Here is a 144,179-nt window from a genome sequence, read left to right on the forward strand (position 1 = left end):
TTTGCTAAGAACTTCAGTCTTTCCAATTATTTCAAGAGTGTTAACCATTACCGCATTTGCTATGGTTATAATAGCTGCTTTAAAGTCTTACGTGATAATTCCAACATTAGGCATCTCAAAATAGGCATCTGTCCTTTCTTTCCCTTGAGAATTTGCCACATTCTCCAGTGGTGTGTGTGTGTGTTGTTTGTTTTAGCATGTGCAGTAAATTTTGGATTTTATTCTGGTCATTTTGAATATGATATTGTCATTTCTGAGTCATGTTTGCATCTTCTGGAGAAGGTTGATTTGTTTGTTTTAGCAGACACCAACCAGTGTAGATGACACGTTCTGTCTCACCTTCTGTGGGTGGTGGTTCTAATACCAGTTCTACTTTCAAAACTTTCCCTGTGCTCTTTGCATTTGCCCTGTGCTTTGTCTCTCAGTGATAGTCTAGGACTTAGGCAGTAGTATATATCATACATTATTAGTTCTCTTTCTCATAACCTTTCCTATACTTTCTGAGTCTATTTTAAACAAACACAAGTTGTTATTTGTATTACTTTATGCCCAGAATAGGGATGTCTTTTCCAGTTTTTTCTTCTCCATGATTTCCCCCATTCTCTTCAGTTTCCAGTGGCCTTTCCCAGTTACTTTGATCAGAAAGACACAGATGCCTTTGGACTTCTGCATTGTACAGTTCCCCGTAACTGGGGCTGTCCTTGCATAAAGTGCAGAAAGAGGAGGGAAAAGGAAATAAAACATAATGGCAATTCCCCTCATACTGTTTGGACGACAGAGGCCCTGTTTCTAGCTTTTCTGGCCTGAGAGAAAGGTTTTTCTCACAGGGTTTTTCTGTTCCTCTGGCACTGCAAGTCTAGTGCTAAGAGGAAAAAGAGTAGGAAAAAAACCCCAGCATATTTCCTCACCATCTCCAGATCACAGGGTTTTCTTGTCATCAGCACTATCAAAATAGTCACTCAGGCAACTCTTAGGCCAAAGCCAGGAGATAGAGGAAAACAGAATCAGAAAACTCATGACTACACCCATTATGCTTCAGGTTTTGACTTCTCCTCCCAATTATTTATATTACCTGTTTATGGAATGTTGATATCCTTTGACCATTTATATATTGGTGGATTAGGTACTTTCTGAGTGATTTAAATATGTATATATTTAAGGAATATTAACCCTTAATTAACCCTTAATCTGGATGTTTCCATTCTTGTGTTTGATTCAAATTTTTTGACATAGAAATTTTTAAAAATGCATTAGTCTTTTGTGGATTAAAAAAAAATTCCTAATAGACATTTGGGTAGTCTCCCTAATTAGACTATGTGTTGTGGTTTTTAAAATATTATTTTATTTTTCTCAAATTTAGAACAAAATTTCTTAAATTTATGAGTGACTGATACAAAAATTTAGGTAATACAGATGTCTAGGCTAACAGGTAATGCTCTTCACAGCCCTACTTACTTTAAGAGAGAAATATTAGCATTTCATACAGATCCTTCCATACTTTGTTCATAAGTTTGCACAATATATATATGATTTAGGTATGACTTACATGCAGTAAATGCATCCACAAGTGTACAGTTGGAGTTTTGAACAGTGTACACTTGTATAATTCACTATCCCAATAATATGTAGAACATTCTATCATCCTGTGAAGTTCCTGTGGCTCCTTTTGTATTCACGTCCCCTTTTTTGCCCCCTACTAGCCCCAGACAACCATAGATCTATCACTTTAGACAAATTCTGCCTGTTAGAGAATTTAGGGAAATTGTATAGTATGTACTATTTTGTTTCTGGATTTGGCTGAACATAATGCTCTCCATAGTCACCTGTGTTGCAGCCATGTATCAGTACTCTACACCTTTTTATTACGATGAATAGTATTTCATTGTGTGAATATACCATAATTCTATAACACATTAATTTATTGATAGATATTTGTATTATTTACAGTTTTGGGCCATTATGCATAAAGCTGCTGTGTACTAGTTCCTGAGTGCCAGTGTTATAATTTCTTTTGAGTAAATGGTAACTAGGGAAGGACTTACTCTATCATAGTACATGTTTATTTAACTTGATAAGCATCTGTTAAAGAGTTTTCCAAAATAGTTGTACCGTTTTACACTCCCGTCAGCAATGTAATGAGTTTCAGTTCCCCACCTGGCACATTTATCATTTCTTTTTTTTTTCTATTTTATTTTTATTATTTTTGGTATCATTAATATACACTTACATGAACAACATTGTGGTTGCTATACTGCTTTTCCCGTGCCCCCCCCACATTATGTGTGGTAATCATAACGCCCCTTTTCCCCCTTATCCCTCCTTTCCCACCCATCCTCCCCAGTCCCTTTCCCTTTGGTAACTGTTAGTCCTTTCTTGGTAACTTGTGATCTGAAGACTATCATTAGGCCAAATGGTTTCTCTTCCCTTGTATGGGTGAGATTTTGTAAATCTGAATATAAATGAGGGAAAAATTAGTCAATGTGACTATAAAGAGGGCTACCAGAATTCAGTAGAAATTATAAATGCACAATAAAGAAAGAGTTCTCAGCTTCAATTTCTCTTTCTAGACAGTGTTCAATAAAATTAGTTTCTCACAAAGAATCATTTCCAATGCAGACCTATTGTAGTGATTTCGTAAAAGTTCAGACAACAAAACCAGACACACAGCAAAATAGACTTCAATCAGTAATCCCTGTGCACTAGAGGCAAGTCTGCTAAATGTACAGCACACTCTTCATCATTTTAAGGAATCTGAGCCTGAGAAACTTCCAGTTCTTCCCAACTCAGAGGGCCTTTTCAAAGGCAATGCTACAAACTGGTGGGAGCCCTATCACATTAGATGAGGAAAAACAGAATAGCGAATTTGTATTTCTTTAATAATGATCTGTATTTTGGTAAGCAGCTCAAATATGGCAACTCAAGATGTGACTTTTCCCCTTAGAGGAAGAAGTTTATCTAAAGAACAGAAACCTCCTTACATCACTAGTAGAGATTCATATATACTTATATACTTAAACATATGATTTCCTGAATTGAATACACACTAGACACTTTACATTGGGAGAATGGGACAAAAATATGCAGGACCATGTAAAATTCCTAGGAAAGGGCTGCTGTGTTGGGCCACATCTGTGCTTATACGGTAGCGGCTCAGAAGGGGCAGAGGGTGCATGAAGAACTATTAGCAAGCAGGAAGAGGCAGCTGGAGAGAGAAAACCCCCTGCCAACACCACATCCCTCTCCCAGTGGCCACTGCCTGTTGATTTTAGTTTAGGGGACCCTTAGATGCCTGAGCAGTAATTCCTTTCTTGCCTGTTTTGGTCCTCAGCAAAATTAATAGTTATTAGTATTAATGGAGTACAGGAAGTACAAGGATCAATGGCATCACTAAGAAAAATGTAGAGATAGCGCACATGAAGATTATGTGATTGGTTATCATCTTTACAGAGGAATCGCCAGCAGTGTTTTTCAATTTCCATGGTTCATTTCTCTCTGCATCACTTATTTTTTACTGTATCATGATACGGACCCATGGAAACACTAACTGGCTCCTTCCCCAGTACTATTTTACTGCATTGCAACTTATGGATCCACATTTTACCCAACTTTCTTTCCACCCACACAAGTGCTAAGAGGGTATTAAAAAAGAAAAGATAGCATCTAATGACCATCTTTTCATAAATATCAACCCAGAGTACTCACTCTTAAGAAACACATGCATTCTTGCCTTAACTGAGGACAGAAATAACCAAGTAACAGAACCTTAAGTGCCCTGATGTTAATGTACAGTATGAGATACATCCACCTATCTATACACACATATAGGCACTCATGTGTATATATAATATATACATACAAATGATAATAGCTCTACCAAAAATGTGCATACTTAACAGCTTTTTAAAAAGCCAGTAGATCATGGTATAATACAATTTATTTCCACTAGTGAATGGCACAAATGGAGAAATTCAAAAGAGATGTTTCAAGTACAATAAAGTCATTTTTCACAGATGAAAATGAAAATAAAGAGTATTATTCCAGTGTCCAACACAATGTACTCTATGAAAGTTTAAATTGCCAGACATTTCGTACTTCAAGCAGAAAGTTGCTAAAGTCTTTTTCAGACACACTCATAACAGAGTTTTTGGTTTTTGAAAAGGGGGTGAGGAAACAGGCGGGAGTGGGAAAGAGTGTCAAGGACAGTTCCTTAGTGTGCTGAGTGGTGTTTACCTGATGTCTAGGCAGCTGAACATCATGAGGATTATGCTAAACAGTTCAATTTACTGGTAAATCCTTGGCTTAGAGTACTAAGCATATTATACCTGTGGGTGTGGCTTTAAATGCAGGGCTATTCATCTCCAGGTGTAGAAATTACTAAAAGTGAATGGCAGCTCTGAATAAAAATAATATAAATACATTTTCCAGCTAACCTTATGTACCAATGAAAATACCTGTAGATACTGTAATTTGGGGATAAAGCTGATTTTAATAAAGGGAGAAAAATATGTATGAATGGAAGGGAACCCAATTAAGGAATATCTCAAGGTATGAGGTTTTACATTTTCAAAATGTTAACTTAAAAAAAGGGAGAGATAGTGAACACAGGAAACTTTTTACTGCCAAGTTCTGGATACCAGATATAGCATTTACAAATTTCTGATATGCTGGACAAATTTCCCATATTTTTTATTTTCTTAAACACACATATATTAAGTGAACACCAACACCAGGGAGGAGGTAGTATTAGTTTAAACAAAGGTTGACATTTGTACACTGATTGAGAAAGTGCCTGCTTCTTTCTTCAGGATCTTTCAAAATCTTTCAAATTTTCCTGCTTTTACTCTTTCATGATTCCTACCATGATTGAGATTCCTCAGAAGTTAATCTTACAAACACACACAAACCAATCTGAATGATTAAACTGAACTGATTTGAATCTTTTTGCAAACTATATATATTTAATTCAAATTAAGTTAATGGAATAATCCAGGTATAGTGATGTAAAACTGGTTGCCACACAATTCGATCAGATTTGTGTGGCAAAAACAAAGCCCTACTGGACAGACATTTGGACTCAGGATTCAATCACGATGTTACAGGTACATATATATAGTCTGCATGAACTCAGTAATTCAGTTTGACTAATTTAAGTCCATTTCGATTTTAGAGTTTTCTATGCAAAACTGGTCTGCTTCAGTAGTGTAAAGGAGCCAGATCTAGTAAGAATTTTTTAAAAGGTATCAAATTCCATTATATTTTTGGACATTTTATGAATTCTAAAGCTTGGTCCTATCATTTTCCTCTAAACATGTAGATATCTCAATTTGTCGGAGATACTGTACAATATTTGAATGCAGAAGAGACATTGAAATAATTAAAAGTCCCTTTCAGTAGAATCAAGTACATGTTATGTCGACCTAAAAACTGGTCATCTGAACCGTGGCCAAGAGGACGACGGACCAGAGCGCTACATGGAACACTGCCTATGACTGTGTGTGAATTCTACTGTGACTTGGTTTTAAAAATATTTACACTAAAATATTAATTTTTCTCCCAGTTCTCTTTAAAGGAATGCTAGAAACTCCTAAAGGGGTGGATTCAGGCAGAATGGACTGACGTGCCTGGAGAAGACTTACATTGGTTGAGAAAACCAAGATTTCAATGGTGATTAGTCTGGTCTAGGCAGAGAGCATCACTGAGAGGGCCTTGGAGAATTCGACCTGGGAGCCCTCTGTGAAAAGCAGGAATCTGTCAGCAGCAGGGCTCCTGGTTCTTCAAGACAACTGGGGAGAGGGCAGGACAGTGACCTAAAGGAACTTTGAGTGCTTTCCGGGAAGGACATTTTTTCCCTTCAAGTCATATTCATGGCTCCCCACCCGCCTGCAGCTCAGTCTCCACACTAGCGGTGGGACCCCAAGTCACATCTGACTGTCAGCATCGGGTGCATCCTTCATTGCAAAACAAAACAAAATAAAACAAAACATACCCCTCTCTGGAAAAGAAAAGTTAGCTTTCATCAAGAGATTTCCTGACCACCATAACTCACTATAGTTTTTGCTTTTTCCTTTAATTTGCCAAACTTGCTGGTTCCTTTTCAATAGTACTTAAGCACCGAGGCTTTAGACTTCTTGAAGTGGTGTTTTCTGCCATGTGATGTTCACATGATGCCAAACAATCACTAAGTCTCAAGGAACTGGAAGTTTGTAAAGTATTGCAGCAACAAAAAAAGCAATTAAAAAAAAGAAGAGGACCTGCACATGCAGCAAAACCTACAGTGGTGCTGAGGGTTAGTCAGCAGCTGGTATAGTCACAGGATCAGTGACTCCTGGCTCACTATAGCAACTAAGCACTTAAATAACGGGCTATTCTACTTGTAAACAGGAAACCCCATAAACCAAAAGGGGGTAATCGAATTATGTCTAAGTAGTGTGATGAGAATTCCAGGAGATGGCGGTCTGTAAATACGGCATCATTCAAATACTTCCAGCATTTCATTTGTATTGGCTATATGTCTTTGTTTTTGTATAAACAAAGTAAAAGTACTGTTTGGGGTCTTGGAAGTTAACAGAGCTTAGCTCAGCTACGATGACATATCGCAGCATTAGCAACAAAACGTCAGGATATATATAGGCTTCATCTCCACACTCTGCTACTGAACAAACCCATCATATGAGCTTTCAGGGGCCCCTCTCACCCTTTTTGTCTTCCCCTTTGGAGGCTCACAGGTTTGATGATGCAATTTCCACAAAACCTGTGGTCTCCTGAAGCACCTCCATCTCACCATGCCACAAAGAAGGCACACTTGAATGGACCAAAAAAAAAAAAAAAATCACTGACAAGCTTGCAGCATTCAGAAAAAGAATTAGGTTGTCTTCTACTCTCTGAAAGAGTCAGTGCAACCCTTTAGTGTTCATGGATTTCCACTTTTTTCCTACTCCAAATGAGGCCAATTTAATCAACAAAAGTCAGACAAAATACATTTATTTAATAAACAAAATACATTGGTGAGGGTATACAGGTGTGTTTCCATAATAACTTGTTTTAGCAAATGCTGCCTGCTGTGAGCGGCTCATAAGAACCTGGGGTATACAGAGAAAGGCTTTAGATCTTTTACAAATTTCTTAGGATAGAGTTGTCCAAAAGTGATGACTCAAGCCACGTTGCTGGATTGTTTTTGCAGTTTTCAGAAAATACCCCCATCTAACCAGTTTCTTTTTACCATGTGCACTGTATGTGTGCATGTGTGTGCATATTTGATAAATACACATACACACCAATTCCCCTTTACATAAAATTTCCCCAAAAGTTAAAACCAAAACAAAACACAAAACCTGGCAGCTAAATACTATGACATCCCTATTAGTAAACACAAAACAGAACGCTTTACAAAAATGAATAAAATATGCCATATGTACTCAGCTTCCACATGGTAGTACCCAAGTGAGGAGGCTGCTTGTGATGATGTCTATAGGGAGTTTCTTTTGGTGGACTGTTCAGTGGAAAGACCATTCTCAATTCTTTTGATTTGGTTGTTGATCCATTGATTATTTAGGAGCATGTTGTTAAGCCTCCATGTGTTTGTGAGCCTTTTTGCTTCCTTTGTGCAATTTATTTCTAGTTTTATGCCTTTGTGGTCTGAGAAGTTGGTTGGTAGAATTTCAATCTTTTTGAATTTACTGAGGCTCTTTTTGTGGCCTAGTATGTGGTCTATTTTGGAGAATGTTCCATGTGCACTTGAGAAGAATGTGTATCCTGTTGCTTTTGGGTGTAGAGTTCTATAGATGTCTATTAGGTCCATCCATTCTAGTGTGTTGTTCAGTGCCTCTGTGTCCTTACTTGTTTTCTGTCTGGTGGATCTGTCCTTTGGAGTGAGTGGTGTGTTAAGTCTCCTAAAATGAATGCATTGCATTCTATTTCCTCCTTTAATTCTGTTAGTATTTGTTTCACATATGTTGGTGCTCCTGTACTGGGTGCATATCTGTTTATAATGGTTATATCCTCTTGTTGGATTGACCCCTTTATCATTATATAATGTCCTTCTTTTTCTCTTGTGACTTTCTTTGTTTTGAAGTCTATTTTGTCTGATACTAGTACTGCAACACCTGCTTTTTTCTCCTTGTTTTTTGCATGAAATATCTTTCTCCATCCCTTGACTTTTAGTCTGTGCATGTCTTTGGGTTTGAGGTGAGTCTCTTGGAAGCAGCATATAGATGGGTCTTGCCTTTTTATCCATTCTATTACTCTGTGTCTTTTTATTGGTGCATTCAGTCCATTTACATTTAGGGTGATTATTGAAAGATATGAACTTATTGCCATTGTAGGCTTTAGGTTTTGTTTACCAAAGGTTCACGGTTAGCTTCTTTACTACCTTACTGTCTAACATCACTCACTTCTTAAGCTATTATAAACACAGTCTGATGATTCTTTATTTCTCTCCCTTCTTATTCCTCCTCCTCCATTCTTTGTATGTTAGATTTTTGTGTGTGTGTGTGTGTGCTCTTTTGTGTTTCTTTGACTGATTTTGAGGGTAGTTGATTTTAATTTTTGCCTTTAGTTAATATTTGATTTTCCACTTTCTTTGCTGTGATTTTATTTTCTCTGGTAACATCTGTTTAGCCTTAGGAGTGCTTCCATCTAGAGCAGTCCCTCTAAAATACCCTGTAGAGGTGGTTTGTGGGAGGCAAATTCCCTCAACTTTTGCTTATCTGGGAATTGTTTAATCCCTCCTTCATATTTAAATGATAATCATGCTGGATACAGTATCCTTCATTCAAGGCTCTTCTGTTTCATTGCATTAAATATATCATGCCATTCTCTTCTGGCCTTTAAGGTTTCTGTTGAGAAGTCTGATGATAGCCTGATGGATTTTCCTTTGTAGGTGACCTTTTTTCTCTCTCTGGCTGCCTTTAATACTCGGTCCTTGTCTTTGGTCTTTGCCATTTTAATTATTATGTGTCTTGGTGTTGTCCTCCTTGGGTCCCTTGTGTTGGGAGTTCTGTGTGCTTCCATGGTCTGGGAGGCTATTTCCTCCCCCAGTTTGGGGAAGTTTTCAGTAATTATTTCCTCAAAGATACTTTCTATCCCTTCTCTCTCTTCTTCTTCTTCTGCTACCCCTATAATGTGGATATTGTTCTGTTTCAATTGGTCACACTGTTCTCTTAATATTGTTTCATTCCTGGAGATCCTTTTGTCTCTCTCTGCATTAGCTTCTCAGTGTTCCTGTTCACTGATTTCTATTCCATTGATGGCCTCTTGCATCTCATCCATTCTGCTTTTAAGACCTTCCAGAGATTGTTTTATTTCTGTATTCTCCCTCCTTAGCTCTTGCATATTTCTCTGCAAGTCCAGCAGCATAGTTATGACCTTTACTTTGAATTCTTTTTCAGGAAGATTGGTTAAATTTGTCTCCTCAGATTCCCTCTCAGGGGAGGATGTCTGGGTTAGTCTGATCTGTATCAAATTCTTCCACCTTTTCATGGTGATAGAGGTAGTTGTAGGCAGTTGGGACATGTGTCAGCTGGGAAATCAAAGTCCCTTTCCACTTGCTCCTGGCCTTCCTTTACTGGGAGAATGGTGACCCCTAGCAGCTTTTACTGGGCCGCTGCGTGCAAACGGGGTCTTTGATTCTTGCCCTGCCACTGTGGAGTAAGCTCCACGTGGTTGCTGTTGGCGTGGCCACTTTTAGGCTGCTGCTCTGCTGTGGGGGAGCCACGCCAGAGGGGGAATGGGCGGGAGGCTGTTTATCACTGTGAGGGACCTCCGAGCTGTGTTGTCAACCCCCTGGGCCACTGGAATTCCCCGGGATTCCCAGCTGCTAGGCTGAGTGTGATGGAATGCCTCCGTCCAGCTGTGAGGCCCCTGTCCCTTCAAGACCTTCAAAAAGCACTCACTTTTCTTTTGTCCCAGGTGCGCTGGCTGCAGGAACCTACTTGCAGGTTTTACTGTTCAGTTTCCCTAGTATCCAGCACACCATGCACTGTGTGTCTGTGCTCTGGTGCAGATGGCTAGGGCTGGGTATTTAGCAGTCCTGGGCTCCCTCTCCCTCCCTGCTCTGACTCCTCTCCTCCTGCCAGGAGCTGGGGTGGGGGTGGCCCGGGTCCTTCCTGGCCACAGCTTGTATCTTACCCCCTTTGCGAGGCACTGGGTTCTCACAGATGTAGATGTAGCCTGGCTGTTGTACTGTATCTTCTGGTCTCTGTTTTAGGAATGGTTGTATTTGTTGTATTTTTAAAAATATATATGTTTTTGGGAGGAGATTTCTGCTGTCCTACTCACACCGCTCTCTTGGCTCCTCCTTGCCAATCTCAATTATTAAGTTACGTGTAAGACATGTGTGACCCATTGGATATTTGTCAAGTGACACTGGTGCTTCTGTTCATGCCCTGTTCTGTCCATCCCTTGGTAGCTGTCGCCTCAGAATCCGAAGGCTATTGCGAACTCCCATACTGCTACCTCGGGGTACCCCATGCATTGGCTGAGAAGGGTGACCTGCATGGCTGGGGACTCACCTTGCACTGGATGTCCCCAGGCTTGTGATAGGCCACCTATGGGATGCCCTCTGTGAGGATCTCCAGGGGAGCTGTGGCTGAATGCCTCAGGGGCAAGGTTAGAAAGGACGTTTCTAAAACCTAGTCCTTCGCTTTCAGAGTTGAAAGCTTTCATCTCTTTTGCTCGACACTCCAGCAGGCTTCGTATCCTTTCAGTGCACTCATTCTGAAATGTCAATATCTCTTCGTCCATCTATTGTGGGTTGGTGGGGGGAAGCAAAAAGAAAGCTCATTTATTTTAAAAAATCTATCAACTAAAGAAACAATAATTATTATGGTTTAAAGTGAATCATAAAAATGTCCACACTGGCTATTTTAAAGGATGTACATTTAAAAATCAAAGAGATCAACTATAGAAATCATATATAACTTATATTGCTAAAATGTGTAAAATCAAGTTCTTAAAAGCAAAGGTAATAATGTATTGAAATAATAAATCAAGGCACACACACACACACACACACACACACACACACACACACACACACACACATACAGCCTCAGTACCTTAAAGGACACAAGTGAATTTAGGGATTCATGTTCTAATATATATGACAAAGAATAAGTAAAATAAATAAAGCTACATCTAGAAATAATATTTTCAGCCTGACTCTTCATCTGTGTAAAACTGGTTTTACCTTCTCTTTTCTAGTAATGCATCAATCTGTAGAGTTTGAGACCAGGGATGAATGAATAAAGTATATTCCTGATCCCTTTTCCTTGTCTCTCTCAAGCAACTACTAAAGTTTTTTCCTTCACTATCCAAGTTTCTCTCCAATTTCTTTAGGTACAACTAGGTACACAAAGAAGTGAGGAAGCCGGAGCCAGAGCTATCCTTTTACAATTCAACTGTCTTCGCATAACTCCACATCATTCCTCTAGCAATTACTACTTAAGTATATTCCTTTAATATATCACACTCATTAATTTTAAGGTTCATTACTGAATCAGTAATTTTAAAGAAAAAGAAAACACTACCAAAACTTGAATTAAGGAAATATGGTATTGTCAAGACAATCTAATGCCACCTCTGTCATCATGAAAATATATTTATGAAATGATTTTGATGAAAGCAAATACTGGCACAATTACTTTTTTCTATTATGTATACCTGTTGTTTTAAGAGTGCCTTGCGAAGGGAGACCCTCTCTTCAAGCTCCCGAAGCTCTTGAGCGTGTTGTGCCTCAACCTGCATTTTGATCTTGCTCTGAAGTTCAGTCAACAGCTCCAGTTCCTGCTGCAGCTGCGTTTTCAAAGCCTGGCACTCTGCCTCCTGTGCTTCATCCAAATGCCGCTGAAAGAGAGAAAGAAAACATATACCCTCCTGTGAGCTGCCTTCTCATGACCTATGGAAAGGAGGAGGTGTAAGTGAAGACAGACTACTCTTCCATAGGGCACAACTGTTCTCTTTTACATCTTGGGGTAAACCTCTCTGGAAAAGGAAAACACAGCAACCAATGACGGCGTTATAAGGATAAAGCTATCATAAGCTATTTGGATGATGCCTAAATAATCATTATTTTTTAAAGAAAAATATAGAATCTGATTGATATAAGACCGTGAATCTCTTCTCTCCAATGGAAATAAGTATAGAACAGGTTATTTATTTAATGCTACAGCTTATGGGCCAAATCTGAACAGCTACCTGATTTTTTGTTTTTGTTTTTCAATAGTCCACTAATTAGGAATGGTTTTTTACATTCTGAAATGGTCACATTTTAAATGGCTATGTAAATACCCACATAACAACCTCAATTTTTCCTCCTAAAATATTTACTATCTGGCCCATTAAGAAAAAGTCTGTAAACTTACATAGCAACTATTTTGTAGCTGCACTCAAATGTGACCATCTGGATTCCCGATAAAGTACTACTCTTTGAACACTGCTTAACAAAGTTGCTTCTCCAATCTTGATGCGCTGTTGGTATATGTACTGAACGTCTGCAAGGCACCAGCAGAGAGCCTATGTGGAGCCTCATGTCCAAATGTATCAAAGAGAATTACATATGCATCATGCATATTTCCAAGCAATGCTGAGAACAAGAAGAATATGGGCCACCATGACTATTTCCCAAGGTGCAGCAGAGTTTTCATTTCTGACTTAATATTTCAATTGTTGGGATTTTATTCAGGTGGTGGAAGGAAAGGGGCACTAAATTTGTTTTGCCTAAGTAAAGTAAACTTACAGCTCAAGTGGAGAGCATTTCATTAATGTTGCGGTCATACTGCTCAGTTAAGATGGCTAAGTTTTGGGCCTGCTTCTCCTTAGGGTTTACTCTTTAGCACCACAAGCAAAAACCTGAAAGTCAGCTAACTAATTTTTCAAAGGTCAAAGAAAAGTTATGAGGCAAGGGAAGGGACAACCCTTCTTGTGGTAATGATAACAGACATGAACTACATAAACATTTTTGAGATAAAATAATTTGAGTTCAGAGACAGAATAACTCTGGCTTTAAATCACAGGTTAATTATTCTATGAACTCAAGGTTCAACAAAACTTAGCAAGATGAGATCTATTTCATAAGGTGTACCCATCAGGCCTACAAGTAACAACACTCATTTGCTACACAAAGGCAGAACCTATAGTTGAAATTATTTACCTCAATATATATACTGCCAGATATTGAATGGTTGACTAAGTGTGCAAATGTGTGTATGACCAAACACTCTTGTCAGGGAACTAGTTCACACTCTTTGCTCCAATACTACAAAATCAAATATATATCCTTTTCTGCATTTTACACCAATTGAGGTACTAAGTCATAGTCATGTACCTTTATTCAGTGAAGGGTCAAGAAATGTCTAGCTAGAAAGACAAACTCTTGGTTTAGTTACTCTTAGCACTGCTCTTAAATACTGCCCTTGGTTAATAAAATTCCTCCAAGTTAGCCAGAAATGGAACAATGAAATTTAGAATTCTCTTCTGACTTTGTGTAACAGCCTCCATTCTTTAAAAAACTTTCAAATATTCAAATATATCGCCAAGAAAACTATAGTCACTCCATATCACTAGCTAATGACAAAAAGGAATGCCCTGGAAAATTTTTTCGACAAGATTAATACTTATACCAAGAACAAACTATATTCCTCAATGTTTCACTCAAGTGAAAGCAGGATAAACATGTTCCAGTTGTTTCTTAATCACTTAATACTGACAAAACATCACCTGATGGCAGATGAAGAAACGGCAGATAAACAATAGGTGTTTACCCAAGTTATTCCTCAGAAATGGTGCCCCAATGTCTACAAATACTGTCAGCTTACCTAAGTGTGCAAACTGAAGTCCTCCTATCCCCCTTAAAGTCTTGGAGAAAGTTGGAATAGTTGCAACTATTGAAGTTGAACTACTACTTAGTAAGTACAAATTTACCTAAAAAAGTTGCAACTATTACTTATGTAAATGAAATGACATGATGTTAAAATAGAGTCTGTTTTCTCCAAGAAGGGACTAGGGTTACCAAAGGGAAGGGGTTGGGGAGCGTGGGTGGGGAGGGAGGGAGAAGGGGATTAAGGGCACTATCATTAGCACTCACAATATAGTGGGGTCACGGGGAACGCAGCACAGCACGGAGAAGACAGCAATGACTCTATAGTGTCTTACTACGCTGATGGACAGTGACTGCAGTGGAACATGGTGACTTTCTTTCCCACTAAAGTAACAGAACAATTTCTTTTATGGAAAATCTTGAGCTTATGTATCATGAGAAGGACGCTTTCTATCTGAAGTCTGACTGTGACTGTGAGACATTATCTTTCCCCTTGATTTTTTAACAGTATCTGTGAAAATCAGACTAGTGTCTACAAGCATTCAAACTGAGAAGGCTGCCACAGCAGGGAACCAAAAGGAAGGGCTAAACCGCAAACAACTAACCTCTCCCAAGCCCCAGAGAAATGAAGTCATATCAGATTTATGGTCGGACCAAAGACACTAAAGAAGCTTTCAGTTTGGTTTACTTCTGGGCGCTGCTCACTTTAAAACTGTAATTTATTTTATAGACATGCTTTAAATATCTTTTGGTGGGAAACCCTACTATGTACCCACTACAAAGACAAAGTAAATCTGGAAAATCATTATGAATTCTGATTGTGATAAGCATTAACTAATGATGGTTATGTGGATAGTCAACGTACGAGCCATTCTGTAAACGATGTTCATTAGTTGTTTTGAAGATACAGCAAAGTATAAAATTTGACTTAGATTCACAAGGAGAGGGTGAATCTTAGCTTTGCTTCTGTGTTTTGTTCAGGACAACTTGTATGAATGGAGTTGAATAGGAATCAGAGACACCACTAGGTGTGGTTTAGCTTCTGGTTTGGACACAGATTACTTCTGTGAGTGAATTTCACTTCACTTTAAGAGAGTTATTCAGGTAAGTGTTGTTACCTGATAGTTTTATAGTTAAATGGTCAAAGAGTTTGAAAAGAGGGTAAAGAAGATACTGTGGAACGGGGCTTTATTGGATGTAAATACAAGTTTACAATGGGCAGACATATACAGATTAACTGAGGTACTACTGTGGGTGACAACATATATAGTGGGTCATTTTGGTTTTTTGTTTATTAAGATTCATGTGATTATACTTCACATATTCATTACAAGTTATAAAATTTGAAAATTCCTTGGAATTGTTAACTCTGGTTGATGTTGGTAGAGGGGGCTGGACCAGGTGGCCTAAAGAACAAGGAGAGGGAAACCTTTAACTTTATAATAAATACACTTTGGCATCTTTTGAATTTTGTATCATATAAATACATTTATCAAAGCAAATACAAAATTTAAAGTCCTTTGATATTATATATCACCAACACTTGTCTTTCCTTATTTGTCTACAAGAGAGCATATAATACCTTGCTTCACTCTGATGTACTAATTAAAAATACACTCCAACTACACATGCCCTGGTCTTACCTATGTTACCAAACACAGAAAGAATGGGAGTAACAGTGTGATAATTCCACTATTCCTCTAAAGATGAGTATTGACAATGAAGGGAGAGGGGGTAAAAAGGCATTTTTCATTCACTGGTTTCTGTACTAATTAAGAACTTACTGACTCTTTTGGATACAAATCACATTCACAGGAAATAAGACTCCAAAACTATAAAACTTGGAACAACAGAGAGAAGCCAGCAGGTTAGTATGTTGATATGTAGATTGTAGTATCAACACTGGACATTTGGGTACACTTAAAATGAGAATTTTGAATCTTATTTATGATATTTTCCACAGTTAAAAAGTTCTGGCCATTTTTTGGTACTCTGCTGAGAAATACACAAGCAGAAGTCTGTAGCCATAGACCCTCTACACCAACACTAATCAAACATGCTGAAAATGAAAAGAAAAAAAGCTTATTCAATTTCTTGATGACAGACATCTGGCTTAGACTTTTACTGGTTACATGATGCCTTTTATCTGTTCTCCTTTGCCAAGAAGCTTAGGCTAAAGGTACCTTCAGACTCTGAGGCTGCTGTTGAACCTGCATGACATGCTTCCACCTTAGTTCTAGCTCTCTCCATTTATTATCCTCCAGCTGGTCAGTGAGCTCGGTTTGATGCTGCAGACTCATCAACTCACAGCGCATCTTCTGCACTGTGTTGAGGTGGCGGAACTCCAGTTCTTGTGTGGATTCATGCTGTCGCAGTAGCATTGCATGCTCTAAGTCCTTTTGAGCCTGCCTTTTATTTAATTCCTAATCCATAAAAAAAGACAAAGGCGTAATTTGCTTATGTACAATGCCAGGAGAAAAAAAATCCTAAGAAACAGAGTAACCAGGATATAGATGTAATCCTCTCATTTAATAATGGCTGCACAGTGAATATTAGAGTTTTATTACTGGAACTGTAGAAAATGGGCAATTAGTCATACATTTGCCTTATCTGTTCATTTACTATTTCTACTACTTAGCAATAAGCTTAACACATATCAAATCTGTCCCAAGAGACTTAATGTCCTTTCTACTCTCTTTCCATCATTTATGTTTCCTAATTTTGTATTTGAACAGGATTTCTAAGTCATCCTTTGAATTTCTTCAGAGTATATATTCAATTCTATTACATGCAGTATACCCAGTATAGTGCAGTGGTTAAGAACACAAGACTCTAGGCCTAGGCTGCCTGCTTTCTGAATCCTGGCTCTGTTACTGACAAGCAGTGAGTCCTTGGGTTAATTACTTAAATTCTCTGTGCTTCCATTTCATTACTTCTCAAATGGAGACCATAACATAGCTGTGAAATGAGTTCATAAGAGGAAAGCTGTCAGAATACCTACCTCATGATCAATAAATGTTACTACAATTTTTTTCAGTTTAAAAGATCAAACGTACAACACACACACACACACACACACACACACACACATACTCTGTCTCTTTTTCTATGTAGAAGGAAGTCAGACGTGCCCCCTCTGCCTCTGCTGCCCCTTCTCCAGGGGCCAACATTTGGTGCATGTTTCCCAACCTTCCCCACGCTTATCGTGACACAACTATTACACAAAAATACAGTTTTAAAATTGAATAACAATATATATTATAGGCATATAATATGCTTTCTTTACCTAAAAGTATAATGGACAAATACAGATTTTTAAAAAAATTTTTATAGGAAGCTTCTGCTTTCTGATGCCATAGTTTTTCTATTTTCTGCTTTATGACAAATTTTCAATAAACATCTACACATGATACACCATATAATTATGTTACTATTTCTTTAGGATAGAATTCTAGAAGCGGATTCGATGGGTTGAAGATACATGCAAATTAAATGGTTAAAGCTGCTGAATTATGCTCCAAAATGGCAGTGTCATTTTATATTCTCACCAACATTGACCACTTTCCCTGCCACTACTAGGACTTACCAATTTTTTAGACGGATCTTATCTAATTGATGCAATTGTTTTAATTTGAATTTCCTTAATTATTAATGAATTTGAATGATTATGTTATACTTGAAGTTTATTTTAAGCCACTCTTGGAAATAAATTGATCTATGCTCATAGGTACACCTGATAATGAGAACTGTTGTTTTCATTGGCATAAGTTTCTACATATTCCCAATGAATAATTTCATGATTATAAAATTATGTTAAATGGTAGTATATACCTTCATGGCACCCATTTCAGATGAAAAGGCATAAGTTATCCAATTAATTTTCTCATATTTAAAAATTAACAGTTCTTTCATTCATGGATTTAATATTTATTAAATATTTACTTAATACATATTTATTGAATACCTATTATGAGCCAGCCACTAGCTACAAGGCCTGGCGATATCTAGCCACCCGATATAAAAGCCCTGAACAGAACCTGGGACTTCATCTAATTTCCATTCTACTTGGGGAGAAAGAGATCCCCATAAAAAGTGTGTGCACATACGTGTGTGTGTGTGTGGAGTGTGAGAGAGAGAGAGAGAGAGAGAGAGGAGTGCAAGAATATTCAAAGAAGGGAGGAGGATTTGCAGATCAGAATTGAGGAGATATAAAGTGAGGTAAGGTGAACTCTGTGAGTTGGGTTTCCAGGGAAGAAGGACTTAGGCAAAGGCAAGCAGAGATGCTCTAAGGCCCTAAGGGTGGGATGTGACTGACATATTTTCAGGAAGATTCTGATTTCACACCATTTAAACATACCTCCCTGACAAGGTCCTGCTCCAAGTTATGGCACCCGAGTAACAGCTTTCTTTCGAAGCGACGGCATTGCAGCTCTAGGTACCGTCTCTGACGCTGAAGAAGATTGGTCTTTTCCTCTTCTTGGAAATGCTGTATGTTCTCTTTCTGCTTTGAAAGCCATTCCTGTTTTTCTTTTCTTGGGGTGCTCTTGTTTTCATTCAGCTCCTGGCAAGATAAAAAACAACTGAGATCAAAATACATAAAAATTAACTACATGAATATACTATTTGGTGGCTGGTAATCTTCAGTTAAACTACTTAATTTGTGCCCTCTCTCATGGGCAGGCAGGGCAATGACCTTAAAGGAGGTAGGTAGTATTTTTCTGTTTCTGGAGTTATCCATGAAGTAGGACAAGAAAAGAGAAAACATACACTAGAAAACATGCATACTTTTTAGCTTTGCATAGCTATATTTAGGATGGCTCGTAGCTTTGAAAGCACGCAATGATTGGTGAATGAAGTAAAACATCTTTCTTTAAAGTCCTCCAAAAAAGGGAATAAGACAGTGCTTTCAAGTTAAAATCACACATGAATTAAAATTAAGGTTAAAATATAGTTATGGCTCACTTCTTGGTTTTCAACAATAGAAATACTAAGTTTTTGGCAAAGTTAAGGATGGGTTCAGTATAAAAGACCAGAAATTAAATGGAAAATCAACAAAACCACAGGAAAATAGAGACCTTTTAGAATAGATTTAATATTCAGCACTATAACCACTGAACAAGGCAAGACCAATGTTTTCTACAGCATTTTAAATATCATCTCACAAACTACCTAAAAAAAATTTATTTATACTGGACAAGATAAGAATATTGACAATACATTCAATGATGCAAACCCGAGGATGCTGACAATACATTCAATGATTCAAACCCAATGATGCTAATTAATACTAGTATATTTCAACCTAAAATGCATCAACCTTGCAGAGAATATAAATCAGCCATCTTTCCCAGGTCTAAGATGATTTTTTAGAGACTGTTAACCTATGGTTCTTCATCTGTTGTTCAAGAAAGAAACCAATTATTCATTACTTTCATTTATAAGATATTCAAACACATAAAAATAAAAAGCACATAAGCTTGTAGTTCTCAACTTAAGGATGTCAATGAGAAGACAGGGATAATACAGGCATATACAGAAAGAATCACTTGGCTATGTTTTTCAAAATCTTTTGCCAAGGAAATTTCCCACCCACTAAGACTATAGTATGTCCCTTCCTCTACACTGATAATAATCATTCTAAATGAACACACACACACACACAGACCTACGCAGACACAAAACTACCTTCTAAAAGAAAACGGACCTATTAGTCAGACTATGAATTATATGCTTAAAGGATTATCTAAAACAACATATTCATTTATAAAACTAAAACCTGATTTCACTAGGAAACAACTATAGAACTGCATTTTGTTGGATATTTATTTACAGTTGGGAATCCTATTTACCATCTTTTCAAATCCCATGTTCTAGTATTGAGTTTAGCTTTTAGATTACAGTAATGGGAATACATAGCAGGTTATATTCTTTAAAGTTGGAAAAATCTTATCAATGAACCTCACTCGGCAGGGTATATATAACAAGGCTTTGTGCCACCAATGTTCTTAATAAGACTTATATGTCTAATTATAGGTCACGTCCCTACACACATAAAAGCACTATACCAAAGAGATTATGGTTATTTTATCAATATTGATTTATCTGTGTGCTAATAATTAATTACATGGACTAAAAATTTCAGTCCATCAGTCTGTAAAAGAGGGTGTAAACTGGGGAAGTCTTGGTGGGTGGGGAATTTCCTTGGCAAAAGATTTTGAAAAACATAGTCAAATGATTCTTTGTGTATATGCCTGTATTTTCTCTGTCTTCTCATTGACATCCTTCAGTTGAGAACTACAAGTTCATGTGCTTTTTATATTTATGTGTTTGAGTATCTTATCCACAAAAGTAATAAAGAATTGGTTTCTTTCTTGAATAACAAGTGAAGAACCATCAGGTCAATAGTCTCTGAAAAATCATCTTACACCTACAAAAGATGGCTGATTTATATTCTCTGCAATATAATAAATATGCTATAGTTGACACATATCATTTTCCTGTCCTGACCACTATCCTGAATAATAATCCCCTTTCAGAAATTGCCTTAGGACAACATGGCTTTCCTCACAGTTAGACTAGATCTGCGATAAAAATAAGTTCAAGAAGGCAGCACATAAAGGGCAAACACACATGAAATCCTGCAGCCATAATGACATAATTAGCATGCTTTCCTATTAAAGAAAATAGGATGAGAAGAAATGCCTCTTATCCTTCTTCTGTGTTAAAATCAGAATAAGAACAAATTACTGTAATTTGAGCCCAAAGTAAGAAGGTATGATTTACTTTTAAAGGAAGAGATGTATGGCTCTTTTTCACAGCTAAAATATTTTTATTTCTAGTGACTCAATTACTTAAGAAGTGCTTAGGAAAGCTACTAAATAATAGCTTTATAAAACAATTCACATTTTCAAGAGATCAGTCTTTTTAGATCCCACTCAACTGAGGATCTCAGCCATTGAAAAGTAATAGGTTATAATCTATGTCCTCACTTAAACTGATATATTGTTAGTGGCCACAAAAAAAAGAAAAATTTATCTTAATGGTTCTATGAGCAGATCAATATTGGATATAACCAGTAAGCAGGTAAGTGGCTTGAAAATTTTTATAAAGTAAATACCTCCTTAAGCTGTTCCTTTCGAAGTTTGTATTCTCTCTTCTGGGTCTTCAAAAGGCTATTCAGTTCTTTCTTCTGCTCAGCCTGAATACGTTGCTGAAATTTTTTCGCCTCGTTGGACATCACTTTAGCCTATAGGAAAATTTTTAAATGGATCAAATTAGCTAAGCAGATAAGCTTCAAAGCAGCAGTTTATTACATTAGCAAGGATATTTCCTCCCACCTAAGAATATAAAATCAGTATAATCATTACCAAAACAAGAATATCCAATAAATTATTAACAAGTGTTACTCAGCATCCTTACGATTTGAATTTCAGACAACCACTAAAATGGAACTCATCTTTAAAATGCTGATCTTTTACAGGGTCAGTGTTTTCACCTTTTTTCCCCCCATTTAAGTGGAGTATGCTGCCCGACCCACCCCACTAATAAAACAAAACAAATGTAATTAAGTTATGACCTTTTATCTAGCTTGACTTGTGTATTAAACAATGTAATACATTCATATTCAAATTAAACCCTGACTTTTAATTTGTATTTTAAATAATATGAAAATGTTAAATATTAAATACCTGTACATGATTATTTTATTTCTGATGATACATGCAATAGTTGACCCTTAAACAACGTGGGGATTAGGGGTGCTGACTCCCAACAGAGTAAAAAATTCCTCCTATAACTTTTCATTCCCCAAAAACTTAACTACTAAAAGCATACTGCTGAATGGCAGCCTTACTAACAACATGAACAGATATTCACACAGATTCTGTATGTTGTATGAATTCTATACTGTATTCTTACAATAAAGCTAGAAAAAAGAAAATGATCTTTTAAACTGTCTCCCAAAACATTTTCCAAGACCTTTATCGAAAAAAAAATGTGTATAAATGGGCCTGTGCAGTTCAAACCTATGTTATTCAAGGGTGGACTATACATATCCATTGTAGAACATTTAGGAAATACAGAAAAACACAAAGAAGAAAAATCTTGCATGATTTTACCACCCAGAGATAACCAATATAAACATTTTGGTGCATACCCTTCCTAATTTTTTCTAGGCAGGTATAGATATTGATATAAATATATAAAACAAATCTAAAATCATATTGTACATCCTGTTTCATGAATTCCTTTCCTAAAAATGTTAGTATCTACCTCTTTACAAAGTATTCAAGAAAGTACAACACCAAACAGAATTCTACATATTTCTACATTCTTTCACCAAATTATTTCAAAATCAAATATTCATTTACACCAGAAATTATTTTGCTAAATTCTCTGTTCCTGTGAGAGGTGATTCTTCTTTTTTTTGCAGGGAAGGGTGAACAGGGTGGCTATAAATGCCCCAGGGCAGACTAGCCAGACATATTTGAAGATATGGTCTAAATTTATTGAGAAGTTTACATTTTACTTGACAACTGTGATTATCAAAATAAATTGAAACTAATGGGACACCTAGGAAATTAGAAACCAGTTTTCACAAAAGACTCCTAAAAAATGCACCTTTATCATACAGTAGAATGATACTTACTTGTAGTAAACAAATGGGTTAAATCTGAATCTGAAACCCTCTTAATTCCTCTTAATTTAACATTCACTGCATATTATAGTACTCTTCAATTCTTCTGATATAAAAATGCTACTATAAATTTAAGGTTTCCAAAAAGTACATAGAGAATGATGAATGTCTTTTTGACACCTAAATCACCTACTAACTGATTTATCAGACTTCTCAGATAACCAAAGTACCCAAGGCCTAGAAGAGAAATCTTAATGACTTTTTTTTCATTAGGGTATCATTGATATACACTGTTATGACGGTTTCACATGAAAAGTAATGTGGTTACTACATTCACCCACATATATCATCGAGTTCCCCCCAAACCACATTGCAGTCACTGCCCATCGGTGTTGTAAGAAGCCACATCACTACATGTCTTTTCTGTGCTACACTGTCTTCCCCATGATCACCCCCACACCGTGTGTACTGATCGTAATAGCCCTCAATGCCCTTCTCCCTCCCTCCCCAACCACCCTCCTGCACCCCTCCCCTTTGGTAACCGCTAGTTCCTTCTTGGAGTTTGTGAGTCTCCTGCTTTGTTCCTTCAGTTTTGCTTCATTGTTATACTACACAAATAAGGGAAATCATTTAGTACTTGTCTTTCTCTCCCTAACTTATTTCACTGAGCATAATACGATCTAGCTACATCCATGTTGCTGCAAATGGTAGGATTTGTTTCTTTCTTATGGCTGAATAGTATTCCATTGTGCACATGTACAACTTCTTCTTTATCCATCCATCTTACTGATGGACACTTAGGTTGCTTCCATATCTTAGCTACTGTAAATAGTGCTGTGATAAACATAGGGGTGCATATGTCTTCTTGAATCTGACAACTTTTTTCTCTGGGTAAATTCCTAGGAGTGGAATTCGCGGGTCAAATGGAATTTCTATTTTTAGTTTTTTGAGGAACCTCCATATTGCTATCCACAATGGTTGAACTAGTTTACATTCCCACTGGCAGTATAGGAGGGATCCCCTTCCTCTGCATTCTAGCCACCATTTGTTGTTCCTAGTCTTTTCGATGTTGGCCATGCTAAATGGTATGAGGTGATATCTCATTGTGCTTTTAATTTGCATTTCCCTGATAATTAGTGATATGGAACATCTTTTCAAGTGCCTCTTGGCCATCTGAATTTCTTCTTTGGAGAAGCATCTGTTCATATCCTGAGACCATTTTTTAATTGAGTTATTTGCTTTTTGGGTGTTGAGGCATGTGAACTCTTTACATATTTTGGGTGTTAATCACTTGTCGGATATGTTGTTTACAAATATAGTCTCCCATACTGTAGGATGCCTTTTTGTTCTGCTGATGGTGTCTTTGCTGTACAGAAGCTTGATGTAGTCCCATTTGTTCATTTTTGCTTTTGTTTCCCTTGCCCAAGGAGATGCGTCCAGGAAAAAGTTGCTCATGTTTATATTCAAGAGATTTTGCATATGTTGTCTTCTAAGACTTTTATGGTTTCATGACTTACATTCAGGTCTTTGAACCATTTTGAATTTACTTTTGTGTATGGGGTTAGATAATAATCCAGTTTCATTCTCTTGCATGTAGCGGTCCAGTTTTGCCAACATCAGTTGTTGAAGACACTGTCATTTCCCCATTGTATGTCCATGGCTCCATTATGGTATATTAATTAACCACATTTGCTTGTGTATATATGTGGGATCCCTAGCCTGTTCCATTGGTCTTTGGGTCTTTTCTTGTGCCAGTACCAAATTGCCTTTGCAGTAGAGGTTGAAGTTGGGGAACATAATCCACCCCCTGCTTTATTCTTCCTTCTCATGATTGCTTTGGCTATTTGGGGTCTTCCGTGGTTCCACGTGAATTTTAGAACTATTTGATCTAGTTCACTGAAAAATGCTGTTGGCATTTTGATAGGGATTGCTCTGAATTGGTAGATTGCTTCAGGCAGGATGGCCATTTTGACAATATTAATTCTTCCTATCCATGAGCAAAGGATGTTATTTCCATTTATTGGTATCTTCTTTTCTTGAATGTCTTCTAGTTTTCAGTGTATAGGTCTTTCACTTCCTTCGTTAGGTTTACCCCTAGGTATTTTATTCTTTTTTGATGCAATTGTGAATGGAATTGTTTTCCTGATTTCTCTTTCTGCTAGTTCATCATTAGTGTATAGGAATGCAAGAGATTTCTGTGTATTAATTTTGGATCCTGCCACTTTGCTGAATTCAGTTCTTAGTACTAGTAGTTTAGGGGTGGATTCTTTAAGATTTTTTATGTATAATATGTCATCTGCAAACAGTGACAGTTTAACTTCTTCTATACCAATCTGGATGCCTTTTATTTCTTTGTGTTGTGTGATTTCTGTGGCTAGGACCACCAGTACTATGTTGAATAAAAGTGGAAAGAGTGGGCATCCTTCTCCTATTCCCAACTTAGAGGAAAAGCTTTCAGCTTCTCACTGTTAAGTATGATGTTGGCTTTGAGTTTGTCATATATGGCCTTTACTATATTGAGGTACTTGCCCTCTATACACATTTTGTTGAGATTTTTTACCATGAATGGATGTTGAATTTTGTCGAGTGCTTTTTCAGCTTCTATGGAGATGATCATGAGCTTTTTGTCCTTATTTTAGTTAATGTGGTGGATGATGCTGATGGATTTTCAAATGTTGTACCATCCTTTCATCCCTGGAATAAATCGTACTTGATCATGATAGACGATCTTTTTGATATATTTTCTAGTATGATTTTGTTGAGTGTTTTTGTGACTATTTTCACCAGAGATATTGGTCTATAATTTCCTTTTTTTGTGGTATATTTGCCCAATTTTGGAATTAGAGTGATGCTGGCCTCATAGAATGAGGGTGGAAGTATTCCCTCCTTGTCTACTTTTTGGAAAGCTTTAAGGAGGGTAGTTATTAGGTCTTCACTAAATGTCTGATAAAATTCAGCAGTGAAGCCATCTGGTCCAAGAGTTTTATTTTTAGGTAGATTTTTATTACCAGTTCAGTTTTTTTGCAGGTAATTGATCTGTTCAGATTTTCTGTTCCTTTCTGGGTATGCCAAGGAAGGTTTTACTTTTCTTGAAAATTGTTCATTCCTTCTGGGTTATCAACTTTCTTAGCATACAATTTTTCACCTATTCTCTAATAATTCTTTGTATTTCCATAGTGCCCATAGTGATTTTTCCTTTCTCATTTCTAGACACTCTTTTTTTCTTGATAAGTCTGGCTAGGGGTTTTCTATTTTGCTTATTTTCTCAAAAAACCAGCTCCTGCTCTCATTGATTCTATTGTTTTATTCTTCTCGATTTTATTTAAGCCTGCTCTAATCTTTATTATGTCCGTCTCCTACTGACTTTGGGCCTCATTTGTTCTGCTTTTTCTAGTTTTGTTAATTGTGAGTTTAGACAGTTCATATCGGATTTTTCTTCTTTCCTGAGGCAGGCCTGTATTGCAATATACTTCCCTCTTAGCAGAGCCCTAGCTGCATCCCACAGATTTTGCATTGCTTGATCTGTTTTTATTTGGTCATTGATCCATTGATTATTTAGGAGCATGTTGTTAAGCCTCCATGGGTTTGTGGGTCTTTTCATTTTCTTTAAGTAATTTATTTCTAGTTTCATACCTTTGTGGTCTGGGAAGCTGGTTGGTTCAATTTCAATATTTTTGTATTTACTGATGTTCTTTTTTGTAGTCTAGTATATAATCTCTTCTTGAAAACGCTCCATGTGCACCTGAGAAAAATGTGTACCCTGCAGCTTTTGGGTGGATCATTCTGTAGATATCATTAGGTCCATCTGTTCTAATGTGTTGTTCAGTGTCTCTGTTCCCTTACTTATTTTCTGTCTGGTTGATCTGTACTTTGGAGTGAGTGGTGTGTTGAAGTCCCCTAAAATGAATGCATTCTGTTAGTATTTGTTTCACATATGTAGATCCTCCTGTGTTGGGTGCATAGATATTTATAATGGTTATATTCTGTGTTGGACTGACCCCTTTACCATTATGTAATGTCCTCCTTTGCTCTTGTGGCTTTCTTTGTTTTGAAGTCTACTTTGTCTGATACAAGTACTGTAACTCCTGCTTTTTTCTCCCTATTGTTTTCATGAAATATCTTTCTCCATCCCTTCACTTTTAGTCTGTGTATGTCTTTGGGTTTGAGGTGAGTCTCTTTTAAGTGGCATATAGATGGGTCTTGCTTTTTTATCCATTCTATTGCCCTGTGTCTTTTGATTGGTGCATTCAGTCCATTTACATTTAGGGTGATTATCAATAGGTATGTACTTATTGCCATTGCAGGCTTTAGATTCATGGTTACCAAAGGTTCAAGGGAACCTTCCTTACTATCTAAGAGTCTAAGCTCACTTATTGTGCTATTGCAAACACAACCTAAAGATTCTTTTTTTTCTCCACCTTTTTCTTCCTCCTCCATTGTTTATATATTAAGTGTCATATTCTGTACTCTTTGTCTATCCCTTAACCTACTATGGGATAGTTGATTTAATTTTGCATTTGCTTAGTAATTAATTGTTCTGCTTTCTTTCATGTGGTTTTATTACCTCTGGTGACAGCTATTTAGCCTTAGGAACTCTTCCATCCATAGCAGTCTATCCAAGATGCACTGCAGAAACAGTTTGTGGGAGGTAAATACTCTCAGCTTTTGCTTACCTGGAAATTGTTTGATCCCTCCATCAATGTTAAATGATAACCTTGCCAGGTAGTGTATTCTTGCTTCTGCTTCATTGCATTAAATATATCCTGCCACTCCTTTCTGGCCTGTAAGTTTTCTGCTGAGAAGTCTGATGAGAGCCTGATGGGTTTTCCTCTGTATGTGATCTTTTCTTTCTCTCTGGCTTCTTTTAATATTTTGTCTTTATCCTTGATCTTTGCCATTTTAATTATTATATATTTTGGTGTTGTCTTCCTTGGGTCCCTTGTGTTGGGAGATCTGCGCACCTCAATGACCTGAGAGACTATCTCCTTCCCAAGATTGGGGAAGTTTTCAGCAATTACCTCCTCAAAGACACTTTCCCTTTTCCTCTCTCTTCTTCTTCTGATACCCCTGTAATACGAATATTGCTCCAGTTGGAATGGTCACACAGTTCTCTCAATATTAGTTCATTCCTAGAGATCTTTTTTCTGTGCCTCAGCTTCTTTGCATTCCCCTTCTTCAAATTTTTTTCATTTATCATCTCCTCCACCATATTTAATCTGCTTTTAAATCCCCACATTGTATTCCGTAATGAATGGATCTCTTTTCTGGATTCGTTCTTGCATTCTTGAGTATTTTTCTGTACCTACATGGATGTGTTTATGATTTTTTAAAAATCTCTTTTAGAAAGACTGATGAGTTCATTTTCACTTGACCTCTTTTCTGGTGTTTTGGGGATTTCGGTTTGAACCAGGTTCCTTTGGCATTTCATATTTGTATGTAGCACCCTCTAGGACCCTGAAGGCGTACTCCCTGGAGTTACTTAGCCCATGGAGCAATGTCAGGTTCTCAGCAGAGCGGCACTGGTGACTGGGGGTTGGGAAAAGCTGTTTCCTGCTTCCTGGCTACTGTGCATCTGTCCACAGCCAGACTAGTCAGCAGAACATACAGGTGTAACCGTCTATGCCTTGCATTTGTAGCTGCTGTAGGCAGGACCTCCCTCTGGATGGACTGATGCCAGGGCAGGGGCAGCTGGTTTGTGAGCCAGTGCCAGCCTGCCAGAAGGTGCAGCAGGCTGCATATCATGGTGGAAGGCTTCAGAGCTGTGTAGCCAGCCAGGGGGATGGAGGGCCTGAAGTTCCTGAAAAGTTCCCAACCTGCTGGGCAGAGTGCACCTGGACAATTTTGTTTACCTGTCCTTTTTCCTGAGCAGCAAGCCCTCTGCAATCCTTCCCATTTAGTAGCCCTCTCACTGTTAGGAAGTCTCTCATACTGCCTGCCTTTCTTTTGTCCCAGAGCAGCCAGATGTGAATCCCTGTTTTCCACAACAGCTGGAATCTCAGTCTGTGCAAGTATTCCTCCTGTCTTAGCTTTCCAACCCCATTAATCTTGAGCACCATGCAATACAGGTTCTTGCTCCCACAGCAGATCTCCAGGGCTGGGTGTTCAGCAGTCCTAGGCCTCCACCCCATCTACACTCCATTTCTCTTCCTTCTTCCAGTGAGCTGGAGTGGGAGAAGAGCGTGGGTACCTCCAGATCATGGCTTTGGTATGTTACATTTTTTGAGGTCTGTTCTTTTCTCCAGGTGTAAGCAGTCTGGTGCTGCCTTCTTTCCTGTTGATCTTTTAGGGTTAGTTGTATTAACAATATTTTCATATTATATGTGGCTTTGGGAGGAGGCCTCTGTCTCACCTCTCAGATCGTCATCTTCAATCTGATCTACCTGACTTTAACCACTGTTACATGATAAAACTGTCAAGTTATCAGGACATAATTCCATATTGACTCAGCACTTGATATTTTACCTATTATATAAATATTGCTCCCTTTCCCCAGTTGACTTGCTAATTGTGGGGAACAGATACCCTAACATCAAAATGCCATCTTGGTTAATTTTGAAATAGTCACAACTGAGAATAAATACATTAGTGATACTGGTCAGCTACCTGTTTTTCCACTGCAGCCTCATGTTTCTTGATAAGTTTCTTCATTTTTGCTGCAAAGGTGTTACGCTGAGTTTCAAGGTCTTTCTCTAATCTGAGGCGATGCTCATCCATCTTAGCCTTTAACTTCTTTTCCAGATTCATGAGCTGTTTCTGATGTTGCTGTGTCATTCTCTTACAGCCAGACATTTGTTCTCTGAGCTGACTTTCCTGCTCACGTTCTGGCATTTCCCTTGTAACCTACAACAATGGAGAGGAAAGAATGAAGTAAAACCAAACCTTTTTATTTCAAAACCATCTTGGACCAGTCTACTATCAACTAAGTAGGTAACTCATGTAGGAGATCCCACTCAACAGCTTCTAATAAAATTTCATCTGAAAAAGCAGACAAGCTAGCTGGTTCTAAAATTTAAGTGGGAATGGAAAGGACCTAGAATAGCCAAAGTTTTGAGGGGGTATGAAAAGTTGGTAGATGTAAACTTCAGTAATCAAAACAGTGTGGTATTGGTATAAGGACAGGCTGAATAGAGCAAAGGAACACAGTAAAATCTGGAAACAGACCCACATATATTCAGTCAATTGATTTGCTACCAAAAAATCAAGTTAATTCAAAGAGGAAAGGAAAGTGTTTTTAACAAATCCTGGTCTAACAACTAGTTCTCTGTATTCAAAATAAATAAATGCTTAATCATGCTATATACAGAAATTAATCTGAAAAGAGTCACTTGACCTAAACCTAAAATTCAGAATCACAGAGCAGAGAAAACACAGAATATTGTCATGTCCTTGGGATCAGCAAATATTTCTTGGGTATGACACAAAGAACACTGATTATAATAAAAAAAATGTACAAATTGGATTCACAATAAGGGGCAAAATTCAGATAATGTAAGATTAATCATTTAAAGTGAACAATTCAGTAGCATTTAGTATATTCATGATATTCTGCAACCACTGCTCCATTGTAAAGAAAAAAAAGTACAAACTGGATTCTTAGAGACAAAATTCACATAATGTGTGATTAATCATTTAAAGTAAACAATTCAGTAATATTTAGTATATTCATGATGTTCTGCAAGACTGCCTGTATCTGGTTACAAACCATATATAATACTTCAGAAGAAAACCCTGTATGTTTTAAGCAGTTGCTCCCTAATCTCCCCTTCTGGTAACCACCAATCTATTTTCTGTCTATGGATTTACCTATTTTGGATGTTTCATATAACATGTGACCTGTTGTGTCTGGCTTCTTTCACCTAGCATGTTTCCAAGGTTCATCCATATTGTATAGGATGTAACAGTACTTCGTTTCTTTTTATAGCTGAATAATATTCCACTGTATGCACATACCCTCATTTGTTTATCTATTTATTTGTCACTGGACCTCTGTGTTGTTTCCACCTTTTGGCTATTGTGAATACTGCGTTTATGAACATTTGTGTATATGCATTTGTTTAAGTACCTGCTTTCGATTGTTTTGGATATATATCTAGGAGTAGAATTGCTGAGTCATGGGGAAACGCTGTTTAACTTTTTGAGAAACCATCAACTGTTTACCACAGCAGCTGACATTTTACATTCTTACCAGCAATATACAGCAGGAGTTCCAATTTCTCCACGTGCTCCCTAGTTTTTATTTTCCATCTTTGTTTTTGTTTTTCTCTTTTAATAGCTAGCCATCTAAGAAACAGCAGCAGACTCACAGAGTCCAAGAAGGGACTAGCAGTTACCAAAGGGAAAGGGGTGGGAAGGGTGGGTGGGAAGGGAGGGAGAAGAGGACTAAGGGGCATTATGATTAGTACACATAGTGTAGAGGGGGGAGACGGGGAAGGCAGTAATAGCACAGAGAAGACAAGCAGTGATTCTATAGCATCTTACTATGCTGATGGACAGTGACTTCAATGGGGTGTTAGGTGGGAACTCAATAGTATGGGTGAATGTAGTAACCAGTGTTGCTCATGTGAAACCTTCATAAGATTGTATATCAATGATACCTTAACAACAACAACAAAATAACCGGCCATCCTAGTGGCTGTAAGGTGGTACTCATTGTAGTTTTGATTTGCGTTTCCCTAATGACTAATTATATTGAGTATTGTTTCATGTGCTGTTGGCCATTTGTATATAGTCTTTGGATAAATGTCTGTTCAAGTTTTTAACACATTTTTTAAAATTGAGGTATAGTTTATATATTAATTTGAATAGGTTTTTGGTGGAGTCTTTAGGGCTTTTTTTATGTAGTATCAGGTCATCTCCAAACAATGACAATTTCACTTCTTCCTTACTAGTGTGGGTGCCTTTTATTTCTTTTTCTTGCCTGATAATGTAGCTAGGACTTCCAATACTCTGTTGAATAAAAGTGTTGTGAGTAGGCATCCCTGTCTTATTCCTGATTTTAGAGGAAAAGTTTTTAGCTTTTTCATGGCCTTTACTCATTTTTAGTGGGTTGTTTGAATTGGATTTTAAAACTAAAAATTTTAATTTATCACAGACGGAGAAAAAATATTTACAGGACATATCTGAGATAAAATACCTGTATGTTTCTTATGAAAGTCAAACATACATATGCCCTATGACTCAGCCATTTTATCCTATGTATTTGTCACAGAAATTAAAACATCATGTTCAGAGACATGTACATGTTTGTAGCATCTTAGTATGCTGATGGACAGTGACTGTACTGGGGTATGTGGTGGGGACTTGGTAATAGGGGGAGTCTGGTAACCACAGTGTTGCTCATGTAACTGTACATTAATGACACCAAAATAATAAAACAAATAAATAAATAAATGAAAGTATTTATTTCATCTTCCACTTGCCCCTTAGCAACCGCTAATCTACTTTCTATTTTAGATATTTCATATAAGTGGAATTCTAATAATATTTGTCCTTTTGTGTCTGGCTTATATCACTTAGCATTTTTCAAGGTTCACTCATATTGTAGCATATATTAGAATGCCGTTCCTTTTCACAGCTGAATATATTCCATTGTGTGTATATATATGTGTATATATATATATATTGTGCCTAGTAACTTCTGATAATACTGAAAGCAGTGAAGTTAAAAAGGAAGCATTCCTATCAATTGTGAAAAGGAGTTACCTGAGCTTCCAATGTTTTCAAGAAAATTTAAAATCTTACACGTGAAAGTGTAGCAAACATCCACATTTCCTAAACTGAGAAGTTGTAATTTTCCACAATTACACCCAGTTTTATTTTTAAAATGTAAACATTATGGAAAACGCAAAAATCACTTTTCATTATCACCCACCTTAAACCTTTCTCCACGTCCCAAAGGCAACCACTATCATTAATATCATGTATACTTACTATTTTTAAATACCTTCGTTTTCATCTAACTTCAAATAATACATTATATGGTATTTATTTATTCTAAGATTTAAAAATATTCTTTTTGCATTCTCAAAACATGTTTCCTAAATGCAAGCATTAAACTGAGAATTAAAAAGCCTTTTGCCATTTTAAAATAAGCTGCCTAAAATTATGTTCCAAACTTCTGATACATCAAAGAAAAAAACCCCCAAACTCTTAAACTAACCAGACTAGGAAAATTAGTTACCAAAGTTGAAATTTTTTTCACTAAAATCCAAATACTCACAGGTTTTGAATGGATGGCAGTATTATTAGACACGATTGTGTGGATTCCCTCCATCACGTCTAGCTCATTCTTGTTATCCGAGGCATCTGGAAGAATATTAACCCTACTGCTTTGACTCCTGGTCCTGCTGGACACACGGGGAATAGACTGATGACTTCCAATATTGTGCACTGCTCCTGTCTGTCCAACACCGTTATCTTGGTCCTGAGGGAAAAGAGTATTAGATTCAAATATCTTTATCTCCTGAATTCTTGATTATTAGCACCTATCACACTGCTTGGCACACACAGTCTTCAGAATGTTAGCGGTCTATTTTGAGAAATTCCTTGTATTTGCCAAGACCAGAAAGTTTATCAGTTGTTAGCTGACAGATTTAAAAAATGACCAACAAGTAAATAACCAAAAAGCCCAACGAACTATGTGAAAAAGTTAATCAATTCAGAGTTATTTCCAAAGTGTTGTCTTTTCTCTAAAATTTTTGACATTACTTTGAAATCCATTTCTACTATACATCTCATGGGGTATACACAGAGATGCTGCTCATTTCTCAATGATTCCAATGGTGAAAACAAACCCCAACCTTTTTTTAAAATTCTATAAACATTCCTTTTAGTTATTTCTTTTCTTCTCAGAATATAGTCTTTAGCCTAAACTTCTTCACTAATTTAATATTAATTCCTATCTATTTTTATGTAAAATTAAAAATTGTATATATATTTAATCATAATTAGAAGACTGTTCTTCCCAAGAAACCCGGCAAGCTTTGGTATCTGGGCACCAATATTATAGTCTTACCATACCAAACCTCTTTAAGATATGCAGAATAATAAATACAGACCCATGGTATATGGAGGATCTTTTCTTACATCCACAGCCTTAAAAAGCTGCTGTTATTCTAATGTTTAATGACATTAGAATTTTATTTCACTTTACTAAAGCATTTCATATACCTAAAATAGCCCAAATTTTCTAGTGACTACTGTTAGAACTAAAAAAACAATATCAAAAATACCAAAACTGTATGTAAGAAAGTCTTCTATTTAATAGTTCATTAATTATGTAGTGTCATTAAAAAGAAAAGTAACTACTACTCCTGTTTTCAGAATGCAGGGATCTTTCTCAATAGAAAGCAATAAAAAAGAATCAAAGCTTTGGCATTGGGACATGAGCAAAGAAGAAAACAGAAAATACTTAGACTAAAAAAGATAGCTCCACAAATCATAAGCTTTATATTTTCCTTTGAGGAAGTTCTTTAACATTTCTACTGCAAATTTGGAAACATGGCAACTTGGAAACAACTTGGTCTCAAGAGTAATATATGAATCTGAACCCATATGCTTCTACACTAAGTTAGTTAACCACTCTGAGCATTACTTTCCTCACCTATAAAATGAGTATTTTAGAACCAGGTAGAGGAATGAATCCCTATACACAACTGAAAAGAATGAAGTGTTCTTAGTAACAGAATAAGAATGCTTGTAATTTTTTTCCCCCAGAATAAATTTAGCTAAGTCACATGTTTTATTTATTTATTTATTTATTTATTTATTTATTTATTTATAAAAAAGCAAGAGATTTCCAATTTAATAAACATTTATCAAACATTACACAAAAGGCACTGGGGGAAAGGTTTATACAATAAACAAGATAAGGGGAGAATGGTTGGTAATTCTAATGGCTTCTCTGTGAGCACCGTCAATTTCCAAAGCCTGTAATTTCAAATACTTCCAAAAGCGTGTCCCATGCCATCAGACAATCAGGCAAAAAAGTGTTCAGTAGACCAGAATTTTGGGAGGGACTAGATTAAATAAAAGTTGAACAGGTTTCTCTAATAAAAGACTTCACAGAGCTTTACTATGCTAATGTACACTACCAAGAGGTTGGTTTAAAGAATGCAAAACCTTTTTCTCCACCTGGGACCTCAAAGAATCACTGTGAAGACACAATCTGGAAACCACTGATAGAAAAGATTCCTGGCAAGAAAAGTTCCATAAGGAAAGAAGCCAATAAGGAGACCCCAATACTTGAGCCTTTTCTAAGTTATTACCTTTTCTTCCTGTGTTTCTGCTGCTGGCCCTTGATGTGCCTCCTGGGAAAGGACCTTCTTCATCTTTTTATTGTGCAGATTGTCCAGCACTCTTTTTTTCTCTTCCTTTGCCCTTTGAAGGAGATCTCTTACCACTGCTGTAGGGCGCTCCCGAAGAAGAAACGGGTGCTGGTTAAGAGTAGAAGGCAAAAGTCAGGTTGAGACCTATATATTTTTTCATTCAGAACAAATGAATCCCTTCTTGGACCCTAGAGTTACTATCCTAAATAATTATAGATAATGCATGCAATCTATAGTTATCTAATTCTGCTATGCTTTTTACTTCTTATATTTATAAAATTTAATTTACATGTATACACTCTGTGCCTACATAACTTCCCCTGTAGTTTTATGAAAACTTTGAACATGACACCTTTGTTGGCCAAATGAAAGGGCAGAGTTGAAATAATCAGAGTCTAAGTAAACATTAAGAATTAAGTCCAAATAGAGCCCTAAGTAAATGCTTACAAATTCTTAGAACTGGTCTCATAGAGGAGACACTATCAGTTCTGAATTACATTAGATTTCAACAGGAATGTATTTACTGACGGTGAATCACATAACATACTACTTGGGTATAATGGGTTCTTTATGTTGCTTAAATTAAACTTCATAAAACTCTAGCAGTTGATTAAAAGATGTTATGTATTAGTGATTTTTACCATTAATATTTCATAAAGCTTAACATTATCCAATGCAGAAAAGTAGAAAGAACAATTCTGTAAGATTATCATTGTTACATTTGGTACTTTTGGATATTTATTTCTTCTCAGAAATTTTCCGTGTATAGATTTTGTTTTGTAGTTAGCACACAGATTGCAGAACGATGACTTGTGCACTGGAGTTCATGAGATGATCTTGAATTCTTTTAAGACTTTTACCTCCTTTATTAGCTCAAATTTATTTCTTCCCTGAAGAGTTGTAACTATATATTATTTGCTTTTTATTGCTGTATTATGTTATTTCAACTCATAATGCCTACAGACTATTTCATCAAATGTTCATGCCAAAATTACATAACCATTATTCTAATTCTGGATAATTATTTTCAATTTTTCATTCTGAGATAAATAGCCCCATACAGTAAGTCACTTTTTTCCATTTTATTTTTTTCCTTATGTCAGACTGGGCCACTTCCCATAATGTCAATATACAAAATGGACCAGGTACATGAATACATATGCAGGTTTGGGATCACCCAAGGTCAAGTATCCACTCCTGGTGGGTTGGGTTATTACCAAAAGAGCTTCTTTTGCCTTCATTAGGCAAATGTAAGAAGCCAGTCACATTCTTCCTTTTCCTGAACCGTAGCTTGGTATGTACCACTATTTATAATATTCGGTCTTTTTTATCTGAAAATAATATATCTTGTAATTCTAAGTTATTTAAAAGTTCTCTACAAATGGATCCTGCTTATTTTTCACTTACATAATTCATAGCTACACTAAACCTTTTGTTGCTATTGTGAATACATAGTTTTTGGGCTTTTATTTGAGACTGTAAGTGTGCTTAGGGCCTAGAATTCCCTAAGTGTTACTGAAACTTTACACTGCTCTTCTACATACTGTAGTTGCAAATAACCCTACTGCATATGTACATGGTCCTTTCAATATCCTTGCATATTGAACTGCGTGTAGGTGAAAATAAACTGAACTTCTTTGAAATTCTAAAACATTCATGCTGAAAGTCTAATTTTCTAGTCAAAAATCCACAAAATTCCTTAGGGTCACAACTGCTACTCACTAATGCTTTATCTAGATCTTTAAAGAACTTCATTAAATTGAACAATACTATTATTGCTATTAATAAGATGTCAACCTCTAAATGAAAACATTTTTGAGAACAGAAAGCATATACTAATAATTTATATAAATTAGATAGTCAAACCTATTGAAAAATGAATAGAATTCACATTACTTTTAAAATATTTTCATTGCTAAGTTAGAAAAACATATTTCTCAAAAGGAGACAAAAATGTTCTTTTGAAATCTCTTTTCTCCCACAGTATTTATGTAAATGTATTACACATCATTTCTCTTCCTTTCATATTACTTTATATAGGACAGATCGATATATAAAGTATGGTAGATACAAAAATGAAATCCAAAGTTAAACTATGCATTGCCACCTCTGAAATGAAACTGTTCCACATGAGTTAAAATTTGTAGTTGTAACTCATGAATATATTCTTGCACATATAAAAATTAAGTCATTTAGTACTACCATATTGAATATTTAACTATATATTCTATTCAGACATGGTAAAAGCAGTTAATTTTGAAAACAAATGAAAAAACTTAGCAACTAAGGAAATTTCCAAGAAAGAATGGTATTACAAAATTAGTATTTTAGCAAAACCCAGTACAGTGTACTTAATACTGATTCAGAATCAAAGAAGAATAAAACGCATTCTTTAAAATAATTTCCTAGGTATACAAAACAGAGTATAACTGACCTTTAAAAGTTCTTTAGATGTAGGGCGATCTTTAGGGTTTTTCTGGAGGCAAGACTCTACAAAGTTGCGAAAAGAACTGGACCTATTGTAAAGGAAAGTATTAAGTGAACATATTGCTATTTCCTTTAAAAACACATCCACAAATCAAGGCATGTCCCTATGGGTGGGAGGGAGAATAGAAATCATAAAAAAAAAAGCAGACACAATACACTATATATTTCATCATGTAAGTCTATGAAAAGCTATGCAAACCAACTAATGAATCTTTACCATTTTCCAAAGATAGATTTGCTCACATTATTTTAAAATCCTGCTCTCATATACTTAAGTATCACAACTCATTCTACATTGAGGTAAATTAGGGAAGTCAATCATTTTCCTTTTTGCATTCAAATCTAAGATAAATTCTTCTTAATATTTTTTTTCTTTTCCCTAGCCACGTCTATTTCTTGCTTGACCCTTGAATCATCTTCCATATAGCAGGTTTCAGAACATCACGCTATTTGTTTTGAAAAGAACATTTTTTATACCTAAGTATTTAGTGTCCTTGAGCAAATGGACAAAAGTTCCAGAAAACAGTAAAAAATTTTTTAAAGATTAGAATTCTGTAACATACTATTATATAGTGTTACTGATGAGAGTTCAGTAAGGCAGTAAGTAAAAAATATTCCATCAATGTTTGTCATCAATATTCAAATAAGATTTAATTCTTTTATACAAGAATTCTGTTTTGAATCCCCAAAGTATCAACCAGTGTAAAGACAGCCTGTGTTTCGTGTATTTATTATTCAGATGTACCATAATAAACTCTGAGCCAAGATTTCTTTAAAACATCTCTACAGAAGCAGCAAAGACCTGTGAACTTGTCTTAATAATGTAATGATAAAAAATAAATTATTGCTAATTTATGCATATTACTTGTGAATTTTAAAGTATCTGTTAAGTATTTGTTAAGTACAGTAGGTAGTCCCCTAGAATGTTTCAAATGCTAGATACACCTGAAGACTTTCCCATTTAAATTTTCTATCACTGATAAAAATCCTTCTTTCCTAAAATTGTCCATGTGTTCTCAACAAACTTCTTTACATGAATAACAGTATTATCAAAGAAGCACTAGGAGATGCAACATCAAAGCACATTTGGAATAATAAATCATAACAATTAGAATCATCCAAAAATTATGAATTATCTGGTAATTCTGATAAATTATCAAATCATTTTTACCTAAGTTTTATACCATATCAATCATAAACCCTTCCCCAATCAAATATCTGTACAGGTTGTGGCAATCTATATATTGCAGTTTTAAAATATGAATGTTTAAATCATGCTATTTATTATAAAATCAGGGTTGTATGTGTCACTAAGGTATAAAAAATATATTACTTTTTATACTAAAGCCATACTTTTTGCTCCCATGTAGCATCATCTATCTTTTATTTCTGAACTGAGTCACATATATGCTATGAAGAGATAATAAAGGATAAACATAATGTAAGGAAAAAATTAAGCTATTTTAATATTTCTTCAGGTTGTATACGCTTCACCTCATTGACATGAAATCATTTTGATAACATTATGAAAAAGTATTTAAATTTTACCATGTTGAACAATATATCTCTCAGCCATACTCACCATTCATTAGACTGTAGTGTAGGAGGCTTATTTCTGGTTATGAGATATAAGGCACGCCTTACATTCATATCAAATAAAGGAGGCTTCCTTTCCGCTATAAAAGAAATAAAACTTCCTGTTAAATATGTGCCTGTTATATAGGAGCATGGAAGCACTGTTAGTTTTTTTTTTAAATAAACCCCAACTTAGGAAAAAAGTTGCAAGTAGCGTTCAGAGAACTTAGTTAAGTGAGTCAATAGAGAGGAAATTGCAGCCCTGATGCACATCTCTAAATAGTGTAATTTTCCAATAAACAAGAACATTCTAAGAGAACCTAATAGTCATTAAATCAGACCATTAATATGAATACATGACTATTATCTAATCTCAAGCTCCATTGTAGTTCCAATCAAATGTCCCAGTAATGTCCTTTGTAGCAAAAATGACCTTTGATCATCTGCATCCTTAAAGGAAATTCTACATTTTTTCTAAGTTTTAAACTTACATAGAATTGTTCATAAAATATCCCTATAGTCCTTTCAATATGTGTAAAATCTGGAGTCATGTCCCCTGTCATTTCTGATATTGGTTGTTTGTGTCTTCTTTCTGTTCAGTCTAGCTAGAGGTTTATTAATTTCATCAATTTTCCCAAAGAACTAATTCGTGATCTCATTGATTTTCTCTATTGTTTTCACTTTCTATTTAATTGATTTCTGTTTTGATCTTTTTGGGTCTCTAATTGTGTTTACTGTGGATTGAATTTGCCCTTCATTTTCTAGTGTTAAGGTGACAGTTGAAGTCATGACCTTGACAATTCACAAGTACACAATTTTGACTCTCGAATATCCCTCAGTTTGGCTTTGTGCTGTCATTAAATTTAGTTTCCACATCTCTGGCAGGAATATCACAGAAGCAAGTGTCACGCTTTTCTCAGTGTATTCTATGATGATCCTATGGAACAGGTCTATAGTTTCAGATTGTCTTGTCATTGATGGTGTTCACTTTGATCACTTACGGCCATTCCACAAGGTTTCATGGTGAAGTTTCACTTTTTTCCTTTGTAATTATCAAGTATTTGTGAAAAGGTACTTGAGTCTATATAAATATTCTGTTTTGCATAAAGATCATTTTATTCTCTTATTGTATAGATTTAGATTCTTCATTTAATAATTTATAACCTGCTACTATCATTTATTTTGATGTTGAAATTGTTTCATTTTTGAGCAGTTGAGAATCTTTTTAGCCGACTTCTGCCTTTCCGGCATGGCTCCATCATTCCCTGCTCAGCTGCTTGCTCTCTGGCCCACTAAGATGTTCCAGGATCATCTTATGCTTTCCCAACTGTAGACACGGCTCCAAGGAGCTGTGGCAGGCAGTGTGCTCACTGCTACTGCCCGTGTCACTTCTCTTAGATCCTGTCAGTGGATAAAGGAAGGGAACACACGCGTCCCTCATCTATTTGTATTCATACTTGCACATTAAATATCTTTAGTTGTTTATTGAAAACAACTGAGTTCACTACAATATCTCAAATCCAATGCTATAGTACTATTTATTCGAGCCTTCTCTTTCCATTATTTGTAGCACCCTTCTCGGACAGTAAGAAACCTCACTCTCATTATCCTTAATATATTTGATGACTCACCCCTGTACATAGCCAGTCTCCCCATCTTGGCCACCACCCTTTCCCTTTTTCCCCTTCAAGTTTTCAAACCCCATTCCAAGCCTGTCTACAGTGTGAATGTCCACTTCATCCCCTCAGTTTCTGACACCCCATATAAACTGGATCACTTTCTGCAGTGAGGCCCTCCTCATCGGCCCTCAGGAGGGAAGCCCCCTTCCTTTCAATCAGGCACTGCCACTGTGTCACGTGACCCAACCCCAAATGTGGACGTGCTCCTTGGCCTCTGACACCCCATGCTGGGCTACTTCCAGGTCTGAATGCTTTGGTTACCCCACCAGGACTCTGAATCTCCAAACTTGACTGCCACTCTCCCTGCACAGGTTCTGCTTCCACATACAAGGCATTCTGTCTGTGGGAACTCCCTCCTCTCCTCACAGGACTCTGACACGCCACGCCGGGCTACCATGGCTCAGCAGGTGACATGGACACCTACTTTATACTGTCCTCCCAACAGCTTTAAGAATGAGTAGTTTGATCCAGGAAAGGGAAGGGATTACTGAAGAAATTCTTAATGAATAAAATAACTTGTATTTCTACTGTGATTTATAAAAGTATTCAAAAATTCTAAGTGGTGTACCATCAATATATCAAACCAGAGTGTGATTTTTGATCTGTCATTTACTATAAAGCTGAACATCTGTATTTACTCAAAGAACACTGAACTTAGCTAAAAACGATGGAGATTTACTAAATCTAGACTGCGGTAGCCTTCAGTGGATTCAAAGGATATTTTCCATTTCAAATATTTTTTTAATTGAGGTATCATTGATATTCAATCTTATATTAGTTTCAAGTATACAACACAGTGGTTCAACAGTCACCCATATTAAATCCTCACCCCCAGTACAGCAGTTACTGTCAACATAGGAAAATGTTACAGAAGCAGTGCTTATATTTTCCATGCGATACTACTATCCCGGTGACCAACTTATGACTGAAAATTTTTGTGCCCTTTTATTGCCCTCACCCTCAACTACTCACCCCAATCCCTCCCCCACAGTAACCACCAGTCACAACTCAGTGTCTATAAGTCTACTGCTACTGTGTTCCTTTTGTTTTGTGTTTAGATCCCACAAATAAGTGAAATCATATGGTATTTTGTCTCTGCCTGGCTTATTTCACTTAGCATAATACCCTTTAGGTTGATCCATGTTGCAAATGGAAGGATTTCTTTTCTTCTTATGGCTGAATAATATTCCATTGTGTATATGTACTGTATCCAGCACAATTATCATTTAAATATGCAGGAGGGATTAAACAATTCCCAGACAAGCAAAAGTTGAGGTAATTTGCCTCCCACAAACCACCTCTACAGAGTATCTTAGAGGGACTGCTCTAGATAGGAACACTCCTAAAAAGAGCACAGAAGAAAACACCCAACATATGAAGAATGGAGGAGGAATAAGAAGGGAGAGAAATAATCATCAGACTGTGTTTATAATAGCTTAATAAGCGAGTTGAGTTAGAAAGTAAGGTAGCAAAGAAGTTAACCTTGAACCTTTGGTCACCACAAATCTAAAGCCTGAAATGGCAATAAGTACATATCTTTCAATAATCACCCTAAATGTAAATGAACTGAATGCACCAATCAAAAGACACAGATTAACAGAATGGATAAAAAAGCAAGACCCATCTATATGCTGCTTACAACAGACTCACCTCAAACCCAAAGACATGCACAGAATAAAAGTCAAGCGGTGGAAAAAAATATTTGATACAAACAAACAGGGAGAGAAAAGGAGGTGTTGCAATACTAGTATCAGACAAAATAGACTTCAAAACAAAGAAAGGAAACAAGAGGTAAAGAAGGACACTACATAATGATAAAGGACTCAGTCCAACAAGAGGATATAACCATTATAAACATATATGCACCCAATATAGGAGCACAAATATATGTGAAACAAATACTAACAGAATTAAGTGAGGAAATAGAATGCAATGTATTCACACCACTCACTCCAAAGGACAGATCCACCAAGACAGAAAATAAGTAAGGACACAGAGGCACTGAACAACACACTAGAACAGGTGGACCTAATAGACATCTATAGAAATCTACATCCAAAAGCAACAGGATACACATTCTGCTCAAGTGCACATGGAATATTCTCCAGAATAGACCACATACTAGACCACAAAACGAACCTCAGTAAATTCAAAAGATAGAAATCCTACCAACCAACTTTTCAGACCACAAAGGTATAAACTAGAAATAAATTGTACAAAGAAAGCAAAAAGGCTCACAAACACATGGAGGCTTAACAACATGTCCTAAATAATCAATGGATCAACAACCAAATCAAAATGGAGATCCAGCAATATATGGAAACAAATGACAACAACAACACAAAGCCTCAACTTCTGTGGGACGCATCAAAAGTAGTCTTAAGAGGCAAGTATATAGCAATCCAGGCCTATTTAATGAAGGAAGAACAATCCCAAATGAATAGTCTAATGTCACAATTATCGAAACTGGAAAAAAGAAGAACAAATGAGACCTAAGGTCAGCAGACAGAGGGACATAATAAAGATCAGAGAAGGAATAAATAAAATTGAGAAGAATAAAACAATAGAAAAAAAATCAATGAAACCAAGAGCTGGTTCTTCAAGAAAATAAACAAAACAGGTAAGCCTCTAGTCAGACTTATTAAGAGAGAAAGAGAGTTAACACACATCAACAGAATCAGAAACAAGAAAGGAAAAATCACAATGGACCCCACAGAAATACGAATAATTGGAGAATACTATGGAAACATATATGCTAACAAGCTGGGAAACCTAGGAGAAATGGACTTCCTAGAAAAATACAGCCTTCCAAGACTGACCCAGAAAGAAACAGACCAATTAACAGCAACGAAATTGAAGTGCTAATCAAAAAACTACCCAAGAACAAAACCCCTGGGCCAGATGGATTTACCTCAGAATTTTATCAGACATACAGAGAAGACATAATACCCATTTTCCTTAAAGTTTTCCAAAATTAGAAGAGGAGGGAATACTCCCAAACACATTTTATGAAACCAAAATCACCCTAATACCAAAACCAGGCAAAGACCCCAGCAAAAAAGAAAACTACAGACCAATATCCCTGATGAATATAGATGCAAAAATACTCAACAAAATACGATCATACACCATGACCAAGTGGAATTCATCCCAGGGATGCAAGGATGGTACAACAGTCGAAAATCCATCAACATCATCCACCACATCAACAAAAAGAAGGAAAAAACCCATGATCATCTCCATAAATGCTGAAAAAGCATTCGACAAAATTCAATATCCATTCATGATAAAAACTCTGAACAAAATGGGCATAGAGGGCAAGTACCTCAACATAATAAAGGCCATATATGATAAACCCACAGTTAACATCATACCAAATAGCGAGAGGCTGAAAGCTTTTCCTATGAGATCGGGAACAAGACAGGGATGTCCACTCTCCCCACTGTTATTCAACATAGTACTGGAGGTCCTAGCCACGGCAATTAGACAAAACAAAGAAATATGAGAAATCCAGATTAGTAAAGAAGTTAAACTGTCATTATTTGCAGATGACATGATATTGTACATAAAAAACCCTACTAAAGACTCCACTCCAAAACTACTAGAACTAATATCGGAATTGAGCCAATTTGCAGGATACAAAATTAACACACAGAAATCTGTAGCTTTCCTATACACTAACAATGAACTAATAGAAAGAGAAATCAGGAAAACAATTCCATTCACAATAGCATCAAAAAGAATGAAATACCTAGGAATAAACCTAACCAAGGAAGTGAAAGACCTAAACCCTGAAAACTACAAGACACTCTTAAGAGAAATTAAAGAGGACACTAACAAATGGAAACTCATCTCATGCTCCTGGCTAGGAAGAATTAATATCATCAAAATGGCCATCCTGCCCAAAGCAATATACAGATTCAATGCAATCCCTATCAAATTACCAACAGCATTCTTCAATGAACTGGAACAAATAGTTCAAAAATTCATATGGAACCACAAAAGACCCCAAATAGCCAAAGCAATCCTGAGAAGGAAGAATAAAGTGGGGGGGATCTCGCTCCCCAACTTCAAGCCCTACTACAAAGCCACAGTAATCAAGACAATTTGGTACTGGTTCAAGAACAGAGCCACAGACCAGTGGAACAGAATAGAGACTCCAAACATTAACCCAAACATATATGGCCAATGAACATACAACGAAGGAGCCATGGACATACAACAGGGAAATGACACTCTCTTCAACAGATGGTGCTGACAAAAACTGGACAGCTACATGTAAGAGAATGAAACTGGATCACTGTCTATCCCCATACAAAAAAGTAAATTCGAAATGGATCAAAGACCTGAATTAAGTCATGAAACCATAAAACTCCAAGATAAAAACATAGGCAAAAATCTCGTGGACATAAACACGAGTGACTTCTTCATGAATATATCTCCCTGAGCAAGGGAAACAAAAGCAAAAATGAACAAGCGGGACTATATCAAGCTAAAAAGCTTCTGTACAGCAAAGGACACCATCAATAGAACAAAAAGGTATCCTACAGTATGGGAGAATATATTCATAAGTGACATATCCAATAAAGGGTTGACATCCAAAATATGTAAAGAGCTCACACACACCTCAACAAACAAAAAGCAAATAATCCAATTAAAAAATGGACAGAAGAGCTGAATAGACAGTTCCCCAAAGAAGAAATTCAGATGGCCAACAGACACATGAAAAGATGCTCCACATCGCTTGTCATCAGAGAAATGCAAATTAAAACCACAATGCGATATCACCTCACACCAGTAAGGATCACCATCATCAAAAAGATAAACAACAACAAATGTTGGTGAGGTTGTGGAGAAAGGGGAACCCTCCTACACTGCTGGTGGGAATGTAAATTATTTCACCATTGTGGAAAGCAATATGTAGGTTCCTCAAAATACTCAAAATAGAAATATCATTTGACCCAGGAATTCTCCTTCTAGGAATTTACCCTAAAAATGCAGCACTCCAGTTTGAAAAAGACAGATGCACCCCTATGTTTATCACTGCACTATTTACAATAGCCAAGATATGGAAGCAATCTAAATGTCCATCAGTAGATGAATGGATAAAGAAGATGTGGTACATATACACAATGGAATATTACTCAGCCATAAGGTAAAAACATATCCTACCATTTGCAACAACATGGATGGAGCTAGAGGGTATTATGCTCAGTGAAATAAGCCAGGCAGAGAAAGACAAGTACCAAATGATTTCACTCATCTGTGGAGTATAAGAACAAAGGAAAACTGAAGGAGCAAAACAGCAGCAGAATCACAGAACCCAAGAATGGACTAATAGTTACCAAAGGGAAAGTGAGTGGGGAAGATGGGTGAGAAGGGAGAGATAAGGGTGGGGTAAAAGAAAGGAGGCATTACGATTAGCATGTAGAGTGTGGGGTGGGCACGGGGAGGGCTGTGCAACACAGAGCAGACAAGTAGTGATTTTACAGCATCTTACTATGGTGATGGACAGTGACTGTGAAGGGGTATGAGGTGGGGGACATGGTGAAGGGGGGAGCCTAGCAAACATAATGTTCTTCATGTAATTGTAGATTAATGATACCAAAAAAAAAATCAAACTGTACAATAAGGTATGCAGCCTGATAATCTAATCCTCATACCTAACACAAAGTATTAAGTAGTAGCGGTAAGTAATTCATGAATGCTTTAGAGACCCTTCATAGATGGTAAATCTATAGCCATAGACATATTCTAGGTGTTTAACAAAATACTCATTAAATATTAGACACAGATACCTCAAAATTACTACCACAGTAGAAACTATTTTGGACCTAATTTAATAAGCAAATATAGTATACCTAAACTAACACACACACACACCACACACATATATATATATATACACACACACACAAATAGCCAAATAACCAAAGGGACAACCTTCATAGATTTCTATTGCTCCCCTTAAACACTGACATAAAAATAAAAATCTGTTATTTGGTACAGAAATTGAGGTAAAACATTCATCAAACTTACTACACAGTAATAAAGAGCAATGCTTACCTATTTGAATACATGTTATTCCCAGAGACCATACATCTACTTTGCTATCATACTGTTCTTCATTCTTGCTTAAAATTATTTCTCTGGGCCATCCTAAAACATAAAATGTTACTTAAAGTTAAAAAAGAAAAGTATACCATTCTTTAAAAACGTAATGACCGTCCACATGGAGAATACCTGTGTGAATTCCAGATGATATACCTGGACATAAGAATTCTTATAATGGGAAATAAATGCATTACAGGTCGTGAGGTAAATATTTACCATTACATATACAGTGTTAGACTTATTCTCACCATTTTCATGATCATGTACCAGCATCCTGGAGGAAAGACTCCCCAGAGCAGGGTTGCATTCTGCATCAATTCAAGTTTGCAGATTGTAATATTGTATATCCTTTATGCCAGCAGTTCTCAAACATTTTGGTTTCAGCATCTTATTACAAAAGTCTAAATTTTGCTCAAAAGAGGGCATTTTGTCACTGGCACTTGTTTTCTTGAAGTAAACAATCTCACTAGATTAAGCTGAGAACATATCTGCCCACAATAGGCAACAATGAATAAGCAGTTTGTCAGTGTTTTTTTGCAAATAGGAGTAGTGTTCTGTGATAAAAGTGGCTAGGACCACCACCCATAACTAAATAAATCATACAATTATTAACTCTGGAGGCGTCTTGGTTATAAAATGAAATGCTACTTCGCATCTTTAGCTAGACTCTAATGTTCTCTACTGGTGCTTCACCTTATACTTCCGTTGTACTTGTTAAGCACAGACAAAGATTTAGAACAGTTTCTGCTCAATAAGATTCTCACCAGGCATATGTGTGTTCCTGTGTGTAAAAATATGTAAATATGTACATAGTGCTGTGTTCCTAATATACCATATACAAATTAGTACATATGTAAGTTTCAATTGCCAATAATAGAGGGCTTGTAATGTGTTAAGATGTTGAAGTAAGCTTGGGGAGCCACTAAGTTCAACAAAGTTAAAAAAGTAGTTTTGTTTTTAATGCACAACTTTCTAGCTCCTTTCTAGTATCTAATATTGATCACTGATTTATAAAGAGGGGGACCATTAAGAAGCATTATTTGCCCAAAGAACCCTTTTTCTATACAGGGAAGAGGATTCTATCTAAATTAGGGTTCTACATAAGAAATTTTTGGTCATACAGAACAGTAGTCTTCAAAGTTTTTATTTTCTTACTTCCAATGAATTTATTAAAAGAATGTATCCACTTGTACATTTTCAAGTTGGTATCTAAATTTTATAAACTTAATAATTGCAAAGGATACAATGCACACATATGTATATACATTATTTTGTATATGTGCTTTACAGATATTTACAACTTGGAGCTGAGGACCTCACTCATTCATTAAAAAAACTGCTGTATAATATCCTAATTAGCAATCCCAGTCTGCACGGTCATATCAACCATTCAAATTAGAATTATTTTCTGTCAGGAAATGCCAAACTTCATTTTTTCATTGTAAATAACATGTTAATGTGTCCTCACAACAAATGTCCCAGTTGTAAATGAGATAATTTGTGATTCACTAGAAAAGAAGATGGGTGGAAACATAATTGGGGAAAAGAAAAAGTAAGGAGTAAAAGGAACTGAAGAGAGATGACTGTGAAGGCAGAAGCCCTTTGCCAAAACTTGGTGTCCTAACTCTTCAATATTTCTGATGCTATATATTCTAGATGTTACGTGTTCTCAGATTGTCCCTCTGGTGATGGTTTGAGGCTTTTAATTCTCAGAACAATGCATCACTCTGCTCATCAGGATGGGTGAGAAGCCTTTCTTTAACAAACTGGGAGTTGAGAGATTTGAAAGGTAGGTGGAAAAGAAGATGCTGTAGACCGAAGACACTTCTCAACATATACGGAGAGAGGACATCTATGGAAGTTGAAGATGTGGAAAATTATTCCCTTCAGACTTGCTGACATAAATATGGAATTATTTATGGATAAAATTAGATGATGTCTAGAAGTAGCTTCAGTTAACTGGAGGTGGGAGGGAGGGAGGGCAAGAAGGTCAAGTACACAGGGCAGCCAGGCCCTGGGGTGGTGCTGTTAGGCTGAGCTGATCGCTGTGTGAGCCTTTGTTATATTTTTGTCTATTTCCCTGTATACTTGAAATTCTCCACAATAAAAAATGAAAACAAAAGTTGCTAATCAGCTACCAGTCTTCAGGTACTCTTATTCAGAAGATCCTGACACACAGTAAGTATAAATCTAAAGAAAATTTCCACTTAGCATTTCTATCTTCTCCCTTCTTAAAAATTTAAATTTTTTCACTCCTACCCCCAATACATGATGTGGATGATAACAGGAAAGAAATGTAGGGGGGACAAATGATACAATAGGAGATCCAAGGGCAGCACTCCAAATCTGTATCTGAAACTACAGTGCTTAGAGTAATATCTAAAGCAGCACTGTATTTCCAGGAGAAACGTAAAGCACCTGATAAAAGTACAACCACACACTGCCTATTTCAATTATGAGGATCAATACCAGATAGGACTACGCTTACCAATATGGCTCCCCCACAAAAGACTTGGCAGAAGAGGCCATGGAAGCAAATCCAAAGTCAGCAAGTTTCACCTGGCCTTCTGGTGTCAGAAGGATATTTCCTGCTTTGATGTCTCTGGGTTTAAGGAACACAGAAAATTATTTGTCTTTCCTTTGTAAGATTATACTGAAAATGATAAAAATCATATAAAAATTTATAAAATAGGGAAGGAGAAATCAGAATAATTAAGGCCTTGGATAATCTCTCAGTTGGGATAATGAGAATTAAGATCCAAACTAAGAAATGAGATACACAGAATTCCTATAAGTATATAGTAACAATTTTCTAAAAGAGAAGATAAAATAGCAGCAGAAACAGAAGAAAAAAATAGGTAATTAATAGCACATACTCGATATTTGAGTGCCTGTTTATTGGTACAAATATTGGTTTTAAAAATTTAGCTGAACATTCTTATATGACTGTAAGATTTCTGAGTATAGCCTTAACAATAAAATGGGGAAAAAAAGAACCTGATGCCCCAAATTTTTTTAAATTACTCATATCATTCCAAATTTTAGCATAGTTCTCCTACCTAAATATGAAATGAAAACTGAAACACATGGGTAACATAATATCAATGATCCCAAATTTACTTTTAAGCTCTTTTCTAAATCAGCAATGTACATGTGAACTAAGAAAATTATAATGGTATTGTATGCACAATGGGCACCATAACATTCAAAAAGAAAAAAATTTCTAAGCACTTGTCAATTCATACTATATAGTATTATAATGAATGTAATAGTAAGTCAATCTATTTTCTTCCATTTGTTTTTTTAAAAAATGAAAGGTTCTTTGAAGTTGAGAAGACCTTAGGTTCTGCTTCCAACTCTTTCATTCTCTTATTTATTATGCATGTGGATTTCTCTTGGACCTTACTACCCTCATCTAAAAAACTGATAACCCATTAATTTGCAGTGACTCTACTATATAAATTTACTATATATTGTCTGGTTCACATAGATAATTTTTAAAATGCTACCTTCCTTCTAAAAACAGGCAAAACCAGTACCAATGCTAAAAATGTAGTTTATGATGGTTTAATCTTTAAATTATTATCCATTACCAAGGATTATCAAGGCTTATCTCAAAAGCATAGAGTGTTAAGTAGCTTTTACTTGTCTCTGTCATGGAATCAATGGAACAAATCCGGCATTATGAGTCACCAGGAGGACAAAAGGTCTAGGTTAGCTCTAGTTTAATCTATCTTGCTTTATCAGCTTTGAGAAGTGAGTCACAAATTGGGGCATCAGTTTCTTCATCTGTAAAATGAACAAGTGAGAATACATAATCCCTATCGACTTTTCCACTTCACAAATTAAACTTTTCTATAATTAAATTTCTATCACAAATCTATAAAGTGCACATACTTTGGAAAGCCCAGCAACATGTGTAGAAAAAGATAAATTATTCTCAACAAAGAGATCAAATAAATTAGTATATTCATTTTAAGACATGGATAACCTAAAAAAATATGAGTTTATAAAACTCCAGAATACTTTTATGTAGCAAAAACCAACAAAGCTTTCAGGATTAATAAATTCTAGGTCTGAGAAATTTGCATATTAATATATGGTAATTTTTAAAGTACTTACCTATGGATCATGGCACGAGAATGTAAGTAGGCTAATCCACGAAGAGCACCATGTATAATTGCTGCTATTTCCATTTCTTGTAATGGCTTTTTGTGAACTTAAAATAAGATTTTATTTGTAAATAATTATTCTATAGAACACTTCTATTTTAAAATATATATACACATATCTAATACATGGGCAAATTTTTAAAAACTAACATTTAGCAAGAAGGAATTTTTTGCTTTCCAAGATAATAAAACAAAGCAATTGAACTTAATAAGTGCACAGTTGTGCCTAGTTATTATAGTTCACAGCTAATTTTCCTCTAAGTTAACATTTAACAATTATTTCATGATTATAAAACAATGAAAGAGGAGCTTTCCCTTTTTATATTCCTACATATCTTCATTCTGAACAGAAGGAACAAGTCAAGTTTAATGATAAAGAATGCAGAAAAATGCCTGTTAAATCATAATGAAAGAAAACTCATCTGTTATGCTAAAACATAGTATTTAATGAGGACAGTGCATACCACGCTGAGACTCTAGAATTTAGTACAATAAAATGAGAGTTCATTCACTAAGAGATTTTTTAAATAATGTTAAAGCTTTCCAGGAAGAGCAAAAACTATTGTCTCTTCCTGGAAAGTTGTGCCATTATTAAAAAAATCTCTTACTGAATGAATTCTCATTTTATTATACTAATACTTTTCTTTCCTTAATAAATAAAGGAAACTTACCTTTCAGCAAATCTACAACAGATCCTGAACAATATTCCATTACAAGCTACAGGGGAAAAAATGATAAAAACATTAAAATACACTATTAAAATAAAAAGATTCTATTTATGAGATAAAATAAATTCACCAAGGAAATCAAGAAGAAAGTTTGAAGTGAAACAAACTCTAGTTATCAATTACCTTTAAATTTAAGTATACATTTTGGAACTTGTTAAATGCATATATGAGGTTAAGCCAATGCTACATTATCTTTTATAATGCCGACATATAACTGCTTGTAGAAGATGTGTGTTTCATATAATTACTAACTAAAGCTACAGGGGAATACACATATTCCATTAATATTAACCTATAGTAGCAATACCGGTATTGTTAGGAAGCAGAAAATCGTCCTCTGGTACTATATATACAAAGTTTAGGTTACAGTTTAAATCTTTCCTATAAAGCAAACACAGAGCACCTCTTACGTGCCAGGTATTTTATATATATTAACTAATTTAATCCTCATAACCACCTCTGGAAGGAGACCCTATTATCATCCTTGTTTTACAGATGGAGAAACCTGGAAGACAGAGAGGCAGCCTACCCTCTCTGCCACTGTTTTTTCTTTTACCACAGACTCAAATTAGGAGTACCATCACCATCAAATTAAACCAAACATTACAAGTCTAAATAAATCTAAGTTCTGTATACTAAAATGATAATCAGCTGTAGCTTATTAAAAATAAAAGGTCATTCCTGTTTAAAGAAAATTTAGCCTTTCTCTGAAAAGACATAATTACTATGCCTATACCATTGTAAGATTACTACCTTATCTTAGTTTCAACAACGGGGCAAAATTAATCTCCATTTTCTGCAATAAAATGTCCCAATTTTCTACCTTCAGTATTATTCAGCCAAAGAATCACAATCAGTTCAGATTTCACCAGGATTCACCACCAATATTCCAACCAAGATCCTTGTGGTTAAATAGCTTACAATGCATTTATGTCAAAAATAAATGCTGATTTTCATCCTTTGATAGGATTGTTCTCAACAAATGTTTGATAAAGCATTTGAAGAATGACACCGCTAACATACATCAGAACATTTTCCCGTGCACGTAACGGTTAGCTGAATCTCTGCAGTCAACTGGCAAAAGTTCTCTTATCTCTTACTGCCTAAGAGTTTCAGGAAAAGCTGCTCTCTTTTCTCAGTATGAACTAACATTTCAAGGTGTTTGTGCGTGGCTTTACACAACTATTTTGAGACATTTTTGAATTAATTATAAACTAAACCTACTAAAATTACAGCAAGGGGAGAGCAGATACCTACCCATGCTCTGTGCTCACGTAAATAGCAGCCTTTGTATTCTACAATGTTGGGATGTTTTAATGTTCGTAGGCACCTGACTTCCTTAATAATACCCTGCCATCTCTGTGGGGAGAAAAAAAAGAATAAAGGAAAGAATTAGGAACAGTTGCCTTTCCTTAGAAAGCTATCTAAGTACAAAAGTAATTATCAGATTAAAAAGTTAACAAGAACATACAACTTTGCTTTATTTGTAACATTTAAATGTCAAACTAATATGTTTTAAAGAAATTACATTCATATAGTTTACAACTCAATAACATAAAATTCATTCCAGGTAGGACACATTTTTATTTTCATAAAATTTATTATCAATGAGTCTTATAAAAATTTTACAACCACACACCAAGCTGTTGAAAACTATATACAGTATTGAGTGGTTTTTCTTCAAAAGTTCGACCTCCCCCTTCTTTTTTTGCAGCTTTATTGTTGTGTAATTTACATACCTTAAAGTTCAGCTGTTGTGTTTTTGGCTTATATTGTCTACCAAATGTGATGCTTTTTCTGCTGTTTAAACTCAAGTCAAGTAAGTACCTAAATTCCTAAATGCACATATTCTAAAATGCTAGTGAACACTTAGGTTATAACAGAGGGAAGTTCACAGAAAAACCAAACAACATGGAAACATTTTCCTACAGGATTTCCCGAAGAGCCTTCCCATTGACGCCTACTAGTAAGTAACAGATAAACCTTCAGCAATAAAAGCTACTCTATGACAACTGCAGAAACTTAGGCCATATCCTAAGTAGGGTGACTTGTCAGAAGCAATCAGGGAACTGAAAATACAGGTACTTGGGTCCATACCCAGAGACTCTAGAGGCTTAGTAGATGTGGGATGGGAACTTGGAATCTGTTTTTTGTTCTTGTTTCCGTTTTTCCAAGCTTTACCGCTGGCTTGTATCATATTTCTAAAGGTAGGGGAACTAGAATACAGAACTTTAAAAAATGTTTTGCACTGGATTTTAAGATCCTATATCTTCTATGTTATTTCATAAGCCCTCAAGAAAATAGAGCAAGATATTCACAGTGTAAAATGTGTAAGCTGTAAGATGCTAACTTCAGAAAGTGTTTTATGGGCTTTTCATTTCAAATTTGAGTGCTCTGGGAGGCAAACTCTCAAAAGAAAACCAAGCTAAAACCTGTATTCTTCAAAGTAAAAAAAACTTCCAGGAAGGACACAATATTACATGAGAGAAGATGATGCACTAGGTGAAACTTTTTGTTCTAGGCATGACTAATTAAACAGACTCCAACACAAGTCTGCTATGAAAGCTGGTTTTAATGTTATACTGTAGAATGGCAGATAAAATTCAACTTGTAAAAAATGGAGGTTTTTTAGGGGTTTTAGAAACTATTAAGAGATTTTTAGGTATCGACATAATGGAACAGTGATCAATCACAACAGTGTTATCATACCCATAAGTATGATTATCACAAAAAACAGTATTTACCACAAAACAGAGATTACAGAAATGTAGAAAGCCAAAACCTTTAAAAATTAAAGACTGATCTAGCAATTCTACCTTTGGGCATATACCCTAAAGTTTAAAAGCCGGGACTCAAAGAAATACTTGTATACCTATGTGCATAGCAGCATTATTCACAATAACCAAGGGGTAGAATCAACTAAGTGTCCATTTACAAATGGTAGATGGACAAAATGTGGTGCTTTTACACACACACACAGGAATATTATTCAGCTTTAAAAAGAAAGGTAATTCTGACACACTGCAACATAGATGAACTTTGAGGACACTATATTAAGTGAAACAAGCCAGTCTTCACAAAAGGACAAATAGTGCATAATTTCAATTACATGAGATACCTAAAGTAGTCAAATTGATAGAGACAGAAATTGGAGAGGTGATTTCCAAGGGCTGCGGGGAGGCGGGAATGAGGTGTTATTGTTTGATGGGTGCAGAATATCACTTTTGCAAAATGAAAGAATTCTGGAGATGAATGGTGGTGATGGTTGCACAGCAATGTGAATATCCTTAACACCACTGAACTTACACTTAAAGTGGTTAAGATGGTAAATTTGTTTTGTGTACTTTACCACAATTAAAAGTAAATCAATTTTTTAAAGAATTAAAGTCAAAGAGAACAGACTTAGAAAGTAATTTTATAAACTCACACAATTAAGGAAGAACTAATCAGAATACTGATGAACTAAAGTACATGCAATACAGTATCAGTAATTTTATTTTTCAGATTATTATCCACTGCCTTATTTTTCAGACTTGATATATAGCTGCCAATGATTATTTGAAACAGCCGTTAAATAATTTCTCAACCATTAAAAATTTATATCCAGTATACTTACAGTCAAGTGTACCTTATTCTAGTTTACTTTCTCAGACATGATAATCCCTCTATTATAGAATAAACTGCTAAACAACAATTTAAAACATTAAACTCGTGTCAGCAGCACATATCTAAAAAAGTTAAAAGTAAGGGACACAGTTGGGAGGTTTCTGGGATGTCAGGAATGTTGTTTATGGCTCTCGGTACAGGTTAAATGGGCACATTTAGTCTGTGGAAGAAAATTCACTGAGATAAACCTTAGTATTTGTATATTTTTCAATATTTTTTGAAAAAATTCCCACCTATCCCCAATTAAAAACGGTATGGCTTTCTTTAACATGCCAATACAAACATACATATTTCACCTACCTCCACAGCCTTCCTTCCACTATAAGGTATTCTCTTGATAGCCACCACATCATTGGTGTGCACATCTCGTGCCTAAAAAAGACAGAAGACCACTGTAATAACTAACATTTATAAACTACCATGTCCAAAAAGATACCAAAACTGCTTTTAAAGAACATTAAAAACATAAGTAAATAGATAACAAAAAGCATATCAAATTATCAAGGAGCTGGTACTTTAGAAATAAAAATAATGCATGTTTATCTTTGAATGAGCTAGTTGAGAGGAAAAATATAGAAATTTGAATAGAACTATAAACAAACAAAATGACTAGTACAATCTATGGTAGGCCTGTAAATGTCAAAATTTCAATGAAATGGACAATTCTCTAGGAAAGATCTACTAAAATTGATCTAGAGAAGAAATTTGAGTACAACAGTGGTGGAAGATTGAAAAGAATACTAATTGTCTTTAAAATTGTTGTGAGTGGAGCAGTTTCACTAGGGGAACTTCCCAGGATAAAAGGGGAGAAAAAGGAAAGCTACCCCATTAATTGTAAGGAGGCAGTCTAACCCAACAACTAAACCCTCACAAGCAGCGCAAGATAGAAAGTTAGGTACCAATCTGACTTATAAATGTAGACAAGGGAACTCTAAATAAAATTTTAAAACCAATTATTACTGAGCATTAAAAGAATATTTCATTTGGATAAAATATATTACCACAGAAATGCAAAATTTTGATACAGGAAAACATTTCATAATTTGCCATATTTTTTTACAAATCAAAGGGGAAAAATATATACTTATACATATAAATGCTTAATAAATGCTGAAAATGCAGAAAGAGTCCAACTCTAAATGTATTTAATGCAGGGAAGACCGAACTCTTAGAAAACCCACACAGGAAAGGTAATTCCTCAACATGATAAATCATGTCTATTGTAAACAGCTATTAACTAGAATTAAGACAAGACAGCTAAAATGGTATCACCATTACTATTTACCACTGCTGTGGAATTTTGATTAAAAAATAAAAGCAAAAGCAGAAACATGAAAGTTAACCCTTTAGAAAGTAAGAGCCAAATTCTCATTATGAGTTTAAAAAAAAAAAGATGATATATAAAGAAGGCACAAGAGGATAGCTGCAAAACATTTCATATGAGTTCAGTAAGAAGGGTTAATCATCTCTAGTCATCTGTGGAAGAATTCATCTTCAATTCAGTCTTTAATGAATTCCCAAAGATAAAATGCTTTAAAATTAGATTATGGTGATGGCTACAAAAATCTAACTTACTAAAAATCTATGAAATGCACACTTAAAATTGGTGAACTGAGAGTATGTAACTTAAATCTAAAAAAAGCTGTTAAAAATTAGACAAGCAGGTATGTAAATTATACCTAGAGTTCCTTAAAATATATATATATATTCTTTTAAGTGGGTCCTTGAAACAACTAATGACCTTCCAATTTCAATTACTAGCAGACTGGTTAAGGAAAACATGCACCATCTAACATAACGGGTGAAGTGGATCTATATGCATAAGATCTTGAATATAAGTTTATTTTTCCAGAATGTTCTGTACTCATCAATTTGTGAGCTCCTTGATTTTAGTCAATAGATCTAAGCAGCTATATTCTTTTCTAACAGTTTTAATGAGATATAATTTACATAGCACACATTTCACCCATTTGAATGTGTGTAATTCTATAGCTTTTAGTACACTGACAGATGCATGGCAATACTGATCAATATGACAGATATATGCAATTTACCGATAACTACATTTTTAGAGCTTTCATCACCTTAAAGAGAAACTCCAAATTGTTTCATTTAAAAATGGTTAAAATGGTAAATTTTATATTATGTGTACCTTACCTCAAATTTTTTCCCCATTAAAAAAAAGAAACAGGAAACCCCACACCCTTTAGCTATCCCTCTCCTATCCCTATTCCTCACCCCTTCAGCCCTAAAGAACAACTAATCCACTTTCTGTGTCTCTGGAGATGTGCCCATTCTGTACACTTTGGAACCATATAATATATCATCTTTTGTGACTGGTTTCTTTCACTTAGTATAATGTTTTCAAGATTTGAGACCAGTGGATGTTGAGCATCTTTTTATGTGCTTTCTGGCCATTTGTACATATTTGGAGAAATGTCAGTTCAGATCCTTTGCCCGTTTAAAAATTGGGTTGCCTTTTTTTTTATTGAATTGTAAGAGTTATTTATATATTCTAGACACAAGTCCCTTAGCAGACATATGATTTACAAACAATTTCTCCTATTCTATTGTTGTCTTTACAGTTTTGAAGCATACAACTTTTACATTTTGATCAAATCCAATATCTATGTTTTTCTTTTTTTCATGCTTTTGTTGTCATTTCTAAGAATCCTTTGACAAAACCAAGGTCATGCAGTTTTACCCTAAGAGTTTTATAATTTTAATGTTCACATATGGAATGAGGTAAGGGTTCAATTTCATTGCTCTGCTAAAGAGCTGCATTTCTAATAAGCACAAGATAAAGTTCAAAAGTGGGTATACTAAATGCAGTGCGGTCACCTGGAGTAGATTCCGGAACAGAAAAGAGCACAAAGACTGGGAAAATATGAATAAAGTGTGTTGTTTAGTTCATAGTATCAGTGTATCAATGTTGAATTCTTAGTTTTGATAAAGGTTCTGTGGTTATGAAACTTGTAAACTTTAAAGGATCTGGGTGAAGATTATAGGGTAAACTCTATTATTATTGCAAAATCTGCAGCTCTAGCATTACTTTAAAAAAGTAAGTTAAAGTGACTGTAATTTATTAAAATCCAAATTCATTAGTAATGATGATTACATTAAAATTAAATCAGATTAAGATGAGATTACTTTTGCCTATCACACACATACACAAAAACCAACAGAAAAATATTTAATGTCCACAGTCATGTTTCTCTGTCCCTTCAGGATTATGAGTTGTGCTTACTTATCATGTTTTATTCATCTCCTCTAATCTGGAACAATTTCCTCAACTCTTCCTTGTCCTTTATGACACTGGCATTTTTTGAGACTACACAGCAGTACTTACCTTACTAAATTTGTGTTTGTCTGAAGTTTCTTCAAGATTAGATTCTGGTTACATATCTCTGGCTGAAATACTACATGAGTAATATTGTGTCCTTTTCAGGGTATCATATCTGGATGCATACAATGTCTGTTCATCACTGGTTACAAATTTTCATCACCCAGTCAAGGTGTTTGACTGCTTCTTTCCAATGTATATAGTTATGACCACTATTTCCTATTTTGTATCTAACAAGCAGTCTGTGGAGAGATACTTTTAAACTATATAAATACTCTGCTCATCAAACTTTCCCCCTAGGTTTAGCAACCACTGAAGATTCTAGCCCCAAACAGTCTTTGCAATGATGATTTCAAAATGCTGGTTTTTCCCAACTCTACCATTCCCTTCACATTTACCAGTCAGCATTCTATTATAAAGAAAAGCCCTCCCTTTCTAACTATCTATCCATCCTATATCTGTCATGGAAATTAGGAATTCCTATTATATGCAATGGGTTATAATCAATAGATGTCTATATTGATGCTCAAATTGTTCCAGATGTGGCCAGTGGGAGCATCTTCAAGCTGGTTCTAGCATCCTCTTGAAAGGTCCTATTTTTCATTTTAAAAGCATTTTTTAAATTTCTGGTTCAAGTTATTCTAAAGCTTATCTTTTATGATCCTTGTCCCCACAGTAGAATGAACCATTACTGCAAGAGCTCTTGATCCATGTAGTGAGGAATCCAAGATCTGAGTGCTAAGTGTGCTGCTTGCTACTAAGATATCAACGCAACTAGAATCTTACAGAAGAGAGAGCTAGGAAATATATATGTCATGTAATTAGTTCATATTAATGCCACAAATTCCTATCCAATACCTATCTAGTCCCACGTGGTTCTTCATTACATTTGCCAATTTCCTATTTCTATCATTCTTTTCAGTTAGGATCTGAGTCCAAAATGACATCAAAATTACTCACTGCTCAATCTTTTAACACACAGTTTCAGAACTGTCACACCCATATCAATATGAAACAAGTTTATGGAGAAGAGTTCAAGATTTGTTTGCAGTTTCCTCTTCCCAATCAGACAGAGGGTATACACTTAAAATACTGTGTATGAAAGTTACTTGTATTAGTTTTGGTTTTTACTCCAATGTGGTTATAGCCCAAATACAGTTGGATTCATTGTTCCCACTTGCCTATTAGTGACTCTCCCCATACATAATGACTTAATTTTAACTTTTAAATATACTAAATATTTATTATCAAAAGAGGTAAAACAAGTTACCATTGTATCCTCTTTCTACCTCTTTCTATTCCCCACAACTGTCACCATTCTGTATCTTGAATTGTTGGTCGTATGGCATATAACTTGTCTAATTTCATCAAACTGTACATTTAACATATCTGCATTTACTGTATATGTTATACTTAATAAAATAAGTCAACTAAAAATACTACTGACACACATTGAATGGCTACATGACAGGGATTTTTTCAACAGGGTTCTCTTATTGGGCCCATTTCTAAGAGTCTGTATATTTTTTTTCCTTTTTTATTCTATATTTCTCCACAGTAGTATTAAGGAGAACAATGGGAGAAGCTTACATTCAGACAAAACTGTAACACAGAAAAAAGGTTGTTTATGAAATACCTGCTTTCTGAGTGCCTCTTCCCTTATTCTGTGTCCAATCCAGAAATCAAACAAACATAACCTACATCACACACACACATAAAACATGTGCACACAAAAAGATTCTGCAAGGATGTTTATCTACATGTTAACAGCAGCCGTCTTTGGGTCAGAAAATTCCAGAGGGAGTTTCTACTACCTTATTTTTACCTCTAATTTACAAATGGGAAATAAGCGAAAACTTCAAATTGTTAAGAATTTGGAACACATTTTCTCCTTTATTCTTAAGGCACCCATTAAAATGAAAAAAACTGAATCTATATTACTATCAAAATATTAAACATCTATACAAAACTTGTTGCTGAGAAAAAAAAAGCAATCTTAATAGGAAGAAATAATGAATGAATAATAATGAAATGTGTGTATGGGACTTTACGTAAGTCAGTGTTTTTTGCAATATTTGATTCAATAACAGTGTAAGTCATAAAACTGCTAAAGTAGTGTAAACAACATGGAAATTAAAGCCAAATATCTTTCCCTTTTTTTCAATAATCTAAGAAGCTCAATAAATAAAATTATCTCTTTTTACATACACCTAATGCAAGTGACTGTAAAACAGACTACTGCCTATGTCTTTTTGTATTACTGGTTTTTACTCTGCCAGACTGGATATTAAATAAATGCTGGTCACTGACATTAAGCCCTTAACACTTACAAAGAACACTGCTCCAAAGCCTCCCCGGCCAACTTTTCTGAGATCTGTGAAGCGCTTCTCTGGATCTTCTTTGGAGAAGAGCTCTGCAATCTCAGGGTCCTTCAGGCTCTGTGCTTGGATAGTTGACGACATCCTGCTGGGCAATCAGCTGTCTGACTCTAATTTTATGCTGCTCTCCCAACCCTTGGGAAATCGGTATGAATGAAGCCACGTTGGCATAAACAATTGGAGAGAAATAAGAAAAGAAAAAAGGAAAAGCAAAAGTTGCTAAGAATAATTAGTACATCATTTTCTGACTACATATATAAAATTATCTTAGATGTGGAATTTCACTGAAAAAGTGTTGCCTACCAGTGCAGGACTCTTAAACCCAGCTCATCAACACAATCACCTGAGCTGCTTTAAAAAAAAAAAAGATTCCCACTATACATAGTATGTAAGTACATACTATACATACACTTCTAAAAATTAGATAAATCTGTATGTACTGGAAGGCTTTCTGTATCAGTACTTAAAGATTTATCTAACTCTGATGCAATAAGTTCATCATCAAAAGAGATAATACAGTAGGAAGACCATTAAAAACATGCCCAACAACTCAAAATGTACCCATAATATGTTTCTAACAACAGGAAGATTCCCATCTATTAATGACCTTCACATGCAAGAAAATAGATAATAGATTTAATTCAGTAAGACTTCTTTTCCTTTCAGATACCACATGGCAGTGTTTAATCAACTCTAACACAGACATTCCTAAGAAAAATGCAATGGGAGAAAATAATGAATTTAACATAGATAGATAACTGTTTCCTCCATAACCTGATTCATATTAAAATATGGCCTAATCAAATCTGCTTCATTATGTAAGTAGATACACTACAGAATTCCCTGGTGGTTCTGGTATCAGTTCCTTTGTATCAGATTACCAAACTTCAAAAATGGCTGCTATAAATGAGAGGCTTCAGAACCAGGTTCTAGAATGACACTGCCTAGATAGGAATCCTGCCAACAATTACTTACCAACTATGAACCTGGGTAGCCTCATTTTCCAAGTCTATAAAATGAAAGAAATAACCTACCTCCTAGAGTGGCTGTGAGGGTTAAACGAGTTAATAAATGTTAAGTGTAGACTAGTACTCAGGAGCAGTAAGCAGTACATTAAATGTTAGTTAACATGTCCTCCTTAAATTTACCAATTAAAATTAAAATCTCCAAAAATTGATTTCATTAAACTCTAAGGGAAAATAAAGCTCTAGCCAATTTTTTCCATGCCCAAATCATATTTTAAAAATTTTTGAATGTTTCTAATTTTACTAATTTCAAAATTTTTTAAACGACAGAGAATTTTTTAAGCTTGTCTCATTTTTAGTGAAGTCAACTGAAGAAATTATAATGCTTGTTATTAAACTACATAAAACACATTTCCATATCTTTTGCACTTTCCTAAATTAATACTACATTGCACTAAAAATTCAAATTACTAGTTTGTATTCCTTTTCTAACATTTTCAAGGCTGCACCATATTCTTCACTTTGACCAATCACTGCTCTGGAAGTTAGTTCCCTGGAACAATGCTTCAATTATAATTCTTCCAAGAATACGTGACCACAGGAAAGTCATTTAACTTATCACTCCTAAAATGAGGAGATTGAACTAAATTCTATATTAAGTGTTCCTATTCAACTTACACACCTGCAAAAACAAAAAGCCTTCTATGTACTTAAGACCTTATTTAAGAACTTTGAATTATCGGATTATAGTACCTTTATTACAAGCATGGATTTACATAAAATTTTGTAAAAATTTTGAAAAGAGAGAAAAAACACTGCAAAAAATGAATACACCCTTAGAAACTTGTGGAACAGTATCAAATTGTCTAAATTTCACATTAAGGTGTTATATAAAGGGAAAAAAAATTTAATTTTTTTAGAAAAAGAATTCTTACTAAAAGCAGAAAAGATCCCAGATTTGAAAAAACATAAATTTAGAGATTGAAGATGTTCAGCAAGCCCCAAACAGAGCAAATTCAAAGAGTTTCGGCCCAATAAGGCCAAAACTTCAAAACAATAACAAACACTTAGGTCTATTAAGGCCTAAACATGTCATAATGCTAAAAAGCAAAGATAAGTGAAAATTTGAATGATCAAAGAATTCTCATAAAATAAAATGGAAGACACAGAATGTTCAGTAATATCTTTAAAGTGAGGAAAGTAAAGAAGTGCCAACCCAGAAGAGAATCCTTTATCGAAGCAAAAGTTTTGTGGAATGAATGCAAAAATAATAGAGAGAGAGAAAGAGAGAGAGAGAGAGAGAGAGAGAGAGAGAGAGAGAGAGAGACTTAGATGATGGAAAGCTAAGAGAATCTGACCTCCATTAAGGGAAATGTAAAATGTAAACAAAAGAAAGCTAAAGGCTATATTAATACCAGACAAAATATTCAGAGCTTCGGAGTTAGGAAAATTACAAGGAGTAAAGAGGGACATTACATAATGTTATGATTTCATTCATCAAATTCTGAATGTATACTCACCTGACAAAAGAGCTTCAAATTACACGAAGGAAAAATGGATACAACTGAGAAGGGAAAAGCTGTAACTAGAACACCACCACCACAGACCAACACTACCAACCAACAGGTCCTAGTGACATTCCAGTATGCAGCCTGGCCACAGAATGAACATTCTTCCCAAGTGTGCATTATGACATACACTGTGACATCATATGCTGGGTCATAAAACTAATCTTTACAAGTAAAAAAATTTTAATTCATACAAAATGTTTTCTGATAAGAGGGTAATAAACTTAATATCAGTAACAAAACAGTTTAAAAAAAAACAGGGCCTCAAGCCTGGAAATTAAATATACCTCGAGGTAACCCATGGGTCAATAAAGGCATTTCAAGGGCAAAGAGAAAATAATATGAATTGTGTGGAAATAGAAATATAACATGAAATTTATAGGATTCTTACACAGAAATTAAGGCACTTGATCATAGTAGAAAGAAAACTCCAATGAATAATCTAAGCTCCCATCTTAAAAATCTAGAAAGAGAAAAGCAAATAAAACCAAAGCTAAATATAGAAGGAAATACTAAAGAACAGAATGGAAATCAATGAAACTAGACAACAATATCAGTAAAATCAAAAGCTAGTTCTTTGCAGGGAAAAAAAAGTCAATAAAACTGAAAGAACTCTGCCAAGTTACCAAAGAAAACAAGAACAAATTACCCAAAAGAGGGCATATCACTATATTCCTAAAGGCTTAAAAGGATAAGGAAATACAATAAACAGCTCTAAACTCATAAATTTGACAAAATAGCTGAAATAGGCAAATTACTTGGTAGTGATACTTATAAAATACCAAAACTCACTCAAGAATAGAGAGCTGCCTCTTCCAACCAGATGACAAACTGTAGAGGCTCAAGCTCAGACCTCAAGGAGGCACCGGCCTCCACTGCCTCAGCCCCTGCAGCATGGCCCTCAGCGCACTGCTGACAAAAAGAACAAGGCACAGTGACAATACAGGTGTCTGGGGCTGGAGGCCCAGCAGAGGGCCTGGAACCAAGAATACTCTACCTGTCAAGGTTATCATTTAAATTTGAAGGAGGGATTAAACAATTTCCAGATAAGCAAAAGCTGAGAGAATTAACATCCCACAAACTGTCTCTACAGTGTATTCTGGAGGGGCTCCTATAGATGGAAGTGTTCCTAAGGCTAAATAACTGTCACCAGAGATAATAAAAATGTATAGACAAAAAGTACAGAATATGATACCCAATATATAAAGAATGGAGGAGGAAGAAAATGAGAGAGAGAAAAAAGAATGTTTAGCTTGTGTTTGTAATAGCGTACTGAGTTAAATTAGTCTCTTCGATAGTAAGGATATTAACCTTGAAGATTTGGTCACCACAAATCTGAAGCCTGCAATGGCAGAAAGTACATACCCATCCATAATCATCCTAAATGTAAATGGTCTGAATGCACCTATACAAACATTACTCAGATGGAGGAGGAAGAAAAGGAGAGAGAGAAAAAAGAATGGTTAGCTTGTGTTTGTAATAGCGTACTAAGTGAATTAAATTAGTCTCTTAGATAGTAAGGATGTTACCCTTGAACATTTGGTCACCACAAATCTAAAGCCTGCAATGGCAATAAGTACATACCTATCCATAATCATCCTAAATGTAAATGGTCTGAATGCACCTATACAAACATGACTCAGAAATGACAGTATCATATTCAAAATTTCCAGAACAAAATGCAAAATTTACTGTACATGCTTAAATAAGCAACACGCACATACCCACACCAACGGAGAATGTGACAATTCTCAAGGAAAAGAAGGGACAGATGTCTATTTTGAGATGCCTCTTGATGGAATTATCACATAAATACTTTAAAGTAACTATTATAGCCATATTAAATATGGTAATGCTTAACACTCTTAAAAAATTGGAAAGACTAAAGTTCTTAGCCAAAAAAGAAAAACTGTAAAAAAGAATCCACATTGTGAAATTTAGAACTGAAAAATATAATTACCAAAAATTACAAAAGAAATTACATGGGCTCAACCACTGAACAGATGATAGAAGAGTCTGTAAATGTGAAGATAATGAAGATAACAGAGTAGTAGAAATTATCTCCACTGAACAAAAGACAGGAAAAAACATTGGAAAGAATGAATGCATCCTTAGAAACTTGTGGGACAGTGTCAAATTGTCTAAATTTCACATTATAGGTGTTCTATAAAAGAAAAGAAAATCTTATTTTTTAGATAAAAGTATTCTTACTAAGAGTAGAAAAGATCTCAGCTTTGACAAAAATGTAAATTTAGATATTCAATATGCTCAGGAAGCCCCAAACAGAACAAATTCAAAGAGTTTAGGCCTAATAAGGCATAAACTCAAAATGAGTAACAAACAGTTAGGCCTGATAAGCCTAAATGTCATAATGCTAAAAAGAAAAACTAAAATTTGAATGATCACAGAATTTTCATAAAATACAATGGAGGCCACAGAATGTTCAATAGTATCTTTAAAGTGAGGAAAGAAAAGAACTGCCAACCCAGAAAAGAATCCTTTATCTAAGCAAAAGTTTTGTGGAATGAATGCAAAAATAGTAGAGAGGGAGAGAGAGAGACTTAGAAGATGGAAAGCTAAGAGAATCTGACCTCCATTAAGGGAAATGTAAAATATAAACAAAAGAAAGCTAAAGGCCATATTAATACCAGACAAAATATTCAGAGCTTCAGAGCTAGGAAAATTATAAGGAGTAAAGAGGGACATTACATAATGTTATGATTTCATTCATGAAATTCTAAATGTATACTCACCTGACAAAAGAGCTTCAAATTACACGAAGGAAAAATGGATACAACTGAGAAGGGAAAAGCTGTAACTAGAACACCACCACCACAGACCAACACTACCAACCTACAGGTCCTAGTGACATTCCAGTGTGCAGCCTGGCCACAGAATGTACATTCTTCCCAAGTGTGCATTGTGACATATGCTGTGAGATCATATGCTGGGTCATAAAACTAATCTTAACAAGTGAAAAAATTTCAATTCACACAAAATGTTTTCTGATAAGAGTGTAATAAACTTAAAATGAGTAACAAAACAGTTAAAAATATTCCTCAAAAAATTAAAAATAGAACTACCATATGATCCAGCAATCTCACTTCTGGGATTATAGCTGAAGGAAATGAAATACCCATCTTTGAGAGATAGCCATACTCCCATGTTTCTGAAGTATTATTTACATAGTCAAGATATGGAAACTAACTCAGTGTTGATAAATAAAATAATAAAGAAAATGTGGGATGCATAAATACATCAATACAGTGAAATACTATTCAGCCATAAAAAGGAAATGCTGCCATTTGTGACCTCATGGGTGAAACCTGAGGGCTTTGTGCTAAGTGAAACAAGTCAGAGAAAGCCAAATACTGTATGATCTCTCTCAAATGTGGAATCTAAAAAAAATGAATTCATAGAAACAGAGAGTAGATTGATGGTTGTCAGGGGTCAGGGAGGGGAGGGAATGGGTGAAAGTGGTAAAAGGGTACAAACTTCCAGTTATGAGATGAGTAAGTTTTGGGGATCCAATGTATAGAATGCTGCTATACTTAACAATACTGTGTTGCATCTTGAAAGTTGCTAAGGGAAGTTCTCACCACAAATAAACAAAAAGGTAACTCCGTGAGGCGATGGATGTGTTAAGTAACCTTACTGTGGAAATCATTTCACAATATAGACATATATCAAATTGTCATGTTGCACACTTTAAACGTACAGTGTTATATGTCAATTTCATCTCAATTATGCTGGGAAAAATACTTGGCTCAAAACTGTGTAAAATATCATTTAGCCCGCAAATTTAAAAAAGACAAGCAAGCCAAAGACTCACATGCTGGAATTTATTTTTAGGAACTGACTTTGTACGTCCCAATGTAAGTAACTGAATTGGAGATCTAGATTTTTCTATCAGTCTCTGGGAAGTTTGCATATGCTAAGCCTCCCCTCAGTACCCTGATGTAATTTCATGTTCTCATAGGATCAAATCTCTGAGCTTAAGAACTATCCTTCCCTGCTCATATAATGAATGCAACGCTACAAGGCAGGTTTTTCGGCAACTGGCCCCTGGCCCTCCTTCTGCTTCATGGTGTCCTCTTTCAGCTTACACCAGTGCCCAGAGTAGTGACAGGAATAAGGTGGTAGACATTATGTTTTCTACTGGATGGTTCAACACCAAACTAGATACTTTTACATTAGGTTATTGAAAAAAAGGCACCAAAAGGCTATTAGATAGTGATTTTCCACTTCTTTCCAAACTCCCAGTTGTCTACAAATTTGCAGAAGAAACAAATGAAAAGAAACCAAAACAACATAATCCAAAAAACACTAAAAATGGGACTTGTATAATGAGGAAATTTGAGTTTATTTGAATCTATAAGAGTTCCAGAATTCTCTACACTTTATTTTCTCTGTAAATGTAGTCAAACTAGAGAACATTTTTGGGTAGGTACCTGGATTTTGCTCCCCACAAATGTCCCTTATATTTTGGAAATTAGCTTTAGCCACCATAGGCTTAACCCAGGGGCAGGGACAAAGTCTAAGGGGCAAGCAGATCTGGTTCTGAGCAGTCATGGGAAGTACAGCCTAAGCCTCCATCATCCAGGAGAGAATCAGATTATGTACACATTTTAGCAGGCCAAATCTAGAGGAGCTCACTTTATACCTGCACATTACAAGGTCAAGAATTCTTTGAGGACATGAACTGAGTCTCCCTTGATTGTCATTATATCCCCAGTGCCTTTTACAGTGCCTGGCATGTGGGAGTGTCAATTTGTTGCATAAATAATGGAATTTTTAAGTTTCTCTTCTCTAGTTTTAGTAAAAAATTCACTCCGTGTTATTACATTCTGCATTTGGATTGCCATGTCTCTTGCTTTATTTCATACCTCACTTGGTTGTGATCATTCCCAGAAGCCAAATAGTTTCCACAATGTGCTGGATAGCTCTCAGCTCCTGTTACTCAATTGTGAACCATGGAAGGAAGGGTTGGAATGATGGAATCTCATGTGGCACTATCATTTGTGCTTTCTTTTAGATATTAAGTTTGTTTTATCAAATACAGAATTTATATTATTTCATTTCTAGTGTCTGAATTTTTATGACCTATTTGGGGCATTATTAGTTCATCAAGTCTTCATTTTCTCTTTATTATTTTGATTTGAGAATGTTTGTTATGTTTCTATGTGTCATGTTGTTTTATATTAGGGCCAGTTATTTTTCCAAAGGAATTAACCTCCATTTTTGTAGCACAAGTCATTGGAAAATTAGGAATTGAAAATGATCATCAAAACAGTTTACTCAGCTCCGCGCTGCTCGCCTACACGCACGCACACACGCTCGTCCTCTGTCCTCGCGCCGCTTTTCTTACACTTCTCTCCTCCCCGGCCTGAGGAGCGGCTCTCGGCGCGGTGCATTGTGGGAACCCAGGTGGAGTGCGCCGTCGCCGTCTCCGTCGCCCGGGGGAAGCGAGAGGAGGCCGTGACCGCGGAGAAAGCTCCGCAGTCGTCACGGTAGAGGAGTCGACTGCCCCGTAGTTGTCGCCGCCGGAGAGGCCTGCCCACGCGTTCACCCGTCCCCCGCCCGGTTTGCGATGCAGCCCGCTTCTGCAAAGTGGTATGATCGAAGGGACTATGTCTTCATAGAATTTTGTGTTGAAGACAGTAAGGATGTTAATGGAAATTTTGAAAAATCCAAACTTACATTCAGTTGTCTTGGAGGAAGTGATCATTTTAAACATTTAAATGAAATCGATCTTTCTCAGTGTATTGATCCAAATGATTCTAAGCATAAAAGAACTGACAGATCAATTTTATGTTGTTTACGAAAAGGAGAATCTGGCCAGTCGTGGCCAAGATTAACAAAAGAACGGGCAAAGCTTAATTGGCTTAGTGTGGACTTCAATAACTGGAAAGACTGGGGATTAGGCTACATTATATAAGATTCTGTCTTACCAAAGTGGAGAGATACTTTTCTACTGACCTTGAAAAAGGAAACTGCTGTACTGAGAACTGCCTAGGGAGAAAGCCACATGATAAGGAACTGTGGGCAGCCTCTAGTATGTGAGAGCAGCCTCTAGCTAACAAGTTAGCAAAGAGCTGGGAATTTTACTCATACAACCGCATATAAATTAGCTCTATCAATAACCTGAATGAGCTTGGAAGTGAATTTTGCTCCAGATAAGCCTCCAGGTGAAAAATACAGACAATAGACATCTTGACTGTATCCTTGTGATACCTTGAATGCAGGACCCAGCTAAGCCATGTCTAGAATCCTGACCCATGCAAACTGTGAGATAATAAATGTGTGTTGTTTTAAGGCACTCAATTTGTAATTTGTTACAAAATACGCCATTCTTGACATAATCTGACCCTTGGGTACCTTTATAAAATAGCTGAAATATTCAAGTATAATATATGTTTGTATATGTCTCTGGAACCCCAATTCCACTATTTTCTTGGGTATACGTCGTGATCCAGTTACACTTACTTTTTACAGTTCTCCTAATCTGCTGTCATATTTCATACATCTGCTGGGATGACTTTTGTTCCCCTTATCTACCTACACAATTCCTCCTTAGCTTTCAATCTTCATACAAATACCTCCTAAGGAAGTCCTCTCTAAGCTTTCCAAGTGGAATTAATCACTCCTTCCTTTCTGCCATCAAGGCACGTTGAAGCGTATACTGTCATTTTACTGACTACATTATTTTATAAATACAGATTTATGAGTGTGCTTCCCTTCTGGAACTTGGGACGATTGACAACACAGACAGTGTTATATTGACCTTTAATGTTCCCACCACCTAGTACAATACATAAAGGTAAGCATCCAAATCTTAAATTATACACATACCTGCAGCCCCCTGAAATGTATCTAATTAACTTCTTTGGTGGTAAAGAGTTTCTTTGTCTAGATATTTGAAACTTTTTATTTAGACACAGCAAAGCTTATATAGTATAAAATCCATAAACCAACAACCCAATTTTTTAAATTAAGAAAAAAGACACCAAATTCTCAATATTATGTATATCATCAGATGTTTGAAATTCCTGTTGGATTCGTTTTATATAATGAATCAGACTATCCTGTGATAGAATCTGGTTGCTGAGAATAATTTAAGCACCATCCCTTAGCTCTTCTGACCCTGGGGTATCGCTTTAATAAATGAGTGGTTTAGTCCATTCAAAGGCACCTGGGCCCATGAAAGAGTTAACCCACTATCTCCAAATGCCTACTTGACAACTAGTGCATTGTTCATATACTAGATTGTTCTATTATGGAACAAAGACTTCAAAACTAATTTCCTTTTAATGAGACATTTGGATTAAATTAATTTCTAGAATATTCTCTGAGAACAACTCTTTTTTCAAACAAATGTCATGAAAAGGTTTATTTTTAGATTTAAGGTTTATGAGAGCTGTAGTGTATTTGGCTTTCCATGCAAGATTTTTATAGCCCTCTCACATTTCTCAGATGAGAGGGCTATTAATGCTGCCTTCCAAATAGTTTTGAATCTGTAGGGAAGATTTATAAAAAATAATTTTAGCCCTTGGGAAAAAAATCAAGTCAATTTAAATGCCATATTAAACATTTGATATCCCCTGAAATACAGCATGGATAAAAATATACTTTTGAAAAAAGTGCCAAGAAATATTTGGATAACATTATAGAGAATATAATATACACTATTTGCATGTTAGAAAAGAACCTGAGAGAAACCTTCTTGTCACTGATAATTACTTATTACTGTTATTTTCATTTAAATGGTGAAAATACCACTTAATAATTTTCCTTCCCTTTAGGAACAGAATACAAATAGCATAAAACAATATTTACAAGACAGATGTTGAGAATGGACTATGCCAGTAAAGTCTATTCTGCTGAGAGATATGGAAATATTTCTCACATATACAGAAACAATGGGTTTTCTCTTGCGGCTCCCACACAAGCAACATTCCATTTTCAGGCAGTGCATTGCCAAAACATTCAGTTTCATTGACATGAATTTGCATTCCTGTTTTAACAGTAAAAGTATATATTTCTTGCCTACGAAGATTTCACTTATGAATTCATAAATAGGATCCCTAGGTATGTTGTTTCAGTCATTAATGCAAAGGTGAAATCGTTCTTTCATGGCAGGTGGGCCAATTAGCATCTTTAAAAGGAGTCATCATTATAATTAAAAAAATTGGGTTTGCTGATGAATAATGGTTTCATCTCAAAAAGCACTTTGAAAATATTCACTAATTAATATGATCAGAAGACTTAAATAAAAACGTGTTCTCTGTGCTTAGACTTTTAGTTCAACAGAAACACTTTGGGAAACAAAGGGTTATCAATAGGAAAATTACATTTCTCCTTTGCAAGTTGTAACACTAGTTGCAATGCAGTGTTTTTTTACAATTGTTTGTGCCAGAATGAGGACAACCTACATTTTACTATGGGAAATATTTAAAAATAATAAACATACTTCTATCTCTGGAAATACAATAGAATAGATAAACCAAAACTCTCCTAAAAAAAAACACTTCAAAATGCCAGTTAAAATATAGACAACATCCTTTGTTGCCCTTGTCTAGCTTGGATTAATACTTAGTCTATAGGCACAGACCTGATCATCTACATTTTTACAGCACTAAATTATGTTTTCTACCTCTATCTTGCATCTACTTACCACTTCATCATTTTATTAAAAAAACAATAATAATAATAAGGGAGAAATGTGGGATTCACATATAAATCAAGTATAAAAATCAAACGAATAATCATATCTGACTTGATTGTTTATAGTTCATGATGCGTGATCAAAACTGAAAGTTTCTGTGATATGACTGCCCTTGCACTGTTCACCATGTAAGAACTTATTCACTATCTAAGACCTTGTTCACCATGTAAGAACTTGTTTGTTATGCTTCAGAAGATTGGAGACTGTTGAGATATAGGCTTGGGGTTGATTAATGACTGTGCATTGAGTCCTCTATACAGAATTTCATTGTTGTTAACAACCATTTGATCAATAAATATGAGAGATGCCCTCTCAAAAAAAAATATAGACAACATCCTTTTGAATGCATAATTCATCAATAAGTAATGGAAGACACAGGGTACCAAGAGACCTATGAACAGGTGAGTTGGTACTGTGGAACTGTGGAAGTCCTAGAATGGATGGTAGACAGTCATACTAGCCTAGGGTGGTGTCGGCCCACATGAGACAAAGGATTATAGATGAGACCACTGTATTAAGTCTGACCTTTCAAGGGCTACCATTTTAGTGAAAGGATAGACTGGACATAAATGGCCCCCTGCCACAGTGAGATAACAAGGAACCTTCTCTATCAGCCTGGACTCTAAGTGGGAACAAAGTTCCTTCTGATAAATTAAACCATTGGCATCTTTTCCCTTGAATAAGTGATCATACTGTTTACTATCTGCATGGTTTCAGAATTCCATGGTGACAAACTAACATAAAAAATGGTTTGGGCATTTTTCAGGAGGCCAAATTTTTCTTCTGAAGGATGTACTCTCAACTATGACATATGGCATTTTTATGGAGAAATCCTTTATGAAGGAAAACTTCCAATGAAAAATTATAAAGCAGTTGAGGAAAATTTTTTTCCATCAGGAGACTCAGCAGACACAACAAATGGCAGGAAGCACAGACAGAATTGTTATACAAAAGTTACAGAATAAGTGCTTTTAGAATGATTAAAGAACTACAAAAGGACTTTAGTAAAAGATAAAAGAATAAGAAACTGAAGAAAGAACAGGTAAATTTGAAAAGGAATCAAATAGAACTTCTGGAAATATAAACTGGAGCTATTTATATTAGGAAATCAATGGCTGGATTAAATTTCAGATTAATAGCTTGGAAGAGAGAATTGGGGAAAATAGAAGGTAGATCCAAAGAAATTATCAACACAGAAGGTAAACAGATAGATAATATGAAAGAGAGGTTACAAAAATGGGATTAGAAAGAAGCCTAACTTTTATCTAATAGGAGCACAGGAGGAAAGGGTAGGGAGAATAAGGAAAAGAGAATGTTTGAAGAGAAAATGGATGAGAATATTCTAGAGTTGATGAAGAGCATAGATTCTCATATTTAGACATGCAAGAAGAACCTAATAGGAGTTGGGAGGGGCTGGAAACATCACTGTCAAATGGCAGAACACCATAGACAAAGAGAAGATCTTAAATGCGACTAGAGTGAAAATGACAAGAGTACCTTCAAAACACTCCAAGGTGCAGAAGCAAACCACTGGCATGTCACAGGTAGTGGCCAGTCATGCAGATGTACAGGGCAGGTGGGGGCACTGGTGTGGGCAAGAGGTCTTCAGCATACTGTGTGTTGTTCCTGTTGGGAAGGTGGTAGTATCAGGAAGGCTACAGAAGACAAACCTCCCAGAACAGAGGCAAACAGAAGAAGTCAAGATGCCAGAAGCATGAAATCACAGGCCAGCATCATGGGAGGCAAACTTCTGCAGAAGGGGGTGCGTGTTCAGAGGGCCACTGTGGGCAGCACTCACAGTCCCCCTATTGAGAGGACCACGAAAGGTGATCATCAGGCCAGGCTGGAGCTACAAGACTGCCAAGGGACCGTATGTTCCGGTTGTGTGTCTGGGGCAGTGCACCACTGAATGTCCTCATACCCACATGGCTGACTGACAGGTGCATCCAGAAACAGCACAACTCCTTTCTACTGCAGTACCTCTCCATGCCCTCTATGGAGAAAGCTTGAATCACACTCAACTTTAAGAAGGAATGCTTAAAGGAATTTCTTCCATGATTGCAGAGCGAATATTGAAGGGAGAATGTGGATCTGAGAAGCAATAAATTAATAGCTGATATAATAAACTTTAGATAAAAGGAAGTTGAATACAGAAGGAAGGGGTATGCTACAAGTTAGGTGAGTCCAGAAAAACAACAGATATTACTGTGGACAAATCTAAATGGCAATAGCTGTTTATAAAACAGTAAGTGTAACAATGATTCACTTGGATAGTTCAAAGCAAGATATAGGTAAAATACTACAAAACTAACACATACAAAGGAGAGGCCTGATGAGTAAAAGTTTTCAAAATCTTTTTGGTGTTGTGGAAGGAGGGAAGAGATTAACTTTTCCTGCAGTCATATTTTCACTCCTTTCTTTTTTCTCATACTCCAAGTCTGATCTGTTAGCAAATCTGGCCAGCTATGTCTTGAAGCCATATTCAGAAGACATTCATTTTACCACCTCCACTCACACAGTCCTGGTCCAAGCCACAATCATTTTTTGCATATACATTTTAGTTACCTTCCATCAGTTTTCCCTGGCTCTGCCCTTTGCCTACTGGAGTTGGTCTCCTCATTGCCACCCTGCAAAATAATAATGATATCCTAGTGACCTGGTTACAATATATTCATATTTATCACTCCACCTCTCTCCAATGGATTTCCATCTCACTTAGCATAAAAGCCAAAGTCTGAAAAAGAGCTAAGAGTCCCCACATGATCTCTCCCCACCCTCAACTCAGTGTCTTGTGCTACTAAACTCATCATTTCCTATTTTCTCCCTTATTGTTTCACTGTAGCTTCACTCCCCCCTCATATTCATTGATCACAGTAAGCATGCTCCCACTGTAGGACCTTTGTACTTGCTAATTTTCTGACTTCAGATATCCCCATGGCTCATACTCTCCCAATGAGCCTTTCTTATCTATCCTACTTAAATTCCAGCCCCTTCTCTTTATCACACTTGCACTCCTTATCCATTTTCTTCTTTATTTTTCCATTGTACTTATCATTACCTGAAATTGTATATACCTCTTCATTCTTTCTTTCCTTCCCTTTTCTAAATTAGCAAGACATTAATCATCTTACTTCTCCCCCTGAGAAAGTAAGCTTTCTGATGAGAGGAGCTTTTATTTTTATAGTTGTTTTCACTGTATATCAAGGTTCTAAAGTAGTTCCTGGCATGTAGTAGTAGCACTAATACATATCTATTGAGTAAATGAATGTGTGAATGAATGAATGAAGCTGAAATAAAAATGGTGAGAAATACAGAAAAATTTTAAAACACAACTAACAATCTTGATCTAACTGACTTATATCAAACTGTACTTAACAATTACATACATTGATCATTTTCAAAAACCAGTCATGTATCTATCTACATCCAAAGTGCATTTCTTTGAAAACCAAAGTTTAAGTAGTGATGTACTAACTCCTTTCTATAACCACGGTGTAAGTAGAAAACAGTAACAGAAAGAAAATGAAAATTGCCAGATGTGGTTAGAAAGCAAAACAAACAAGTAAAAAAATTAAACTTCCTAATTACCTAGTGACTGAATAGTAGTTATTATGGAATTCAGAAAATATTTAAAACTGAAATATATGAACTTTCTATATATCAAAATTTTAAAATACTACTACAGGGAAATTTGTAGCATTACAGGGGGAAAATCCCCATCAGGTAAAACACAATAGAAGGAAAGAAAGAATTAATTTAAAAATCAGAAATAAAGTAGAAAACAAAGAAATGAAGTAGGAAACAAAAATCAGAGCAGATCAGTGATCCCCAGATGAAGTCAATGTAAAGAGTAGTGACAGAGAAACCCATGAACCAACTGATAAAAAAAAGAGAGAATATACAAATCCACTGATCTGCAGGAGTGGGACAAAGGGTACAGATGGACAACAAAGATTTTTTTAAAAGAAAGCAAAATGGAATACTTTCATGCCAATACATTTTTAAAATTAGAGAAAATGGACAATTACTAAAACAATAGTCAAATAATTTTTCATTAGAAATTTGAATTTTCAAATTTAAAATTAAAATTAAAATACTAAGTAAAATAAAGTAAAATTTAATAAAATAATTAAAATGTCACTGTATATTAGGTTTCTAAAGAAGGAAAACATTTAGTTAACTCCTTCCAATCATCTTTGACAAAATGGTAAAATGATACATTCTTCAGTTTCTTTGTAAAGACTTAGAATTCTAAAGTGTGTTAATCAAAATCCATTTAGTTACCATCGCATAAAGAATTTTTCTAGGTAAAGGAATTTCTTGGCTTATAAAACTAGAACTTCAGAAGTGTTTCTAGTTTCAGGAGGGCTGGATCCAGTTATTCAAATAATGCCATGAGTAAACTGTTTTGTTCTCCTTTCTATCAAGGCACTGCTTTCCTCAGTTTTGAATTCATTCTCATCAAACTACAGTACTGTGGTGGTTAACTGAGTCCCGAGAATTTCTAGACTTGCATCACCTCGTAGCTAGTGATCACAGAGAACAAAGAACTGCTCTTCCCTGTGAATTTCAGCAAAAGTCCTCAGGGTCAACACTAATTGACCTGCTGATGTCATGTGCCCACCCCTCAGCTGATCCCTTTGACCAAAGGAGGGAGTTGTCTGGCCTTGGGCTCCTCACCCAGCCATCAGCAGGGTGGAATTTTTCCTTTCTACATCATCTGAACCAAGAGTTGGAAGAAGGTATGACTTTCCTCAAGAAAGAGATGCTGTGAGAAGCCAAAAAATATGTATCAACTGTGTCCTACAGATGCCATGTTGGTAAAAATGACACAAAGGCTATCAGATAATTATTTTTATGTTTTATCGATACTAGCAATGTCTCTAATATAAAGTGGGAAAAGACAACTTCTCCCATATCTTCTCTTGTCCAACAGTAGCAATTAAACTGGGACATAATAATCTAACTTTTATTTACCTTTATATACATATAGTCCTGATTTGCTGCTATTCTCTCCCAACATTTCCAAGTTCTGGGAGCATGGTGTATCCTTAACATCACCAACTAGTAAGGGATAAGGTGGTACATACTCAGTGACCAGTTGAACTTAAAGTTAGCTGCACTCCTAGGGCTCCTTTTCTCTTTAGGATCTTACTGGCAGAGAAGAAAATGCTGAACCTGGGATCCCTCTGGACCTATATCTAGTCTTTAGAGAAAAAGGAGAGGACACAGGAATGAAAAGAATGGGAGGAACTCGAGGGAGAGCAAGAAAGAATTCTATTGTTTACATGGGTGACAAGCTGCTTTAATCTCAGTCATGTGAAATTAGGTAAAATTCAGTGGGGCAGTGACATCAAAATGTCGTATATAGAGATTATGTCAATTAAGTAATTGATAAACTGAAAGTTGCTATGTAAATGTGAGAAATTCAGCTATATTTTATCTGGAGTTATCTCTTTTTTTTATAGATATAAGCAAAATGTGTTTCACAGAACATTCTGTGACACAGACTGTGAGAAAATATTCCCACAATCATATAAACTTGTGAAAACCAACATTTCTGTACTTGTCTTATAATTTTCATTCACTTATTAAAGTTTAAAAATATAAAAACCACATTTTATTTAGCCCAGTATTGACCTACCTACTTACCTACCTCCTCTGCTTCCTTTTTTTCTGTGATAAAGCCTGCTTAACAGCGTGTCTTTACATATATTCTGGGAAAGACTAGTTTTCTCCCTTTAAGGAGGAACTAAATGCGGAAATTGGTAATTGACTTACAAGTAGGATTTTGTAGTTTTCCCATGCTACTGTTTCTCCTTTCTCTTTGTCCTTTCACTCTCCACCTCCCATTTCCACAGCCCACTGACCTCTCCTAATGATGTTAATCATAAAAATGTTGATTGCCTTCAGACAGTCTCATTCAAAGTTTACAATGAAACAATTGATATGTATCTTCACTTCATGAATGAAGGATGGAGGAGTCAGAAGCTTGCCTGAGGTCATGCGATTAAGGGCAATGTAATGATACTGCATTATTACTGAAAATAAAAAATAGTAGCTGCACTGTAAGGGTGTATAACAGAATGGTGGGCTTGCTGGAGACATGGGGTGAAACTTCTATCTCCTCATCCCTTAAGCCTCCAGTGAGTCATTGTCCTTTATGGAAGTCTGCTCAGTTATTACCCCAAACTGTTACTGGTGGAATGCAATGCATTTTTCTGATTCTTGTCTTCTTGAAGGAAAGAATTCAATCAAGAGACAGACTTAGGACACTTTTAAACAGCAGGAGTTTATTAAACAAAGCATAAGTACACTCCAAAGAAGGGTGGAGAGCCGGCTGTCTGGAAACAAGAAGCAGCCCCATTAGTAGGGTTAGGATTGATTTTTTAAAAGATAATGTAACTCCAGGAGGGAAAATCTTTCTCCCAGCCTGGGGCAAATTACCTTTGAAACCGAAATTAGTCAAAGGGAGAAATAAAGTGGGAGAAACCCGTTTATTGCTTACAAGCAGTCATCCACTGCACTTCACGGTGTCTCTCATACCCTGGCTGCAAAAAAGGGACCCCTCCAAACTTCTCCAGTCCAGTTATACGCTCACTACTCCCACGTAATCACCTACTGATAAGGAGATAGACTATTTTTCTCCACCCTTGGAAACACCCATTGATATGGAGATGAACAAGGCCAGGTGAGAGATTCTGGAAATATTGCAATTTTACCCACAGATGGTAACTCCTTCCCCAGGTCTTATATCATTCAATTGACATATTGATTGACAATTTCCGGTTATATAACTTTCTCAGTGCACAGACGCCCACCCACACTAAGCAAACCCATGGGGTGGGGCCAAAATTGCAATGTAAATTTATTATGATCCTGAGGTAACTCTGGGTCACCTTTTGGGTCTTAGAGCCCAGGTGCCAACCCAAGCTGGTGGTCTCAAAGCCCTATTGGGCTTTTTACATCTTGTTAGACCCTGATAAGGCAGGAGACTCTACCATAAACAGGAGGGTTTGGGGGTACGTTCTACCATCTGGTGAAAAGGGGTGGGTGGATGATAAGGGGTGTCTTGTCCAGGACTACCTGACATAACTTTGTTGCCCTAAATCATTGTTCTCAAGGAAACTTGCAGAGGAAGGAATATTTATATTATCACAACATAGTTGTAGTGCAAATTTTGTGTTCCATTAAACACTATGCATGTTTATCTGTATCAGCCAACAAAAGCATCTATAATAGCTAGGATGTAAGGTAACACCTGGTTTTGGAAGATTTGATGGGGCTAAAATTACAAGTTTGGCACAAGTCAGATGTAGATTACTGGAATGGGAGGATGGCCACAAATTTATCAATGGCTGGACCAAATGCCTTACTGAATTCAAGAAGTTCAATCATTATTGACTACTGACAGAAAGGGAAAGATGGGGGAAGAGAGGAAGGCAAAGCCAGTAGTAAGTATAAGCAGTAGGTTGGCTCAGCTCCCAAGCCCTCTTCCTACAACTTGACACTGACTCTATTAGGCTTTATCAAGTGAGTCGCTTACACTCTTGGAGTCTGTTTTTTCACCTATGAAATGGGAGCGATAGTACCTTTTTAACATACCTTGCAGGATTTTTTTAAGGCTAGACAGAAAGAGACAGGACTACAAAGCAATACAGATAGATGTCTTTATACATTTCATGACACTATCATCAACACATTTATATCCGATTTGGACTATGTGGTATGATAAATATAGCATATGTGGCATATATACAGGCCAAGTGAGGAATTATGCCTAAGGGAGCACTCTTTCTGCAGTTTGGCAGAAAGACTACACAGAGCACACACATACACACAAATCTTAAAAATAGAAATTTAAAAGTAGTATAATTGAATTATTTAATGAATTACTTAAACGATCCCTTGAGTGTTGTATTGATTAACAACAATTTAATTATTTTAATTAATCAAATAAAAGCCAGAGTATTGTTAATAAAGAGTGATGTAATATTGGTGTGGACAGTTATTTGGGACCTAGTTCAACTGCCGCTGTGTGGCCTTGGCCTCAGCTTTAGTCTTAGATGTTTTTTCTGTCCATCTGGGGTGTTCTTAACTTGGTGGATGTGCCACAGGACCACTCGTGTCACCTTAAAAGAAAGATGCGAACAGCGCCCGTCCAGGCCACGCCCCGGCCGGCACGCCGGCCTCCGCACGCTCCGCGGCGGCCCTCGGGCGTCGGCGCAGCGCTCCTCCCGCGCTCGCGGACGCTCTCGCGGCCCGCGTCGCATCTGGGAGTCACGCGACCGCGGGCTATGGCCGCCGCGGGGGGCGCGCGGCTCCTGCGCACCGCCACCGCGGCCCTCGGCGGCGCGGCCCACAGGCGGCTGCTTCTCGCAGGAACCGGGAGCCTCCCGGACGGCCGGGGGCGGGCGGAAGCGCCGAGCGGGGCCTGGGGGGCCGTGTGGGGGCGCACCGGGCGCTGAGCGCGTCGGCGGAGGCGCACCGCAGCTCAGAAGATAAAGTAACAGTCCACTTTGTAAACCGTGATGGTGTAACATTAACAGCCAAAGGAAAAGTTGGTGACTCTCTACTAGATGTTGTGGTTGAAAATAATCTAGATATTGATGGTTTTGATACTGGTTGGGCTGCCAAATCTGTTTGACAAAATCTATGGACAATATGACTGTCCGAGTGCCTGATGCCGTGGCTGATGCCAGACAGTCCATTGATATGGGCAAGAACTCCTAAAGAAATATGAGTATTTTCACAAGATGTTAACCTTTTTTTACAATTATTATTATTAATGTAATTGAGAACATGGATGAATTGGTTTATTATTATGACTAGTTTTACTACTTTAATTCACCTTGTCTAACTACTGAGTTTCATAGTCCTGAAAGTATGCAATCATTATTTTGGTTAGACTATAAAAAGCAAATTAAATGTTAGAACATAGTTAATATTATAAAACTTCATGTGTTTTACCCTATGTTTAGTGATTTCGGCAAATTTTTTCATATGAATCTTATGCCTGCTACCTATAAAGTAAGTTGAAAAAATGGTATTATTATTCCTATTAGATGTGGGTGAAAATAGAACAAAAAATTAGAAGATCTGTACTTGAATCTGCATCTTGTTACTACAAATTGTATGTTCACATTGAAACTGGAGAAATTACAAATATCTTCTTTACAGCAATAACATGTAAATGTGTATGGACAAAACTAATTGCTCAGTAAACTGCTTAATTTCAAAGACAGTTATCATCTTATAAATAAATATTTCAAAATTTTGTTTAAATTAAAAGTATAGTTCTTTATGGCCTGAGCTCCCTCACAGCATGGTGGCTGGGTTTTAATAGTGCCCCAAGAGAGAACTCGTACACCAGGCAAAAGCTGGGTCCTTTCTTTCAACGAGTCATGGATATCACAGTATCCCTTATGCCACTTTTTTTTATTGGTAGTGAGGCACCAAGTCTGGCCCATCATTTGAAGACTGGGTGTCAGAGAATTTGCATACATGTTTTAAAGCCACTACAACTGTTTTCAGGTTAACCTGGCATATTATTGCCTGTGAACTAACAGTGTGTTCTAAACTTTTTAAGAGGGGCTAGATTTTACTCTTGTATTATGTTTTGAAATATTCTTGTGTCTTCTTTGTTATGATGGTTCATTTGTTTTATTCCATGACTCCCAACAGTTTTCTTCCTGACAGTTGATTTAAATAAGAGGGAATAATGATAGGCTCCCTTTCAATGCTGTGTAATTTTAGTTTACATTTCTCTGTCATTTTGCTATCAAGAAAGGCATTTTCCTTTTGTAAAGTACTCTGTATAATTGTTGAATATGTGCTGAAACTTAATACAGTATTTGGTTTTCACAGGTAAACCATCCTGTTACTACATAAGTAATTCAAAACTGCTGAATAGTTTAAGTGAAACATTCTAAAAATTTCCAAACCTTTTGCCTAACTTTCACTGTGAAAATATTGTCGAATTTTTGTCTTAAGGGACAATTTTCCTGTTTTCTTAAGTACCCATATAGTGTTGCACATGGTTTCTATAACAGTCATTCAGCATTTAGAAAAATTACGTTTCACTTGAAAAATTGTTTTCTAATGGAAAGTTAAGGTTCATTATATATTTTCCCATCTTTTCTTTTTCTTCCATTTTACAACTCTTTTAATTGCTTTTCCCTACCTTAAACTACTTGAATTTTGTGGTAAATCACATTTTGGATCAGAGTTTGAGAGATGGCTTATTTATTAGATAACATCACTCTATAATGAAAAAGAAAATAGAAAATAATGTATTACATGTGCATTTCTAAAAATAGCATATGAGACTTTAAGTGTAAACCAAAGATATTCAGACATTACATAGAAATTTTGTTTCTTGTTAGGGAATATTTAAGAATAGAAATATGACCTTGGTTAAGCAACAACAGGATTTCTTTAATGTGTCAATATATCACATGATGTTGAGTTATTTTTATCAGATTTTCTTCTGTTTATACGTTTTTAGAAACTGGAAAATTAGAAAACCAGCTGTCAGGAGGAAAGCGTGATTACTTGTAAACACAAATGTGGCTATGACAGAACAGAGACTGGGAGTTAAAAGATAATTTAAATTTACCAGAATCAACTTAGAGAAGCTGATGGAAAGATCTTTATAGTGAGAGGTATTACTTTTAAAAAAACTATTACTAACAAATCATCTTAATCAATGTCTTACTCTTCTTTTGACTCCCATTTGCTTTTCTTATATCTGGGTGTATTATCTGTTATTTAATTTTTAGACTTGATTTGATAATGTTATAAAATTAAGCAGAGCCAAAAAAAAAAAAAAAGATGCGAACAAACTCACAGAAAGTTTTCTTTCCTGATAATTCTTTCTGGATGTTTAGTATTCTAAAGAACAGTTATTGATTTAGAAATTTTTGTTGTTAGTTTTTAGGTTTGTTTTGATTTTGATGTTTTTACTTGTGGTTAAAAAAATAAAAAAGCAGTGTCTAGACCTACAAAGGTCAGTTCCTAAAATTCTTTGTATGAGTCCCAGGTAAACTTTATTTATCGCAGTTTATCATACTGAAATTGCTTGGGCCTACACACACAAAATTTTTTTTGACAGTGGAGACTACATATCTCTTGACTAAGTTGTCAAGTTTGTAGACTGATTGGCCTAGGTGTATGATTTCAATGATTGCTTTTGGTGATTCTGTAATTTGTATCAGGACGTAAGACCTGAGGTCTAGAAGACAATTTCTATTGCTGGGGGACTAGGGATGTATGTCGCTGGAAGTGCATAAAATTTTACAAACCAGTTTGGTTGTTAGTGGGAGGTGGATTGTGGAATTCCTTGGTTTTTATCTTCTTGAAGGAAAGAATTCAGTTAAGAGACACATTATAAAGTTTAAGCTGCAGGAGGTTTTTATTTAGCACACCTTAATGGCAGGAGTTGCAACCCATGTCAGGGCACCAAATATGTTGCATGTTGAGTTTGTTCTCCCAGTTCTTATCCCTGCCACAGCAAAGAATTGAAAGGCAGAGACACAATAGTGAAGTAGAGGGAAAGTTTTATTTGAATATACTCTAGAGGAGGAGTGGGCCTGAGTCAATGCAGACAAAGGCACCAAGCTTTTAGGGGAGGTTCTATTTATCATGTCCTAGCCAGGAGGTGCCCCTTTGATTGACAGGGTGAGGTCATTTGATTGACAGTTCCAGTTATACACCCATTCCTCTCAATGCGCATGTCTTGTCCCAAAATGCACACAGAAAAGCCCTTGGTATGTAGAGTGGTAGGGGAGTGGGGAGAGGCAGTGAGCAAAAAAACTGTAATTTTACTTTAATGAGATTATGATGAAGTGTGGTTTAGACAGTTCTTAGTTTTGTTTCATTGCTCCTATGTTGTGATCTGGTTGGGACCAGTTAACATGGTCCCAATAGGCAAGGAAGTAATCTCCCTGCAAAGCCTTTGTTTCCTTCAGTGGCTGGCAGGTTTTTCCTTGAACCTTATCTTCCCCTTCCCCAGCTGCTCATGTCTTTCTATCTAACAGTTAGTTTACTCCAAGAGATTGACAGCCATTTGTTTTTTTTCTTGCTAAATTGAAGTCAGGTCCATTCTGAGGAAGTCACATATGTATGGCCTTCACTTTAGAGCCTTCTGAGCAGCAAAAATTGCTTAAATCCCATATCCTCCATCTCCTGACCTTGGGGACTTGGGCAAGCCCTTCACCTCGCTGAGCTCAGTTACCGCTGGTTTTAAGGAAATAGTACTGCCTACCTTGCAGGATGTTGCAATGATGAAATGATCCTAGTACAGTGTTGGCACCTATTGTTATCAACTAACATTCCCCAGAAGGACATATTTAAAATTCTTGCTTGCATTTGAAACATGATTCACAGTTTATAAGGTATTATATTTTGCATGTGAAGATCTGAAGGCAAGTATTAAAATGTCTGTCATAAAGATGAGAAAACTGAGGCTGAGAGATGTAAGATGGATTTCTCAAAGGTCACACTGCAAGTCATGACAAAACAGGAAACCTGTCATAGCTCAACATTATCCCTTGTTGCTTTTAACAAAGATTCTTTTTTTGACCAAACTATTCAGGCACTCCTGCAGTCTTTTCTCAATTTTAGCAAGAGTCTTCCTATGTAGGTTTAACCAGAACCCCCCATCCTCAACATCTGATCACCCATGATATCTAATTGGGTTTCCTATTCTCCAGCCCCACTCCTCAACCTCCAAGCAATATCTGATCATCCTGGACTTTCTTCAGCCAGAATCGTATTAGGTTGGTTTAGCAAGGATCTCCTCTTACCCCTGATGTTTCCTTCTAGTAAGTTTCTATCTACTGACCCCCACCCTGCCCAGGCTGTGTTTAGAGTTGAGCCCAATCTTTTTCCCCCTGCAGTAACTACCCAGAGTGGTCCCTACACCTATCTCCACAGTCCTCCTTTGAATGAAGTCTGCTTTCCATCTTGAACAATTGTCATGAATGATTTTTCTTTAACACCTAGTATAGGGCTTGGCTTTTAGTAGATCTTAATAATATTTTTGTTGAATAAATTGAATACAGCACTTAAAGCAAAAATTCTCTGAACTCCAAGTTCACTGTGCTCTGTAGGTGCTAAAGCTGCATATCTAAATCAGGGTTCTGTTTCCTGCTAGTGACAGCAGAATTATGGATATGCAGATAAAATAAAGCTTGCCTAATGTTAGGTGCGAACTGAATCATACTTGCATTTTCCAGAATGGTAGAGGGATCCCCTTTCCAAATGAGACTCCTGAGTGTGCAGCCTTCAGGTCACTGCCTTCAGATGGCTGAAGCATCCTCAGGTATCTGGCAGGAGCAATTCACCAGGAACGAACCACGCGTTGGGCCACCTGAAGGAGGCAAACTCGAAATCTAAAGTCCACATAAGCCACAGAACGTGCTGCGCCAGGAAACATGCCTATGTCTGAAAGAATAACACATCCCTTTGATTCACCCAATCTGCCCAGTGTGCAAGTACTTCCTTTCCTCCAGTGGGAAAAGTAGCAGCAGTGCTTCAACGAGAAGGCTGAGAAATTTTACTCATCTTCACATTTGAATACTAAGGACAAATTACTTGGGAAGAGATGCTTCTTTGGCACTTGCTTATTGCAAAGAAAATGTAATGGTGAGTTAGAGATCACCCTCATGTTTCTGAGGGCACAGCCTGCTATAGTAGAAAGAATACTGGATGGAGACTGCAGTCTGGTTCCTTGTTCCAAACTCCCCCATTAAGTAGCAGTGTAGCTTTAACCAAGTTACTCAGCCTTTCTGGGCTGCATTCTCTCCTATAAATGAGTTGGTTAAACAAACAACATCAAAGATTCCTGGAAGTTTTAAAATTTGGAAACTGTTTTCATGAAAAAAGTTTTTGACCCACTATATAGAAAAAAAAATCTCCCTCATTTAAAAAAGGAACTGGGTGACAATCAGCATTGAAAGAGAAATTAATGCATTAGCATTTTAAAAATCTCAATGGTCGTATTTCCAAAACAGTGACTCCTATTGATGGTCTGAGTGGGCCATTGTGTCTTCTGCCAGTTAAACAGACACCACTTTATTCTTAGCAGCTGTGATCTCTAATTGGAAAGGGGACTGGTCCAAAAATGATAAAAGAGAAATCACATCACAGTGCTGAAAATCAGCATGGAGCCTAGTGGCTTCTACTGCCCTGTCACTGATTTTCCCTTGAGCTTCTTGTCAAGGAATTTGCCCTTTGGAGACTGAAGCCCCACAATGGCTCAGCTTTTGCTTTTGGGGTATTTGCCTGAAAAGTTTCCATTTGCTCTTTTCATTGCTAAAAAGAGTAAAGAAGGGGCTTCTTGATAGACCCAATTCTTCACCAATGCAGTCTCCCTTTATTTAAAAAGGTTCTCATATTTCCCATTTCCAAGTAATTTTTAAATAGACCATAGCAGAAGAGAATAGATAGATTCTTGAATCAAGTAATCAAGTTCTGGAATAGATGATTCTCTAGGTTTTTGGAAAAAGTGGCCACCAGTATTATTGCTGGGGAAGCTCTTGAAGTAAATGCCCAAGGCCCTTGTCTTCACCCACCTCAGGGCTTTGCTGGACTGTATCTTCAGTGAGCCACTCCCTGTTCAGTTATGCACACTGCCTCCCTCCCCATTCTCCCTTCTCCAACCCCTGATTTATCTTTCATCACAGCATGTATTTCTCCACAGCACCTCATAAAGGATAGGATCTTTCTGGATTTGGTCTGGATCTCAAGTACCTAGAAGTGTGCTTGATACACAGTATGCACCCTGTATTTGTTGAATGACTGAATAGCATACTGTTGAATGTCATACAAGGAAGCAGTCCTGTAAGTATTTCATAAATGGATTAATGAATCATTTAAAAAGAGGGTCCTTTAAATTCCTGCTGGCCCTTTGATTTTTATTCTGGCAGAGCACAGAACTCAATTATCCCACCATTTGATGGAGCCTTTCTGAAAGTCACCTCATTCTACAGTGTTTCCTCTCTTCCAGGGGTGGTTTCACCCTCCCCAGGAGAGGAAGGCCGATGAACACCAAAGGCACGCTAATGGGCGCTGTGCTGTGTGATGTCCCTCAGACTCTCATCAACACTCAGTCTCAGTTTCTCCTGGAGGCTGTTTTTACTCTTTCTTCCCCAGAGATCCATTCTCCCACATTCAAACAGTTAATTGTGTTAAAGTGCGAAGACCCAGAACCAAAGCATCTTTGATTTGGGAAGAACCATCGAGTCTAGAGACACCGTGCCTTCCTACACCTTATCACTTGGAGAACTCTTATAGATACTGACACTCAGGTCTCACCCCAGACTATTAAAACAGGAGCTCTGGTGCCAGACCCACATCAAGATAATTTTAAAGCTCTCCTGATGATTCTGTTACCAAAAACTTCTTGGCTTAAAACAATAGCAATTTATTCTTTCATTGTTCTGGAGGCCAGAAGTCTGAAATCAGTATCACTGAGGCAGCAGGCAAGGTGTTGGCAGAGTTGTGATCCCTCTGGAGGCTCTAGGGTTTTCCAGTATCTGGTAGCTTTGGGCATTCCTTCCATTCGCTGGTGAATGATGCCCCTTCCTCTTTCTTCAAGGCCAGCAGTGTGGCATCTTCAGAGCTCTCTCTGCTCTGTCTTCCCATCACCTTCTGTCCCTGTAACTGAAATCCTCCTCTACCTCTTATAGAGATTCTTGCATTTAGGGCCTACCCAGATCATCCAAGATAATCTCCTCATCTCAAGATGTTTAGTTCAATCACATTTGCAGTGATCCTTTTTTCTTACAAGGTAACATTTACAGGTTCAGGAGATTAGAACCTGGTATCTTTGTAAACCGTTATTCAGCTAATCACAGGTGTTCAGGGACCAGCCCCAGATCACACAGTTGATACTAGCAAAGCAAGATGGTAGTCAGTAGATTCCCTGCTGCCCAATAGAAATCTCTTTGACTACTTCTGTATTACATGACCTTCATAGAATGAATTTGACCCTGCGATTTTGCCTTATAATGGGGCAGAGAAGTCTCCACTATGAAATATGTATTGACCAGATTTTTGAATGATGGTGTTACTGGTTGAGTTTGTTCTCCTCAGTCCTTGGCCCCAGTGAAACCAAAAATTGAAAGGCAGAGACACAATAGCAAAGCACAGGGACAGTTTTACTTGAATGCACTCCAAGGGAGGAGTGGGCCAGGGTCAGGGTAAACAAAGGCCTCGATCTGTTGGGCAGGAGGATTGTATATTGCACTCCAGTTAGGAGGCACCTCTTCCCCTGACAAGGTGGGGTTATTTGATTTACAGGCTGTTGGCAGCCGCGCTCAGAAAATAGCGCCCCATGCAGGGCAGCCGGAAGGCCCCGAACTTCCTAATGACAAATCATCCCACACCACTAAACTACATGCTAATTGCGCCTTGGCATAAGGACCAATGAGACCCACCAAATGGTTATGCTAATAAGGCATATGGAGCCGCACCAACCAGGTCAGAGCATGAGAACTATATAAGCAAGCCTCTCCTTCCCCTCTGGGTCCTGCCCAACTCATTTGTTTCACAAAGAGCTGAAGAATAAAGCTTTCTGCAGAAGAATCCTGCTGTTGTTGCGTGCTGTTCTTGCCGGCGAGGACGGGGCGCGCGACAAGTGGTGCCGAATCCCGGGAACCAGAACATCACCGGCACAGGGAGGACCCTTCAGACATCTGGAGAGGATTCAGAACTGCAGGTCAGAAGAAAGCCCGGAGGGGTAAGTTCCGAGAGGCCCCTGCTTTTTAGGATGATGGTTGATGGTTCTCTGTAAATAAGGAGGCACCATGGGGAATGCACCGTCATTAGTCACGGCGCTGCAGACAGCTCTCAAAGAGCGAAACTTGAAGGTCTCCAGCAAAGTCTTAGGATCTTTTGTGAAGGAGATAGACCGTGTGGCCCCCTGGTTCATTTGTTCAGGGTCCCTCTCAATCCCGAGCTGGGACAAACTGGGGAAAGATCTTGATAGAGAGGAGGAGGAGGGTAGCCTGAGGGGAGGCACCAGGCCCCTCTGGAAACTGATTAGAGCTTGTCTGCAAGATGAGAGATGTGAAAAGGTAATAAAAGAAGGTCAGAGAGCATTGACAGATATCCAAGAGAGCATGTCAGAAACGGAACGGGAAACAGAGAGCGCGCGCGGCCGAAAAAAGGCCACAAAAACGAAGGTAAAGAAACCTCAGAGTGAGGGAGAAAGCCCGCCTAGGGCAAAAGCGAAAGAGCCCCGAGAAGCAAGTGACAATCGCCTCGGAGAAAATAGTAAATACCCCTGGAAAGAGTTGAGGGACCTCCAACTCTCCAATAGGGAATCTGAGGAGGAATTAACGTCCGCAGAGGAAGGGGAAGAAAATAAAACCGCAGAGTGTAGAAGTAAGGGAACCAGCAAAGTTGAAAAGCGGACCAAGGAAAAAATGAAAGCAGGGTGTCCCCCGACGCCCTTTGCCCCGCCACCTTACGTGAGTGGCGCACTCTCCTTTTGCCACCCAGATACTCTTCAGGCAATTAGACAAATGTTTCCTGTATTTGAGGATAATGGCGTACGCTCTCACCAGCCCCTGAGCCATAAACAAGTTAAGGAGTTAGCAGAATCCGTTCGGGCTTATGAAGTCAGTGCCAACTACACCATAGCACAAGTTGAGAGATTAACAGAGACAGCCATGACACCCGCAGACTGGCAATATGTAACTAAGGCATGCCTTTCTAGTATGGGGCAATACATAGAATGGAAGGCATTGTGGCATGATATCAGCATGACCCAGGCACGCGCAAACGCGGCCGAAGGACAGCCTGCGTGGTCATATGATATGCTGACGGGCCAAGGACAGTGGGTAGCCAACCAGACCGCCTTCCCCTTACAGGTATACGCACAAATAAACACGTGCGCTGCCAAGGCATGGAAAGCCCTCACCAACAAAGGAGAAGTATCAGGCAATTTGACAAAAATTATTCAGGGGCTGAGCGAGCCATTTTCTGACTTTGTCGCTCGTATGATGGAGGCCGCAGGCAGAATATTTGGAGATCAGGAACAAGCAATGCCCCTAGTGGAGCAATTAGTGTTTGAACAATGTACCAAGGAATGCAGACAGGCGATAACACCCTGGAAACAAAAAGGGATACATGCCTGGTTGAAAGCCTGTAGAGAAATAGGAGGGCCACTCACCAATGCGGGCCTAGCCGCGGCCATATTACAGAGCCACAAACAAGCCAGGATCACTAACAGAAGTATCAAATGCTTTCAATGCGGGAAATTAGGACATATAAATAGAGAGTGTAGGAGCCCAGCTTCAGAACAAACAACCCAAAAGACCCCTGAGTTGTGCCCTAAGTGTAAGAAAGGCAGGCATTGGGCTAATGAGTGCCGGTCTATTAAAGATATAGAAGGGAAACCCTTAGAGTTGCCAAAAAACGCCCAGAGGGGCCCCCGTCACCAGGGCCCGCAAATATATGGGGCAACCAGCACGCAAGTGTCATTCGGGAACAACCAGGCCCCCCAAGGAGAGCCACTTCAGGTTCCGCGGGATTGGACATCCGTGCCACCACCAGAATAGTGTTGACTCCACAGATGGGAGTTCAGCCTATCCCTTCAGACTTTAAAGGCCCCCTACCACCAAATACCATTGGGTTACTCCTAGGGCGCTCTTCTGCTGCATTGAAAGGCCTGGTAGTTCATCCCGGAGTCATAGATCAAGATTATGAAGGACAGGTAAAAATCATGTGTTCGGCTCCCAGAGGAATCTATCCTATATCCCCGGGAGACCGCATAGCCCAGCTCTTAGTTTTACCTAGTCTCCACGCCAATTATCCTGCTACCAACACGGAGAGGGGAGAAAGGGGCTTCGGCTCCTCTGACTGGGATTCAGCCTTCATAGTATTAGATTTAGCAGACAGACCAAAATTAACTCTTCAAATAGAGGGAAAGAGCTTTGAGGGAATCCTAGACACTGGAGCAGATAAAAGTATTATCTCTGCAACCTGGTGGCCCTCCAAGTGGCCTGTGACCCAATCCTCACATTCATTACAAGGTTTAGGATATGAGTCAAGCCCTTCAATTAGTGCCAAACCATTGAAATGGTGAGCCCCTGAAGGACAAGAGGGTACAGTCACCCCTTATGTACTCCCTCTACCGGTCAATTTATGGGGGAGGGATGTCATGAGAGACTTAGGCCTCAAACTCATTAATGAATACTCCACCCCCGCCCAAGGCATGATGATGGACATGGGATACATCCCTGGCAAGGGGCTGGGGAAACACCAACAGGGACACATAGAGCCCATCCTGCCCAAAGTAAAGAATGACCGTCACGGCCTGGGTTTTTCATAGGGGCCATTGAAGATGCCATGCCCATACCTTGGCTCACAGAGGAGGCCGTATGGGTTCCTCAGTGGCCCCTATCCTCTGAAAAATTAGAAGCAGCTCATTGCTTAGTGCAAGAGCAGCTCCAAGTGGGACACCTAGAACCCTCTGTGTCCCCATGGAACACACCCATATTTGTAATCAGGAAAAAGTCAGGATCATGGAGGTTGCTTCATGATCTGAGAGCAGTAAATGCTCAAATGAGAATGCTTGGACCCATACAACGGGGACTGCCACTCCTCTCTGCCTTACCCAAAGAATGGAAAGTGCTCATAATAGATATTAAAGATTGTTTCTTTTCTATACCTCTAAGCTCCAAGGACAGGGAAAGATTTGCTTTTACTTTGCCAGCTATTAACCATGAACAACCTGATGCCAGATTTCAGTGGAAGGTCCTCCCTCAAGGAATGGCAAATAGCCCCACCATATGTCAACTGTACGTTCAGCGAGCGCTAGACCCAATTCGTAAGACCTATCCCACGCTAAAGATCATCCATTACATGGATGACATCCTTCTTTGCTCCCCACAACCAGCGGAAATAGAAGAAGCATATATAGATCTCACTAGATCCCTAGAAAATTGGAGACTGAATATAGCAAGCGAGAAGGTCCAAAAATCTAGTGTTAGCAAATTCCTAGGAGCAACCATTTACACAGATGTAATTTGCCCCCAAAAGCTTGAGATAAGACATAATCAATTGCGAAATTTGAATGACTTCCAAAAACTCCTAGGGGATATTAATTGGTTGCGCCCATACTTAAAGATACCCACCACTGAATTGACTCCACTATTTAAAACCCTAGAAGGAGACCCACAACTAACGTCACCGCGCTCCCTCACACCTGAGGCATTACAAGCCATTCGCAAAGTAGAACAGGCTTTGATGACAGCACAATTAAATAGAGTGCAATCGAATGAACCCTTTGAGTTGTGTGTCCTTCCCACCCCAGAGCTGCCAACAGCAGTCTTATGGCAGCACGGCCCACTGATCTGGATTCATCCCCAAGCCTCTCAGGCTAGGACAATAGAGTACTATCCAGCAGCCGTGGCCAAACTTGCTTTGAGAGGAGTAAAAACCTCCATGACACATTTCGGAGAGGCTCCAGCTAAAATTATAACCCCTTACAGCGTAGAACAGATACAAGTATTATGTGCTATGAACGATGATTGGGCCATACTTGCTTACAGTTTCTCAGGAACCTTTGATAATCATTTCCCTAAACATCCCCTCATCAACTTCGCCAAAAATCATCTCCTAGTATTTCCTCGGGTCACTAGCCTAACCCCGCTGCCTCATGGAAAAACAGTTTACACGGACGGGTCTAAGACAGGCACAGGTGCCTATGTCCATGATGGCAAAGTTGTGACAAAAGGCTACACGCCTGACACTCCACAAATAGTGGAATGTCGCATAGTCTTAGAGGTCCTACAAATCTTTCCTGAACCTTTAAATATTGTGTCTGACTCCTGTTATGTAGTTAATGCAGTCAAATCTCTAGAAGTGGCCGGGCTAATCAAAGCGTCCAGCCCAGTAGCCACTTTGTTCAAACAGATACAATCAGCACTACTTCATAGGCAATCTCCTTTGTATATAACTCATATCAGAGCACATTCAGGCCTTCCCGGGCCTATGACCCAAGGCAACCACCTGGCAGACCTCGCAACCAGAAATATAGCTTTTCCCCTGCTAGACCCTGTCACCACAGCTTCAAAATTCCACACACAGTTTCATGTCACTGCCGAAACACTGCGCAAGCGGTTTAGCATAACCAGGGCCGAAGCTAGGAACATTGTCCTTAGCTGCCAACATTGCTGCAGCTTCCTTCCCACACCTCATGTTGGGATCAACCCCAGAGGTATTAAGCCTTTACAAGTTTGGCAAATGGATGTGACGCATATTTCGTCTTTTGGGAAACTGAAATATGTACATGTATCCGTGGATACTTGTTCAGGAGTCATCTTTGCCTCCCCATTGTCAGGAGAGAAAGCTTCCCATGTCATCCAGCACTGCCTTGAAGCTTGGAGCGCATGGGGGTTACCACAGATTCTGAAAACAGACAATGGCCCAGCCTATACCTCTACAAAATTTGCTCAATTTTGTCATCACATGGGGATAAAACATATCACTGGCCTTCCCTACAACCCACAGGGTCAAGGGATTGTGGAACGCGCGAACCGCACGCTCAAATCCTATTTACTTAAACAAAAAGGGGGAATTGAAGATATACCCCCCACACCAAAAACTGCCATAGCCCTAGCACTTTTCACTATAAATTTTTTGAATCTGGATGCTCAAAGCCATACAGCAGCGGATCGCCATAATCAGTGGCCAAAAGACCCACAAGAACTAGTAAAATGGAAGGACGTGTTATCTAACCAATGGAAGGGCCCGGATCCAATCATAATCAGATCCAGGGGAGCTGTGTGTGTTTTCCCCCAGGGTGAAGAAAATCCCTTCTGGATCCCGGAGCGCCTAACGAGGAAAGTCCTAAACAAAGGAGATGACTTCGCTGTACCTCCTGACCCTGCTCCTGACACTGGAGACCCCGACTCAGGGAGTATTGAGATGGGGAATCCTGTCTGCCTTTCCTAAGCCTATGCCTGTCCGTTTCAATGCAGCCGTTTTTCCGCGCTTTTTCACTACCAATACTAGTATGAACTTGCCCTACTTAGTTAAAGACACCCTAGTAGCTCCCCTGGGAGAAAACCGATCCTTCGTAACTAATGGGTCATTATGCTTCACCACTCAGAATCTAGCTGGCTGTATCTCCCTGAAACGGAGGAAATACGGATGGTTCAGTGACATAATTCTAGAGGCCAGTAGCCTCCCCGTTATGTCAGCTAAATTTGAAGGGCCTAATAAGGAAGGGAGCCCGTCCTATAAGAACATGACTATCCACCAGATGGTTCTCTGGATCAATGGCACATTTGTACACTCTCCCAGGAACAATTCCACCGACAGGCCTCGTCAACCCAAATATGCCTCCCATTGTGTGGGCGACTATGAGGGAGAGCTGTGGCCCTGGACTGACTGTCAGTCAACTGTAGTAACGTGGGCAACTGAGAGGCAGGAGTTTACCATCTCCCCAGATATGGAGGGACGGCCAGCCAATGAGGCTTGGTGGCCAGTAAAAGTGCTCGAAGGCGAGTTTCGTCAGCAGCTGAGCATGAACCCCTTCCATAAATGGATGCTGTGTGGGGTCAATGGCTCGTGTACCGACCTCTCCCCCTTTTCCGCCCTCCAGGGTGGGGGAATCGGTGTAAAAAATATCACCTTTTGGTGCGAGAATAACCACATGCGCGCACACTGGAACATGATCATGACCCATAACAACGAGAACTACACGTGTTCAGCAAAATCAGGTCCAGAGTCACCTAATTCCCTTTTTCCACCTTCTCCAGTATGCGTATACCCCCCATTTCTGTTTATCTTATCCAATAGTAGCTTTGACTCCTGCTCCAATGAAACCTGCTTTCTGTCTCAGTGTTGGGATGCGCGTAACTTTACCAATGCTTTGGTAGTCCGCATCCCCCGTTGGGTCCCTGTTCCCGTAGACGCCCCTAACACCATGACTCTGTTTCGAGAAAGGCGCGATTTCGGTGTTACAGCCGCCATAGTGCTCCTGATCTCCGCAACCGCGGTCGCAGCCACCGCCGCTGGTATAGCTTTAGACACCTCCATCAAATCGGCTACAGAGCTCAATAACCTTGCAGCCTCAGTAGCTTCTGCCCTGGACCAACAGTCCACACTTGATGGCAAACTGAAAGGAGGAATAATGATCCTCAATCAACGCATAGATCTCGTGGAGGAACAAATGGAGGTGCTCTGGCAAATGGCCCAATTGGGATGTGAGCGGAAATATCGTGCCCTCTGCATCACTAGCATTCAATATAAAAATTTTACACGGGCAGCTAATCTGTCACGAGACCTGTCCCAGTATCTTTCAGGAAACTGGTCCCAAGACTTCGATGGGACACTAGAAGAGCTGCGGCGAGAAATTATCCACATCAACTCCACCCGTCTAGATATCTCCATAGCGGAAGGACTCTCTTCCTGGTTCCTCAGAGCTCTCTCCCACGTCAAGGAGTGGGCGGGCATGGCTGGGATGGGCGTGTTCCTGCTTGGAGGTCTCATGCTCTTACTCTGGTTGTTATGCAGACTCCGCAACCAACATAAGCAGGACAAGGTGATCCTTGCTCAAGCCCTAATGGCGATAGACATTGGCGCCTCTCCCCAAGTGTGGCTCAATATGCTTAAGAAGGAAGCTCGGCTTTAGCTTGAGGTAGCTCTTGCACCCTGAGCCCATGTGGCACTGCACCAGGCCCGAGTACCTCAATGCTTAATCACAGCTTTCTTTAAGAAGCTCATGGTGCAAGAGGGTTGAGAAAAAGGGTCCAAACCCTTTGTACCAAGCGGTCCCAACGCCAGCCAGAGGATGCGAGGCAAAGCACTGCAAGAGGTCTTGGACCCCTCTGAGAGGCATGCCTGACTGCATAGGGGTAGATGCCCAGAACCCCTCTCCAAAAAGGGGGCATCAGGAAGTATGATGGAGGTCAGGCCTCTGTCTCCGCCTCTGCTGGCAAGTTCCGCCTTGAGCTTCTGTTAGACAAAAAAGGGGGAGATGTTGGCAGCCGCGCTCAGAAAATAGCGCCCCATGCAGGGCAGCCGGAAGGCCCCGAACTTCCTAATGACAAATCATCCCACACCACTAAACTACATGCTAATTGCGCCTTGGCATAAGGACCAATGAGACCCACCAAATGGTTATGCTAATAAGGCATATGGAGCCGCACCAACCAGGTCAGAGCATGAGAACTATATAAGCAAGCCTCTCCTTCCCCTCTGGGTCCTGCCCAACTCATTTGTTTCACAAAGAGCTGAAGAATAAAGCTTTCTGCAGAAGAATCCTGCTGTTGTTGCGTGCTGTTCTTGCCGGCGAGGACGGGGCGCGCGACAACAGGCCTTTCTGTACAGCCATCCCTCTCCGTGAGCATGTCCTTTCCCCACGCTGAAGTGTGATCTGGGCAGTTCTTAGTTCCATTTGATTGTGCTGGCATTGGGGTCTGGTTGGGGAGGGAGTTATTTCCCTGCAAAGCCTTTGCTCTTCTCACATGGGACCCCCTACCTGGGCAGAGGTTCAGTGGCTTTTTCTTTGACCCTTATCCAGGTGGCTTCTTCTTGAGGCTTATCTTCTCCTTTCCTGGCTACTCATGTCTATCTTTCTACCTAATATTCCTAATAAGAAGGTTTTTAAGACTTGATATAGATCTATCATCTATCTATCTATCTATCTATCTATCTATCTATCTATCTATCTATCTATCTATCTATCATCTATCTATATCTATCTATCTATCTATCTATCTATCTATCTATCTATCTATCTATCTATCTATCTATCTAACATCTGCCTATCTATCTAATATGTCTATCTATCTATCGCCCAGTCTACCCTCTTACTGAGGCCTGAAGCCCTTTCCATTTATTGCCAGGTATCTAATTATATGCTATCCATTAACTTGAGGAAGGTCAACAGAGAAGAGAGCAGTCAAACTCTTGACTCTTTAGCTTTGAAAAGTTCAGAAAGAACTGAAAGATTATTTGACCCAGTATAACTTCTCCTACCATACTGAAACTCGCCCTGCTATAGGTGATGTTTCCATGGTATGAAGGGAAGAGTACAGAGAACTGCATGGATAAGATAGAATTGCAGTGCCAGCCCTGAGTAAGGAACGTCTGGAGCTGGGGCGAGCATGAGGTCCAGTCATTGTTCCCAGACATGTCCCCCCATCCACAGCCTCCTCATTCCATTCTGGTCATCAGCAGGATTGCCCACTTGTGCCTCACATTTACTTACTCTTTCCTTGACCCATCTTTTTGGGCAGAATACTTTCCATGGTCAGGATACTGAGGAACAGAGGGGAGAGTACTGAACACCTAGATGGCAGGAGGTGGCAGTAGGGCCAGAACAACCTGCTCGGGTGCTCAGTGGGACAATAGTGGAATATACCTACTATTACATGAAGAACTAGCATTTGTACAGTGTTTTTTTTTGTATCATTAATCTACAATTCCATGAGGAACATTACGATTACTAGACTCCCCCCTTCACCAAGTGCCCCCCACAAACCCCATTACAGTCACTTTGTACAGTGTTTTATGATTTATAAAATGCTTTTATATGGATTTTGATGAGTCCAATTGTATTACTGAGATTATATTAAGCCTGAGATGTTACTTACAGCTAGTATATGGCCATTGTGGAACTTTAGCCAGGTCCTACCTGACTTCCAACCCTCAGCATTTTCCACTCTCTCTTTGATTTGCCCCTGGTAAATTCCAGAGATTCCATCAGCCTGATGCCCAAGAATAGTCCCATTACTCTGAGGAACCAAGGCTTGCCTCAAACTATCTGGTTTGCCTCCAGGAAGACCCAGAACCCAGTGTCAATCTTTGTGAAAAGTTTATCTTACTATTCAGACCAAATGACATAACAAAGGATCAAGTTGGAATTTTTATGGGCACAGAAAACAGGAAAGATCAGGTGGCTTTTAAACATTTAGTTTGGGTGGGAATTAGAGCAACAGCAATAAAGGCAGCTTTAGAAAAATAAATAATGTATGGTGAAGAGGCAAGATAATCTAATCTTAGAGTAAAATCATAAAATCACTGGCCTAGAATTCAGGATACTTGGAAACCAGTGATGGAAACAATTGTGTAATTTAGGAATGTCACAATTTCCTTCTTTATCTCCTCTTTCTCTCCTTTCCTTCTTTATCTCTTACCTCATATCTGTTGAATGGAAATGATACATGATCTACCTGGAAAAATACATAAAAATTTTAGAAAATGAATAAAGTACTAGGTGAATGCAATATAACAACATATTTGAAAATGGTTGACTCTGGAACATGCATGTTGTGAGTTGAACTATGTCTTTCCAAAATTCATGTGTTTAAGTCCTAACACCCGGAACTTCAGAATATGACTTATTTGGAAAAAGAGTCTTTGTAGTGTAATTAGTTAAGTTGTAATGGAGTAGAATAGGCCCTAATTCCAATATGACTGGCATCCTTATAAAAAGAAATGTGGACCCAGACACACACACAGAGAACATCATGTGAAGATTGCAGTCATGTTTCCTTGAGCCAGTGAACTACCAAGAGCTAGGAGAGAGGCCTACGACAGACCCTTCCCTCGGCCTTCAGAGGGAGTGTTGTCCTACTGACAACTTGATCTTGGATTTCCAGCCTCAAGAGCTGTGAGGCAGTAACTCTCTGTTGTTTAAACCACTCCATTTGTGGTACTTTGTTCAGGCAGCCCTAGCTAACAAATACAGTGTCCCTGAAGTGCTGCTCCTATACAGAGGAATGCCTGGATGTGCCACTTTTGTAGTCATCTTTTGCCACACATCCAACAATTCTGTTAGGGAACCTAACACACCCTAGTGAAGATCAAGAAGATGGGTTCTTCTTTCCATTTTTAAAGATGAAACTGAATCCCAGGGAGCTGATACAGTCAGCCAAGGTCCTTTAAGGACTGTAGTTAAATGTATCAAATTACTGTGTCCCAAAGAATGGGTGACTGCAAAGTCCCTCCTCATGTTGTTGGAGGTGGTGTACATGGATGTGGCTTTGTTTATTCATTTAACCCATTATCATGTATTGAATATTTATTATGCAAAGTCCTGGTCTCTTCCCTCAGAACAATGAACATTTCCATGGAAACAAAGTTGTGGTTGGAAGCTGTCAATTGTCATTTATCTCCACATTTGGGAGATAAGCAAAGGGGACAGTTATAAACCAATTTCTGTGCCCTACTCACGTCCCCCTTCCTCTTCTCTCCACTTCCTTTTTCAACTCAGGACCTTCTTTGCCCACAAGTTTTACTCTACATATGGAAAAGGTAAGCCCTTGACCTAAACTCCATTTTAGAAGATCTCATATAGTGAAAAAACAGTTCAGGCCCCAGCAAAACATTTCTCCACATCTCTGTCCTGGTTAGGACAATACAATAGAGACACACTATATCAGGAGTGGGGGAATAATTTGAGTGGCAGAACTAAGTAAGAAAACAAATTAAATAACAATCCTTCTCAGCATAAAGTTGATAGATTTTGCATAATGAAATAGGATTTTCAAGTACAGACAAGGCGGCATTAGCAGTCTTGGCAACTGAAAAGTATTTTGCAATATGAAACATTCATTTTACTTTAAATTTGTTTATATTTAGGAAAAGATTTGTGTTGGCCATTATGGTAGTCACCAGTCTCATGTGGCTATTTAAATGTAAATGAACTGAAATTAAACAAAATTAAAAATCTATGTCATTAGTCACACCACACTTCAAGGGCTCAGTAGCCACATGTGGAGCTTGGCTACCATACTGGACAGTTCAGAGATAGAACGTTTTGGTCATTACATTCACCAAGTCTATTGGACAGCTTTGCTCAAGATGTAAAGAACATGGGGCATGATGCCACCTCTACTTTAGCAATTAGATTCGTTACTGAAGGTAGGATTGCTAATAGGTTTACTTTTACAAAAATATTTAATTTAATACAATTGAACAAATTCTCAAAAAAATTTCAACTTGCTTAAGTAATTAAAAGATCACTGATGAAAGTCCTAGGATAATGGCACAAACTTGGTGGGTAAGGAAAAAAGGTGCAAAATAGAATGTTGGCCAAAATATAGCAACATTTTGTATGCTGTGTAAGTATGTAATTTGAATTTTTTATTAAAAGAATGTTCTTAACAATGTTTATAGCAATGACATTGGGAACAATGCTGAGATGATATATAATGTTTTCTGGATCTTGTCAAAGGAGGGACAGTGTGATAAAACATGATTGATGTCATAACTATTTTTAGATATAAACACTGAAAATAATGACTAAATGCTCTTAAAGCAACTAAATTAAATTTAGATAACATGATATTTTCTAGAAGACATAAATGAAACAGATCTTATGCATGCAGTTATGCCTTATGTGATGAAATTAAGGTTTTTTATGACATTTTTATGATAACTTATTATATGTGACCACATTAAAATGTTTTAACATAACATGTCAAATTATGGTTAATTTCTGAATCTAAGAATTGCTTAAAGAATTCATTGACAATTCCAGTTGCTATTGCCTCAGAAGAGGAAAATTTCTCTAAGTTGAAATTAATTTAAAAAACTAAGAACCACAATGACTCAACAAAGTTTGTAAAATTTGACTTCTCTGTCAGTAGAACCCAAGTCATGTGAAAAATCTTAACAATGTAATTAGTGATGCACTGAAATAGAGGCAAGAATATACTTTTATGGGGAAAAAAATGTATGAATTACATGTTTTTGCTTTAGAACCCATTCTAACATTGGCAGCTTAACAGCAGAATGCCCCAACTTGATTTAAATTCAGTTATTTTTTATATTATATTGACTTTCAGGCACTTAAAATAAACAATATTAGACCTATTTTTCAATTTTGTTCTTATGATGGTATATGGTTAAAGGAAGGAGAATAGAACCTATTTTAATGGTTAGTTTGATTTATACTTTTTTAAATACATTGATAAATGGTGTGTGGGCCTCCATTTGTCTCCTGGCCTCTGGTCTAGGAATAATAGGAATAGACCTGACCCTGTCAGTCCTTCTGGATGAAGTAAAAATACCTTTCACACGGGTTAGGTAGAGCCTGCTGTGCGGAGATCCTGAGACAAGTGCACTGATGCTAGTTCACCTTTATGGCTCACCTATAACAGCCACATAATCCAGATATTTGGGGGCTGAGAATATTTAGAGAAGAGAAGGCTGTGTTAAGTTTGCAGTGGGTTATACTTCAGCGGCTGTAGTGACCAGTCTCATGCCATCTCCACAAATACAGAACGAGAGGAAGCCCAAACTATTAGGCTGTGGTTTGGGAGATTTCACTAAGGCCCCAGGAAAAACGTGTTTGGCACTGGAGTATCCTTAAACCTTGGATGGGTGATTGAGGGAAAAGGTGGGAGCCTCCACCCCTTCCCCCATTGGGCTATGACTAGGGATTTCTCTGATTTGAATGTTACGGTTCCGGGGTAGTCCTGCCTGAAAGCAGAAGAATGAGGCATATATTGTCCCCCGGCTTTGAGGTGTAGTTGACAAATAACAATTGTAAATATTTAAGGTATACAATGATGTTGTGATATATGTATATATAATGAAATAATATAATCAAGCTAATTAATATATCCATCACCTCAACTAGTTACTATTTTCTCCTTCCCTCTCCTTCCTCCCTCCCTCCCTCTCTCCCTTCCTTCCTCCTTCCTTCCTTCCCTCCCTCCTTCCTCCATTCCCTCCTTCCTTCCTACCCTCCTTCCTCCCTTCCCTCCCTCTCTCCCTTCCTTCCTCCTTCCTTCCTTCCTTCCCTCCCTCCTCCCTTCCCTCCCTCCTTCCCTCCTTCCTTCCTTCCTTCCTTCCTTCCTTCCCTCCTTCCTTCCTTCCTTCCTTCCTTCCTTCCTTCCTTCCTTCCTTCATTCCTTCCTTCCTCCTTCCTTCCCTCCTTCCTTCCTTCCTTCCTTCCTTCCTTCCTTCCTTCCCTCCTTCCCTCCTCCCTTCCTTCCTTCCTTCCTTCATCCTCCCTTCCCTCCCTTCCTTCCTTCCTCCCTCCCTCCTTCCCTCCCTCCTTCCTTCCTTCCCTCCTTCCTTCCTCCCTCCCTTCCTTCCTCCCTCCCTTCCTTCCTTCCTCCCTTCCCTCCCTCCTTCCCTCCTTCCTTCCCTCCTTCCTCCCTCCCTCCCTCCCTCCCTTCCTTCCTTCCTTCCCTCCTTCCCTCCTCCCTTCCTTCCTTCCCTCCTTCCTTCCCTCTTTCCTCCCTTCCTTCCTTCCCTCCTTCGTTCTTTCCTTCCTTCCTTCCTTCCTTCCCTCCTTCCTTCCTCCCTTCCTTCCTTCCCTCCTTCCTTCCCTCCTTCCTCCCTTCCTTCCTTCCCTCCTTCGTTCTTTCCTTCCTTCCCTCCTTCCTTCCCTCCTTCCTTCCTCCCTTCCTTCCTTCCCTCCTTCCTTCCCTCCTTCCTCCCTTCCTTCCTTCCCTCCTTCGTTCTTTCTTTCCTTCCTTCCTTCCTTCCTTCCCTCCTTCCTCCCTTCCTTCCTTCCTTCCTCCCTTCCCTCCTTCCTTCCTTCCTCCCCTCCTTCATTCTTTCTTTCCTTCCTTCCTTTCTTATATGAAAGGTTAGGATTCCATGGCTTTAAGCCTTGAGCAATCACATCACTGCAGCTCAAAGGCAGGAAATGCATTTTACCAGTTTCCAAGGAAGTAAGGAAACTGTGTGTTATAAAGGTACAGCTCTTGCTGTTTCGTATTCTTACTGAATGCCAAAGGGAGCCCTTCTACATCTAGAGCACTGAGGGGCCTTTGGGCTCTGTGTTAGCTGTGACTCAGTCCATTGTGAATGACCTCCAAGAAAGATTCCTGGATTATCATGCTGGACATGTAACTATATTTTGTAATAGAAACAGCTTCCTCAGACATGTGTCCAAGTGAAAGTTGAGCTGTAGCTCGGAATGACTTTCTGTTCATCCCAGGCCTACCATGGGGAGACACATTCATGGAGCCGACTGCTCAAAAGGGCTCCTGGCTCAGGTTTCCCAAGAGCACCTGCTCAACATTTAGGCATCTGAAACCTTTGGATAGAGTGTATGAGATGTCTGTCTGACTTACAAGGAAAGCTTTGCAGCTCTGAACTAAGGGAATGAAATGGCTCTGGAAGAGAAAGATGAGAGGGCTCAAGAAATGGCAGAGGCTGCTGGGTAAAAGGCAGGCATCTGTAGGCTGAGATGGCAGAGAGAGGAGCACACTTCTTAAAAGAAAAAGGAACCACTTCACATGAGTAAGACTTTAAAAAAATATGTCACAGGGAAATGCTTGAGGTGACAACTGGTTAAAATGAAGGTTTGGGGCCCCTTAAGAATGTGAGCTGTGTGAGAGAGAGGCTACATGAAGATGGAATCTGCTGCAGGGTCAGGGCCTGAAAGAGTGCTTAGTACGTAGGTGGTCAATTGTTGTCAAATTAACCAATGAGTGAATGGCTCAACAAGTCAGTGAATTGCATGAGTGGCCATGTGGCCTAGTGAGAAGAGCTTGAAGGTTAGAAAAACATATATGGATTTGAGACTAATGGCTCCTTTTTTGAAACTAGTTAAAAACTTTATGCTTTCAGGCTTCAATTTTTTCATTTAAAAATATGCTCAGTAATAACCACTTTGCTCAGTTGGGTGAGAATTAAAATGAAATATTCTATGTAAGATCCAGGTTTATATTTGTACTGAGGACTTAATTCTCTTTAACCCCCCTTTTTCCCTTTCCTGAAGGTGGGGAAGTATAGTTGTAATAGATGAGCCCATAGAATCTGCTTCTGGTTCTCAAAATTTTCTAATTTAGAAACAGGGCAAAGAGGTTCTTTCAGTGTCATTCTGGGGCATTGTCTCATAGGTCTACCCAATGGCTACTTAATACATTTCCCTGATGACCAACGATACTGAACATTCATGTACCTGCTGGCCATTTGTATGTCTTCTTTAGAAAATTGTCTATTCAGTCCCCTTGCCCATTTTTAATTTTAATTGTTCGGGTTCTTTTGCTATTAAGTGGTAAGAGTTCTTTACATGTTTTGGATATTAACCTCTTATCAGATACATGATTTGCAAGTATTTTCTCCCATCCAATAGTTTGCATTTTCATTTTGTTGGTGGTTTCCTTTGCTGTGCAGAAGCTTTTAAGTTTAATGTAGTCACAATTGTTTTGATTTTGCTTTTAGTATCAAATCCAAAAAATTATTGCCAAGACCTATGTCAAGGAGCTTACCACCTATATTTTCTTCTAGGAAATTTTATAGTTTCAGGTCTTACATTCAAGTCTTTAATCCATTTTGCGTTAATTTTTTTGTATAGTGGAAGATGGTGTACCAATTTCATTCTTTTGCATGTGACTGTCCAGTTTTCCCAGCAACATTTATTGAAGAGACTATCCTTTCCCCATTGTATACTCTTGTAACGTTTGTCATAAATTAATTGACCAATGTGCATGGGTTTATTTCTGGGCTCTCTATTCTATTCCATTGATCTCTGCATCTGTTTTTGTACTAACACCATATTATTTTGATTACTATAGCTTTGTAATATAGCTTGAAATCAGGGACCATGATGCCTCCAGCTTTGTTTTTTTCCCTCAAGATTGCTTTGGCTATTTGAGTCTTTCATGGTTCCATATACATTTTAGAATTGCTCTAGTTCTATAAAAAATACCATTGGAAATTCTGACATAGATTGCATTAAATTTGTAAATTGCTTTGGGTAGCATGGATCTTTTAACAATATTAACTCATCCAATCCATGAGCATAGAAGATCTTTCCCTTTGTCTCTTCTTCAGTTTCTTTCACCAATGTTTTATAGTTTTCATTGAACAGGTCTTTCATCTCCTTAGTTACATTTATTCTAGGTATTTTATTCTTTTGGATGCAATTGTAAATGGGATGGTTTTCTTAATTTCTCTTTCTGATGGTTTGTTATTAGCGTATAGAAATGCAACAGATATCTGTATATTCATTTTGTATCCTGCAACTTCCCTGAATTAATTTATTAGTTCTAATGGTTTTTGGTGGAGTCTGAGCACTTTTCAAAGAACTGCTACTGGGCTGAGCCCTGGGTTGGGAAGGCTGCACATGGGCCCTTTAGGAGATGTCCCTGTTTGCCACAGACCCTTGGGTCTCATGGACAAGCGCTCCTTTGGTCTTCAAAGCTATTTTGCATGGCTTGTCTTTCAGGTGCTAGTCTTAAAAGTTGGGGTTCCTGGTGTAGGATGTAAACCCTCCTCTCCTCAGGGAGAACTTTCAAGTTTTGAGTTCCCTCCTGATTGTGGGTTACATCACTGGGGGTGGGGTTTACAGTGAGATTGTGTCTCAGCCTTACCTACCCATTTTGATGTGGTTTCCCTCTTGTTTTCCTTATGTGAAGGAATCATTCCACCAGTTTTTACCTTTTTTTTTTCCAGAGGAAATTGTTCCATACATAGCTATAGATCCAATGTGTTTGTAGGAGGAAGTAAGTTCAGGATCTTGCTACATCACCATCTTGAACTCGTAATCACAAGGTTCCTTCTTGTCTCCTGTCTTTTGCTGGTCAAGGCTCACCTTCTAGGGCTTTTACTCCCTAGTATTTCACATTTACAGAATGATTGGAAGTTATAGGCCTGGTTTGGCCATCTACAATAGCTCTGCATCATAAATTGTAACCAGTAATAATCCTCTGGGTATTTTGTGAGAAAATTATGGAAAGCATTTAAAAAACTTTTTTTATCACTGTCATTATTAAGGAATGATGGAAGTGGACCGTAGGAATGACAAGTAAAATAAACCTAAAAGAGGACTCACATGTGCATCATACTCCCTTAGGAGGCTAAGAAAGATAAAAGCACAACAGATTAACCTTAATTCCCTTTACCACAACAGATGACAGTGCCTTATTTCAAACAGTTGCTGAGAAAAGATACTTGATCAGGAAGAACACAACAGAGTCAGAGGGAAAGTAACAAACCAATTGCCAAACAGAAAAAATGACAGGATATTATGAACCTCTTTATGTATCATAAAGGAATGAGTTGACACTGGTGAGCTGTTTACAAGGTGGACAATTGTGACAAGGTGGATTATTCACAATATGGCAACATCACTGAAGCATGTTACCAGTCAATGACTTTGCATCTTTTCGGTTTATTTCATTTAGGCCACTACAGCATTCAGAACACTTGACAATTAGGTTTAAATCCAATCTTCTGTTGACTCTTTCTCCTGGAAAAATGGCTTAAGCTGGGAAGTAGCAGCTGAACAAATACTTGAAGTTGATGAAGGAGTGGTGAGTAGATGAAGAACCTCAGCTAGCCTTTGACAAGCCTGGGCATCAGTTGATGTTCAGTATGTAACACAATGGTGTATTTGTGTAGCAGGGGTAGACACTTTGAACTTGTCCATCTGATTGGATTGTGAATATTTTCTTGTATTCCAAGTAAGTGTAATCTATACACGGAGACTTCAAACATGTGCCCGTCTAACTTTGTACTGCCCAGAACAATGAAAATTCACAAGAAAACCCAGGCTAAAGTAGATATTCAGATGTTATCACTGAGCAGTTCATAGCTTGTGCTGATTATTGGTTATTCTGTTTTGTGGTACAATTCTGTGTGAGCAATATTTTGAGGCATTTTACAATGTTGAAGTACCCTATGGAGAAGTCTCTACCTTCACATTCAAGGATAGGTACCTCCCCCAGATCATACTGCTTACATAAATATAATCACGGTTATAGAAATTATGGCTACACTTTGCAGAATAATCTTTGGCCCTTCATTTTTGATTTATTGTTAAGCAGATCATGATTACAAATAAGAGCTTTTTGAGACTTTATTTACCTGTTAATTACTTCATTGTTGTTTGTGTCAAGGCACACACTTGGAAGAGTACTAACAGGACTTCAAATGGGCAGGCATTATTTTTTTCACTCAGAAAACAATATTTGCTCATTATGAAAAGAATGCTCTTATGAAAAGGAAAAAAATCATCTATATTCTCATCACTCAATGATAATCAATGTTAGCATTTGAATGTATTTCCTTCCAGTGTCTTTTTTTAAATGAATCATTCGTTTTTTAACATAGTTGTGATCATACTGAATATTCAGGTTTATGCAGGACCTTGAACTAGAACTTAATGATTCATTTTTAATAAATGATAGAAGAAGAAAAAAAGAGCAGGAATAATAAAACCAAAATAGAGAAAACTCACTGTAATCAGTGGTCTAAAATTCTGCTTCCACCAAACCTTTTCCTAAGAGGCTAAACAGTACCTTCTTTAGACTCTCTTCACTTTTCTCTTAATAAGGGAATTAATCACATGGTTATTGTGATTTGTTCTACACTGTCTCATGAGCTTCCTAACGAGTATAATGCATAGTAGTTGTACCACCATTTAACATTAGTTGATCCAGTTGGGTCTAAAATCAGGTGTCTGAACTCCCAGGCAGTGTTCTTCCCATTACAGCAGGCTACTACCCTTAGGATTTGGTTGGTGGTGAATATTCTTGTAAGCACTGCTCTGGTCACAACTGTCTTAGTCACCTTGCTTGGCATCTGGACTTGAACAAGTTGAAGAGGGCTTGGGGCCTCAGGGTTGTGCCTGGCCCCCAGTCCAAGGTTCTCTGGGAAGCCCCTTGGTTTGGTCTGTCGTGCCTGTGATATGAACATTAGAATATCTGAAAGGCAGATGTTTTGGTTGAAATGTTTGTTCTATTATTTCTAGTTGCATAACTTTTGACAATTATTTAGCCTCTTTGAGCCTAAGTTTTCAGATCAGTAGAATCGGGATAATATTATCTATTAGGACATAATAATATCTCATGAGGTTTAAATATGATTACACACCTTACACTGATAGGAAGCAACTGATAAAAGGTGCTCATCATATATTAGGCCAAAGCAGACCTACTCATAAGAAGACATAATCCTTAAATAATGTTGATAAATAGCCACATCTCTCAAAAACCCCTGAGGTGAGGGGTCTTACAGCATTTGGCTCTACACTCAGCCTTACATACAAGGAGAGATGGGGAGATATTCAGGACCTGGATGGGAGAAAGGATGGAGTTAGTCCAAACAAAGACTTCCTCATTGTTTTCCAAAAAACTTTAGATAACAGTGACCCATCATATTTGTCTTTGAACCCCAGGATCTAAATACTTATTGAGAAAAATGTGTCAGAAAGTTTTCTAAATGCTAGGGATGCCTGAGTGAAAAATAGATGACTTGCAATAGTGGTTTTTCAAATGAATTCATGTATGGTGGAGGTATCTTGTGTACATTGTAAAGACAAGTTTTGAAGCAGTTTTTATCTCCTTTTCTCCCTTTAGTTTGTAGCAACTTGCGGTTAATCATATTCAGACTTAACTGCTGTTGGATTGTCCTGGGATTTGCACTCAAGCTTGTCTGACTCCATTATATTTCTTCTGCTCTGAAGGTCTTCCATGTATTCACCAGCTTGGTAGCCTCTGAAGGGAGCCAATAAATGCTGAGTCTTTGAACTCTACCCTCAAAGAACGGAGGAGACAAGATCAAATACAAGAAACAATATTGACCAATGTAGGACAGTACATTAACTTCTGAATTATCTCTGTCCTCACAAGAATGGAGCATGCCACATGAGGTGATTGAAGTAATACTTAATACTTCTGCAAGGCTCAACACCACTTTGACTTCCATCATCTTTTGAGAAGAGAAACCGTTCGCTAGGATATCCTATTATTTCCCACATTCCTAACCAGACAACTTTGAATATGATTTTACCTTTGTCCTAGGATTGGAACATCATTATTCTGTTCATGAATGTCCTTGGGACTCCTGTTTGGTTCTTCTGTTCCTCTGAATCTCAGTCATCACTTCTGCCACGTTTGTGGCTTCTTTCTTTCTTCTTTTATGGGTTTATTCTCTTTTTGCTGGTGCTAAGTCTTTCTGGCCTGAAAAACAGACAACTGAACAAGTTAAAAAATGTGGCCAGGGCCTTGTGTTTGCTGAGTAAAGTCACATTTTAATAAGGATTATTTACTCTGTTTTGCCTGAACTCATCCCTTTTCCCATTTAATTCCATTGTGGGTATTTTCAGGGTAGGGGAGAAGGTGGGCTTGGCCAGAGGCACACTGACTTCGGGTAAGTGTACACTTCTTCTTCCAGAAAGGTAAGTATGTCAAGAACAGATGGAAGTAGTAAAGGCTGGATGCTCAGGGCTGGAGCCAGGCCTCTGGGGGGAGTTAGACTGGGGGAGATTTGGAAGAGGAGAGGAATGGCAGGAGAGAAGGCCTGAGAGGAAGGGGAATAAGGCCCAGAGGGAAAGGAAGTGATGCACAGATCACACATCTACGATAGCCTGGCTATTCCGTTCAACCCGCAGAGCCCATTAGTAGGCACTGTGCTGTTTCGATGCCCTCCCCTTCCAAGTTCTACTCTCTGTCCTTCTCTGCCCTTATCCTTTGCCCTCTAGCTTCCTGTTGGGCTTGGTCAGCGGGAGGCACTGACACACAACTGGAAGGCAAGGAGAGTTAGGGTGCTTGTTTCTCTGGGTCACTGTGGGTTGACCAAGCCGCTCCCCTCAAACAGCTTCTGTAAGGCAGTCTTCCCCATATGACTAGGCTCCAGTGGCCCCTTTCCCGGTCAGGCCGAGTGCTGTCACTGCTCCATACTGCAGCATCCTCCAAACCCTGCCCACACCTCTGTATTAAATTCTTATCAATTACCAAATGTATGGTGTCGTGACTATCCTATTGTTATCTTGACTGATGCAGGTACTATGTTTTAATTCCCATTTTATAAATGGGATGAGTTAATGTTAGTGATTTTTATGTAACATGTCCACTTATACAGCTAAACATAGTTGGTTCTGAGATTTGAACCAGGCCTGTCCAATGTCTATCCTCTGAGGACCACCAGCCTGAATGAGCATTCATGGGGGAAATTAGGGACTAATGTCTTTAGCTGGGAGGGATCCTACTGTGAGATGATGAAAGAAAAAGTTATGTTCTATATACTGTCTAACCTGGGCAAGATACTGTAATTACAGGATCACAGGACATAAGAGCTGGATGGTCCTTCTCTATAAACACTTTTCATGCTGTGCTCAGTGGAGCCCTAGCAGGTCTACTCAGAAGCATCTGGGTTCCACGAGGAGCAAAGAAATGTGGGACTGGCCTTGGACATGCTCATCTGCCTCATTGAGAGCAGATGTACTTTAGTCGGTTATATTTTACTTTATTTTTCCTCTTTGGTCACTGAATAGAGAAGTTTCTAAAGCTTTCCTTGGTTTCTCCTTTAAAATGAGCTCTCCCATCCCATAGATCATTGGTGCTATTATTGAGATTGTACATGTAACATACCTGGCTATTAATAAATGTGTATTTCCTTCTTTTTCAGTATATTCAGAGAAGAAAATGCCGTTTAGTCTCTGAAGTTTTCCAGGTCAATCTCTGATTCAGTAGAGATAGACTAACCATCCGTCATTCCCAGGTGGCTTTCGTCTGAAAAACTGCAGCAACTGGAGGGTGGAGGAGAGGACTATGAATCCTGCTCTGACGTGCCCACCAGATGCCTTCTCCAGGGGGATTCGGCTGTGGCCACTCTGACCCACATGAATAAGCAGGAGATCAAATGGTCACCCTGTGAAATATGGGCCCTTACTCATTTATACACAGCTGCTCCTGGGGTGGCAACTACTTGAACAGCTCTCTCTGCTGCTTTCTTAGGGCTGGCCAGGTGCATCCTGAGCCGGAACCATATCCTTTGCTAGGCATTTATCTTGAGCAGTGGTTCTGCAGTAACAATATTTGAGAACTCCTGATCTAGAGAGCTAGGTGGAGAGTATACTCCATGTACACATGAACACTCAGTTGTGTGTGCACACAAACACCCCCCACACAAAGACACTGCATCCACTCCCCTGTAGTGTAAGGTCAGCCAGTAAATACTTGAGTGCACCAATCAGTGGTTCTTAAGCTTGCTGCATAGTAGAATCACCAAGGGGGCCTAAAAGCTTCTGATGCCCAAGTGACATCCCAGACCACTGAATTCAGGAACCCTGGGAGTGATATTCCGGGTTATTGCACCATGCAGCTAAGTTTGAAAATCAGTACAGGAGAGTACAAGTTTCTCGTGACAAGATGCTCTTGCAATCCATTTACTCTTTCTAAAAGAAAACATTTTTATTTTATTTTTTAAAAACTTTAAGCAGAAAGGAATTTATTTATTGAATTAGATATTTACAAAGTTACTGGAAAGACTGTAGGACTCTGGTCTGGGCTTCTGGGAATGATTCTCAAGACATGGCAGAACCAGTAATGCCGGGGAGCATGCTATCCTTGCAGTGAGCAGGAACTTGAGAGGGAGCTAGTAGGCAGCCATCTACTGCCCCCACCCCGCTCTATCAGTCTGTCTTACACTACTTCTATCAAAGTTATTAATTTCAATACCCTTGTAAATGAGCCTTCCACACCCCTGGCCTCTCAGTCCCTTGATCTACTCTCCTAGTCCACTCCTCTGTCTCCTGAATGCCTGTATCCTGCCCTCTGTCTTCTCAAACCTCTAGCTCCTCCACCATGCTCATTTTTAGGGGTGATCTTATTTTTTTACACTGTGACATACAAGCAACTGGAGGGATTTTTATTTTTATTTTTATTTTTATTTTTATTTTTATAAATTGCCAAATCTCATACAGGCTTACTTCTGCTTCTGGCTTTGATGGAGTAACCATGATTGGACATACCTTGTCACAGTAAACAAGGAGAAAAGAGATGAAATATATGAGGCAACTGTTTTGGACATTAAACAATAGACAGCATAGGACTGTGACTGACAGGAGAAGTAAGCAGTGTGGACTTTCTGTTCAACTGTATGGAGGCACTATCCAGATTGCAGTGAAGGGAGGGCAATCTCAAGAGCAAAGGAGAAGACGAGGTTGGAATTTTGGACAAGTGAGGTGTTTGAAAATTTGAGGGTCAGAATTATGGGGAGGAGGGAGCTGCCTGAAGAAAGAGCTTGAAAATCTGCATAAAGGCCCCTGGGAATATTATGTTAAATACTGAACACAGACATGAAGGCTGAGACTCCATGAAGCAGGGCAAAAAACAATCACACACGTGAACTGAGGGGTCTCTAGAACACACATGGGACTGGGAGATGTTTACATATTGGTCAATTGTAGTAAAGAGTCCTTGTTGAAACTCTGAGGTACTCAGTGGACACACTGAAGGGCCATGCTTTAGGAGAGAGAATAAACTAGCTCTGGAGTCAAGGACCCTCAGAACTGGCCCTACAAATTTATCAGAAAACTTTAAAAGCTTAAGTGACAAGTAATTTAAGTGCCTGCCTGAATAAAGTCAAATACCTTTTAAAGGAATGCATATTTTTTAAAACTCCAGCATCAACATTGTAAAATGCACAGTCTAGGATCTAATAAAAAAAAGTACTAGATGTGAAGTAGAAAAAAATATAACCTACTACTACAAGGAAAAGCATTAATCATAAACAAAATAAAAAATAACAAAGGTAATGGAATTAGAAGATAAGTATCTTAAACCAGTTAATATAAATACCTTCAAGGATTTAAAGGGAAACATAAGCCTAATGAGGAGAGGAATGAAGGATTTTTAAAAATGGAATTTCTAGACATGAAATACCATCTGAAATGGAAAATTCCATTGGAAGGGATTAACAACTGATTAGACACTAAGAAGGAAGAAAAAAAAATCACTGATTTGAAAGCATAGCAATGGAAACTATGCCCTGAAACAGAGGGAAGAAAGACAGTATCTTAGTGGCCAGGGGACAATATCAAGTGTCATGTGTAATTAGGGTTTTATAAAAGGGAGAGGAAAACAGAAAATTATTTGAAGAAGCAGTGACTTTTTCACAAATAGGGTGAAAATGGGGTCAATCCACATATTCAAGATACTCCTCAGAACCCCAAGCAAGGTAAGCCAAGGAAACCTCACATACTACAATAAAAATTTTAGAAAGCCCAATATAATAAAAATAAAGAAAATTTTGAAAGCAGCCAGAGAAAGAGACTACACATTAAAAACATTGTAGAAGATAAGAATCTGTGGACTTCCAATCAGCAACAATATAGGTCAGAACACAATAGAATAACATCTTCAAAGTGCCAAAAGAACAAAAGCTATCAACCTAGAATCTCTGTTCAGTGAAAATAACTTTAGAAATAAAAGAGAAATAAAGACATTCTCAGAAGAGCAAAGTCTGAGAGAATTCATCACCAGGAGACCTACACTATTAAAAAATATTAAAAGAAGTTTTCTTATGTGGAAGGAAAATAATACCAGATACAATCTTGAAACTTGAAAAAAAAAATAAGACTGGAAATGGTAAATATAATTTCATTTTAAAAATTATTTTTCTTACCAACATGTAATAAATATGTAAAAATTATTAATGAGGTATTTTATACTTTTTTTTTTAGTACTAGTACTAAGTACCTGAAATCCATGTGTGTTTTTGTTACATCCTATTTCAGGTGAGATGACCCTCATTTTAAGTACTCAGTAGCCACTTGTGGCTAATGGTTATTGTATTGGGCAGCACAGCTCTGCCCATTAGCCTTGTTTATGTCCTCACTTACTAGCATCTGAAAATAATATGTCTTTGTTTTATTTATTTTCTGTCTCACCCTACTAGAATGTAAACTCCAAGAGAAAAAGAACATTGACTTGTTCACTGCTTAACTTTCTGTTCAAGAACAGAACCCAGTACCTGGTAGATGCTACTGTTTGTTTCTTGAATAAAAAACATTTCAAAGAAGATATGGACACTATATACAGCAGACAGGGATCCTAGGATATGCACTCTAAGAACAAGAATGGCCCTTAGAGGAAGTTTAGTCAGTAGAGACTTTGAAATTTGATGGATATGGGTTTGAATCTCAGCCCCATTACCTATAGTTGGGCAACTTATTTAACCTCAATGCAGGGATGTCCAAAGTGGATGTAGCCTGGGAACAACTGGGAAGTATTTTATCTCTGACTTTGTTTTGAATTGCCAGGACATGATAATAATAAAAAGTCTTATTTTCCCTATAAAAACAAAAACCCAGCACACAATGTGCTCCCTCATTGTTCCCACCTGGAGTGTAGCATTCTCATTGCTCCACGCTTAGTATGTGAATGCCTCTGCCAGCTTGTAGTTTCTCATCTTTAAAATGATTTTTGTCATTTAGCAAATATGTTTATAGTCTTTAGTATGGGCTGGGCATATTCTCAATGCTTTGATAGTAATCTGTTTAATCCTAGCAACAATTCTGGAAGGAAGGTGTTTTTCTTTTTAATTCCCAGTTTCAGATGAAGAGACCAAGGCCCATGTTTATATATCTGAGAAGAAGCAAAACCAAATTTTTAGCTCCGGGACACCAGAAAACATCCTCTTATATTGTCTTAAAAATGAGACCGACCGTACAGGTTGGAGAGACTGCATTCAGAGTGATCAGCACACTGTCCAGCTCATAAAAAATACTCAGTAGACAGGAGTTACTCTCACTACTGCTAATAATATTTTTGTTCATTGGGAATCTGAAATCACAGGAGGAGTAACCGACCCCTCCAGGCACCCACCACTATTGAGAAGCAAAGGCAGCTTTAAAGTATAACCTGCTGATTCCCAGTCAGGCCAGGTCTGTCCACTGTCAACCCTTATGGGAAATTAAAAAGAAATAACCACAGGTAGAGTAAGTGTTGGCATTTTGATTAACTTAACTGAGAACGTGTTGTTTCTCTCAGAAGCTTGAAGCCTCATTTATCTGATCCTGGGAATTCCCTCATATACTCCAGAGAGATTTTTACAAAGAAAATGTCTCAAATGCATTCTCCCCCACAGCCCCCAATCCACACAATAAGAATATATTTAGTATTCTAAGGCTATGATATATTGTGATTTTTTTTCTGCTTTTCATGAATTTTTAGAGCATGATTTAAGCTTTCAAAAACTTTTAAATTATGGTATGATTCACATACAGTAAAGTGTACCAATTGGATGGATTTTTACATGCATATACAACTGTGTCACCACCACCCAGATCAAGGGAGAATATTTTTGGCACTCCAGAAGGTTCCCTCATGCCCTCCCAAACGAAACTCTCCACCAAAGATAGCACCATTCTGACTTCCACCAATTTAAGATTCATTGTCTGGTTTTAACTTAATTTACATGGAATTATGGGTTTGGCTTTTTTTGTTCAGTGTTGTGAGACTTTTCTGTATTGTTGTGGCTAGCAGTATTACATTTTAAATTATTGAATAGTATTCCATTTTGTAAATATACTAGTTTATTTCCCCATGATTCATTTTTGGCCATTTCATGAGGTTTCTGTTTGGGGGTATTATGAATAAAGCATCTGTGAAATTCTTGTGTATTTTATTTGATGGATATAAAAGCTTATTTTTATCAGATACATACCTATACATGAAACTGCTGGGTCATAAGGTATGGGTATGTTTAAGGTTAATAGATAATGTAAAAGAAATTTCCAAAGCAGCTATAGCAATTTACACTCCCGCAGCAGTGTATGAGACTTCTGGTTATGCTATATCCTCATTGACACTTGGTATTTACCTTGACTCTTTAGAATAATCTGTATTTTGGACACTGATTCATTAACATATCATGTGTCAGATAACAGATAAGTTGTTGATTAACAAAAAATTACATTTCATTAGGCAATTCCATCTACAATGAAATTTCAACAACAAAAAATTTCCATTGACAATGAAATCAAGGGCTATAGGCATCTTTATTTTTTAAAAGTCAGCGTTATTGAAGTGTAATTCACACACAATAAAATTTATCAAGTGCAAAGTTTTTGAGTTTTGATAATTGTGTCCAGATGTGTAACCTCTATAGTAATTGGTATTTTCAGCACCGTAAAAACATCCTTTAAGTCCTCTGAACTTATTCCCCTTTCCAACTCCTGGTCCTTGGTAGCTATTGATGTATTTTCTTTTACTATAGTTGTGTTTTTTCTAGAATTTTTGCATGAATGATGTCATACAGTACTTTCGTGTCCGGATACTTTTGCTTAGCAGAATGTCCTTGAGATTTACTCACATTATTGCTTTTATTAGTAGTTCATTCCTTTTTATTGCTGAGTTGTATTTCAGTGTATGCATGTAGAGGTTTCCCCTACTCTCCGAAAGCATAGTGTTCCTAAGAAAGCTTTTGCAAGCCAAAATGATTCCCAGAAAACGGCAAAAAGAGAAGTAATTACCATTAATTTATATGGGAAAAGTCTTGAGGGTTCCCATATTTAAAAAACACGCCTCGGAGAGGGGAGCCAAGATGGCGGCGTGAGTAGAGCAGTGGAAATCTCCTCCCAAAAACACATAGAGCTATGAAAATATAACAAAGAAAAATCTTCCTAAAATAGAGACCACAGGACACAGGACAACATCCAGACCACATCCACACCTGCAAGAACCCAGCGCCTTGTGAAGGGGGTAAGATACAAGCCCCAGCCCGGCGGGACCCGAGCGCCCCTCCCCCCGGCTCCCGGCGGGTGGAGAGAAACCGGAGCAGTTTTTTTTTTTGGCGAGCGCTTTTTGGAAGCCTTAGAGGGACGGGCCCCCGTTGCTGGGGAGGCAGGGTGGCGGGACTGGTGAGGAGGTGCCTGGGAACGGCGCCGGAGGACAAAGAATATCCCGCGTTTCTCCCTGCGAGACCTGGGGGCGGGTGCCTGAGACCGGTGCCTGAGGACGGAGGAGGTCGCGCGTTTTTCCCCTTTTTTTTTTTTTTTTCTCTTTTTGGCAAGCGCTTTTTGGAAGCCTTGAAGGGACGGGGACCCCAGTGCTAGGGAGGCACGGTGGCGGGACTGGTGAGCGGGTGGCTGGGACCGGCGCCTGAGGACAAAGAATATCCCCCGTTTTTCCCTGCGGGACCGGTGGGCGGGTGCCTGAGACCGGCACTTGAGGACAGAGGAAATCGCGCGTTTTTCCCCTTTTTTTTTTCTCTTTTCTGCGAGTGCTTTTTGGAAGCCTAAAAGGGACAGGGACCCCGGTGCTAGGGAGGCAGGGCGGCGGGACTGGTGAGCGGGTGCCCGGGACCGGCACCTGAGGACAAAGAATATCCCGCATTTTTCCCTGCGGGACCGGTGGGTGGGTGCCTGAGACCAGCACCTGAGGACGGAAGAAATCGCGCGTTTTTCCCCTTTTTTTTTCTCTCTTTTTGCCAAGTGCTTTTTGGAAGCCTTGAAGGGACAGGGACCCCGGTGCTAGGGAGGCAGGGCGGCGGGACTGGTGAGCGGGTGCGTGGGACCAGTGCCTGAGGACCAAGAATATTGAGCGTTCCTTCCCTGCGGGACCGGTGGGTGGGTGCTTTTTGGAAGCCTTGAAAGGACAGGGACCCTGGTGCTAGGGAGACAGGGCAGCAGGACCAGTGCGCGGGTGCCTGGGACCGGCACCTGAGGAAAAAAAAAAAAATCGCGTGTTTTTTCTTTTTTTTTTTCCTTTCTGTTCCCTCTCTCATTGTTGCTGTTGTTGTTTTGGTTTGGAGAGTGCTTTTTGGAAATCTTAAAGGGGCAGGACAGGTCACTTAGACCAGAAGCAGGGAATCTGGGGATCTCTGGGCACTCTAACCCTCTGGGCAGCAGGGAGCACAGAGGCCCCTTACGGAGATAAATAGTCTCCTCGCTGCTCCCCCTCTAACGGGGCTCCACCATTTTGGAGGAACAGCCCCAGCCAGGCCAAGCCCACAGCAACAGTGGAGATAAACCCCAAAGCAACTGGGCAGGAAGCAGAAGCCCTGTCTGCGCACAGCTGCCCAGCACAAGCCACTAGAGGTCGCTATTCTCCCAGGAAAAGGCTACAAACCAACAAGAAGGGAAGCTCTTTCAGCGGTCACTTGTACCAGCTCTGCAAACTATCTCTATCACCATGAAAAGGCAAAACTACAGGCAGACAAAGATCACAGAGACAACACCTGAGAAGGAGACAGACCTAACTAGTCCTCCTGAAAAAGAATTCAAAATAAAAATCATGAACATGCTGACAGAGATGCAGAAAAAAATGCAAGAGCAATGGGATGAGATGCAGAGAAAAATGCAAGAGCAGTGGGATGAGATGCAGAGAAAAATGCAAGAGCAGTGGGATGAAGTCCGGAAGGAGATCACAGATGTCAGGAAAGAGATCACAGAAGTGAAACAATCCCTGGAAGGATTTATAAGCAGAATGGATAAGATGCAAGAGGCCATTGAAGGAATAGAAGCCAGAGAACAGGAACGTATAGAAGCTGACAGAGAGAGAGATAAAAGGATCTCCAGGAATGAAACAACACTAAGAGAAATATGTGACCAATACAAAAGGAAAAACATTCGTATTATAGGGATACCAGAAGAGGAAGAAAGAGGAAAAGGGATAGAAAGTGTCTTTGAAGAAATAATTGCTGAAAACTTCCCCAAACTGGGGGAGGAAATAATCGAACAGACCATGGAATTATACAGAACCCCCAACAGAAAGGATCCAAGGAGGACAACACCAAGACACATAATAATTAAAATGGCAAGGATCAAGGACAAGGAAAGAGTTTTAAAGGCAGCTAGAGAGAAAAAGGTCACCTATAAAGGAAAACCAATCAGGCTAACATCAGACTTCTCAACAGAAACCCTACAGGCCAGAAGAGAATGGCATGATATACTTAATGCAATGAAACAGAAGGGCCTTGAACCAAGGATACTGTATCCAGCACGACTATCATTTAAATATGATGGTGGGATCAAACAATTCCCAGACAAGCAAAAGCTGAGGGAATTTGCTTCCCACAAACCACCTCTACAGGGCATCCTACAGGGACTGCTCTAGATGGGAGCACCCCTAAAAAGAGCACAGAACAAAACACACAACATATGAAGAATGGAGGAGGAGGAATAAGAAGGGAGAGAAGAAAAGACTCTCCAGACAGTGTATATAACAGCTCAATAAGCGAGCTAAGTTAGGCAGTAAGATACTAAAGAAGCTAACCTTGAACCTTTGGTAACCACGAATCTAAAGCCTGCAATGGCAATAAGTACATATCTTTCAATAGTCACCCTAAATGTAAATGGACTTAATGCACCAATCAAAAGACATAGAGTAATAGAATGGATAAAAAAGCAAGACCCATCTATATGCTGCTTACAAGAAACTCACCTTAAACCCAAAGATAAGCATAGACTAAAAGTCAAGGGATGGAAAAACATATTTCAGGCAAACAACAGTGAGAAGAAAGCAGGGGTTGCAGTACTAATATCAGACAAAATAGACTTCAAAACAAAGAAAGTAACAAGAGATAAAGAAGGCCACTACATAATGATAAAGGGCTTAGTCCAACAAGAGGATATAACCATTCTAAATATATATGCACCCAATACAGGAGCACCAGCATATGTGAAGCAAATACTAACAGAACTAAAGAGGGAAATAGACTGCAATGCATTCATTGTAGGAGACTTCAACACACCACTCACCCCAAAGGATAGATCCACCGGGCAGAAAATAAGTAAAGACACACAGGCACTGAACAACACACTAGAACAGATGGACCTAATAGACATCTATAGAACTTTACATCCAAAAGCAACAGGATATACATTCTTCTCAAGTGCACATGGAACATTCTCCAGAATAGACCACATACTAGCTCACAAAAAGAGCCTCAGTAAATTCCACAATATTGAAATTCTACCAACCAATTTTTCAGACCACAAAGGTATGAAAGTAGAAATAAATTCTACAAAGAAAACAAAAAGGCTCACAAACACATGGAGGCTTAACAACATGCTACTAAATAATCAATGGATCAATGAACAAATCAAAATAGAGATCAAGGAATATATAGAAACAAATGACAACAACAACACTAAGCCCCAACTTCTGTGGGATGCAGCGAAAGCAGTCTTAAGAGGAAAGTATATAGCAATCCAGGCACACTTGAAGAAGGAAGAACAATCCCAAATGAATAGTCTAACATCACAATTATTAAAACTGGAAAAAGAAGAACAAATGAGGCCTAAAGTCAGCAGAAGGAGGGACATAATAAAGATTAGAGAAGAAATAAACAAAATTGAGAAGAATAAAACAATAGCAAAAATCAACGAAACCAAGAGCTGGTTCTTTGAGAAAATAAACAAAATAGATAAGCCTCTAGCCCAACTTATTAAGAGAAAAAGAGAGTCAACACAAATCAACATAATCAGAAATGAGAATGGAAAAATCACGACAGACTCCACAGAAATACAAAGAATTATTAAAGACTACTATGAAAACCTATATGCCAACAAGCTGGAAAACCTAGAAGAAATGGACAACTTCCTAGAAAAATACAACCTCCCAAGACTGACCAAGGAAGAAACACAAAAGTTAAACAAACCAATTACAAGCAAAGAAATTGAAACAGTAATCAAAAAACTACCCAAGAACAAAACCCCGGGGCCGGACGGATTTACCTCGGAATTTTATCAGACACACAGAGAAGACATAATACCCATTCTCCTTAAAGTGTTCCACAAAATAGAAGAAGAGGGAATACTCCCAAACTCATTCTATGAAGCCAACATCACCCTAATACCAAAACCAGGCAAAGACCCCACCAAAAAAGAAAATTACAGACCAATATCCCTGATGAACGTAGATGCAAAAATACTCAATAAAATATTAGCAAACAGAATTCAACAGTATATCAAAAGGATCATACACCATGACCAAGTGGGGTTCATCCCAGGGATGCAAGGATGGTACAACATTCGAAAATCCATCAACATCATCCACCACATCAACAAAAAGAAAGACAAAAACCACATGATCATCTCCATAGATGCTGAAAAAGCATTTGACAAAATTCAACATCCATTCATGATAAAAACTCTCAGCAAAATGGGAATAGAGGGCAAGTACCTCAACATAATAAAGGCCATATATGATAAACCCACAGCCAGCATTATACTGAACAGCGAGAAGCTGAAAGCATTTCCACTGAGATCGGGAACCAGACAGGGATGCCCACTCTCCCCACTGTTATTTAACATAGTACTGGAGGTCCTAGCCACGGCAATCAGACAAAACAAAGAAATACAAGGAATCCAGATTGGTAAAGAAGAAGTTAAACTGTCACTATTTGCAGATGATATGATACTGTACATAAAAAACCCTAAAGACTCCACTCCAAAACTACTAGAACTGATATCGGAATACAGCAAAGTTGCAGGATACAAAATCAACACACAGAAATCTGTAGCTTTCCTATACACTAACAACGAATCAATAGAAAGAGAAATCAGGAAAACAATTCCATTCACCATTGCATCAAAAAGAATAAAATACCTAGGAATAAACCTAACCAAGGAAGTGAAAGACTTATACTCTGAAAACTACAAGTCACTCTTAAGAGAAATTAAAGGGGACACTAATAAATGGAAACTCATCCCATGCTCATGGCTAGGAAGAATTAATATCGTCAAAATGGCCATCCTGCCGAAAGCAATATACAAATTTGATGCAATCCCTCTCAAATTACCAGCAACATTCTTCAATGAATTGGAACAAATAATTCAAAAATTCATATGGAAACACCAAAGACCCCGAATAGCCAAAGCAATCCTGAAAAAGAAGAATAAAGTAGGGGGGATCTCACTCCCCAACTTCAAGCTCTACTACAAAGCCATAGTAATCAAGACAATTTGGTACTGGCACAAGAACAGAGCCACAGACCAGTGGAACAGATTAGAGACCCCAGAAATTAACCCAAACATATATGGTCAATTAATATTTGATAAAGGAGCCATGGACATACAATGGCAAAATGACAGTCTCTTCAACAGATGGTGCTGGCAAAACTGGACAGCTACATGTAGGAGAATGAAACTGGACCATTGTCTAACCCCATATACAAAGGTAAACTCAAAATGGATCAAAGACCTGAATGTAAGTCACGAAACCATTAAACTCTTGGAAAAAAACATAGGCAAAAACCTCTTAGACATAAACATGAGTGATCTCTTCTTGAACATATCTCCCCGGGCAAGGAAAACAACAGCAAAAATGAGCAAGTGGGACTACATTAAGCTGAAAAGCTTCTGTACAGTGAAAGACACCATCAATAGAACAAAAAGGAACCCTACAGTATGGGAGAATATATTTGAAAATGACAGATCTGATAAAGGCTTGACGTCCAGAATATATAAAGAGCTCACACGCCTCAACAAACAAAAAACAAATAACCCAATTAAAAAATGGGCAGAGGAACTGAACAGACAGTTCTCCAAAAAAGAAATACAGATGGCCAAGAGACACATGAAAAGATGCTCCACATCGCTAATTATCAGAGAAATGCAAATTAAAACTACAATGAGGTATCACCTCACACCAGTAAGGATAGCTGCCATCCAAAAGACAAACAACAACAAATGTTGGCGAGGCTGTGGAGAAAGGGGAACCCTCCTACACTGCTGGTGGGAATGTAAATTAGTTCAACCATTGTGGAAAGCAGTATGGAGGTGCATCAAAATGCTCAAAACAGACCTACCATTTGACCCAGGAATTCCACTCCTAGGAATTTACCCTAAGAACGCAGCAATCAAGTTTGAGAAAGACAGATGCACTCCTATGTTTATCGCAGCACTATTTACAATAGCCAAGAATTGGAAGCAACCTAAATGTCCATCTGTAGATGAATGGATAAAGAAGATGTGGTACATATACACAATGGAATACTACTCAGCCATAAGAAGTGGAAAAATCCAACCATTTGCAGCAACATGGATGGAGCTGGAGAGTATTATGCTCAGTGAAATAAGCCAAGCGGAGAAAGAGAAATACCAAATGATTTCACTCATCTGAGGAGTATAGGAACAAAGGAAAAACTGAAGGAACAAAACAGCAGCAGAATTACAGAACCCAAAAATGGACTAACAGGTACCAAAGGGAAAGGAACTGGGGAGGATGGGTGGGCAGGGAGGGATAAGGGGGGGGAAGAAGAAGGGTGGTATTAAGATTAGCATGCATGGGGGGGAGGGAGAAAGGGGAGGGTGGGCTGCACAACACAGAGAGGACAAGTAGTGACTCTACAACATTTTGCTAAGCTGATGGACAGTAACCGTAATGTGGTTGTTAGGGGGGACCTGATATAGGGGAGAGCATAGTAAACATAGTATTCTTCAGGTAAGTGTAGATTAAAAATTTAAAAAAAAAAAAAGAAAGAAAGAAAGAAAAGGGGGATTACTCCTTAACAGGATAAAACTATTGGTAAATCAAAGATCAACGCATGCTTTAAATATCCTTAATGTTGATCACTTAAAGGGTGTCAGATGATCAGCTATGGAGGTACTCTTTTCTGATAATATTCCTTTCTCTTAATTAAAAAAAAAAAAAAAAAGCAGTTACTGTGTGCTGACCTCCAATGAGTTCTGCACAGTGGTATAGAGGGCATGTCAAAGTGTGGGCAAAGGGTCTGTTTGTTTCTACGCAGAAGATCAAGGCCTAGCTTGGATACCCAGAAAATGAACTAAGATACGATATGAGGAGGAGCTTCCGGCATCAGCACTCTCTGGAGGACTCGTGCCGGGGGATGATCATCAAAAAGCCTCCACAGGGATCCGGACGATGCTGCGGTTGTGGCTGCATCCAGCCCACCATCTCCTGGACTTGCCATAAGAAGGAGGAGGGAGATGTCTAGGCTGGCATGTGCATACAGTGAGACAACGAATTTGACTGGATCTGTACTGTTGGAACTCAACCAGGAGTTGGGAGGGGTGCAAGTTGTAGCACCCCAAAATCTCATGACTATAGACTATCTATGGTTAAAAGAACATATGGGATGTGAACAGATCCCAGAAATGGGCTGCTTTAATTTGTCTGATGGTTCAAGTACAGTTGGAAAATATCCATCATATCATAGATAAATTTTCACAAATGCCTAGGGTGCCTAAATGGTTTTCTTGGCTTCACTGGAGATGGCTGGTAATTATAGATTTGCTTTGTTTATGTCACCGTATTCCTATTATGTCAATATGTGTGTGCAAATTAGTTAGTAGTTTAAAACCTATACATACTTAAGGTACTATACAAGAAGATATGTCAAAGAAATAATCAATCCTCCCAAGTTTCCTTCATATGCTACATCTATAGCTTTTCTTCTTCCTTCCTAATTACAAACTTTAAATAGAATTCGTGCCTCATATCGAATTTACCGAGTATCATAATTCCTCCAGGTGGTAAAGATACCTCGAGACAAGTGCTGGGCATAGAAGCCACAGGGCATAAATCTGCAAAGAAGTAAAAAGCTAACCTTTGCAAACAATATGGCTTCTCTCTCACTTACCAACTTTACATTTCCCTGTATGGCCCCGGAAGATGACTGGTTAGCCAGAGACGGGTAAGATTCCTCAAGGGAGGAACAACCTAAGACAGGCACAGTCGCAGGGGGGCCATCAGGTGAGAATTTGGGGATCAACAGAGGTGAGGCTCAGAACCTCACCCCCCCTGCTTTGAGAGAAATCTTCTGCATCCGTGGATGTCTTGCTGCCCTTGTCTAGCCTGGATTAATACTTAGTCCATAGGCACACACCTGATCATCTGATCATCTACATTTGCCTTCTTACAGCACTAAACTATGTTTTCTACCTTTATCTTGCATCTACCTACCACTTCAGCATTTTATTAAAAATAAAAATAATAATAATAATAGGAGAAATGTGGGATCAACATATAAATCAAGTACAAAAATCAAATGAATATTCATATTTGACCTGATGGTTTATAGGTCATATTGCATGATCAAAACCGAAAGTTTCTGTGATGACTGCCCTTGTACTGTTCACCATGTAAGAATTTATTCACTCTGTAAGAATTCGTTCACCATGTAAGAACTTGTTCGTTATGCTTCAGAAGATTGGAGACTGACGAGAATTAGGCTTGAGATGGATTAATGATTGTACATTGAGCATTGACCCCCCTATACTGAATTTTATTGTTGTTAACAACCATTTGATCAATAAATATGAGAGATGCCCTCTCAAAAATAAAAAAAATAAAAATAAAAAAATAAAAAAAATAAAAAATAAAAAAAAATTCATCATGAGGAAGTGACCCTTGGGTATATAACTTCACGAGTTTTCCTTGAATTCAAATTTCTCTGATACTAATATTATACCCCTTCCCTTGCTTTCTTCTTATTTACCATCATTGTATCCATCATTTACCCATCAGTTTACCTAATTTTGCTTGTAATTCTACTTTCTCTTCTGAGTCACTTTAGTATGTGAGCACAGTTAGATTTTTAAAATCCACTATGATATTTTTACCTTTTATTACATTTATCTAATTATAATTAACTGCGTTTATTTATAAGTATGTTTTGTGTATATTTTTAATATTTCTTCATTATATCTTTAATTTCATCCTTTCATTGGGTTGTCTTGTTTTCCCCTTTGAACTTAGAAGGCATGTAGTTTGGGTTCTGGTATTTACCACTATAATTTTGAATAACATGCTTAAATCTATTTTTTTGTACTGTATCAATTTCAGTAACATAACTATCTCTTTTTATTTTATCATATAAAAAACATGAGAAAATTAGTACATTAGTTCTCCCTTCTCCACTGGGGATATGGGAGTCTTGGAACCGTGGAGAGGACCAAACCTCATATATACTGTATTTTTTCTTATATGAACATACCTATGATAAAGTTTAATTTATAAATTAGGCACAGTAAGGGATTAACTACAATAGATAATCAAATAAAACAATTATAACAATAGACTAATAAAAGTTATATGAACTTGTCTCTCAAAAAAAAAAAAAAAAAAAAAAAAAAAAAAAAAAAAACACGCCTCTTAGGCTTTTGTGATACCTTAGGACACATCTTGCTAACGGATGCACTAAAGAAACCGAGATAAAGCAGAGATGCTCACAGACAGTCCGAAGCTCTGGCGGCTTGGCGCTGGTGCCGCGAGCGCGGCCCTGGGAAGGAGCCTGGGAGGCCGCCGGCCACTCTGGGCTCCCGCCTCGCTGACTTGCGGCGAAACAGCCGCTGGACGCAGTTCTCACTCTCCGCCCTCTGTCGTAAAAGCGAACATCCTCTCCAGATTTCTTTCGGGAAGTGGAAGCAGGTACTGATGTAGGTCGTGATAGTAAAGTGCTGTAACATGAACTTAGAAAAGTGGGGGATACCTGTACTACCATTGTTTTAGCTCTCCAGGTGTTGAGGAAATTTGTATTCTTTCTGCTTGGGGCTATTATGAAAAAGTTAATTTTTCTGTACGAGTGTAAACACTCTGTATTTCTTGGATAAATACCTAGATGTTGAATTTCTGGGTATATGGTAAGGGTATGTGTAACTTTTTAAAAAATTGCCACTATTTTCCAATGTGCACTCTCACTAATGAAGTAGGAGAACTCCGGTAGTTTCACATACTTAATAACTGGTATTGTCAAATCTTTTTATTTCCAGCCATTTTAATGGGTGTGGAATGGCATAATCTCATTGTAGTTTTAGTTTGCATTTCTGTAATAATGAATGATATAAGCATATTTTCATGGGCTTATTTACCATCTGTATACCTAATGTTGGTAAAGTATAATCTTTTGCCCATATGTATTTTTTTAATCAGGTTACCAGTCTTCTCATTATTGTAAGCATTTTTAATGTATTCTGGATGCAACACTTTGTCAGATACATTCTTTGTGAATATTTTTTCTAGTCTGTGATTGCCTTTTCATTTCTTAATAGTGTCTTTTGAAGAGCAAAAGTTTAAATTTCAATGGAGTCAAATTTGTCAACTTTTTCTTTCATATTCTGTGCTTTTTGGGTCCTATTTGTTCTACATGTTTGATCACTGCTGAATACAGAGTTGCTAAGATTTTTTTTCTTTTTGTTGTTTTCCTGAAGCTCGTTTTTTTTAGCCTTTACATTTAGGTCTATGATTCATTTTGAATTAATTTTTATAAATGGTATGATGCAAGGGCTAAGGTTAATTTTTGTTGTTTCTTTTTCATTTGGATATTTAATTTCTTAAACATTATTTCTTGAAAATATTTCCCCATTGAATTGCAATGGCATCTCTGTTAAAAAATTATTTGACCGTATAGATGCATGAGCCAGTTTCTGGGGTCTCTGTTCTATTGATACATATATATATCTTTACAACAATATCATCACACTACTTTGATTACTGTACCTTAGAACTAAGCTTTAAATCAGGTAATGTAAGACCTCCAACTTTGTTCTTCTTTGTCATTATTGTGGGCTATACTATTTCCTGTGTCATTTCATACACATCTTAGAATAAACTTGCCAGTTTTATGAAAGTGACTATTGGAACAAAAGTGCATTGAGTTTATTGATTAGGGGAGAATTGACATCTTAATACTACTAGTCATCTTATTTAGATCTTTAATTTCTCTCAGCAATATTGTCATTTTTAGCTTATGTCTTGCATATTTTTCTTAAATTTATTTATATTCTTTTCATATTTTTGTGCCTTTGTTAACATTTTCAATTTGAATAGGATATAGAATATACAATTGATTTTTTCTGTATTGACCTTGTTATCTACAACCATGCTAAACTTGGTATTTTCTTTTGGTGTATTTATTCTACATAGGTAATCACGTGTTTGCAAATAAGGAAAATTTTACTTCTTTCTTTCCAGTTTGCAAGCATTTTTTTTCTTGCTTTATAGCATGAGTTAGCACCACCAGAACAATGCTGCATAGATGTAGGACAGAAGATATTTTTGTCATCTTCTAACATTACGGGTAAAGCATGAAGGATCATGTTAATTATAGGGTTTTGTAGATACTTTTAATCATTTTTTAGGAAGCTTCACTCTATTAGTTTGCTGAGAGTTCAATTTTTAAAAATTATGAATAAGCATTGAATTTTATGCTTTTTTTGCATGTGCTGAGATGATACTTTTTTTTTAGTCTATTGGTAGGATGAATTATGTTGACGGATTTTCAACTGCTAAGTCAACTTTGCACTCCTGGTATAAGTATTTGGTCATGATATATTATCTTTTTCATATATTGATGACTTCTATTTGTTAAAAAAATTTAAAAGATATTTCACATCAATATTCATAAGGGATATTGGTCTACAGTTTTCTTGTAACATCTATGTTTTATTTTAATTATCAAGGTAATGCTGGCCTCATAGAACCAGTTGAGAAATGTTCCTTTCCTTTTTGGGAGAGTTTGTATAGAATTGATATTATTTCTTCTTTAAGTATGTGGTAGAATTTTCCAATGAAGCCATTTGGACATTTGGACATTTCTGTGTGAGAAGTTTTTAATGAAAAATGGAATTTTTTGATCATAGGCTGTTCAGGTTATCTATTCCTTTTTGAGTAATTTGTGTATTTTAAGTAATTTCTGTTTCACCTATGTTGTTGACTATATTAATGTGAAAATGTTTGCATGTTCACTTGCTGTATTTAATATTTATAGGCTCTTTAGTGATCTTCTTTTTTTACTGATATTAAAAAATTATGTCCTTTCTTTTCATCAATCTGGCTAGAGATTTATCAACTCCACTGATCCTACGATCCATTGATCATTGTTCATTGATGGTCTCTATTGTTTTTTATATTTTCTGTTCCATTTACTTTTATTTCCTTTATTATTTTCTGCACTTCTGTATTTAGGAATAATTTGTTCTTTTCTTTTTCCAGTTTAATAAGATATATGTTTGGATCATTGATTTGAGGTCTTTCTATTTTAGCATTCAAAGCTATAAATTCCCCTCTAAGCATTATCTTAACCGCATTCATATATTTTGATATGTTGTATTTTTATTCTCACTCAATTCCAAGTAATTTCTCATTTCCCTTTTGGATTCTTCTTTGACTAATGGGTTATTTGGAAGTATAGTATTTGGTTTCCAAATATTTGGGAACTTTCCAGATATCTGTTATTGATTTTCAGTTTAGTTTGCTGTGGTCAGACAATGTAATTTATATGATTTCAATATTTATAAATCTATGGAAACTTTTTGGGTCCATCATGTGGTCTATATTGGTCAATATTCCATGTGTACTTGTGAAGAATGTGTACTATGCTTTCTTTGGGTGCAGTGTTGATAAATTTCAATTAAGATCAATATACGGTTAGGTCTTTTATAACCTTTTGATTGTCTTTATATTTGTGTTTTCAAACATCGAAAGACATATGGTAAAATCTCCAACTGTAATTGTGGATTTATACTTTCAGTCTAAAAGTTTTTCTTTTGTCTGTGTTGAATCTGTTACTAGCTGCGCACACAATTAGAATTGTTATGCCCTCTTAACAAATTGGTTCATTTTTCATTAGGTAATGCTCCTTTATATTTTTGGTACTATTCCTTGCTTTGAAATATTAATATAGTCATTCTAGCTATCTTGATTAGTGTTTATGTGACATACTTTTCCATCTTTTTATTTTTACCTCTTTTTGTTTTTATGTGTAAAGAAGGTTTCTTCTAAACAACATAAAGTTATATCATGTTTTTTTTTAACGCATCCTGACAATCTCTTCTTTTTTTTTTGTGGTGTTTATATTTCATGTGATTATTGAGATAGATGTATTTAAATCTACCAAGTTACACTTTGTTTTCTCCTTGTCCCTTCTATTCTCTGTTGCTTTTTACTTCTTTTCTTGCCTAAATTAATTTTATATGACTTTACCATATTTCTACCATTGACTTGTTAGTTATGTGTTTTTGTTTTGAATTTTTATTAGTTTTATACTTCTCTGGTAGTTTTGAAAATGGGTGAAGGCACCAACCCTATAAGGGCTGTACTTTATGGATCAAGTTCTTCTGTATTATACTAGCTAAGTTTGGAGACACTTAAATAATCCTATGTAATACTATGTTATTACTAAGCAGTGGAAAAATGACACCAGGCAGTAATGATAGTATAGTTAATGGGAAGGCTGGTGGACTGGTAGCCAGCCCTCTTAGAGCTACGTTTTCATCCTAGATAATCAGTATTTATGAAAGTGTATTTAGCTTTACCTTAGCGTTGCTTCTCTAGGCCTTAACTTTCTTCCCTCCTAAAATGAGGAATTGTAGGAGTTTTCAGTTCAGAAAACTCAGTATCTCTTGGGTTTTGTCTCTGTTCCCTTAACATGATCAGATGATCCAGTCTCTGGGATGTTTTTGCTTCACAATTATTCCAAACACAGGTAGATTGTACTTGCATCTCACTTTCTTAATAATCAGTTGGAGTAAATGGTAGATACCATCTTTCAATGATGAAATTCATGTTATCATGCTAGTTTCCACCCAAAATCCAGGACAGCCTTGGCATTTCTGCTTTAAATTTGGTGCTCTTCTTGGAGTGTGTCCCATTTTGTTCTTTCAGATGTTGTCTCACCATTAGCATTGAAGGTATGTCTGATGTGTTGCTATGTTCCATTCCCTCAGACCCATTACCTGCTCTTGACAAGCTACTCTAGGATGCCACTCACGGCTGAGGAGCTGCTAGCACTGGGGTCTTTCCCATAACTTCTTAGTTTCCTTTAACTGTGTCCACCCTCTGGAAATAGCCTCTTCTATAAATTCTTCTCCATTAAACTCTCTGAGATGTCTGTCCTTCGACTGTTACAAGCAACAAGTTCAAATATCAGTGAGTGTTCAAGCTTTATCATGCTCGAATTATTGTCTAAACCTTTTCCTTTAAAAAATCATACAAAAGTCATTTGATCTTAGGGGATAGGTGGACACTTTATAATTCTGCCTTCACACTCAAGCACAGATTTTCTCAAGTGAAATCTGAAATTTGGTTCCTTTTCTCCAACCCCCACACAATGGAAGTAAAGTGAAAGTTTAAGGAGTTGGATTAATTTGTGTGTCTTAACCTTTCTCTGTCTCCAGATTTCTCTATAGAGAAATGGAAAGGTTGTTTGTGAGGACTGAGTGACATAACATCGGTTATATTCTTAGTACAGTACATAGAATATATATTCAAAGATTTAGTTAGCTCAAAAAACTGATGATTTTATTCTATCTTTTGGCCTTCATTTAGTTTAGGTTATATACTTAAGCTTTTATTTCTTCCAAATAATTTCTGTAACCAGATTGCTTTTTTGCACTAATAATCTTCAGATATGCCTTCATGGATCTAAGACTTCTCTGCTTTTGGAAATAACATAAAGTGTTCAATATTATGTTTCCTAGTTTGCTACTCCCTCTGATTGTCCATTTAATTCCATAATGCAGTATTAAAGAAAATTCCCACTGTGTTTTCCCTGACCACAACCAGCTTTAAAACTCCATTCATTGCCCTATTGTTTTCTTTTTTTTTCATTGAGGTATCACTGATTCACACTCTTACAAAGGTTTCACCTGAAAAATATTGTGGTTACTACATTCACCCATATTATCATGTCCTCTCCCATACCCCATTGTAGTCACTTTCCATCAGCATAGTAAGATGCCACAGAGTCAGTACTTGTCTTCTCTGTACTACACTGTCTTCCCTGTGACCCCCCCACACCATGTGTACCAATCATAATACCCCTCAATCTGCTTCTCTCTCCGTCCGCACTCACCCTCCCCAACCCTGCCTCTTTGGTGAGTCTGCTCCTATTTTGTTCCTTCATTTTTGCTTTGTTCTTTTACTCCACAGATGAGGAAATCAATTGGTACTTGTCTTTCTCCACCTGGCTTATTTCACTGAGCATAATACCCTCTAGCTCCATCCATTATTGTGGCAAATGATAGGATTTGTTTTCTTCTTATGACTGAATAGTATTCCATTGTGTATATGTACCACATCTTCTTTATCCATGCATCTACTGATGGACACTTAGGTTGCTTCCATGTCTTGGCTATTGTAAATAGTGCTGCGATAAACATAGGGGTGCATCTGTCTTTCTGAATTTGAGATCTTGTTTCCTTTGGGAAAATTCCTATGAGTGAAATTCCTGGGTCAAATGGTATTTCTATTTTTAGTTTCTACAAATCACTTATTCATTCTGTCTTTAAGGTCACAATTTGACATATCAAACCTTTCTCTCCTTCTTTCTCTAAAAGGCAAGCCAGCCACTGAGGACTACTTTCTTCATTTCTGGAGACATCATACACTTGATATATGTGTCACTAATGATAGACATATGTGGGTGTTAACAAAAGGTGGTTTGCTTTTTTTTTTTGAAGTTGATATTATGAACCTTGATAATAGATGCCAAATCTTTTCATAGATTAAATTGTAGGAGAAAAGCTGTATTTGTCCAAACACCTCCTTCCTGAGAGGTTAGGTATCATGGTGACGAGATGAGTTAACAAATATTGGGTCCATATAAAAAGAGCAGGTGTGTGTTAATGACAAGTATTTAGTACAATTAGGACTTGATTCACACAAACCTTTCACTGGTATGTTCACCAGAAAGTTCTAGATGGAATTTGGCCTGTCTCAAAGTTCTCTCTCTCTCACCTACATCTAGCATCTCTGATCATGTTTTAGATATTCCCTGGAATTAGGAGGTGAGTGCAATGTCTGCTACTTTGGCCAGTAGAATGCCTTTGAAGTCCTCATTCCAGACTCATGGTTCAAGCCTACCTTAGCATTCTAGTGCACTTGCTTGGGTGGAGAATGGTGGTCCTACTGGAATATACATTTGCAATGAGTTAACTAGTAGTGTAGGTTATTGTGTGTTTTGAGCTTTATTTCACAATGAACTAACACCTCAATTCAGTTTGACTTTTATTTCCATTAAATCATATTGCAGGATGGGATCTGAGAATCCTTTCTTCCTTTGTGTTGAATAGCCTGAAAAGATACCATCTACCCTTTCTTTGAAAAAAAAGTAGAATAAAATAAAGGTGGTCAAGGAACAGTTTGCTAGGTAGCAATTTGGAGGGGGTAAAAATTTTGTCATATTTCTTTGAAGCTTTTACTGCTCTGGCCTTAAAATCCCTTATCACATAAGGCCCTTCGGTTCCTCTGTTATGGCCAAATATATGCCCACAGTTAGACCCAATCAGTTACCAAAGAGGACAAATTCTGTCTCCCTTACCCATTCATATAGTTTCCCAACCCTGAGACCCCCACACATTTGTTCCCATGGAAACCTAATGGGGACCTGGAAGGGGAGCCCCAAATTATACCTCTTTCAGGGGGCAAGATCCGTTAGGCTTCGATATAGGGCTGTGATTTCCTCCGCATTGCTATTTTAAAGTAATGAACCTAAGCCTTTCCAGGGTCTGATTCATGCTTTTGAAAGGTAATAAGAGAACACTTTATGAAAAAGAGTTTATCTTTAGTCTATGTTCATCAGTAAGGTAGACTTTCATGCACTGGGTGATGAAGCCCTGTCATTTTGTTATCGTTTGAAAACTGACTCTGGTTTAAAGCTTTGGCTTGGCAGGATATGTGCGGAGAGATTGCAAAGAGTACCAGAGGTTTATTAGTTTTCTGCCTGATTTAGTCCCCTTCCCAAGATACTTCTCTACCCCTGCTTCTGTTCTTGGAGCAAGTCATTTTCAACATTGACTAGTGTGGGGTAGGTGTCCCGTGTGAAAAACATTGTAAAGACAAGAAGGTGACTAGCATTCTTTGAATGGCTACTATTTTCCTGGTGCTCTGTAGGGATCATATATAAGTTATATATATATTATCATATATGGAATATTTTGAATGAATATGTGTAATAAATAATAATATATACTTTGTATTATATAACTGAACCTGACAGCAACATTTTGAAGTAGATATTATCTTCACGCAGAGCTAACCTCAGCAAATATTTTTGGGTGGGTATACTTCTAAAGTATTTGTATTTCTATTCCTGTGTGTGTGTGTGTGTGTGTGTGTGTGTGTGTGTCTATACAGCTACCTATACATATGTTATACAAAGTTTGTGAGAATTGGATTACTATTGTAACATCTTTCTACCTTTAAAAAAAAATCAGTCTAGTATCCTGTCATACTGATACACCAAAGTCTATTTGCCACTCTTTTGTTTTTGGTTGAGGTTGGAAAAAATTCTATCATATTTGTTATCAAAGATTTATTTAACCACACCTTCTTTTCTGATATTTAGTGGTCTCCCATTTTTTTGGCTCCATGGTACATAATATTGTGATGAACATTTTTTATATATATTTGATAATTTCCTTAGGACAAATTACTAAAAATGGAATTGCTGAATTAAAGGGCATGAATATTTCTTAATGGTTCTAGGTATATATTGCCAACTTGCCTGCAAAAGGATTATATTGCCTATACTTGCCCTGAAGTGTAGTGATTACACTTGCCCTAGATGTATACGAGAGTTCCCCTTTTCTCACATTCTTGCTGGATTAGATACTTTCATTCTTAAGCATCACCAATCTGATGGGCAAAAGGAAGTAACTCAGTTTAATCTTTCAGTTAGGGTTTTAAGGATATCAACATTTTTAGCTTGAGCAAAAGTTTGTATTGGTCAAGAAAAAAAGAAATTAGTTCCCACTAAAATAAGAAAAGATAAGGATGATCATGTTAGTATCCAGGATGTTTAGAAACAATTTAAAATCAAGTAAATTGATTAGAACTTTATTTTAGCTGTTCATGGTGTTTAGGGATTTTTCCCATCTAATCACACAGTGTGTAATTGCATAAAGACACAGTAGGAAGTAGACTTTTTTGAAAAAAAATTCTGATGCCAAGTTGGAGAGGCATCCCTCACAATGCATATCACTTTGATTTCATGGATAATTATTTTTGCCAGCATTTATCACACAGTTGGAGCTTTGGTGTTCATAGAAGCCATCATTTTTTCCCAGATATGATAGAATTGTGCGTTCCATGTGGACAGAGGAGAATGTTGATTAAGACTTGCTGTATAAAATTTAAAAAATTTTTTGAATGATTGACAGATCCAATACATTTTCTTCTCAGTTGACAATTGTCTATTTGCTTTCACATCACATCTTTTTTGGAAAAATCTTGCAACGTGAAGAGCATGTTCAAAATTTGAACAATGGTGTAGAATGGAAAAAGTACTACACTGCCTGGAAGGAAACTTGAATTGCAACCCAGGATTCATTCAGTAAAGAGCTGCATAACTTCATCCAGGAAATTCACCTCTCCAGTCTTTAATCCATTATCTGCAGAAAGAGAAAGATGGACTAGACAAGTTCATAGCCCTTTTCCAAACCCACTACTTAACTCCACTTTTTTTCTAAGGTGGTAGGCTAATGATTAATTTTTAATTTTTACATAAGCAACCAAATTAACTGTAAATCTGATATTTTTCATTGAATCCCTGTAAATAACAGGAAGGTATTGGCAGAGAGGCTGTATCTTGTGCTATGTACTGTTCTGAATTTTTAATTTAAATGAGGAGGGGAAATATCCTGCATTTGAGTCTTGGCTCTTTGACAGGCTGGAGGCATGTATTTTATAGGTGTTTATTGTATATTAAAAATGCGATCATTTTTTTTCTATACTAAATATCTGTTTCCTAACCAACAAGCAGAGTAGACTGTGATAGCAAATATTTTTCTCCGCTCAACATGTTTTGTAGCTCCCTCTCTGGTTGCGAGGGAAATCCTCCCCCACTCCTTGTGATTTGAGGGGAGATGTCAATCATACTTTCTGCTCCTCCTTCCTGCACCCCCACCCAAATCCACTGAAAGGCAGGTAGGTGATGGAAGGTAGGTCAGTTAGAGTCCACTTTGGGACTTTTCTGTTGGCACTGTAGGGAAAAAGGCTCTCTCTTCTCCAAATCTCAAGTTAAAACTTGCCTGGCTGCCATTGCCAGTGGCTATCATTCCCGACATGTGGCAATAGCCTGTCTGCAAGACGAGAGATTCACAGCAACCTAGAAAGAAAATTAAAAATGAGCAATGGACTAACAGGGCTCTGATGATATTCGTTATATCCCTGAATCTTGCAGTATCTACACAACTGAATAGATTCCTTTTTAAACATTAAGCCAGTTTGAGTTGTTTTCCATAGTTTGCAATTGAAAGAATTCTGATATAGCGAGTAGGAGAGAACTTAAAACAAAAACAAAGACAAAACTATCTCCAAATATTCCTTTTCAGAAGCCTAATCAGAGCATAACGTGCATCCTCGTAAATATTTAACAGTAATAATTCAAAGGAAGGGCTTGGACTGTTAATTTGGACTCTAGGAATGTTTATCAAATGTGTACCTACTAGGTTAAAACTACCAACGAAATGTTAAACATTATTATGCAGCCACAGAGTATTGGAAATTACATGGAAATGTTATATCTTTGTACCAAATTTTGACATACACACATTTGAATAATGGTGTATTCAAAAGAATCCTGAACAGAAAATTGAGAGAGCTGGGCTGAAGTGCCAGTTTTATACTCTGATGTGTGGCTTTGGGCAAGTCCCTTCTCCTCTCTGGGATTCAGTGTCCTCTTCTGTGAAACGAGGTGTTGGAGATGTGTTCCCCCTCTGGTCCTTTGAGTTCGGGAGCTCTCTGCTCTCCTTCCATGACCTCCCCTCTTATCTCTGTGTTTGGTGTGTAGTTCTGTTGTCTCAGATAATGAGAAGCTTCACTGAGTTGGAGAATTTACAGGGGAGGATGGACATGCAGTTAAGGGAATAAAAGCACAAAAGTAAAGGATTCTTCAAACTGGAAAATAGTTTGAGAAGGACCAGATCAACATGGTTGAACATACTTAGCTGCTTACAAAACTATTTCCCTTTTGTTTCTGGGCACATATTTAGATTATGTTCCTGGCTTCCCCGGCAGTCAAATATGGTCCTGTGAATGAGTTCTCACCAATGAGATGTGATAATGTATTATGTAGGGCCAACTGTAGGCCTGGCCCATTAACTTCCTGCTCAGCCCACAGTATTCCTTCTTTTTCTCCATCTCCTGGTTGGGTGCAGAGGATCCAGTAGAGTCCTCCAAAGGCCACTGGGATCAATGGAAAGAGCCTGAGTCCCTGAATAGCTGCATGGAGCAGAGCCCAAATGTAGAAATGCATTTCTATTATCTTAAGCCACTGAGGTTTTGAGATTACCTTTACAACAGTTGGACTATTCCAATGAAGCTGGCCGTTGAGTTTGTTGGTTTATTTATTCATTTACTCATTTATTATTTATATAATGTGGACCAACATTCCCCTTTACCAAAACACCTTTAAATAATCCTCCAGGGACAGGATCCTTGGTTGAGTGGATTGTGACAGTGTTTTATTTTTTATTCTATTTTTGTCTGTTTTTTCTTAAATGCTACCCAGAGCAGTAGACTACTGTTTTTGGCAACAGTAGCTGAGTTTTGCATTTTGTTCCTGGATATTTGGCATTATCCATGTTCTATAGCCATCGCACATACCAGTGACTCAGAACTTCTTCTTTATCCCTTTTATCCACGGTTGCAGTACGGAAGCCTGCCAGCCTTTGATAGACTTCCTGAAGAGGTTCCCAGCATCCATGAAACTTCAGTGACTCTCCTGTCTTCTCCCTGCAGTAATGGGCTAAATGTTCTCTTGAATGGCAGGGATTATTTATGACAAAGGTTCCCTCAATGTCAATTTGTCCACAGAGGGGAGTTCAGCGCCAAGGGCATGTTCACCTCTGGATGCCAGACCCAACTCCGATTAGCAGTAATGAGCGTTGCGTGTATGACTGCTGCCTTTTCTGGGCCATTGCAGGTTGGAGAGAAGCCTTTTATCATCCATCACATCACCATAAACCCTTGCTCACTCGCTTCCCTCTTCTCTAAATAGCTTTCCAGACAAGAAAATGGAAACATTCCATTGTTTATCTCTGACCAGAATGTTCTTTGCAATAGCAATAATGAGCTCTTCTGAAACCAAAGGTAGAGTTTGCTCTCCCTGGACACGAGGCAGTGATTATGTGACCTCATGGGAAGGTCAGATCTGCATTTTGGGGGTTGACTGTAATTTCTTAGAGCTCAGGACCCTGACTTCCTTTGACCCAACTGACCGCCCCCCCAGACACTTTGTCTAGTGTCCTCCTCAACGAGCAGGAGATGTTCCACAGTTATGAACCTTCACGTTCATTGTGGAGACAATCCTGAAATCAATTGGTCTGGTATGTCTAATGGATATTGTCATTCTTTTGCTCTGCCAGCTTTAGAAATCCATCCTATGTGTGAATACCCCACTCAGTGAGACTCAGAAAGATGCTAGATCATTATTTCCCCAGAAGCTAAGAGGTGAGTGGGCATACACTCAGTTTTCTCTGATCATATACATTCTCTGCAGACTTGTAACCTGCCAGTGACAGGTTTCAGTTACGGACCTGAAAACATGGAGACCACAGAAAACTGATTTTTCAGCAGCAATGGTGGGAGCAAGATTGTCTTAACAGCAGAGAAAGTGAAACTATTGGGGTTTCACAGGTCACGGGGTCATGTGTTGACAGTGCAAATTACAGGGGGCAGAGTTTAGAAGAAGCAGCAATAATTTCTTCGTTAGACTAGTTCTGTGGCATAATTTTGGGCAATGTGCCTTGCGTGGTTATTGTTTCAGCAACTCTGTGAAGTTATTCAACATCATTTTATAATGAATTCCTGTTAAAGAAAAAAATTATCAATGACATTTGTTAAATTATGGTAAGAAAGGCATTATTCAAGGAGGAGGGACTATTGAGATGGGTTTAGGGACACCTGTGATGGGATTTTGCTGTGGGTGAGAGAGATTGGGCTTCACTCAACATACAGCCTGGGTGAGTGGGAATTCATAAACAAGGACCAGGGTGGGGGTCAGTGGATGGAAAATTACTAGGAGGAAACATCAAGGGTAAAGCGGATTCTGGTTAAACCTAAGAAGATTCTTGATGAAGACAGGCCAGAGTGATCAGCTATCACCTGGGGCACAGTTGAAGGTAAGGAACCCAATTAGATATCAAGGGGGATCAGATATTGAGGAGGGGGGATTTTGGCTTAGCTGATTTAGCAGGGTTCTTACTAAAACTGAATTTTATAAGGAAGTACACAGATGGGCCTAGGAGTAGGTTCAGGAGCCTGACTAAAGTTTGGTCCAGTTAAGAATTTCTGTTACTGCCTTTCTGCCTGAATCTATCAGAACAGTGGTTCTCAACTGGAAATGATTTGCCCCACTTCCACCCCGGGGGGATATTAGGTAACGTCCGAAGACATTTTTGGTTATCAAATTTTGGGGACAGGGCTGACATTTGGTGGGTAGAGGCCAAGGATGCTGCTAAATGTTCTACGGTGCTCAGGACAGTCCCCCATCACAAAGAATTATCAATAGTATAATCAAAATGTCAAGTGCTGAAGTTGAGAAATCTCAAATCTCATATGAGTTGGTTTCTGTGACTTACAACTAAGAACCTGTCTAAAACAGGTGATATTATTTACAACCCCATTTTACAATGAAGAAAGAGAGTAAATGAGGGTAAATAAAATGTTTCTGAATAAATACCAAAGATAGCCTGGAAAAAGAGAGATTCGTCTTAGTTCAGATTTTCACAATCTATTGTTCCTGACTAAAAGCACATGTTGACTTTATGGTGACTTTGTAATATTTCAACTTAGCTAAGGTGACCTACATTTCCCCATATTCCCATTTATGGTATGTCTATGGCCTGGGTTGCCCAAAAGAGATATTCTTGGCTGAGATATGGAGAGTGATGTGACACAGCTGCCATTTGTTAGGTCACTTGTGTTGCCACTTATCAGCTGGCTCACCTGTTTGGTGTGAGGCAGGAGCAAGACACAACTGCTGCACCTTCCTCTGGATTTTCCTCTAATTTCTCCAACTCTTAGGTCAGCTGTGTGTGCTTAAGTGGGAGGAAGGACCTCAGCTCTGCAATGACCCCCATGCAGACAGAACTGATCTGGGTTTCGATCTGCCTTGCTGGGCTGCGGCTCATGCTTGTGGGGTCCAGCTTGATCCTTCTTGCCCATGCCCCACTTTACGTACATCCTCTCTTCCTGACTGTCTGCCCTGTAGACATCAAACTCTGCTATCAGAAGTGCAGACAGCAACCTTACAGTGACTGCTTCACTAGCTCCCACAGTTGTGTAGGTCAAGTCCTGTAACAAATGTATGTATGTATCTATGTGTATGTACAAACTTGTATATGTCCTGTTTCCCTGATTGTGCACGGATACAAGTAGAAACATTTTAGAGAAAGGTATTATTATGACAAAGTCACAAATTAATAATCACTTAAAATTTTTTAGATAAAGGGAACAAGACATAATCCCCTTATGTTAAAACAGCTGTTTTTGGCTTCTGCACTTAATGCTCTTGTCCTTTTCCACAGGAACACATTAAAACAGAAATGCAAGTTCAAACAAAAGCTTAAGCATCCCTAGGTACCGATTTATTTTTTGCCCTGACTCCCTTACCTCGAACATAACTTTATATCTGATGTTCTCTCTGCTGGTTTTCCATTCCTGGTCAGCTGGCCTCTGGCATATCTACTCCTTGCTGCAAGACTCATCATGGAAATGGGTAAAACGTCCCTTCCACGCTCTTGTGCTCTGCTCTGTTACAGCAAAAACATAACTCTTCTTGTGATCTCAATTTATTAGAGGAAAACATTTCTAACCTTCAAATTTTAATTTAATTTGTTCAATATCCTCAGCAGTTTAGGAGATGGAGTGAGGTACAGACTGAAAGACAATTTGAGAAGCCTCCCTCCTCTTGCTCAAAGTTTCCATTTCCCCGTTCAGATGACTGATAATCATTGTCGGGTCTAATGGGCTTGATCCTCTCTTAGGGTAAAGTTTCTTCCCATAGGATGATGACCATACAATTTATGTGCTTTCTGGGACCCTCTTGAGAATGAAAGGGGGTGTTATAAATGATTATTCATATTAACAAGTGGACACTTTTCCATGAGGCTGCTCGGCCTAATATGAAATAGTTACTGTCCTGTGCTAACCCCCCCAAATCCGGGACAGAAGCATTTTCACACATTTACAGTCATACTGTTTATGTTGCATCTGCTTTATTTCATTTAACACTGTATCATATTTTCTACACTCTGCAGGCCTGTATCTCCCACTTGTTACATCATTGCACATAATTGCATTGGAGTACTTTTTAAGTCACTCTACCTCCCATTAGGCTTTTAAGTTGATTATAGCTTTTATCTTTTTTCCTTTTTTTTTCATTTATAAGTTAAAGTAAGCATTTTCATGCAAACAACATCTTTCTTCTTCTGGATTATTTTTATAGAATAAATGGTCAGAAATTGGATAATTGGATTAAAGGGTGAATATGTATTTATGCCTCTTCTTAATGAATTTATTGTTATTATTTCTCTTCTTTGAGTCCCATAGTCTTTACATGCACTGAGTAGGTTAATAATGCTCTTTTTTTTTTTTTTTATCTCTTGCCCTTACAGGTTGTTGGTCTAAATGATTTTTCTTCCCCATTGACTTTTTCCTCCACTAATATACTTGTTAAATAAGAAACAATGCAAAATAGAATTTATCAGAGTTCCTATGTTTATACAGCACAAATCTAAAGCAATATTACAAATTATGGAGTTGCATTTTATGCACCCACATTGCATTTTTGTGCCTTCAATATATTGAACTGATCTTAGTATATCTGATGCACCTTGTCTTGATGAAGCATGGCAACTCAAGAAAAAGGTGATATACAAAGTGCTAACATCACAGCAAAGCAGCCTAAATATTCCTGGAAAAATTCCCACACATATTCATCCATAAGTTACTGTACATAGTATTGTATAGGGATAATTTTGTTAAACAATTATGCAGCTCAATATAATATAATGGCATTTAAAAATGCATTTGAATTGCTCTCTTCTCTCCATAGAAAATGATAGTAAAAATTATTGTCATATGAAGAGATAACTGTACAAATAGTATGCAGGCAAAAAAATAAGAAAGAATATAAAAATGGATTTTGTATGCTGATATTGTGTTTTGCAACTTTGCTGAACTAGGTTATGAGTATTAATAGCTTCTTTGTGGACTAAGTACCATAGCTGTGGATTTCTTGTAGATGCCCTTTGTTACGATGACAAAGTTCCCTTCTACTCCTGGTTAGTTGAATGTTTTTCTCATGAAATAATGTTGGATTTTGTCAAATTATTTTCTTCATTTTTTGAAATGATTATGTGGTTTTTATTATTAAAAGTACATTAATTGATTTTGGGGCATTAAAACTTGCATTCCCATTTGGTGATGTTCTACAATCATTTTAATGTGCTGCTGGATTTGGTTTGCTAGTATTTTGTTGAGGATTTTTGCATCTAAATTGATAGTGGGTATTAGTCTGTAGTTTTGTTGTTGTGTCTTTGTCTGGCTTTGGCATCAGGTTAATAGCAGCATCATACAATAAGGAAAGAAGTGTTTCTTCCACCCCTATGATTTGGGAGGGTTTTGGAAGGATTGACATTAATTCTTCTTTAGATGTTTGGTAAAATTCACCAGTGAAGTCATCTGGAATTGGAATTTTTGTTGAAAAGTTTTTGATTACTGATTCAATCTCTTTATTACAGATCTATTCTAATTTTTAATTTTCTGAGTCTGTTTGGTAGTTTGTGTGTTTCTGGGATTTATCCATATCATTCAGATTATGTAATTTCTTCTTATCTTTTTATTTATGTTGGCACAGTTTTAATGTCCCTGCTTTCATGCCTAAGTTTAGGAATTTGAATATTATCTCCCTTTTTCCTGATAAGTCTAGGTTAAGGTTTATCATTTTTGTTGATTTTGTGAAAGAACCAACTTCTGGTTTTGTTTATCTCTAATCTTTATTATTTCCTTCCTTCTGTTTGTTTTGGCCTTACTTGACTTTTCTTTTTTAGTTTCTTGAGGTAAAAGGCTAGGGTATTGATTTAAGATCTTCTTTTAATGTAGTCATTTTTAGCTATAAATTTCCCTTTGAGCATTTCTTTCACTGCATTCCATAAATTTTGGTATGTTGTGTTTTTGGTTTCTTTTATCTCAAAGTATTTTCTAGTTTATTTCTTCTTTGACTTCTTGGTTGTTTCATAATATGTTGTTTAGTTTCCATGTATTTGTGAATTTTCCAGATTTCCTTCTGATTTCATTTCTGATTTCATCCCATTGTCATTGGGAAGCTATTTCTCATCATTTCAATCTTTGAAAATTTACTGAGACTTGTTTTGTTGCCTAACAGAGAGTCTCTCCTGTGCATCGTTTGTTCCATGTGCACTTAAGAAGAATGAGTGAATTAAGCCAGAGCCAGTTGAAAGTCACAATGTCTTTTGTGACCTAGCCTCAGAAATTATCTTCCATCATTTATGCCTTATTCTATGGGCTACACAAGCCAACCTTACCCAGTTTGGGAAGGATTTCATAAATGCGTGAATATCAGGGGTGGGAATCATTTGTTGAAGCTTGACAACTACTGTCTTTTCTCTGGTTCCCAGTGATTTACAACTCTCACACATGTAAAAGACACACTCAGCCCTTTCTGAGGCCACCAAAAGTTTTATCCTATAACAGCATCAGCTCAAAGGCCTGAGTCTCTTCATTATTTAGATGATCCAGGTGTGAATGAGGCTTCTAGGATGTTCCTTAAGTACATTTCCTTTCCAGCTGAAGATCTGTGAAGTAAAGAGCTAACTTGTCTTCTCCCCACACCCAATATTCAATGGTGGGACTCCTGTGGGACAGTTGCTATAGATGTTCCTGTTCAAAAAAGGAAGAAATGGGAGGCATATAGAAGTCATAAGGTCATAGCAGTTCTGAGAGTCAGTAGGGCACCAGTTGGTAGTTCATTGAGCAGGACTAAAAATTTGGGAATAATTCCTCCTAACCCTTGGCTGCACTTTCTGGGCCCTCTGTCTACCCTTTGAGTTATCCTTCTTTCATGAAGTGTAAACATGTTTTCAGGTTTGTGGCTTTTTCAGGGGTTCTAAAGACTTCTTTACATTATGTTTGTGTCTTTTCCTTTCAATCCAAGTTGTTGCTATTTCTGCCAATTCATTTTTCTTAAAAACTCTATGAGTCTCCTGGGAATCTTATTGGGATTCACTACATTAGACAAAAGCTACCTTTACAAACACCTTTATAGTAATATCTTCTTTCCCTTAAGCTTCTGCTGAGATGGCTGTAGGACAGTAGTCTTAAATCCCTTTGTTTTACTAAAGCTCT

General features: G+C 37.8%; 1 protein-coding gene, 2 long non-coding RNA genes and 1 pseudogene across 4 annotated transcripts in view; 2 read left to right on the plus strand and 2 right to left on the minus strand.

The window, feature by feature from the left end:
* Positions 1 to 6,965: 6,965 nt before the first annotated feature.
* On the minus strand, positions 6,966 to 61,044 carry LOC140845709 (serine/threonine-protein kinase TAO1-like). The gene is given in 21 exon segments (XM_073220531.1): positions 6,966 to 10,411; positions 10,414 to 10,501; positions 10,504 to 10,740; positions 11,659 to 11,841; positions 12,734 to 12,824; positions 15,598 to 15,602; positions 15,997 to 16,236; positions 18,171 to 18,374; positions 20,931 to 21,059; positions 29,052 to 29,288; positions 32,668 to 32,871; positions 34,715 to 34,882; positions 37,209 to 37,290; positions 38,844 to 38,937; positions 46,582 to 46,664; positions 49,109 to 49,231; positions 50,752 to 50,848; positions 51,473 to 51,518; positions 52,787 to 52,888; positions 55,496 to 55,567; positions 60,869 to 61,044. Coding segments are annotated over 21 exon segments (2,712 nt in total). The 5' UTR covers positions 61,001 to 61,044; the 3' UTR covers positions 6,966 to 10,316.
* Positions 61,045 to 68,761: 7,717 nt separating this feature from the next.
* LOC140848026 (uncharacterized) lies at positions 68,762 to 113,553 on the plus strand. 2 transcript variants are annotated; one of them, XR_012128472.1, is made up of 5 exons: positions 68,762 to 69,062; positions 70,169 to 70,269; positions 106,299 to 106,427; positions 108,474 to 108,766; positions 110,524 to 113,553. It is a non-coding gene; the product is annotated as an uncharacterized lncRNA (long non-coding RNA). The 2 variants fall into 2 exon arrangements; XR_012128473.1 differs by lacking the exons at positions 68,762 to 69,062; positions 70,169 to 70,269 and adding an exon at positions 84,021 to 87,018.
* LOC140848024 (adrenodoxin, mitochondrial pseudogene) lies at positions 79,983 to 82,647 on the plus strand (annotated as a pseudogene).
* Positions 113,554 to 143,014: 29,461 nt separating the features above from the next.
* LOC140848027 (uncharacterized) overlaps positions 143,015 to 144,179 on the minus strand; it is an 8,885-nt gene continuing 7,720 nt past the window's right edge. Inside the window, exon 3 of the long non-coding RNA XR_012128474.1 lies at positions 143,015 to 144,179. This exon is cut by the window's right edge and continues 4,512 nt beyond it. This is a non-coding gene — a long non-coding RNA (uncharacterized lncRNA).

This window comes from Manis javanica, chromosome 2 (assembly GCF_040802235.1).
Source record: "Manis javanica isolate MJ-LG chromosome 2, MJ_LKY, whole genome shotgun sequence".
NCBI lineage: Eukaryota > Metazoa > Chordata > Mammalia > Pholidota > Manidae > Manis > Manis javanica.